This window comes from Narcine bancroftii, chromosome 4 (assembly GCF_036971445.1).
Source record: "Narcine bancroftii isolate sNarBan1 chromosome 4, sNarBan1.hap1, whole genome shotgun sequence".
In the NCBI taxonomy this organism is placed as follows: Eukaryota; Metazoa; Chordata; class Chondrichthyes; order Torpediniformes; family Narcinidae; genus Narcine; species Narcine bancroftii.
In genome coordinates, this window is record NC_091472.1 from 186654543 (window position 1) to 186798721 (window position 144179).

General features: G+C 42.3%; 2 long non-coding RNA genes across 2 annotated transcripts; one reads left to right on the forward strand and one right to left on the reverse strand.

The window, feature by feature from the left end:
• Positions 1 to 17728: 17728 nt before the first annotated feature.
• Positions 17729 to 81590, reverse strand: LOC138760012 (uncharacterized). The gene is made up of 3 exons (XR_011355327.1): positions 81502 to 81590; positions 38884 to 38990; positions 17729 to 17886 (listed from the first exon to the last, which is right to left on the reverse strand). It is a non-coding gene; the product is annotated as an uncharacterized lncRNA (long non-coding RNA).
• Positions 24231 to 27223, forward strand: LOC138760011 (uncharacterized). The gene is made up of 2 exons (XR_011355326.1): positions 24231 to 24300; positions 27087 to 27223. It is a non-coding gene; the product is annotated as an uncharacterized lncRNA (long non-coding RNA).
• Positions 81591 to 144179: the final 62589 nt, after the last annotated feature.

Sequence of the window (144179 nt, forward strand, 5' to 3'; positions counted from 1 at the left end):
CAAGAAATGGGGAGACCTTAAACAGTTTTCTTGGATCAGTATTTATTCAGAAAACTGGCACAGAGTCGTGGGAAATAAGGAAAATAAGCAGTGAGGTCGTGGAACATATACAGATTAAAGAAGAGGAAGTATTTGCTGTCTTAAAGCAAATAAGGGTGGATAATTCCCCAGGGCCTGACAAAATATTCCCTCAGACCTGAGGGGGACTAGTGTAGAAATTTCAGGGGCTCTGGCAGAAATATTTCAAATCTCCTTAGTCACAGGTATGGTGCCGGAGGATTGGAGGGTAGCTCATGTTGTTCCATTATTTAAAAGGCTCCGAACAAACCCTGGAAATTATAGGTCGGTGACCTTGACATCAGTGGTAGGTAAGTTACTTGAAGGTGTCCTAAAAGATCAGATATACAATTTTTTGGATAGCCAGGGACTGATTAGGAATAATCAACATGATTTTGTATGTGGTAGGCCGTGTTTAACCAATCTTAGAATTTTTCGAGGTTACCAGGAAAATTAACAAAGCAAAGGCTGTGGATGTTGTCTACATGGACTTTAGTAAGGTCTTTGACAATGTACCACATGGGAGGTTAGTCAGGAAAGTTCAGCTGCTCGATATTCATTGGTTAGGTTGTAAATGGATTCAACCTTGACTATATGGGAGAAGCCAGAGTGTGGTGGTGGATGATTGTTTCTCAGACTGGAGGCCTGTGACTAGTGGTGTGCCACAGGGATCAGTGTGGGAGGACCATTGTTATTAATCATCTACATGATGATCTAGATAATTATGTAAATTGGATCAGCAAGTTGGCAGATGATACAAAGATTTGAAGCGTTGTGGACAGCAAAGAAAGTTTTCAAAGCTTGTAGGGGGATCTGGACCAGCTGAGAAAAATGGGCTGGAAAATGGCAGATGGAATTTAATGTAGACAAGTGTGAGGTGTTGCATTTGAGAAGGAAAAAAACAAGAAAGGACATACACAGAAAATGGCAGGGCACTGAGGAGTGAGGTAGAACAGAGGGATCTGGGAATACAGATACATCATTCCCTGAAAGTGGCATCATAGATAGATAGGGTCGTATAGAGACCTTTTGGAATATTGGCCTTCAAAAATCAAAATATTGAGTGTAGGAGTTTGGTTGTTACACTTTTGGACACCTAACTACAGGAAAGATATCAATAAGATAGAAAGAGTGCAGAGAAAATTTACTAGGATGTTGCCATGACTTCAGGAACTGAGTTACATGGAAATGCTAAACAGGTTAGCACTTCGTATGTATCACATACTTAATGTTAAACAGGTAACCCTGGAGGCAAGAAGAATGAGGGGAGATTTAATAGGGGTATTTAAAATAATGAGGGGGGATAGACAGATTAAAAGTAGATTGGCTTTTTCCACTGAGGGTAGGTGAGATACCAACCAGAGGACATGGGGTAAGGGGAAAAGTTCAGGGTAACATTAGGCAGAACCTCTTCACACAGAGAGTGGTGGGAGCGTGGAACATTTAACCATAATCATATAACAATTACAGCACGGAAACAGGCCATTTTGGCCCTTCTAGTCCACACCAAACTAAGTACTTTCCTCTAGTCCCACCTACCTGCATCCTGCCCATAGCCCTCCATTCCCCTCCCATCCATATACCTATCCAATATTTCCTTAGAATTGACCCTGCCACCACAACTTCTCCCGGAAGCTCATTCAATACAGCCACCATTCTCTGAGTGAAGAAGTTCCCCCCTCATGTTACTTCTAAACATTTGCCCCATAACTCTTAACTCATGTCCTCTTGTTTCAATCTCTCCTACTCTCAATGGAAAAAGCCTATCCACATCAACTCTATTTATCCCTCTCATAATCTTAAACACCTCTCTCAAATCTCCTCTCAACTTTCTATGCTCCAAAGAATAAAGACCTAATTTGCTCAATATTTCTTTGTAATCTAGATGCTGAAACCCAGGTAATATTTTTGTAAATCTTCTCTGCACTTTCTCTACCTTGTTGACATCCTTCCTATAATTCAGTGACCAGAACTGCACACAGTATTCCATATTTGGCCTCACCGATGCCTTGTACAATCTCAGCATCACTTCCCAACTCCTGTATTCAGTGCATTGATTTATAATGGATATTAAAAGCTTTCTTCACCACCCTATCCACATGAGGTTCTACCTTCTGGGAATGATGAACCTATTTCTAGATCTTTCTGCTCCACTGCATTTTACAATGCCCTCCCATTTATGAAGAATTTAAGAAGGTATATGGATGGAAGGGGTATGATGGGCTATGGGCTGGGTGCAGATCAGTGGGACTAGACAGGAAAATAGTTTGACACAGACTATATGGGCTTAAGGGCCTGCTTTTGTGCTGTATGTTCTATGGTATCACATATGGTATCATGCGCTGGGTGGGTCACGTCTCCAGAATGGAGGACCATCGCCTTCCCAAGATCGTGCTCTATGGCGAGCTCTCCACTGGCCACCATGACAGAGGTGCACCAAAGAAAAGGTACAAGGACTGCCTAAAGAAATCTCTTGGTGCCTGCCACATTGACCACCGCCAGTGGGCTGATAACGCCTCAAACCGTGCATCTTGGCGCCTCACAGTTTGGCGGGCAGCAACCTCCTTTGAAGAAGACTGCAGAGCCCACCTCACTGACAAAAGGCAAAGGAGGAGAAACCCAACACCCAACCCCAACCAACCAATTTTCCCCTGCAGCCGCTGCAACCGTGTCTGCCTGTCCCGCATCGGACTTGTCAGCCACAAACGAGCCTGCAGCTGACGTGGACTTTTACCCCCTCCATAAATCTTCGTCCGCGAAGCCAAGCCAAAGAAGAATCACATACTTAATGTAGGAATTTAGCTTTGCTGGGCTTTAGTTGTATGGACACTGTATGTGATTGGGTGGAAGTGTTTGTGCATGACTTAAACACCTGATTGGAATCAGCCATATGCCACATTCCACCCTTTCCTACCACCCCCTCCCTCCTCCTCCCCCACAGTACAAGAGAATGGAAGTGCAACATGGACACAAACAAGCACAAAGATGTTGAGCAGGAAACAGCCAACAAGCCCACCTAACACTTGCCATTTGGTGCCATAGTTTATGTGTCACTACGTTGACACTCCATATCAGACAGAGACCCAGAGGTAGTGTCAATCCTGGCCACATTAAAGGAAAAAAATTGGAAAATTCCTTTTTTTCCCCTTTAGGCAATTGAAAGCAGTCCAGGAGACCACATTGAAGCCAAGTTAAAATACTTTTGTAAATTTAAATTTTTTTAAATTTAGATATACAGTATGATAACAGGCCATTCTGGCCCACAAGTCCGTGCCGCCCAGTTTACTTTGCATTAACCTACACCCCTGGTGCATTTTGAAGGGTGGGAGGAAACTGGAGCCCCTGGAGAAAACCCACAAAGACACAGGGAGAATGTACAAACTCCTTACAGACACTGCGGGATTCAAAGCCAGGTCCCGTCCCGATCGCTGACTTTGTAAAGACGCTAACGGCTACTCCAACTGTGAAAAATAGAAATTATATGAAATAGATACTGTTGTAGTGGCTGCTACAATGCAGAAAACACACCACTGAACTCAATGGGGTTCCCAGTAGAAATGTTTTATTTGAATTTCGCCTGCACCCCTTTAAGGCCAATGGGAGTACCGCCCCAAGCAGTGGTGATGTCATCACATGGCCCAGGGCGTGAGCTGTGGCCTGTGCCACGAGGCAATGGGCAAGCCCTGATGGCACCATCTTCTGCAGCTGCCCCACCAGAGCAGTGGAACAAACGGGGCCAGTTCGCTCATAGAGATGTGTGTTGCCACACAACCCCCCCCCCCCCACCCCCAAACCGGCTTACACATCCCACTGCTTGGGTGGCTGGCCTCGCCATTTAGGATGAGCTGCCGGCTTTAGTCGGTCGACTGTGAAAAGTTCATCCCTGCCCCCAATGTCCAGAGCAAAGGCTTTTCCCAATTGCTGAAGGACTTTATACGGGCCCTCGTATGGACACTGCAGGGGTGTCGGGTGCGGGCCATGCTAGACGAACATGAACTCCGCTGAGTCCAGCTCTTTGGGGACATTCTCCGGGTGCTTGCCATGGTGGGTGGGCAATGGGGGAGCTAATGAGGCGAACTTGTTGCAGAGATCCACAAGTAGGATCGGGGTCTCACCTCCGGGCTTGGCATCTGCTCTGAGAAGCTCCGCTGGTAGTGACAGCACTGCACCAGAGACAAGTTCCATGGATAAAACATGGAGGTCTTCTTTTGGGGCCGTTCGAATGCCAAGCAGGATCGGGCCTCGTGCTCTCATGCGGGTCTCAAATGCGGACGGCGGCAGCATGCTCAACTCTGCTCCAGCGTCCACCAGGAAACACCATCCATTGGTCTTATCCACCAAGTGTAAGAGACTGTTTGTGTGACCAGCTGTCGCAGTCATCAGCGGCGGCTGGCCCAGTCGTTTCCCTGGTAATAGCAGAGATGGCGGCATTTGCGGGCTTGTGCTCCCCAGAGTTGGTGATAGAATCACCAGGTCGACTTGTGTTCCTCCGTCTTCTGTCTGGGGGTGGGCTGTGGTCAGCTGGTTGCAGGACGGGCGACCTGGTTCATGGTGGCCTCATTCTCTCGCTTCGTCCGCCATAACACGTTGGTGTGAGCTGCGACCTTCCTGGTGTCTGAGAAGTCCTTGTCCGCTAGCAGGAGCTGGATGTCCTCCAGCATTTGTTCGAGGAAGGCTTGCTGAAACATGAGGCAGGGTTTGTGTCCTTCTGTCTGTGCAAGCATCTCATCCATTAAAGCGGACGGGGCTCTGTCCCTCAGGCCATTGAGATGCATCAGCCTGGCCACGCACTGCTGACGGGAGAGTCTGAAGGTGTTGAGGAGGAGGGTTTTGAGGTTGATATATTTGCCCTCCTCAGGAGGATCGTGGATCAGGTCGTCCACTCTGGCTGCCGTTTCTTCATTGTGGACGCTCACCACGTGGTAGAACATGGTGGAGACCGAGGTGATCTGCCTAAGATGAAACTGCACCTCCGCCTGCCCGAACCATATGCAAGGCCGATGGGTCCAAAAGGGGGGGAGTTTCACAGAAACAGCGCTGATCGCCAATGAATCCATGTTGGGAGACCAGATAATGTCTGGGCTCTGCGGAGTCACCAATGTAGCGGCTGCTTCAACACAGAAAACACACTCCTGAACTTGGTGGGGTTTCCAGTAGAACTGTTTATTTGAATTTCACGTGCGCCCCTTTAAGGCCAACAGGAGATCCGCTCCGCTCAGTGGTGATGTCATCACGTGGCCCGGGGCACGAGCTGTGGCATAAGCCACGAGACAATGAGCAAGCCCCGACAGTGCCATCTTCTGCAGCTGCCCCGCCAGCGTGGCAGTACAAACTGGGCCAGTTCGCTCAGAGAGATGTGCGCCGCCACACTGTCTTCAAATAAAACTTAAGCTTAGTTCTCTTTTTGTATCAATGTTATCATTCAGTTACAATATTAACAAAGTAATTAAGAGGATAAGCGCTGCAGGCAAGACTATATGACATCTAAAGCAACTTCTCGCATTCAAAAAAGTGTCATTAATCCTCAACGGTCGCAGATGTAAAGCTTGCTTAACCTGCAAGGAAAACTTTATTTGTTGATATGTGCAGTGACTGGCAAAAGAGGTTTCACTATATTTGTTTGCAACATTAAATATCCTGTGGTTATGTCCACAAGCAGTGTAAAACTTTGATAATTGCGCTAAATGTGGAGTTTAGAGTGTGGCAGAACTTCCAGACTATCAGATGTTATTCCGCAACACACTTCACTTCCTTTTTCTTTTTAAAATATTTTTTATTGAGTTTAACAAAAACCCTTTACACAAGATATACTAATGATAATAACACAAATCAAATCACATACATATCACATGTCAATTGTAAATGAGAAGCATATCCATCATTATTACATAACTTATTTCATTCAGGACATCAAATTCTATAATTATAATAATTAAACAATTAAATCATAACTTGTACCATGTCCAACAATAACACTGAATACAAAAATTATACAAACAATACAGCTAAAATTCCTGATTAAGATATTTTGTTTTTCCCTGATGTTCTATGATATGATCTGTTTCTTTCTTCTTCTTCTTTGGCTTGGCTTCGCGGACGAAGATTTATGGAGGGGTATGTCCACGTCTGCTGCAGGCTCGTTGGTGACTGACAAGTCTGATGCGGGACAGGCAGGCACGGTTGCAGCGGTTGCAAGGGAAAATTGGTTGGTTGGGTGTTGGGTTTTTCCTCCTTTGTCTTTTGTCTTCAAAGGAGGTTGCTGCCCGCCGAACTGTGGGGCGCCAAGATGCACGGTTGGAGGCGATATCAGCCCACTGGCGGTGGTCAATGTGGCAGGCACCAAGAGATTTCTTTAAGCAGTCCTTGTACCTCTTCTTTGGTGCACCTCTGTCTCGGTGGCCAGTGGAGAGCTCGCCATAGAACACGATCTTGGGAAGGCGATGGTCCTCCATTCTGGAGACGTGACCCACCCAGTGCAGTTGGGTCTTCAGCAGCATGGATTCAATGCTTGCGGACTCTGCCAGCTCGAGTACTTCGATGTTGGTGATGAAGTCATTCCAATGAATGTTGAGGATGGAGTTGAAACAGCGCTGATGGAAGCGTTCTAGGAGCCGTAGGTGATCTGTAGTTAAACCCCCTTTACTTATTTGTCTTAATAATAAAGCAAAAAAAAAATCCCTACTAATCTACCCCTTCCCTCTAAGCAAGGTTATCTGTGTATATTGTAAATATCAATTGAATCTCGGCCCCCAGACTCTTCAGTTCCTTTAGATTTTCCATTGTATTATAAAATAATTTCCAATGAGCATGGTAAGTTAAAAGGATGTGCAGGAAGCAGAGGGCCGGTGAGCTTCAAGAGAGCACAAGGACCAGGTACCTAGTAAGCTGCAAAGGAGGCACCAGTGTGTTGAAAAGAAGCATGGGAAACGTCACATGGTAAGGCAGATGCCAAGCATGTTTCAGAACAGCCGGATAACGGATCAGTTTTGCTGTCGTGAATGAAAGAGAGAAAAAATGAAAACAAAATTCAGTTGTTGGAGCAAAAGCAGAGAATGCTGCAGCAGGTTAGTCAAAATCCACAACAAGATTTATATTCCAGGTTTAAACCCCAGGCAGTGCTGAAAACTGAAAGATGAGCACAGATAGAAACTGAAGGAGTTGGCAGAAAGAACAGACCTCTTTTATTGCACAGAATTGAACTCTTTGATGTCCATAGAGGACTGATTGTCATTTTAAGGGAGAACTGCTTGGAGAGTGAGCTGTGCCAATGGAAGAAACTCCAGAGTTTTAAATTTAGCTACACCCAAGCTTGTGGGTTCCGTGACTATTAAGTCCCTACCCAGAACCAGTTGGTTAACATATTGTGGTTTATGACAATTCCAGTAAACAGAAGAAATGAATCTAATGTAATTCGTAAAATAGAAAGTTACAGATATTACAGGAATTGGAAGTATAAAATCAAATGTATCATATCTCTCCAAGGATACATTGGGATTCATGATTTCCAATAAAAGATTTACTACCTGCAAAGATGATGTAATTGTGAAGTACAAACAGGAAGTGTTTTCGTTTTTTGGAAAAAGATGGGTACAGAGTTTGCTGAATTAGCATCACATAGATGGGTTTTGCGTCACATAAAAAAACAGAGGCCAACTATGGTGGAAATTCCATGGATTATTCAGTCATTAATTATAAAGAAATAAGGGTCAAGACCAGTGGTTCTCAACCTTTTTCTTTCCACTCACTTACCACTTTAAGTAATCCCTATGGTATCTGTAATTAGTGAGGGATTGCTTAAGGTGGGGTGTGAGTGGGAAGGGAAGGTTGAGAATCACTGCTCTAGACCCAATTGTTACTGAAATATTTGGCTTGAGAAAAATTGTCATTGGCCCATTTCCTTTGGAGTTAGGAAACCGTGCACATGACGAGTCAATTAGGTACTATTAAAACAGTGGTTTTCAAACTTTTTCTTTCCACCCTCTACACCTCGGTGGGTAAACCTCGCCCTGTTGTTCCAGCTGCATGGAGGAGGTGAGTGTTTTATGGCTCCGTCCATAACTTGGCTCACCCTGCCATCAGGACTACTGTTAAAATGGTTGCTACCAGGTACGTCTGGCACGGCCTCTGCAAAGAGGTCACACTTTGGGCCAGGACTTTGGGCCAGTCGTTCAAAATTCAGACCCACACCAAGGCATTTGAGACTGCATGTCACCGGTTCAGCCACGTGCACATTGACAGCGTGGGGCCCGCACACGTGTCCAGAGGAGCACGCTACCCCTTCACACTTGTCGACAGGGTAACTAGATGGGCTGAGGTGGTGCCACTATCAGAGGCTTCCACAGAGGCCCTACTCAACACTTGGGTAGCACGTTTTTGGGTCCCCAAACACCTCACTTCAGACGGATCAAAGAAACACTTGGGTAGCTCGTTTCGGTGTCCCCAAACACCTCACTTCAGATGGATCAAAGAAACACTTGGGTAGCACGTTTCAGTTTCCCCAAACACCTCACTTCAGACAGATCAAAGATAGAATGCCCAATTCACTTCTAGTCTGTGGACCACCTTAGCCCATTGCCCTGGAGACCCAACTCCACCACACCATAGCGCATCACCCGCAGGCCAATGGGCTGGTGGTAAGGTTCCACAGACGTCTCAAGGGGGCTTCAATGGCAAGGCTGACTGGACCTAACTGGGCTGACGAGCTTCCCTGGGTCCTGTTGGGAATGTAAGCCACACCCAAGGAGAACCTCGAGGCGACCTCCACTGAGTTGTTCTACGGCTCACCCCTGGTCATACTGGGTGAATTTGTAATGACCCTTGAGGACTTAAGGGAGTCCCCAATGGCCACACTGCCCTGGCTTCATGAGCATCTAGGCACTCTGGCCCCACCAAGCTCAGACTCTATGGCCAGCCCTACACATACATCCCCAAGGACGGCCCATTGTAAATATGTATTTGTTCAGTGCGGGGCACACTGGCCACCTCTCCAGAGACTTTATGAGGGACCATGCCAACTCATAAGAAACAACGGCTCCATCTGTGTTCTGGACATTAGTGGTAGAGAGGAGATATTTTCCATCAACCGGTTGAAACTGGCCTACTTAGACTCTGACCAGCCCATCACCCATCTGACCCCATGGCGCAGGAGTTGGCTTCCTAAGAACTCTGCCCCAATTGGCAGTTCTGCGGGGGGGGGGGGGTTGTATAGTGGCCCATGCCTCGGGCCAACACCGGAAAGGGCCATCAAATGCGGCAACTGGCAAGTCCTCGCACGGGCTGAGACTCCTGTTTCCATTGGCCACCGGTGGAATGGTGAAACTGTCCAATCACCACTGGCAGATGCAGGGGGCCCTTTCGAGGCCCAGATGCTGGAACCGACCAATCGGTGGCTGGCCCGCTCAAGCCACGCCCTGGTGGTGATGCGGCGAAGCTCAATAAACTCAGTGTGGAATACACTCTATTGGCATGCATGTCTTCTTTCTTCCGCGAGTCTTGAGCTACAGTCCAGGAGCTATAACCTGGCTGGAGGAGTAGTGACCCCGCTGCACCAGAACATTATGTGATGCTAATCTTGTGGTGAGGAGGAACATTATCTTTTACATGCCCATCTTTTGTGCACTTGGTCTCCAAAGCATTCCTCATCCAAGTTTCCTAAAGCAGGTAGTTTTGTGGAGGTAAAACCCTACATGATGTGGGAGGCTGCAACCATGAAGCAGCAGACAAATGTTGGGAGTCAGCTTAGCTCTACTCCAAATTTTGCTGATTCTTAAAGCTATTGAAAGCTTTGAATGTAAGCCACATTCAAATATAGAAATCATTTAATATCAGAGAAGTCAATGAAATCATCTATTTAAAGATCAACACATTTTACTAAATTGAAATAATTAAATTGCAAGAGCATTTTGAGTCAACTAAACTCTTTCAAATTAATTATATAGTAATTATGTAGTTCCCTTGTAGTCATTCTCGTTCCCAGCAACCTGGCACAGATTCAGCAGCTAGTTCCCCCACGTGAGGGCTGAGGAATTGCTCAGGGCAATGCCGTTGCATGCTGGGAAATCACCAATGAGGAGCAGCCAGCAAGTCTGGGATTTATATTTTTACAGGAACCCATTAAGTGACACTTTATACAGAGAAACACAAAGTTTCCACAAAGTTCCAGCCCTGAAGAATTATAAATCCAAAAAATAAATGTTATAGATCATTCAACATCCCAACACCCTCCCCTGACTCTTTTGTTATTAAAGAGGTGGAATAACTATTCTTAGGAACGCCAGCTTGTTCTACCATTTAACCTGCTCTCATTTATATACCTTTAATTGCCCTCGGCCATCAACAATCTCAAATTTAACATCCATAATTGGTCTACCATTGATTGCTGTTTGCAGACAAGAATTCCAGCTTTCTAATTTCCTAATTGCTAAATTGAAAATCCTGACTCTAATTTTCAAAAATCGCCCCACCCCTTCCCGGTAGATTGAAATATGCTCTTTACCTTATTAATTCCTTTTAACAGCTTGCTTGAAAATTTCAAATTTCTTGCACCATGCTCCTATTCAAAATTTCAGGGTACACCACCCTAGTTTGTGAAAATCTCTTAGTAATTGAAGCTTTGCAATCTAACTATTAGCTGAGTAGATATGCTCTTTGGTATATCCCTTTTTTTGAATATTGTGCCCAGAATTCCTCAGAATACATTACGAGTTTCTTCTGCAAGGTTTTGCACAACCAAACAATAACTTCTACCTTTTGTATTCCAGATTAAAAAAACAAGCATTTGTACCTGTTTATGATATTTTAGAGATCCTTCTTAATATACTCATAATTCTGTTTGATCTATTTAAGATATCTCTTCTGTCCTTTATACATTAAAATTTGATGAGCCTACATTGTGCAACACTGAATTCCACGCCACAGTACTGTACACATCCATGATCTGATAATTTCATCCACACTGCTGAATAAGCTTCTTAGAACACATTGCTTATAATGCATGGTTTCCCTTTCTCCCTTTTGAACACAGTGCATGCAGTTTTCCTACGTGAGGGATCTCTTGACCAAAAATAGCTTGAAGATTATAGTCCTGCGGATCACCAATTTAAAAGCAGCTGGCCCTGGGGGATCTGTCACCCAGTGTTAGCACATCTTCATCTTTGCTTAGCATGAACTGTGGTGAGTTCCAATCCCTGATCCAATAACATTTTCTTTGCTAGGTTTGGCATGCTATCATTTTCTAATTTGGCAAACACCAATGTTTAGAGTTACAAAGGAAAGTCTACAGACACTGTGCTGGTGAAACTCAGCAGGTCATGCAGTGTCTATACGAAGCAAGGGTAACTAATGTCTCAGGCCTATGACCTCCATCAAGGTATGAGCAAAAAGTAGTCAGGTGCCTGAATATTATGAACTTTATTCAGATGCTGTATTGGGAAGGGTTGTGGCCGTCATGTGACAGCACTGCCCCCTACCTAGTTGGAGGACACACCAGCTGACAATTAAGGTTTGGTTCTGCCCCACTCATTAGAGCACATCTTGCTGTTGGACCCATGTAAATTACCTGGATTGCACTCTCTAGCCTGCCTGTATTTGGCCTTGGGCCATTGGCTGTTATAATTAGATTAACCCTCCTGCCACTGAGCTATTGGCCCCAGTAAATGAGGTGGGCTTGTCCTTCCAACACTAGAAAGGTGACATTGGCTCTTTGTTCTCTCTTTTTGCCAGCTTGGGACCACCCTGCTTCACTCCAGGCCTAGAAATGTGCTGGAGAAACTGTTGGTAAGATGTGCACTGTTAAAAGGGTTGGGAGTGTTTAATTAATGTCTCTTGTAGCATAGAGCTGTGTCTGCACTGAGTCGGGGGGTGGTGGGGCAGCGTAGTGATTTTTTTCCCTGATCATTTTATGTGCGCGTGTGCGTGTGTGTGCGTGCACTCTGCATCAGTTTCCATTTTCCAACACTTGCCTTCTGTAAATAAAATCCTTCCCTACATCAAAACTGTGTTCAGAGTCCTTGCCTTTGAGACCTACCAAACCTGTTTCCTCACTCACAACAGACGCCTGCTCATACCTTGATGAAGGCCTCATGCCTGAAACGCTGGTTACCCTTTTAGATGTGGCACAGCCTATTGGGTTTCTCCAGCATTTCTATGCATTACAAATACTGTCTTATCTTTATTTGAATGAGGCCCATCCTCATTCCACCTCCCATCACCAGGTCCCAACTTGTTGGTCATGGCTTTTAGGTACATGTCTAAATACTATTTGAAGGTGAACATTTGAAATCACCTGCATTGGAAACATAAGCCCCTTTTCCATTGGCACCCTGTCCCAGGAATTCAGTGGAAATTTACACTGTTCAAACGCCAACATCAAATGACGTAATTTCACACTGGGGATTAACCGCCTCTACCCCTACTCGTATCCCTGCTGTTTGCTGACATTGACGGGCTGATAAAACCAGTGGAAAAGGGACAGCAGAAAGTCACCCATTTCCAGTTGAAGGTAGAACTCTCTGATCCCTGGGGATGAGTGTGTTCAGTGGAAAAGCAATTAGTGTCCCAGTTAAGGGTGGCCCAGTGGAAATGGCACAAAGGGCTTCCTATCATGGGATACTGCACAGCCAATTAATTGGGGTGCCAGTGGAAAAGGTGCTACAGATTGGGCATCTGGATGTATGATGTAGCTGAGGGTGATGGACATTTTCTTGCCAATGCACCCAGTCACATCAGAGGTCATGTTTCATTTTATGTACAACCTCACTTCACTCAGAAAATTCTGGAGTCTGTAATATATTGATATCTTACTAGCAGCATTTGACAGCATCATTTTTCAACTGTTCACTGGTACTCGCTTCTCTAACCATTTTTTCTGGCTCACTTCTAATCTGCACGTAGCAATCTCTGGCTCTTTCATTGTCTCCCAACCGGTAGTTAGGGGCCACATGTACCATGGGTGTTGATCAGGCCTCGAGACAATGGTATGGGGGTCGAGCCACAATGTCATACCCCATAGTTTTCCTCCCTTTCCCAATACCCAGAAGTCGACCAGATGTGAGCTTTCAACATGAATCATCTCTGTTACTTTCCCTCAAAAATCCATTTTGGATACAATGGACAAAATCAGCACAAATTACTGTCTAAACTTATACGTAATTTTTTTTCCCTCGAGTTTACAGTCTTGCTGAATGCAAAATCTGCTTTGAGCAGTATTTTCTTTTACATTTGCTTTAATTTCTATCTTTGATGTAAGTTGGTGCATTTCATTAATACGTTTGAAAAAAGGCTCATCATAAAAATTTAACATTTAACTGTGCACTCAATCTAGTACTGTGAAAAGCTCAATTCATTGTCAATGAGTTTCATACAATGTGTAGAACTATTTTTGCCTGGATTGGGGTTCTTAAGTAAATATTTTTAAAAGGTATATCAAAAATTCATTGTAAATTACCTGTTCAGCTTTCGTGTGTTTAAAACAGTTGCCAAATATTTAGGACCTTCTCATTGTTCTGAAAACAAGCAGAAATCCTCAATGACAATTAATTCACCTGCTAACAGGAGACAGCAGATGTAAAACCATTGTTTTATTAACATCAAATTGCACTCTTTCGCGGCTGAGTAGAGAGGCTTGAAAAGCGTAATGGTGGACTGTGATTCACTTGTTCTTAGTCTGGTTGAAGGATCAGTAGAAGATCCCACCCTCTATCCTGTTTTATGACCCAGTTGTCCAAATTCTTTATCATTTCCTCATCTAATTCAATGATCCACTTAGTGTTGTTGCTTTATTGTCATTGAGATCTTGATGTGAAATCTATCATTGCAAGAAAGAAATATGTGAATATTTTACATATTTGTGGAGGCCGAAAGTCCAAGAAGTTTCAACCTTATAGTGGGATGGACTATAACTCCACAGCAACATTTCTTCTCACCCAGAAGGTTTGTAGGATTCAACAAGGAAGAAAATGTCCCAAACAGATAAATATTTATTCTTCCCTATATACTCTCAACCACAAAGTTCCATTTAGTCAGTGGTTGGAGAGAAAAGTCTGGATCTTACTTAAATTAAACATAACCAAATTAAAATCTGGTCCACATTCCATTCACAATTAATGCAGATCTACTGATGTCTTTCAAGGAAATCCTTACTTGATCAGTCCTAAAAGTCTAAATCTCCCAATTACATTCACTCTTAACTGTTACCCAAAGAAATCAAGCCAATAAAATCAAGGTGTAGCGAGGGATGGTCAATAAATGCTGGCCTTAACATTTGCAAAGATACTAAATGTTCAATGACCAAATTGAAAATAAAATCCTGATTCTATTCAGGCCATACAAGATGGAACACATTGAAATATTTTTTTTATTATTCCTCTTGGGTTGATTTTCCCTCCATTGGCCGGAAATCATCAGATATATTGGGAGCTTGCAGAATTGGTTGTTGTAGGCACAGGCAAGATCTAAATCCAGAACCACAATGAAATGAACTAGGTAACACCCAACATCTTCATCTGGTTAATAAATTTGTCTTAAGGGTGTTTGGAATGAACTTGAATATTGTGGTGTGCTGTTAGACAGAATCAGACACACTCAAGGTAAAGACTGTACAACAGGCTTTAATCCACAAAGACTTCCACAGAGCCAGGCTGGCTGTGGCTGCAGCAACTCGGCGTGAGACCTCAGGAGGCCAGCGCAGGCTTGTATCCCGGAGGGTGATTGACACCCGACTGGGTGGGGCTTGTTGTCCTATCCCCTTACACTCCTGCAGGTACAGAGGTTGCCCCCTGCAGTAGGCCAGTGGTGTACCACCACAAATATATTCTTTCCACCTGAGGAAAGATGTTTATAATCACAATGCAAACATACTGAATCTGACATTTTCTGAGATCTTGCCAATAAACATTTCTCTTTTAATTGAATTATACTAATTCTCAGTACAACTAAGACAACTCGAGGCGAATGAGATTTTATTTGCCCCACTCAATTAGCAAATACTTTCAAACAGTTATCTTCTACAAGCATTTGAATATGGCTTGACTTTTTATATCTTTAGCCATGGATATTGTGCTCTGGTAGTCACTCGTTTGTTTAGCAGTATCGACTGTGGCTATGGAGGCCGACCCTGGAATGGCATGCTCTGCCACAGTTGCTGCAAATGTTGTGCCCTACGTAAATTCTATTATTAATATTCATTAAAAACTATTGAAACATTGAACAAACTAAGAAAGGCTATGGAATTCAGAAGTTCAACGAGCACTTGGATTTCTTGTAACTATGTAGAATAGGTTTAGATTGTAATGTAGGAATGCATTAGTTAAGTTGGGTCCAAGTTAGAATCTCTTTCATTTGAGTTGCTCACCATCTAGTTTATTGATAGCCAAAGTACAAGCAGGTTTCCTGAATAACACTCATCTCATATAAATCGTTAGTTTTGAGTTGATGTTTTTTCCAGCTATTCCTCTCCAGTTCGATCATGGGCAAGCTGAGCTCTAACTTGGCATTCCTGTAAGATTCATCAGGCATCCAGTAAATAAAATACTGGGCAATTGTCATAGATAAATTGATTGGCTTTCCAATTGCCTTATATAGCAGCCAATGTTATATTACGAGCTTCCATTTTAGTAAAATGGGATTATCACTGTAATGGATAGTATAGAATGGTCACAGTTACCATTTAACATTTCACATGCACAACACAAGTCACAGCCAGCAATAACTGAGGGAAGGTTTGAAACAGTCTGTTCCAGAATACGATACATTTGCAAAGACACTGTGATTTTGCAAAGGGTAGAACCATTCTGACGGCTGAAGAGAAAGCAACTTTTTGAAGCAGCTCTTATGGCCAGCCATTTTTGTGGAATTCAGAGCAAAGCATGTTCTGTGAATGACTGGGCCTTTTCAGAGGATCTTTTGGGAAGCAAAGTGCTTCATTTTGATTGTGACCAACAGTGAAGGTGACTTGGAGAGACTGGTGCCAGGGTCTTGGAAGCTTCATGGAGGCTGCCCAGTTTGAGTCTTGCCTACAAAAGGACCACGAGAATTATGACCACAGCTCATGTGGATGGACATTTCTTCAAAGGCAATGCAAGAATTAGTGAGTCTGTAGCAGAACATCTCCAGACTTCCCATCAATTCATCACACACACGCACACACACCCCTGCACATAGTTGAGGATATATTTAGTGTTAAGGATTAAGACTATAGTTTAAGAGTAAGAAATAAAATCAAAGTTTTAAAATTAAACACTTTGATTCATTGCCTATGATATTCATAACAGAAATTACAAGGTTTTATTAAAAAACAGAAAATACTGGAAATATGTCAGGAAGCATCTGTGGAAAGAAAAATGCTGGTAGTTAACAATTAAGGTCAAAGACTTGAAGTTATACAGAATTATACCATCTAAATTATAAATGCCACAAAATACACAGTCATTTTCATTGCAGTTTAAAGCCTGGGGCCAATCTTTGGAATATGTTCATTTATTATGAAGCCAAAGGATAGAATAAATTGATGTTTTATGAGAGATGCTTTCTCACTTCCCTTTTGACATTAGAATTGGTTAAGGAATTGCAATTTTGGTAGAGTTTTGAAGCATTTGATCTGATTAATTCTGAAAGGTCATAAATCTGAATGCACCGCTACTAGTCCTCATAGAGATTTTCACAAAGACCCACCAATAGGTTTCATGTGTCATTCCAAATCTGGATCATTCAACTTTCCTCGTTCCAGTCAGCTCATGAATGAACATGAATGTGATTATAAATGTGAAAGAGTTATAAAAGGTTTTTTTCTGTGTCTGCACTTAGCCTATTGGATAATAGGGGGACAGGCTGAATGTCAGGAAAAAAATGTGTTAATTTGATTGTATAAAGGAATGTAATTCATTTTCTGATATTCCAGGAAAGATTCACATTTATGTGGACAATTCTTGAATGCATCACGCACATAGACCATTTTAATTCAACATAAATATCACAGCAACATTTAATTGAAGCAAAAAATAATGGTGGTTGATATTACCATTCTTTAATGGAAGCGCACACAGTGCAAATATCTAGCTGATTTCTGTAGTCTAATTGTTTGTCTAATAATTGCAGCAACATTAAACAGGGCAGACCAAGTGTTTTAGAATTATAGTCCTAATCTTTAGCACGTAGATCAAAGATATAGGCCATGTGCCCAACTGATCCCCATGTCCGATATAAGCATCCTTCCACCTTACTTCAACCAACTCTATTTTCCCCCTTGTATTTTTACAGCTTTCTCTTAAATATGTTCTCCTCAACCATGTTCCAGCTAGTTCCATGTAAAGATTACTGGTGATCTGGTAAGCCCCACAATTGCACAAATTGAAAGCAGGGTGAAATTATTGTTTTTCCTTGGTTTTTGTATATCCTCCACTTCCTTCACCTGAAAGCTTGCTGTACCTGTTGCTCTAAGACCTTGAGTGCTTGGACTCTGTGTCTTTCCAAGTCTCTCTCTGTCTTTTTCAAAATCAAAAATCACTTCTGCCAGGAAACTAATGTCTCATTAAGTAAATCCTCATTAATTACAGGTAAACAACTAATTAAGTTTTTGCTGCCATGAACCGCTTACTTAACACATAGTGTGAATAAAAGCTCTCATGATTGAAAGGAGAACAAACTCTTTTATTAGCTTATAACTATGGGTAGGGTCTCACAGTCATCTTCAGAAGGGTCTGGGTTTAGGCAGGAAACCAGGGTAATATGTGAGCAGATGGGGGTGGAGCTTGGAGGCAGGGCCAGCCATCAGCACAACACACTACCAGCGAATCCCAGTTCACTGCATTTGCCCCTTCCTGTAGAATTTAGGGTCTGTGAATTAAGACAGAGAACATAGGTTCAGAAAAAAATGGTTGAAAAATATACAGTTATTTACAAATGTACAGATCAAAGCAGTTTGGGGGTCTGGAAATCCTGGTGGAGCACCTTAACACGAGGGAGCGTTGGACTCCTTGGGTCTCTTGGTCCCCTTGTGAGGGAGGAGAGGTGGGCTGAGTTTCCGACTCAACAGTGGAGGGGGATGCACTTTCCTCCTGAACCAGATCCCCTGAGGCCCTAACTGGGGGAGGTGAGAATGAGCTCTGTGGCTCGCAGGGCACTTGAGACAATGGACCCTTTGTTCCAGCAGGTGCCATGTCCCTGATGGAGACTGTGCCCTCCCTGCCATCTGGGTACTCCACATAGGCTTTCGTGGGATTGGCAGAGAGCAGTTTCATCCTTTCCACCAGGGGGTCGGTCTTGCTTCTCCTCACGTGCTTCCTGAGGAAGACTAGACCAGGAGAGGTGAGACAGGTTGGGAGTGTAGTTCCCAATGCCAACCTTCTTTTGAAAGTGAATATGAGCTTGTGAGGAGTAGAGTTGGTCGCAGTACATAGTTGTGACTGGATGAAACGGAGCGCCATAGGGAGGACTTCCTGCTAGTGTGAGTCTGGAAGGCCTTTTGACTTCATGGCCAGTTCGACAGCTTTCCAGTCCGTGGCATTCTCCTTTTCAACCTGTCCATTCCCCCAGGGTTTGTAGCTAGTAGTCCTGCTGGATATGATGCCCCTCACAAGCAGGTACTGACATAGCTTGGTCACTCATAAAGGACGAGCCCCGGTCACTATGAATATAGCTGGGATACCTGAACAGGGTGAAAATGGAGTTTAGAACCTTTATGACTGACGGAGTAGACATGTCTGGACATGGAGTGGAGAACAGGAAGTGGAAGATTCATCAATGATAGGGAGGAGAAAAGTGTTCCCATTTGTGGAGGGGAGAGGTTCCTTAAAATCGATACTGAGCCGTTTGAATGGCCTGGGTGACTTGATCAGGTGTGTCTTTGTAGGGCGGTAGAAGTGTGGCTTGCACTCCATGCAGACCTGGCAAGACCTGGTCATTTCCCTGACATCTTCCATGGAGTAGGGTAGATTGCGCGCCTTGACAAAATGAGCCATGCGGGTGGCCCCTGGATGGCAGAACTTATTATGCAGAGACCACAGTTGGCCAGTGTGTGCAGAGGCACAGCTTCTTCTGGATAAGGCATCTGGAGGGTCATTAAGGGCTCCTGGCCGATAGACAATATCATAATTGTAGGTGGAGAGCTCGTTCGTCCACCAAGCAATCTTGTCATTCTTGATTTTGCCCCTTTTGACATTATTAAACATGAATGCAACCAAGCACTGTTCAGTGAGGAGCGTAAATCTTTTACCAGCCAGGCTGTGCCTCAAGGGCCTACAATGGCTTGAGGTTCCTTTTCCACCGATGGGTTCCAGAGCTCGGCCTTGTAATGTCCACGAGAAAAATGCAACCAGCCTGCCCGCCTGGATGAGGGTAACGGCCAGGGCTATGTCCAAAGCGACACTTTCCACTTGGAAAGGTACATTCACGTTCACCGCATGCATGGTGGCTTTCGCAATGTGGTTCCAGAGGTAGTTGAAAGCCATTTGAGCTTCAGCTGAGAGGGGGAAATTAGTGGTTTTTAAGAGAGGGCAAATCTTATCAGCGTATTGAGGGATCCACTGGGAGTAATATGAGAAAAACCCTAAGCATCTCCTCAAAGCCTTTGTGGTCCTGGGAATGAGGAGCTCGATGGGGGGTGTATCCAATTGGAATCAGGACCAGTGATGCTATTCTCCACCACGTAGCCAAGGATAGCCAGCCGTTTAGTCCTGAACACGCACTTGTCAGAGTTATAAGTGAGGTTCAGGGCTTTCGCCCGCATGGAGAAAACTCTGGATGTTGGCGTCATGGTCTTCCAACATGTGGCCACAGATGATGATGCTCTCAAGGTTGGAGAAGGTAGCCTTCAACCCATACTCATCCACCATTCTGTACACCTGCCTCTGGAGATAGAAACCCCATTAGTGATACCAAGAGGGATCCTCCGGAATTGAAAGAGATGACCGTTAGCCTCAAATACGATACATGGATGGTCCTCAGAATGGATTGGCAGTTGATGATAAGTAGCTTTCGGGTTGATGGTCGGATAGACCTGATACTGTACAATATCATGGACCATGCCTGAAATTCAAGGGAGGGGGTATGTGTCCAGGAGTGTGTAGCGATTAATAGTTTGGCAATAGTCAATTTCTAGCCTGGGCTTGTTTTCCCCTTTTACCACTACCACTTGCGTTCTCCACGAGCTGGTGCTAGGTTCGATGATACCTTTGTCAATCAGACGTTGTGTCTCAGACTTTATAAAATCTTGGTCTGCAGTACTGTACCTCCTGCTCTTGGTAGCAATAGGTTTGCAGTCTGAGGACAGATACAGGAAGAGAGGAGAGGAGTTGATATTCAGTGTGGAGAGGCTGCCTGTGGATTCTGATTTTAGGTCCCCTCCATTCTGAACTGTTACGGAGGTGGGGGTGGGAGGAAACCAGAATACTCCAAGGTCATGCTTTTAAGGTGACTCAGGAAGTCCAGTCCCAACAACACCGGAGCACAAATTCATCAAGTATATACAAGCAAAATTTACAAAATTCACCCCTTTGAGCAACAGATGTACTACACAATGTTGTTGAACATGCGTAGAATGCAAATAAGAAGCGAGAAATATATGATAATTGGAAGGATACATCTTTAGATTGTATTCTTGCACAGTCCGTGTGTCTAAGCTTTCAGTAGAGCCTGTGTCGAATAGGCATTTAATGGAATCCAGTCAGGATGGAGTTGCTGAGCTGGTGAGGTCTGTCCTGATCTAGGACCATCGAGGTAAGGTCCCTGGAGACTCCATGCTCCTCACTTGAGTTTCCCCCACCATCCTGGGTTGCTCTGTATGGGTAAGATGGTGTTGACCTCGTGGTGCTGCAAGATGGCTGCCCTCCTTCCTCCTCCAACAATGATGGCACAGTTGGAATTTGGGTAGTGGTAAGATGGTCGTTGAGCCTTTTCGCGCAGATTCTTCATTGCCACCCTTCGTCAGCATGTAGCGCAGCAAGTGGATTTGGGTGAATTTGGGGCAGACAGTTTAGTTCTGGAATCTGATCCAGGAGGCGTGCAGGCTGCAGACTTCCCTTTGCATGACAAATCCTCACCCAATGCCCTTTCTTGCCACAGCTGGAACAGACTGAGTCTTTAGCCGGGCATTAATATCAGGGATGCTGGCTCTTGCCACAGTAAAAGCACTCCCTAGCACAGGAAATGGCAGCTGTTAGGGCTGGGGTAGTGGGAGCAGCCAGTACTTGGAAGGGGTCACCTGGGTGAGTGAGCTCACTGGCTTCAAGGTTGTTGTTTTTGAGTTTGGCCAGTTCCAGTGATTTGGCCAGCTCGACGTGGCTAGCCAGGTTCTTCTTTCCCGACTTGAACAGTCGTCACCTCATGTACCTCGAGCACACCTCCTATGACTAGAATGTCCCGGATCTGTTCCTCCTCACGAATGTGGCCCGTAGCCGCTTCATACCTGCACTTCTTGGCAAGCATCCACAGATCCAGCAGGTAGTCATCAATGGTCTCTCCTGGCTACTCGCTACTAGGACCTCGTTTTGTGACTTCAGGTACCTTTCAGGTAGCTTTCAGTGCCTCGATGGCAGCGTCATGGGTAGTGCAGTCCCTGATGACTGCATACCTTTCGTTCCTGCCCTCGAAATGAGTGCGGATCTCCTGAGTTCATCGTTGTTGAAGACATCTCTGGTCGCGCTCAGGTAGGCATGGAAGCGGTCTAGCCAGTGCGTGAATTCCTCATCCTCGTCCGGGGACAGAGAGTCTATTAGCAGCGTAACCAGCTTGAGTAGCACTTCCATCATTTAGGAAATAAGCTAATAAAATTGTAGCGCAAATAAATACTTTCATGACTGGAGGGAGAACAAATGCTTTTATTAGCTTATACCTATGGGTCGGGTCTCACAGTAGTCTTTGGAAGGGTTCTGAATTTAGACAGGAAACCAGGGTTATAAGTGAGCAGATGGGGGCGGAGCCGGGAGGTGGGGCCAGCCATCAGCACCACACACTACCAGTGAATTCCAGTTCCCTGCAACACAATAACACAATAACAATAATTCAATTCAATTTATTTGATGGGCAGGGAAAGCTATGAAACAAAAACACTGATCTGAACTATTAATTCTTTTTTCACTTTTCATCGATGCTGCCTGACCCATTGAACATATAACCATATAACTATATAACCATTTACGGCGCGGAAACAGGCCATGTCGGCCTTTCGAGTCCGTACCGGTTGACCATGTAGAATGTAAAAAAGAACCTACTTCCTTATGAAACCTAAAACACCAGAACAAGAAAGAAAGTTTTTGTAGTCAAGACCTAATTAAGATTAGAAGATCTCAGATGGATTTATCATGTGCAAGTACATGAAATGTATTAGCAAGGTTGATGTGCTCCAGGAGCGTATAATTAGCAGGAATACATCATCAAGGCAATAAGGGAACCGAAACCACAGAAATAGGCTCCAGGTAGTTCTGGATAAAAGATGTTCAGCAAAGGAGGGAAGGAAAGAGAGGGGAGGGAGCAAAGGTATTGATTAAAGAGATTAAGCTTACTAGAGAGAGGATATCCTGGAATGATGAAGAGTAAAATTTCCAGCAATTTCTGTTGATTTAACTGACAAACCTGTTAATACAACCTGAAAAAAAACTATTACATAAGTACTGACAGTCATTCTTCTTCCCTATTCAGATCAGAAAAATATCTTTCAAGTGACGTGCAAAAACCAATTGCTCATTTCCGAAAATAATCAGCATTGTTGTCCATGTAATTAAACATTCAATGCTAGAAAAACTTCCAAGATATTTCTGTTCCAAAAGCACAAGGTTTTGGTTATAGAGTTTTAAAACATCACTGACACCTCAAAGATCAGATGCATGGCGCTGTTTTTAATTTCTGTGTCCAAAAAATACATTTCTGGTGTACAACGCAACTGTGAATATTTCTGGGTGTAAGTGCATCACTGGCTACACCTTTTTTTGTATGCCTGATGTCAATTGCACATAAGTCATTTGAATCCATTCCAGTCAAGCCTGGGAACTGAGGTGTAAAACACAAATGTCTACACCGTGCTTGAAGTAAAAAGCACAATGCTGGAGAAACTCAACAGGTCAAACATGTAGCAATGATAAAGATACATAACTAATGGTTCAGGCTTTAGCTTGACCTGCTCATTTTTTCCAGCATTGTGTTTTTACAGCCTGGGAACTGAGCCTAGGTCTGTCTCCTTTGACCTTTGCAACCTCCCTCTTGTCCTGAAACTCCATCTTCCTATGTATTATCAACAATGTTTGTTCCTCTGACATCCTGAGCTCCTGATCTCGGCACTAGATATTTTTCTGATCTGAATAGGGAAGAAGAATGACTGTCAGTACTTATGTAATAGTTTTTTTTCAGGTTGTATTAACTTTGCAACACAAAAATGAAGTGTGGCACTCTTGAATTTTACCACAGCAGGATTATGACAAAAACATTTATAGGTTAACACATAATAATATCTTAATGACACAGATCAAATATTCCTAGGTATGAGAGTCAAATAATTATATTATGGGCACTGTCGTTCCCCAATGTTAAACCATAATTACAAAGGTCTATGCTGAAGGGGAGGAACATTCATAATTGAGAGACAAAACAACTAAATGAAATTAGAACTCTTGGAAGGATTTAATGCAAATATATCTGATAAATACAAATGTCTGAGCTTACAGTTCTGTTTGGGAAGAGTTTTCGTTTGTGTGTCACAAAGGTCCCAGAAAGGATATTTGTATATGGCACAATTTTTGGAGTGGACACTTTAACCCAAGTCACTCAAGACCAGAGCATGGTAAATACTGTACGTTGTCTTTAGGTGTTGGATACTAGGGCCCTAAGGATCGAATAAGTCTTTCTAATACATCATTACACCAAAAGCTAAGTGTATTTATTCATAACCAGAAAGTAACATTATGATTAATATAAACTGCAATTAAAAATGGAAAGATTTGACCAGAGTTGCATGATGCAAATTTTAAAAAAAGTAATTTCCTTTTTATTAAAAGTTACAAATCTTTTGTGGGGGGTGAAGATAAAGTTTCAGCTGAATGGCTGAAATTTCTAAAAGTTTTGATAAGTGGTAGGTATTAGAGAATCTTTTAATAATAATAAAGTGACCAGTAGTTTTACCTTGTGCAGTTCTGAAAATTTTCTCCAGTAAATTTTCTATCTTGAAAATTATGCTTTGCTTTGTCTTCAACAGAATTAGGCTAGACATCAAAAATACGACTGCAGCTCCAGACTAGCCATCGGCAAACCACAAGAGATCTGGTAATTTTATTATAATAATATTGAGTTGTATATTATTTTCGATAAATTTGGTTCTGAAATCTGCCCCACACTAATTTCACTAGACCGTTTCATACCGCCATGTAAAATGGGGATTCCCCAAAATTTTCTCGGGACCCACCCATGAACCAGCTGTGTGAAAATGTTGGCCCGGGATAATTACCCGGGTCCGTGGCCCTACCTAATTTCCCCGGGCCACCCTCTCACTGCAGTGTGAAAAGGCAAATAGCTGAGCAGGGTAAATGTCGTCACGTCAGCGCTTGCATGCTGTGTCACATAGGCAATTAAAATAAAGGATCATACTACCTGACAACCGCGGGCTGCTTCAGGACGTCATGACGGCACCTCAATACAGGATCAATGGCCATCCATGTTTCCCATAATCCCCCATGCAGCTGAAACTGCTCTGCATTTCTCAGAGCGGTTCCAGCTGCATGACAGATTATGGGTAATGAAATCGGCAGTTGATCCCGCATCCCGCATTGTGCTGCCATCACGACGTGCCAAAGCTGCCCCAAAGCAGGAGGTGGGTGGGTAATGGATGCCCGGGGCTGGGGGGGCGGGGGTTCGACGATCTGCTAGGGGCAAGGTGTGGGGGATGAGGACAGATTGCTGGGGCCGGGGGGAGGGGGTGATGGATGCCCAGGAGCAGGGTGGGGGGCAGCAACCGATGGCTGGCTGGGGCTGAGGGGGGGGGAGACAGACAGCCAGGGGGTGGGAGGGTGATGGAAAGTCAGGGGCAGGGTGAAGAGCAATGGACAGCCAGGGGCAGGGGGGGGTGGGCAATGGACAGCAGGGGGTGGGGGGGTGACTTATTCTTACTCTTACTCCTGTGAGTGCCTAACATGTCATCGCTGGGGGAAAGACCCCCCCCCCCCCCCCCAAAATTGCTGGGAGGGCAAATTAGAGGGAATTTAGACCACGGTGTGCTTTACTTTGTCTTCAGTAGAATTGGGCTAGACATCAAAAAAACAACTGCAGGTCTGGTCTAGCCATCGGCAAACCACAGGAGATCAGTAATTTTATTATAATAATATTGAATTGTATATTATTTTCGTTAAATTTGGTTCTGAAATCTTCCCCACACTAATTTCACTAGGCCGTTTCATACCGCCATGTAAAATGGGGATTCCCTGAAATTTTCTCGGAATTCCTCCCGCGAATCGGTCCTGCCTTCCCGGGAATTTCACCCGGGTCCAAGTGGGGAAGGCCAAATTATTGCAGTCCTCTTTAAGGCACTAGGGCTATCTGAATTCATATGGCAAATGATTTTGGGTCGGCAAGGGTTTATTCACATGACAAATATATGATATGCCATGTAATTAAAATGGATGTTTTCCATGGTAACACAAAATGCTGCAAAGCATAAATATTTAACATGGTTATGAAATTATGAAGTATGAATAATAGGCTTTCATTGTTACAGCAGGGAGAGGACAATGGTCTGTTCATGGAGATAATAATTGTGCCGCTAATGCCTTGTCTATGATTTGAACCGATGTATTTTTCTCAGCTGGAATTTCAACGCACTGGTGAAATATAGGCTGCAATGAATCCTGTTCTTTTACTTGGAGAATGCGACAGAAGTGCATAATTTAATGAAATAATAAGAGAGGCAGAAAAACATCCATTGATAAAATGAAGAAAATGTATAGAACCTAGAAGAACAAAACCGACAAGAGTTAAAAAGGAAATGGAAACTCTTGGTGCGATGTTTCAGTTCAATATTGATATGATTGCACCCCCATACATGTGATAGCCTTCACTTTCAGAAACCACTAGACATAGCACATCTTGATTTTCAATTCTTAACACTTTTTTTTTGTTACTTGCAACCCATCTGCCTTGTAGCAGAAAATTCACTTCAGGAAATACATTAGAAGAAAAGAGAGTAAACATGATACAAATAAATAGAGGGGAGTAATAAAAATTGACAGACTTTACTTTCAAGTTGGGGGCTATCTCGGAGAGATGAGCATGAAAGCAAGGCACACTTGCTGCTAATTGGATGGTAAATCAGCAGGAATCACATTTTTAATTACTGAAATGCTTGCGCTTGAAGTGAAATTTCAGCCTGCATGTGATTGTAACTTTTGGCTCATGACAGTCATGCTGTGTGTCTTCTTTTGATGATCGCTCATCTCACTTTCCCCCAGCGGATTGAGGTTTTTTTTATATTTGAGCAAGGATCCTGAGAGGTTTCTACTCTTTGCTTGTCTTTTTTTTCTCTCGCTGCGGTAGCTGTCGTCCTTGGAGCAGAACTGTCAGGGCCACTGGGGTCACAGAACTGGCAAATGCCACAACTGACCTTGAGAAGCACTATATAATCAAAGAGATTTCAAGGTGTGAACAACAATTGTCATAATGCAAAGTCCTTGTACAACACCCCGCCACCCCCCCCCCCCACCCCCGCCACTCCTTCACACTCCTCTTGTAATGTTCCAAAAGAATGATCACCAGTCCTTGAAATCTGTGATTCCTCATTCCCTAGTCACCACTTTTCCAGAAATATAATTCAGGACAAGCACCGTGGGGAGAGCACAAGTCATCTGTGCTGATTTTTCTCTAATACCCAGCTCTCCTTTCATTTGAAACAAAGATTTTTTTTCTCCTCATTTTCAGGGATAATGAGTCAAAACTGATAAGATTTAAGTCTGGACCCTGTCTTGACTGAGTTGGTACAATGTTGGATTTTGTGCAGTGTGCAATAATGGCAAGAAATTGCGTCCTTCAACATAATGAGTAAGTGCTTTCTGTTTCATGCCCAGATTGGCTCCAAATATCCGCTATTCCTCCACCTCTTGTATCAATACACAGTGAAACCCCTGGCATCTGGAATTCAAGCAACTGGCAAAACAATCGAGGAAAATATATCTTTAAAAATAAAATAAATAAGAAATCTTTGGCTTGGCTTCGCGGACGAAGATTTATGGAGGGGGTAAACAGTCCACGTCAGCTGCAGGCTCGTTTGTGGCTGACAAGTCCGATGCGGGACAGGCAGACACGGTTGATAAGAAATAAATAATAGGTAAACATACGTACATTTAAAATTGTAAGTAAATGATCTCTAAAGTAACAAATAAATCTTTGGTGAAGAGGGGAAGAAATATCCAGCCTTGGTCATGCTTTGCTCGGAGCGGCTGTTTGAATCCAGTTGTGTTTGAATAAAATGGCATTGCTTGGGCTGAAAAGCTGGTTGATGCCGCTCGCCTTTGGGTTGACCCACTTAAAGCATCTCCTTATCCACGGTTAGTAAGAGTCAACCCAGTCAGAGGCTTTATCTATAAATGTGGGGGGGGGGGGTGTATTTATCAGTAATGTTATTGTTCGTCCTCCCTGCGGCAGCTCCGTAGAGGGAGAGGAACCTGCAGATGCAACGACAGCTAAATATTTTCAAAGAATGTGACTGACACAAAGTAACTTTAAGGTTTATATATTCATGCAAGTGAAACTTGTTCAGTGAAAGTATCGTATAGTATTTATGCCTTTTGCACTGTTTAATTGTTAATGCAGGTGTATTAGCAAGGCATTGTAAGAGTAAGTCTCATGCAACCAGAAAATACATTTAATCAGCATCTTCCAATCCCCATAGTTGCTGGATACCAGTTGCTGTAATATGCTGCCAGGTACAGGAGAAACAAGGTAATAGTTACTATCCAGTGGAACATTATAAACATTTAGATAACGTAATACTATAAGGGGCCCTTCAATAGTAATTCAAGGATGAAAACTGAAATAACTCGCCTTATATTGAATTGGAATTTCTAAGTATCTGTCCTCTAGAGGAAAAAAAAGCTCTTCATTCACTGCAATGAAGAGTTTTATTATGTTGCTTATGGTGTCACTTGCATGCAGGTGTTTACTGGGACCATTACATCTTTCCCCCAGCTCCCTTTGTGATTTACTGGCAGCCATAGACAACAAATAAAGCCAAAGTTGCATGGAATAAACCATACATCACTGATCCCCAGAGCACATGACTTGAAGAGGGACTCAAGCTCATAAAAGGCAACTGCCTACTGCTTTCCATTGGTGCTGCGTCATCTGCCGAGTTTCTCCGGCACATGAGTGCAAGGCATTAATCTTCAGTGGAATGCTTCATGATTTTAAAAGGCTTTGTGTGATGGTACCAAGTCGTTGCACCAAACTTTGGGTCTTATGATAAAAATCACAAGTGTTCCAGCACAGAAACATTTCAATAAAGCCTCATACTTATAACTAATGTTAAAAAGGGCACTGCCCCACATTTATAACTGTCAACCATCACAAGGTTCCAACTTTATTGATCCGGGTATGGTACGCAATGGTGATAGTCCACCATTGTGCCAGCTGTAAGGGTAACATCTTCCATTTCTTTGTTTCGATTTCGTTACATTTTAAAAACTGGAAATCAGTTTTAGAAAATGACCATTAAAATAAGTGACATTCACATCTCATGTAATAAAGTTTCAGATTGGCATTTTGAAAATGGACACAGATTTAGGAACTGCAGAAGGAAAGAGAGTAGCCAACATCTTGGATACAGTTATGGCTTTCGGTGAAGAAGAAAGAAAACACAGAGGCAAAAGAGCTTGGAGAGGGAGTGTGAAAGCATGATTCACATAGCTGAAAGCTCTGGTACCAATTGTAGGGTAAAAGGGAAATAAAGCACTGGAGATGGACTCAATACAACCAGAAGTCAGGTGAGGAAATTGAAGGCATAAGGTGAGGAAAGACCGTAGAAAGATTTTAGGATGATAACAAGATTATAAATGAAGCATCTTTGTTAATTACCAAAATCAGGATGGTTAACATCAAACCTCAGGCTATCCTCATTGGATAGTTGCGGCCGAGGTGAGGAGAACCCTATCCAAGGTGAACCCACTCAAGGCAGTTGGACTAGACAACATACTTGGTAATGAAGAAGAGTGCAGGCTTATTGAAGAACATCTTCATCAGATCACTGCAGCTGTTCATTGTCCCTAGGGGTTTCAAAACCACCACCATCATCCTGGTATCAAAGAGGGTGAAGCAACATTCCTCAATGATCCGTGGCAATGACCTCCACCATTATGAAATGCTTTGAGCCTCTGGTGATTGAATACATCAAAGCTCACCTCCCAGAGAGACTGGAGCCATTTGAATTCACATATAAATTGAACTGTTCCAATGATACTATAGCCTTGTCCCTTCACTCCATCCTGACATTCCTGCAAAAATGATGCCTCATAGGCCAGGCTGCTGTTCATCAACTTCAGCTTGTCATTTAATATGATCATTGCCAGAGCCTGGTGAAGATCTGTCCTCACTGTTCCCCTTTCTTGAGCTGGATTCTGGACTTCCTGACAGAAAAACAACAGTCTGTCTGGGTCGTCAGCAGAACGTCGAGCACCGCCACATTGAGCACTGGAGGACCTCAGGACTGTGTGCTCAGCCCACTCCTATTCACATTACTGACCCATGAGTGCATTACCAGATCCAGCTCCAACAGAGTCTTCGATTTTGGAGATGACACAACAGTCGTTGGCCTGGTTAGCAACAACGATGAGTCGCACTGCAGAGAAGAGGTGGAAAATCTTGTGATATAGTGTGAGAATAATAACCTGAGTCTTAATGTGGAAAAGATGAAGAAAATGATTGTGGACTTCAGAAGGATCAGGAACAACCACCTTTCACTACACAGATAACTCAGTAGTGGAGAGAGTAGAGAGCACCAAGTTCTTCAGCGTTTACTTAACGAGTGACCTATGGTGGACACATCTCCTCACTTGTGAGGAAGGCACAATGGTGAGTGCACTTCCTGAGAAGACTGAGGTCGGCAAGGCTACCAGCCACCATCCTGCCAGCGTTCTACAGAAGCTCTATCAAGAGCATCCCGGCCGGCTGCAGCACAGTGTGTTACAGTTGCTGTTGAGCATTGGATCCAAGGTCAACCTTGGAGAGCAGCAGAAAGGATCACTGGGGTCTCCCTCCTCCCCATTGATGCAATCTACCAGGATCATTGTCTGAAAAGGGTGAGCAAAATCATTAAGGTCTCCTTACACCCTGCACACAGCATCTTTTAGCTATTCCCATCAAAAAAGTGATTCAGGGGTATCAGAGACAGCCCCACCAGGCTGAAAAACAGCTTCTTCCCATGGACAGTGAGACTGTTGAATGACTGAATTAATTGCTCATACTAACATTCCAAGATTTTACTATTTATTAAGCAAAATCTACTTTGTATATATATATATATATATATATATATATACACATACACACACACACACACACACACACACACACATACATAACATACTTCTTTGGCTTGGCTTCGCGGACGAAGATTTATGGAGGGGGTAAATGTCCACGTCAGCTGCAGGCTCGTTTGTGGCTGACAAGTCCGATGCGGGACGGCAGACACGGTTGCAGGGGAAAATTGGTTGGTTGGGGTTGAGTGTTGGGTTTTTCCTCCTTTGCCTTTTGTCAGTGAGGTGGGCTCTGCGGTCTTCTTCAAAGGAGGTTGCTGCCCGCCAAACTGTGAGGCGCCAAGATGCACGGTTTGAGGCGATATCAGCCCACTGGCGGTGGGCTATGTAACACATGTATCAAAGACCAGAGATAGCTGTTTCATCAGCTTGTACTTATACATTTGGATGATGATAAACTTGAAATTGATTCTAGCAACTCCTTAGATCTACCTCATAACCTGCCTTCAAATTTATAACCTCATGCTTTAGCAAACTCCAGGATTATAAATTCAATGCTCTTGCATCCTGCAAAAAACTGAATCACTTAGCTTCTTTCCTGCATTAGGTTTCAATCTTTCATCATCTTGATCCTTGGTCATTGACAAAGTTGTCCCATTCTACAATTCCTCGTGTTTTTGGGCTTGTCTTTATATTCGTCCAGGGCTTCGTCTCACTCATGTCTCCAACCTCATCGCCTGAGATCAAACCAAGCACTGAATATTTGAACAATCTGATCCATTTCACGAGAAGTTTATGGTAGGGATCAATAATAATTGCCTTAGTCTTCCTGCTGGTGAAATGGAGTAAGATTCCTCAAAGACCGGTAGTTGGATAAACCATCAGAGAGTGGAAATGTAGTCAAAGGTTCAGAACAAGCAATAGAACGGAAGTTTTGAATGTCATCAATATAGATGACATTATATATATAATATACAATACAATATACAATAAAATAATAAAATAATAAAATAATACAATATAGATACAAAGGGTATGCGGTGGGAAGGTCAGCGTTGTAAAAGGTGCTGAGACTTCATTCAGATGCCCGAGATCAAATTTGAGTCCGTTCAGAAACAATGCAAGGCTCAGGAAAGATGGAGATAAGAAAGAACTGTGTGTTATCAACACACATGAAGAGTTTACAAATGATGCTAATCAGGCGCAGTATGTGGAAGAGAAGTAGAGGAGAGACAAGAAGAAATGCTTGGGAAAACTTCTCAGAAAATGTTGTCGTAGGTGCAAGAGCAGGTGATAATCCAGCTACAATCAGATAAATTAGAATGGAACCAGGAAAGGGTCGTGTAATTTCATCGGATAATGGAAGAGAACATATTGAAGCTCTGATAAAAGGGATGAGGCATTTACCACAGCCATAGTCATATGGAAAAGCTTTGCTTTTATTGCTTGAAATAGAAACAAATCTCATGGAAGAAAGTTGTAAATAAAATATTTTAAGAGACAAATAATATACATTAGCACTCATTGACAAAATGGCAATACATATAAATTATTCAAATGGATTTACATGAAAAAAAACTGAAAATGCATCAGCAATGATAAATTAGATAATTAGGTCCTTACAAATCACTCACACTCGATGAATGTATCAGCTCCAATTCAAAGTGAATGATTTAGTGTTACTTTTACTTTAACCATTGCAAAACATACCTGTACACCTTCAACCTATTCTTTGTTAGATAGAATGAGCTGTTAACTGACTCATCATTCTAACCATTCAAAGAGGGAAAAAAATGAGGTTCCCAAATATATTGTCAAATCAGTGGTGTTAAAATTCTGAGAACCAATGCTAAAACTAGTAATGGAGTCCCAGTACAATTATGCACAAAGTTATGGCTGTCATAGATAGGTGTTGATGAGTTAATGAGGGGTTGGCTACTGGAGTCCTACAATGCTGTAGTCACCTTTATTGCACTAGGATTACTGTGATCACATTTATTATCTATTTTATGTATTTACTGTCTCCTTTCATTTAACTCCGTTATTTTACTGTCACAGTCTAGATTAACAAGAGCCTGTTTGGCTGCATCGTTAGAATTTTGGTGCATTTGTATAATGTGTATGACAATAAACTTAGCATCATTGTCAATGTAGAAAATAGCATCCATACCAGAATTGGAATTTATTATCATGAACATGTCATGAGATTTGTCTTACGGCAACATTTCAGGCATAAAAAATTGCTATAAATTGCATTTTAATAAATAAATTAGTACAAAAGAAGAGAAAGTGAGGTTGTGTCTGTGGTTCATTGTCCATTCAGAAATCTGATGGCAGAGAAGAAGCTGTCCTTGTGCCGCTGGGTGTTCATCTTCTGGCTCGTGTAGCTCCGATGGTAGCAGTGTGAAGAGGGCATGGCCTGGCTGGTCAGAATCCTTGAGTATAGAAGCTGCTTTCTTAAAATACAGTCTCTTGTAGATGTCCTCGATGAAATGCAGACTGATCCCGTGATGGCGCTGGCCAAGTTCACAACTCTGTTGTCTTTTCCTGACCTGTACATTGGCACCTCCAACTAGTCAGAAGGCTCTGCACGGTACACCTGTAGAAATTTGCAAGAGTCTCTGGTGACATACCAAATACCCCCAAACTCCTCACAAAGAATAGACCCTGATGAGCCTTCTCTGTGATTGCATCAGCATGGAAGCTCCAGGACAGGTCAGGCAAGGTGAGCACGAAAGGTGTTCAGCTCATGAGGTAGCGAAGCATCACAGCCACTTATAGTGTTGGGACTCGCCTTGAAGGATGGAATGGCCTGCAACCCCTGCCATAGCTGGTGAGTATCTGACTATTCTCTAGCTTCCCTCGGAATTTCCTCTTTGCTGTTGCAGGTCATATCTGGACTTCCTTCAGAGATCTAAATCACCAGTCTTAAGCACCCCTGACCTTGCCCTCAGCAGATTGCGAATCTTTTGATTTATCCATGACTTCTCATTAGGACACTCGTGGTATGTGCACGTGGGCCTTAATGAAGCCAGATGCAGCCATGGCATATACATTCAAGGTTGACGATGAGTCTTTGAATATGGCCCACTCCAAAGCAGAATTCAGGCCGCGGAGTAATGGGGAGTTATTTGGCCAGAGTTGGCAGGGTGTGGACGATTCCCTCCACAAAGGTTTTTATTCTTCACTATCTCGAAAGTATTAAACTAGTGCAGCCACAATCTGCCAATCTAAAAGAGAGAGAGAGAGAGATAATGTGGCAAAGGATGATATGGGAGCTCTATATATATAGCTACAGTCATGAAGAGAAAAGCCATTCAAAGAAAGTTTAGTTTGTGTTGTAATATTTTATTGTTGGAAGAAAATTTGGTAAAATTAAAGCCATATTTCACATTACCAATTGGATCAAAAGTCTTAATAATGAACTTCAGATGTCACAACTCGATGTGAGGACTACACTTCCAAGATTTGGTTTCATTGTTAATTCAGTGTTATTGTTTCTTCCCCACTTACCATTCAAGTGCTTTGCAAAGATTATTTGTCAGGTGATAATCTAACAGTTTATATTGCTGATTATAAACCTCCTGGGGAAAAAAAACTAGAAGTGACATCAGAGGCTGTTCCAACATCCTCATGCTTTCTAGCACTTCACAGTCCTGTGTTGCTTTACAAAATCGAGTCGGGGAAAGGCTTTTACCATTGAAATTGTTTTTAACTCTTTAAAGGAGTTAGTGCCAGATTAAACCTTATGGAAAAATATTTCACTTTTTCTTTTGCTGAAAATGATTTACTATGATGTAGAAAAGAGAAGAAAGGAAGATCCTATTCCGAGGAAATCAGGAGTTTAAAAACCTGAAGAGTTTATGATACAGATAAAACTCTGGGAGTGACCGAGGTCCTTGGGTGAAACTCGTCGAGTCAGTGGAAAAGTCTCCAGTTTTACTGAGGAATGATACAGTAAAGGGTGAGAAATTCAACAGATAGAAATCAGAGGCTGCAAAAGAGGGATCAGTGCCCTATCAGAATGCCAAGACTTTCTTGTGCTCTGTCCAGGAATACAAGCAGGCTTCATGAAACAAGAACCGTCACCTGCACGTATTATCCTCTGCAATTTCTGTCACCTAAAACATGATCCCACTACCAAACACACCATCCTCTCTCCGCCTTCCACGGGCACTGCACCCTCTGTATTCCTTCGTCTACTCGTTCCCTTCCCATTAATCACCCCCTTGGCACATTCCCCTGTGACCACAGGAAGTGCTGCACTTGCGCCTACACCTCCTCCCTCACCACCATTCAGGGCCTCAAACAGTCCTTCCAAACAGATTCGGTGCCAGAACAAGTGTTGAGGGTGGAGGGGGCATTAGGCTAAGTGGGTGGGGCACAGTCGGATATGTGTAAACTCGGTAAGCGGTGGGCGTGTGGGGTGCTGACAGCGGCCTACCTGCCAAGCAGACATAAACCTCCTCCTCCCCCTGATGTAACAGCAAAACCACTGCTTTTATTGCGTAGAGAGTCACTAGTGTGCATCAAGCTGGATGCTAGTGGCGCTTGATGCACGCTAGTGATGGGGGGCAGGACTGACAGAAAGCGATGGCCATGAGCACCTCACAAGAAGGGACCATGCCCGCAAATGCCCCCCTTGGTGCTGACCACACTTCCAAATGAAGAAACGCTTCACTTGTGAATATAATGGAATTGTCTACTACATCTGGTGCTCCTGTTGTGGCCTTTTCTGGTGAGAGACTGGGCTCAGACTGGGAGATCACTTCGCTGAGCACCTTCACTCTGCAACAATGATGGGGATCTCCCAGTGGCCAACCATTTTCATTCTGCACCCCACTCCTGTGCAAACATGTCTGTCCATGGCCTCATGCACTGCCAAACCAAGGCAACCCGCAAATTAGAGAAGCAACACCTAATATTTTGACTGGACACTCACCCACTGAATGGCATTAACATCGACTTCTCCAATTTCTGCTAGACCACTCCCCATTCTCCCTCTGTTCTCTATCCCTCTGTCTCCATTCCTTCAGCTCTCCACCCCTTCCCTCTTCATTCGCAGAGCTATTTCCCCCCCCCCCCCCTCCCCTTGCCCTGTTTGCATTTGGGCCCTCCCTCTCTTAGGTATCTATTACTTCCTGCCTGTGGGCCTGTGCTCCTTCCCCTGCTCCACCCCCCAGCCCACCCCCACTATTTTATTCAGGCACCTGTCGACATTTAGCTCTTACCTTGATGAAGGACTCAGATACGAAATGTTGATTATGTACTTTGCTGTATAAAGTACATTGTTTGACCTGCTGAGTTTCTCCAGCATTGTGTTTTTACTTCAATCACGGCAACTGCAGACCTCAGTGTTTTACTCTCTTTTTTACCAAGAACTAGAGGACAAGAGTTAAGGGTGAAAGTTGAGATGTTTAAGGAGAACATTATTGGAAACTTCTTCATAAAATGAGCTGCCAGCTGTGAATGCCAGTTCAATATTTGACATTTAAGAAAAATTTGAGTAAGTACGTGGATGGGAGGGGTATAGTCCGGGTGCAGATCATTGGGACCAGGCAGAATAATTGGCACACGGTAGATTGGCCGAAGAGCCTGCCTCTATGCTGTAGTGATCTGCAGCTCTATGGTTCTGATACATGTTGTGACTGCCTATGTTTTCCAATGTGCAAATGGCATGCTAACAAAAATAACAAATAATTCCCATAAATATTGAAGCCTAGTTTCTTGAAGGGTCTATGTAATAGAAGAATTATTAATAGCCAGGGAATAATAAGGAAAGCCGAGATATCTTGGCTGCACCATTTCATCAGATGCAAGGATCGACAACGAGATAGACAACAGACTCGCCAAGGCAAATAGCGCCTTTGGAAGACTACACAAAAGAGTCTGGAAAAACAACCAACTGAAAAACCTCACAAAGATAAGAGTATACAGAGCCGTTGTCATACCCACACTCCTGTTCGGCTCCCGATCATGGGTCCTCTACCGGCATCACCTACGGCTCCTAGAACGCTTCCACCAGCGTTGTCTCCGCTCCATCCTCAACATTCATTGGAGCGACTTCATCCCTAACATCAAAGTACTCGAGATGGCAGAGGCCGACAGCATCGAATCCACGCTGCTGAAGATCCAACTGCACTGGGTAGGTCACGTCTCCAGAATGGAGGACCATCGCCTTCTCAAGATCGTGTTCTATGGCGAGCTCTCCACTGGCCACCGTGACAGAGGTGCACCAAACAAGAGGTACAAGGACTGGTGCCTGCCACATTGACCACCGCCAGTGGGCTGATCTCGCCTCCAACCGTGCATCTTGGCGCCTCACAGTTCGGCGGGCAGCAACCTCCTTTGAAGAAGACTGCAAAGCCCACCTCATTGACAAAAGGCAAAGGAGGAAAAACCCAACACCCAACCCCAACCAACCAATTTTCCCCTGCAACCGCTGCAACCGTGTCTGCCTGTCCTGCATCGGACTTGTCAGCCACAAACGAGACTGCAGCTGACGTGGACATTTACCCCCTCCATAAATCTTCGTCTGCGAAGCCAAGCCAAAGAATAAGGAAAGGAGAATATGTTTACTAGTTATCCTAAGGACATTTGGAAGAAAAATACACATTTAAGGATGAAAAGGTTCCTGTATTTCAGTGTTTTACAAACAGCAAGGTGCCTCATCAGTTGATGAGAAAGAGCTGCCAGGCCTGCTAATAATCTTTTAAAAACTGCTAAATACATATCAGGTAAGTGGGAAACATCAATTACAGCCTGTTCTAGCTTATGGATAAAGTGACAAAAAATGAACTGGTGCACTCTCTAGCCATCTCACTGGTTCTACACAAAGCCCTGGAACACCTGGACAGCAAAGATGCCTACATCAGGATGCTCTTTATCGACTACATTTTGGCATTTAACACCAGCATCCTCTCAAAACAGATCAGCAAACTCCAAGACCTGGGACTCAACACCCCACTGTAATTGGATCCTGGATTTCCTCACCTCCAGTCCACAATCAGTGAGGATTTGTAAAAAGTTCTCCTCCACAATCTCCATCAGTACCGGAGAACCACAGGGCACTGTTCTTAGCCCTCCGCTCTATACTTCACACCACAACTGGTAGCTCAGTACAACAATAACACCATCTACAAATTTGCCGATGATACCAGGGTAGTGAGTTGTATAAAGGAAAGGGATGAGTCAGTATACAGGATGGAGATTGAAAATTTGGCTGACTGGTGCACCAATAACAACCTTGTATTCAATGTCACCAGAACTAAAGAGCTGATCATTGACTTCAGGAAAGGAACGCCAGAAGTGCACAATCCAGTGATCATCGGGGGATCAATGGTGGAGATGGTGAGCAAATGTAGGCTCTTGGGAGTCACTATCTTGGAGGAACTTTCCTGGACCCAACACACCAATGCCATCATGAAGAAAATGCCTCTGCTTCCTCAGGAGTTTGTGGAGGTTTGATATGACACCAGAAACCCTGGAAAATTTCTACAGATCTGTGGCGGAAAGTGTGCTGACTGGCTGCATCACGGTCTGGTATGGGGACACCAATACCCCTGAGCATAAAGCCCTCCAAAAGGTAGAGGACACCACCCAGGACATCACAGGCAAAACCTTCCCCACTACTTAGAACATCTACAGGGAGCACTTCTGTCGGAAAACAGCAGCGATCATCAAGGGTCCATACCATCCAGGGCACACGCTCTGTTCCTGCTGCTGCCATCAGGAAAGAGGTCGAGGTGCCACACGACTCACACCACTAGGTTCAGGAACAGTTTCTACCCCTCCTCCATCATACTCCTCAACAACAAACTCAACTCAATCAGGGTCTCATTTAAGGAGTCTTACTTGTGCATTTTACAGATTTTCTTTGTTCTCTCTGTACGGCAGAGTTAGTTTATTTACATTTGTTATCTGTTTACAGTTTTATATGTTTACATATTTATGCTGTGTACAGTTTATTTATTTGCATTACCAATTAGTGATAATTCTGCCGCACCCGCAGGAAAAAGGTATGTCAGGATTATAGATGATGTCATGTATGTGCTCCGACAATAAATCTGAATCGATATCTAAATCACTATGTTGTGTGCTTTGCCTCCAGGAAGCCCACCTTAAAGAAGAATTGCTTTTCTCTCCAACAGAATTTCTATCTGTCTCTTCTACCTTGTTCATCTTCATTGATTTCTGTTTTCCTTTCTGTTTTTGATCATGAGATTTGATGTGTGTGTAGACCATGCTCTTTCTTACTAAATCCATAAAGAAGCAGTGGGTTGTCCCAGTGTCTTCAAACAAAAAAATGAACAAAGGCAATCCTTTTTCAGGAAGGCACAACTAATAAAAACCTTTACCAAACAAAGGAAACAATATTTAAAAAAAACAATATTACCATCTATGGCAGTTACTTGCTCTCGAATCCTGAGAACTGCATAGCAGTGCACACTGCTTGTGTCCTCACCCGGACACAGACTGCATGGTGGCCATGAGCAGCATGTCCTATAGAATAAGCACAAATGAGATAGTCAGATCTGTCCAAGTGGTGAAGAGACACAAAATAGCATAGAGGGGTCGGCTTTGTTTGGAACCAAAAGCGATTGGGGAGATCGTAAAATAATTTTCATCAGTATTCACTCAAGAAACAGGAACAGAGTTGTGGGAAGTAAGGAAAACAAGCAGTGAGGTCATGGAACCTATAAAGATTAGAGAGGAGGAGATCTTAAAGCAAATAAGGATGGGGAAATTCCCCAGGACCTGACAAGACAATCCCTTGGACCTTGAGGGAGGCTAATGAAGAAATTGCAGGGGCTCTGGCAGAAATATTAAAAATGTTCTTAGCCACGGGTGTGGTGCCAGAGCATTGGAGGGTAGCTCACGTTATTCCATTGTTTAAAAAAGGTTTCAAAAGTAACCCTGGAAATTATAGACTGGTGAGCTTGATGTCAGTAGTTGGTAAATTATTGGAAGGTGTTCTAAGCAATTGGATATACAATTATTTGGATAGCCAGAAACAGATTATGGGTAGTCAACATGGCTCTGTGTGTGATAGGTTGTGTTTAACCAACCTTATTGAGTTTTTTTGGGGAGTTGATGAAGAAAGGCTGTGGATGTTGTCTACATGGACTTTAGTAAGGCCTTTGACAAGGTCCCACATGGGAGGTTAGTCAGGAAGGTTCAGATGCTCAGCATTCATTGTGAATTAGTAAATGGGATTCGACAATGGTTGGACAGGAGAAGCCAGAGAGTAGTGGTGGAGGCCTCTGACTACTGGTGTGCCTCAGGGATTAGTGTTGGGACCATTGTTGTTTGTCATCTATATCAATGATCTGGATGATAATGTGGTAAATTGGATCAGCAAGTATGCAGATAACACTAAGATTGGCGGTGTTGTGTAGTGTTGCGGAGAGAGTGGAGGGCAGAGCATTCTGAGGAGGTGAGTTTGGAATATGAGAGGGGTGTGGTAAAGTTGAGATGATTGATGTCTTGGCGGCACTTGCAAATAAAAAGGTGTTGGGGAAGTCAGAGAAGGGAAGTGGGGAGGATGGGGAGGTCAGGGTGGCAGAGAGGAGTGTAGGGTGCAGCCAGAGAGGTGGGGGGGGGGGAAGAGAAGAGGTCTAAGTATTGAGGGGTAGGGGAGAAGAGGGGGGCAGAGAGGAGGAGATGGGGCAGAGTAGGGAGGGGTGGAGGAGTAGTGAGGGGGATAAGTGAGTGGGATCCAGTAGCAAGGTCAGGACTCTGCTCACATTCAGGGAGGGGATTCCCCAAACTTCGGCGACTAAAAGCCCAGATAATGGAGGAGGACCATAGAAACAATGACCAAGAGGTCAGAGTTAGAGGTGTGCAAATATTTAGGAGAGGTATAGGGTTGAGAAGGTTAGAGTTCAGGAGGTTACAGGATAGGGAATGATCAGACTATGGCGAATTTTGAAAAAAAAGAGGGTTTTACAATTAAGACACAGCTTATTAGTATTCATATTTAGTAAGTTAGCAAGCATTGAATGATGGATGAAATGGGCAATGTCAGTAAGGACTTGAACAGCAAAGATTTGCATAATAGAATGGGGAGCCTTGGGCTTCCATGAGATCATGCTTGTAATACTCCATACAGTTCTGACCTCTGTGTCTTAAAGCTGATGCACTGCACGTCCACGAGATTTAAAAGTGTTTGGCCAATGAGGGTGACTGAACTAGCTAGACCTGGAAATTAGAAGGACAGGGAATCTCATTAAAACATTGCAGGATTGACAGGGTAGCTGCTGAGAATAAATTCCTCACGCTGGTAAGTCCAGAACTAAAGACTGTGGCATTAACACCAGCGACTGGTCACTTCAGAGTTATGTGAGGTGAAAGAGGAGGAAATGCTTTACTCAGGAGATTGTAAATCTTTGGCACTCAACCCAAGAGGGTTATGACTGTTTAGCAATTAAATATATTTAGCCCACCTCACTGACAAAAGGCAAAGGAGGAAAAACCCAACACTCAACCCCAACCAACCAATTTTCCCCTGCAACCGTGTCTGCCCGTCCCGCATCGGACTTGTCAGCCACCAACGAGCCTGCAGCTGACGTGGACATTTACCCCCTCCATAAATCTTCGTCCGCGAAGCCAAGCCAAAGAAAAAGATATTTAGGAATGAAATCTTCATATTCTCCATAGCTCAGGGAATCAAAGAATATAAGGTCTGGGCAAGGAAGTGAATGTGAGGAGAAGTATCAGGTGGGTCATTTACCCTTTCACTACTGCCTTTTTTTTAAAATATAATTTGATTTCCTAATTGCTCACGATGTCTGCAAGATGAAATTTTTATGATCCTTTTTTCCGAATATCAAGGTTGACCAGTCTGCACCCTCTTAAAGGATATCCTGATGTTCTATTTTCTGAACAGAGGACTGAATGCCCAAAGATCAGACCTGAAAACCATTGCAGTCAGGAAAATGTCTGTCTAAGAAAGAGTCATGGGAAATTGGGATACTTACTGCATGATGTAGATTTCAGATATAATAATATGGTCTGAGAGATTAAAGTTATTCAAAATACAAAGAGGAAGTGCCACGAAAGAGATGCAGTCTATTGAGGTATTGTCCATATTCATAGAGAAAGACAGCACAGAAATGTCCAGCTGCCCGTCAGATCTGCACCAACCATTAATTACTTATTCGACTTGAATCACATTTGCTTTTATTTCCCCGATTCTCACCAACACCGTCCAGATTTTACTACTCACCTACATATTAGGGTCAATTTGCAAAGCCAGTTAGCCAACCAAACTACATATCTTTGGGATGTGGTGGGGGGAAGGGGGGTGGAGCCAGATCCCAAGAACTATGTGCAAACAGATACCACCCGAGGTCAGGATTGAACCCCTGTTGTTGGAACAGTGAGGCAGTGACACTGCTGACTACACCATCTTTGCTCAGGAAGGAGTTACCTCGGAACATGACGACAAATCCTTTTAAATAGTGATCAGTCTCCCCTGGAACTTGAACCATGCACATTGAGTAAAGGTTAGGGGTTTGAAAAGGACAGGCATCCAGGGCAGTTTCCCACTTACACATTCATGACTTCTGGATAATAGTGGACGGACCTTACATAACAACTCCAAAAGTTTGAGACTGAATACCATCAATGCTTCCAGTATTTTGGAAAGAAGGAACTTTTGAATAGCTGACAGGATGATTTGCAAATGACAATGCCAACCATTACAAATAACTGGGAGTCTATCCAGAACACAAAAGCACTGGTGTAGGAGACGTGCTACATTTAAACCAACCAGGGACAAAGAGGCTTGGAAGTACCATTGTGGTAAAAGCTGCTGGGTGCCACCAAACGTGCCAGAGATCGTGCTGCCTGGAGGAAGGTGGCCTTGAAAATGAGTACCAACTTCCCACACCCCCACCACAGCAGAACAACGCCACACAAATAGTGAAATGCAAGGCTGGACATTGATAACGGCGTTTTGTCCCCAACTTAGTCCATCGGATCATTTTGTTATTATAGATGCACTCTACATTATTGCAAGCTCCTCAGAGAGTTTGAAGCAAAGGAACAGTTTTTGATCTGCCCAATCTAAAAAAGGACTAGACTATTTAGCCCCCTTTGGAATTCAGCTTTACTCTTACTCTAAGGAGTGGGTTCCTCCTGGGCAACAGATGTGCAAAAGAAATTTGACTTTCAATATCAAAGTCAATGAGCATAAATGGGCTATTTTTTTTGGGCTTGTTAAAATTCATTTATGATTCCTTAAATCATTGAAATTAGTCAACACAACTGTTTGGTCTTTGATGAAAGACAACTATATTTCTTTAATTATGTTGCTTTCCCTTCAAATATCAAAATACTTTGTGGTATAAGTTGCCACAGAAAATAATCCATATTTCTGGCTTAATATAAAGAAAGTGCCAAGGCTTTGAACTGCTCCTCTCACTTTGGCTTTTCTTTGAGAAACCCCTCCCATTTGCGATTAAAATGGATGTTTCACACTGTTTGATTAGCGTAAGTGCTGTTCACCAGCAGCTCCCATCTCATGGCTCAGGGCTCAGCTTGTGGCCTTGCAGATTATTCATCTCCCTCGGCAGGAGCTCTCACTTATTCTTTGCAAAGCTCTTGGCTTTTCAGAAAGTTTCCAAGAGGTCACTGGAATATACACAAGCTTGTATTCTATTCACAGGTGAGCATTCTATATTCTTCAAACAGGTCACAGATAGGGCAGAAACTCTTAGGCAGTACTTCATTTTTCTATAACATGATACAGAGGGCTTTCTTTGTAAGTCTTTGATAAAATGCTTTGCTGGTACCTCAGAGATTCATGTAGATTCTTATTTGAATGCCCGTAATTAGCAAGTCATTCAAGATTAATTTATTTGCATCTCCACATTCAATTTTTATTATGTCTTATATATGAACGGATCACAAATAAACACGAAGCGAATCTATTTCAGGGGCCGTGAATCAAATCTCCACTTTGCTCCTTTTCTGGGACAAAACGCACTTTGAATTTCAATTGCATTGCATAACCATTTGTCGCATCTTCTCTTCCATTTGCACGATTTCTTTTCAAGCACATTTGGAAGATTAGCGAAATAATTTGCAAAATAATCAGGCAAAACAGTGGACAGAGTCCCATGTGCATATGACCCAGAGGATCAGAGATTGGGATTGTGAAACATTCACTAGGCCTTTTCAGATAGCCCAAAAGTTGAGATGTAAAGGCGGAGAAACTCCGCAAAAATGCATAATCATCTACCTTTCTGAATGTGTGGAGGCGGTCTCCGATCCACATATTCTAACCCCTCTCCAAGATGGATAACCTCCACAGCGCAGCCCTCTGCTGATCAGTCTGAATGTACAGCCGCGCTAAGCAGCTGTTTAGGGGCGGGCCGATGATGCCGTCAGCCCACGACTCATCTCCCCACTCACCCCTCTCCTTCCAAATCAGATGTAGTCAGGACATCAGGGACCGTCGGGGCAGCGAGGGCCGTCGGGGCAGCGTGGGCTCACGGGACGGTCAATGTGGGCTGGGACAGCCACACCGGGCTACTTTGGCCTTCAGGGCCACTCTCTGTGGCTCAAAATGGGCAGAACATCTGGATCTGTTCTGGGAACCATAGAGCGGTTTCAGCTGCATGAGGGATTATGGGTAGGGAAGTGGGCCATTGCTCTGCCACATATTGATGACGGGTGATGCTACACCACCAGTTGGCCCACCTCTGTCGGATCCGGAGGGTGCTACGAGGCCCCTCTGGATATGAGTGGGATGCTGGAGCAGCCTTTTAGGGCTGCTGTCTGAAAGGCAAGTTCCCATTTTTCTATCTGCTCTGTAGTTGGTCTCAAGGCAGAGGCCTGACATGAAATGGCCTACTGTTAACAGTGGCAATAGTTACCTTAGTGGTTAGCCCAACGCCAGCAATTTGGGTTTGAATCCACCTCTGTTTGTAAGGAGTTTATTCGTTCTCCCTGTGAACTACGTGGGTTTTCTCTGGGTGCTCCGGTTCACTCCCACGTTCCAAAGCGTATAGGGTTGTCAGGTCAATTGGGTGTAATTGGATAGTGTGAGTTTCATAGGCCAGAAGGGCTCCTCTACCTAGCTATGTCGCTAAAATAAAATAAAAATAAGGCAGTTGCACGGAGGGTGACATTGAATTTTGATGGAAGAGAGCCTTGAACATGACCATAAGCAGAAATGTGGATGAAGTGGGAGCATATTTTCAATGACACCATTAGCTTTTGTCAGTGCTACTACACTACTGGGCATCACCTGAGAAGCAGTCAGCATCATGTAGTGATATATGTTGAACAATCAATGCTGCAGGAGCAAAATTGCAATATTTTGATGGGATTTCAAAAAAAGGACTGCACACATCTCTAGTTCCATACCATCAAACAAGAAGTGGTTGAGGTTTATTTTTTCTGAAGTACTTGTTGGATGTTCATCAGTAAACATGTAAATATAGACCTTTAATTTAAGATGGTCTTTGACATTCATTCTTAACTTTCTAGTCTGAATAAATATTTATTGAAGAAATCAAAAGATTTGTTCAAGGAACCAGTCACCTGGGTATGTTCACGTCTGCTGCAGGCTCGTTGGTGACTGACAAGTCCAATGTGGGACAGGCAGGCGTGGTTGCAGGGGAAAATTGGTGGGTTGGGGTTGGGTGTTGGGTTTTTCCTCCTTTGTCTTTTGTCAGTGAGGTGGGCTCTGTGGTCTTCTTCAAAGGAGGTTGCTGCCCGCCGAACTGTGAGGTGCCAAGATGCACGGTTGGAGGCGATATCAGCCCACTGGCGGTGGTCAATGTGGCAGGCACCAAGAGATTTCTTTAGGCAGTCCTTGTACCTTTTCTTTGGTGCACCTCTGTCTCGGTGGCCAGTGGAGAGCTCGCCATAGAACACGATCTTGGGAAGGCAATGGTCCTCCATTCTGGAGACGTGACCCACCCAGTGCAGTTGGGTCTTCAGCAGCATGGATTCGATGCTTGCGGACTCTGCCAGCTCGAGTACTTCGATGTTGGTGATGAAGTCATTCCAATGAATGTTGAGGATGGAGCGGAGGCAGCGCTGATGGAAGCGTTTTAGGAGCCGTAGGTGATGCCGGTAGAGGACCCATGATTCGGAGCCGAATAGGAGCGTGGGTATGACAACGGCTCTGTACACGCTGATCTTTGTGTTTTTTGCACCCCTCAACTTGCTAACAACCATTTGTCACCACTTCTGACGATGTTGCTGGCAGTGGCGGATTAACGACCAGCCAGGTCCCTAGGCTGAGCTTTAGTATGACTCCCCCTGACCTTGCCCCCCCCCCCCTCGCCCTTCATTGAATACAATAAACTGACTAAGTTACATTAAATAACATATTAGGGGACTCCAAAGTGGTCAATATCAACCCCAGGGGGTGGGAATCGATGGGATTATCCAAGGAGTTGGAAAATGCCAGGAAGGGTCGAAAGGGGGTCGATAAATGCTGGGGGGTGGGGGGGAGGCGATTGAACTTTTGTGGTCAAAAAAATTGTCCAAGGTCCTCACTCCTGCCCTGGAGCCTGAGGTCCCTGCTAAGCCTACTCAGCCAAATGGTTAATCTGCCACTGGTTGCTGGTTTTAACTGTTAAAATATTCAATTAAATTTGGCAAATGGAATGCAAAACTTCACACCAATCTTCTGCACAAAGATATTATGGATAAACTTTCAGTAGATCAGTAGTGTAAGTTTTGCAGAGAAGAGCTGCGTATATTGTTAATACTTAGACTTGACAAATATAAATGTCCCGTCAACAGTGCAATGATATTGACAGACATTTGTTTCTCAGCCATTTTGAAAGCATTGTGTTCTTATACTGCATGGTTAATTACGGGGTGAATCAAGTTTGAATTCAACTCCATGGGAAACTGTATTGTAACGTGCCTATATCACCATTACACAAAATCTCACCTCTGAGATTGTGAGCTTCCTACCAGCATGGTGCCCATATCCACGTAGTACAAAACTGGCCCAGAGTGATAGCAAAGGCTATCTTTGATGTGTGTTTCCTTGGCAACTGGAGTGCCAGTGCAGTCATGTGACTTCACTGCATCACCAATGCTCTGGGGCACCTGCGCAGCTAGATTTAAGGTCTTTAATCTACAGCAATGTAAACACTGCAGAGCCTTCAGAGAGGGTCACGCTGGACATTAGAGGAAGGCAGCTAACAGGAAATGAAACAATATTAGGGACTCAAGAGCTTCTTTTAGTTTCACAGAAACAAATGTTTTCTATTACATGTTTTTAAATGACATCCTGAAAAAGGCATGCTGCCGAACAACCCCAGCATAGAGCCAAAATCTGCAGCTATTTGACATGTGTTTGTCGTTACAATACCATCTGAGAAAAATCAAATCCTAGATTTAACAGGGTGCTGAAATTACTTTGCTATCCAGAAAGAATGATGAATCGCTATTCTCAATAATATTTGAGGTTAGAAATCTTCCCACATCCCACACGAACCCCAGTTCATCCTCCCCCACCAGCCACCCCGTCTACATCAACTTCATTCATGGACATTCAAGTGGCAAACTTTGATACCAGGACTGTTAGACTTTCTCCCATTTCAACTCTGCAGCATCTTCCATTGAATGGTCGTTGAACAGTCTTCAAAACCTCACTATTGTGAGGTTTGACACCAGGCAAAGTGGGTGCAAAATTCATTCTCCAGATACAGGTTTCTGGCATTTGTCTTAGTTTTTGGCTGTGTTTTACAATGTTTTGTGGGTTAACATGGTTTTGTTCTACAATGAAGTTTAGTTTAGGCCATTGCCCCACTAAGAAACTGAATGCACCAACACAAATCAACACCGTTTTCACATCAGTTGCTATTCATAGTGCAATTCTTTTTGAATTGTTCTGGGCAAAATTATTGAGTGATCCTGGAATAACTAGATCTTCACAACGGATCTCCATTTACCATGGCATCAACTCCATTGATCCATCCACTCCAGTGGAAGAAACCCTTAAACCTGAAAAGGCCTACAATCCTCCCATTGGCAAAGCCCTTAGTCCTCCGAGAGCTCCAACCCAGATTCTTCAGGCACAATCTCTGAAAATCTCAACCCCAAACACTGCCCCCATCCCACTCAGGCACTTACCACTTTCTCCCTCCCCTGGCCATCAACTTCCCAACTGCCTCATCCCCATTCTTCCAGAATGACTTTGCTCCTTGATGCATCCTCCCTCCCCTCCAAATATCAAATTGATCAACCAATCAAGCTCTCTGTCTTCTCTCAACCTTAACCTGCAACACCCTCCATCCTGGACAGCATATTTTCAACCATAAAAGTTATAACCTCCTTTCAGTAGTGCCCCATACCTCAAGAAATATTCACTGCAATTTTACCTTCCAGATAGTATGGGGTCTATCTTAAGACTAAATATGCAGATGACCTTTTGATGGCATAATTGGAGTGGCATCGAGCAGAGATATTTTGGCCATGAAGGGGCCCAGTAAGATGTATCTACAGATTGCCTTTTGGGCCAATCGAAGGAATATGCACTTTTCAGCCACACCAGGAAAATGTTGGGCCCTCAAATAGTTTTCCCCACAAAAGGAAACCATTCCCCTGTGGGTTCAACAGCTACCTCCTGCTGCCAAATGTTAAAGGCCAGGCAGTCAACTCATGATATGTTAATGATGCTCCACCATAAACATCAACTGAACCTCCCTGAAAGGCAGACACAAATCTTTTTTTTGCCTGGGGGGGGGGTTAAAATCAGACCCTAAGTGGCTTATTTCCATTTGATAACTGCTACAAGGTGGGGGGAACTAAGGAAGGAGGGATCAGGTTATATAAAAGAATTTCCTAAAGATCTATAGATCAAGCTGAAGCTCCTCTGGCAAGGAACAGAATGCTTAACAATTTTAGCAACCAAAGTTCCAAGAGGAAAGGTAAACCTAATTACTGCCAATACTGATAACACAATGGTTCAATTGAACAAAGTCGTCAGCTTACTTGGTAAAATCGCATCCAAATGTTCAAGCATTTCTTTACAAAATGGTAAGTGAGCCTTATTACACAAATGGAGTATGTCCTCAGGGACAGTTTTAATAAAAGCAAGAATTTAACACAACTGACATGTTCTGAGCATCTGAAAATCCCCATTGCTCTTTTCATAACTTCCCTCAAGCTTTTCCTTTCTCCAACTAAATTTGACATTGCACTTTAATCCTCGAAATGAATGCTGAAAAATTAATGCGTTACTCCAAAAAAAAGCGGGACCCCCACCCCATCCTCTGTAATTCTTGCACTGAAATCAAGCTCAAATAGGCTGCAGCCACATGATCCATGCGGTCAAACTGCCCTACTACTCTCCAATCTCTCAGTAGGGAAGCTCAGTGATATTCCCTTCGACAGATATTTCCTTCACTCGCTCCAAATGACTTTGGACTGGTAGCAACTTGATGGCAGTGTCAGCAAAACCAAAGCATTTACTGCCATCAACTGCCTGCGTTCTGCTTGAATGTTAAAAAGAACTTGGCAGGAAATTCCTTCAGCCAGCCCATCATAGAAATATTCCTCTCTCAGATGCTGTGTGCATCAAGTGATAAATAATCCACTTAATTCTCTTTTTTTTTGGAGGTGATCAGGTCATTTGTGTGGGTGTACAATACTGTTATTTGTTACTACTTTGGTACTTGATAGCCTCATCGGTCAGGTGACAAAGCAGCAGGTTAGGTACACGGCCTACGTATTTCCCAAACTTCCAATGACATTACAAGCTTGCTACAAAATGTGCAAACTTTAAAGTCTTGAAAGTAAAGGCAAGGACACAAATCAGACAACTCCAAAAAGAGAAGAATGACAGGCCTGTGGAGCTGAGAAAAAGTTTCGTCAAAGACCAAAGAGTTTTTCACCTCAGGAGGGCTTGCCTTTCACTCACCCCACCCACTGAGGCCAAAACTTTGAAATACAGAGCCAAAGGAACAACAAGGATTCAGGCCTTGGGCCATTATTTATTATTTATTTTGATGGTGTATTACATTAATTAATCTGAGCAGATCGGGAAAAGCGAAAATCTTCAACATCGCCGTTCTTTTAAAGCTATGCAAATCTAACTTCTAATCTAAAAAGGCTCCACATGATGTTTTTTCCTGGATTGAAGTAGAAGTGAATTTGAAATACGTGGAATGTTTGTATAAATTCTAAATTGATGACAGTAACTGGAACATGTATGATTCCTACCTTTATGACAGATTTAAGAATCATCAGGTTTTCAAACACCTTTGAAGTTGTGTGGAACCATTGGATACTTTGCTGGTGACCTCCAAAGCACAAATTACTTAAGTTTTGTTGGTCTTGAGACATCAAAGCCATCGCAAGCTAAATGAATGTGGCAAAAAAGGTTTTCGTAAAAGGAAATCAAATCAGCATTAATTGTAACTCTGTGGCAATGATACTGTCAATCGTGCAGAAACATTGATATTTTAAATATTTAAATCATCTTCTGTGGCATTAGATGCAGTGACCTTGAGCTCATCTCATGCCATTCACGGTGGTGCAAGAGTGTCGTGGGTCACTATGCCTCTCTATGGATGCAGTATAAAGAGCAAGAGCTTAGGTTGCAAGGTTCAAAGAACAGCATTGTTGAGCTTCCTTGTTTAATGCAGCACTGAACCTGACATTTTTCGTTTCAATGCGCCATTCCCTTATTGATGTGTTGCAAGTGCTTGCAGTTGTCAGTATGTAGCCCAGCAGGAGTGTTTGTTGCTGCCTGCTCTTAAAGGGACAGGCCACATTCCTCCAGTCTCAAGTGCGCGCTACTGCGGAGTGAATAGAAGGCACGATGGGGTTGGAAATTCCATCGAGTGATGGAGGGACTTGGCCAGGCTGGCAAAGAGGCATTGGGATGCACGAAAACTGCAGCTGCGAGCTTTCAGTAGGAGATTGTAAGTGCAAATTCCGCAGGTGAATGCCTGCATTTGGGGATGCCGAAAGGCGTCCAAATTCTCTCAGCTCCTCCGCCCTGTTCCATGGGCTGAAGAAAGAAAAGAAACAAACGATGACTATTCTCCTTAACTAAGGGGAAATGTGACAGTGAAGATCAAAAAGTGAGATTGTCAGCAACAGCTTTAATGGAACCCGAGGCCAGGAACGTGAGACTCTAAGTGGCCCTGCCTCCCATAGCACGCAGTTACGGCACTGAATGCCATTGGAAGTCAGGCATATGGGCGCCAGGAATGTCATTTCAGTGTTGGCCCTTTAAGTGGAGCATTTTCAGGGAAACTGGTTCATCAAGCCTGGTTGTGCTGTGAGCAAAGCCAGAACTACTGTTGGCCAACAACGTGCTGCTGGAGGAGCTCATTGCTTGCTCAAGATCCAACATCTGCAGCTGTGGTTCTCCAGAGCTGCCATTGTTAAGTAAGGGTGAAAACTTATTTTCCCTAAATTCTCCTTTGACTTTCTTTTTTGTGTTCAGGTGGAAGGTATTGTGGTGGGGAGGGCATCTGTTGAGTTGCATGCTTCACCAGAGTAAGGCAATGAAGAAAGTGCAGGCTGTGTGGTATACGTGTGTATCCATTTGGCCTAGAGCCGGGAAAAAAAAAACAGTTAAAGCATCGACAACTGGATGACCATCATCGGAAGACCACTGTTAGTACGCATCAGAAACAACATCTCCTCCTCACTGACGATCAACACAGCACATCTCAAGGATGCGTGCTTAGCCCACTCACTCTATACCCACGACTCTGTGGCCACGCACAATTCCAGTGCTATCGACAAGTTTGCCAATGACACCACAGTCGTCAGCAGAATCACAGACGGAAAGGAGGAAGCGTACAGGAGGGGGGATCGATCAGCAAGTTGAATGGTGTCACAGCAACAATCTTGCACTCAATGTTAGCAAAACCAAGGAGCTGATTGTGGACTTCCAGAAGGGGAAATCAGGAGAATAGGAACCGGTCCACATCGAGGGGTCAGTAGGGGAGAGGGTAAAGAACTTCAAGTTCCTGGGTGTCAACATCTCTGAACATCTGTCTGGAGCTTCTGTATTGATATAATCATGAAGAAGGCTCAAGTGGCTATATTTCATGAGGAGTTTGAGGAGATTTGGTATGTCACCAAAGATACACATTTCTAAATATGTACTGTGGAGAGCATTCTGACTGGTTGCATCATTCTCTGGTATGGAGAGCTGTGAATCTCCAGCGCCATCACGTGCATCAGTCTCCACTCCATTAAGGACATCTATAATAGGTGGTGTCTTAAAAAAGCAGCCTCTATCCTCAGGGCTTTTGACAAGGTCCCACATAGTAGACTGGTCCACAGGGTGTGATTATATAGGATCCAGGTGTTGCTAGACTGTCGCGTAAAGAACTGGCTTGATGGAAGGAGTTAGAGGGTGGTAGTGAAGGTTGTTTTTCAGATTGAAGGTCAATGACCAATGGTGAGCTGCAAAGATTGGTTCCATATCTCCTGCTGTTTGTTATAAATTATTGTAATGATTAATACATTTGTGGATGAGTCCAGATTTGGTGGTATGATGGACAGTGAAGAGAGTGGGAAAGTGGGCGAAGGAATGGTAGATTACTAAAACAAGTGTGAAGCAATGCATTTTGGGAAGTTTAACCAAGGCAGGACTTAGACCGGAACTGAGAGGGCCCTGAGGAGTACAGTTTTGCAGAATAGAGAGACCTTGGAGTTCAGAAACTCAGTTCCCTGAAAGTGGTGACGAAGTAGTGAAGACAAGACATGTCTGTCTTCACCAGATGAGGCTCTGAGCATAAGAGTTGGGACATTGGGTTCATCAAATGATGAGAAAAATGTGCTTAAGCTGCAGAGGGTCCAAAGAACCCTCACGATGTTGCTGCCAGGATTGGTAGGCTTGAGTTACGAGACAAGACAAGAAAGGCTTGCATTATTTTCCCTGGAATGAAGAAGGCTGACAAGTGATCTTCTCGAGCTTTATAAAATCATGAGAGCATTGGTAAGGGAGATGGTCGTAGTCTTTTTCCCAGGGTTGACTATTAGAGGGTATAGGTTTAAGGTGAGGGGGGATGATTTGAAGGGGAATTATTTCACATAGAGGGTAGTTGGTAAGTGGAATCAGCTGACACAAGAAGTGGTAGAGGGGGGTGCAATTACAATGTTTAAAGGACATTTGGACAGGTTCATGGCTAGGAAAGCTTTAGAGGGTTAGGGCCAAATGCAGACAAATGGGACTTGCTCAGGAAGACACATGTTAGAATGGATGGGTAAGGGGCCAAAAGATTTAAAAGCCTGCAGAGTTGCCATGGGTCACTGGCACCATTTTTTGGGGGATATTGTTTATTTAGATATTGATAATGCTTGGATATAAAGTGAAAAAGTAAAAGCCCTTAAATGAATCCCTTATTGAGATCATTGTTGAGGAATCTGATGGTGGAGGGGTAGCAGCTGTTTCTGAATCTGGTGGTGCGAGTCTTGTGGTATCTATACTTCTTTCCTGATGGCAGCAGAGAGAACAGAGCTTGATAATTGCTGCTGCTCTCTGACAGCAACATTCCCTGTAGACATTCTCAATGATGGGGAGGGTTTTGCCTATGATGTCCTAGGCCGTGTCCACTACCTTTTGCAGGGCTTTACGCTCGGGTATCTGTCATCAGTGATGACAGCCAAATGCTTGTGTCCCCATACCAAACCATGATGCAGCCGGTCAACACCACACATCTGAAGAAATTTCCCAGGGTTTCTGATGTTATATAAAACCTCCACAAACTCCTGAGAAATAGAGATGCTGAAATTAGTCCAGGAAAGATAGTCCGAGATAGTGACTCCCAGAAATTTAAATTTGCTCACCCTCTCCACCTCTCATCCCTCAATGAAAAATGGATCATACACATTTAGTTTTCCCTTCCTGAAGTCAACAATCAGGTCTTTGATTTTGGTGACATTGAGTGCAAGGTTGGTATGGTGCAAAGTTTCAATTTCCTTCCTTCCCGTATGTGGCTCATTGCCCCTTTTTAATACCATGGTATCTTCAGCGAATTTGTAGATGGTGGTGGTATTGTTGTACCAAGCTACACAGTCATAGGTGTAAAGTGAGTAGAGCAGGGGGCTAAGAACACAGTGCTGTGGTGCTCCAGTACTGATGGAGATTGTGGAAGAGATGTTCTTACCAATCCTCACTGATTGTGGTCTGGAGGTGGAGATCCAGGATCCAATTACACAATGGGGTTTTAACTCCCAGGTCTTGGAGTTTGCTGATCAGTTTTAAGCATATGATGGTATTAAATGCTGAACCATAGTTAAAAATAAAGAGCATCCTGATGAATACATCTTTGCTGTCCAGGTGTTCCAGAGCTTAGTATACCACCAGTGAAATGGTGTCCACCATAGACCTGTGGCCAGGATGGGTGAATTGGAACGGATCATGTTGCCACTCAAACAGGAGCTGAGATGCTTCATCACCAGCCTTTCAAAATCTCTGTTGATGTAAGTGCCACTGGTCTACACTATCTACAGTATATGCTTCTACCGCATCACAGTAATAAATGTATGATAACTCACTGTGTGTACAGGGGCCTCGCCTGCAATTGAAGTGATCAGTGTAAAAGTAATTATTTCTAAACATTGGTTCTTTTTAGGAAAATGTCATCAGTTTGGATAAACAGTGGGAGAAATGAACAGATTACATTTCGTCTCCACATTGGGATTCATTTTCCCACTTTGAGTCTAGTGTTTAGTTTTTGAACTGAGGTGTATATTTTCTTAAATAGGAATTTTGGCACAATTCTTATCCTTTGAGAGGCACTAATAAGCACAGATCCCAACATACGGCCCAATTTACGCTGAGTGCAAGCACTTTGTCCAAGCACCCTCACGTGGAAGTATCGAGGAAGATCCAATCTACACTTTTCAAAGAACATTTGTATAGCACGTGTTTTGAAAACACATACAAACACACATTACGGATCTGATAGAAGTGGACACAAGATTGGGTGAGGAGAACTGGTCTCCCCCAATGTTCACCTAAAAAAAAATGTATAACTTGAGCGTATGAACATTACAAGCCCCTTTACATACCAACATGAATGGAGATAGTTTTAAGGTGAGAGTTTTAAAGAAGATCTGAGGAATCAATATCTGATAAGTGCTGCCAGTGGAAGCAATTACTACATTTAAGAAACATTTAAATAGATTCCGAAATAGGCCAGGCTTTAAAGGAGCCTAATGCAAGCAAATGGGATTGTGTAGAAAGGCAAAAAGACCAGCATGAATATGATAGGCTGTTTTGTGCACTGGAGAAACTATGAGTTTAGTTTTAAGCTCCAGTTGTTAACGCACACAGTCAAAGGAACAGAGACAAGGCACACATGACTTGACAGAAATGAGATCTAAAACTCAAGTGGTTGATTCACGTAGCACATGGACCAAGCAGTGGTCAAGTCACATTCCAAGGCAGTTCAGTCCGAGCTGTAGAGAGCTTACATTTTACCATATATGGCTGTAGTGAACATTCCTTGGGTACTAATTAAGCAACAGATCATTGACATAAAATAATGAGGTTAATGACTGAGCATGTGCATAGTCACAGGATACTTATAATATATCAGCATGGATGTTGAGTTACAGGATACTACAGGCTGTAATGCCATTTCCGTGCTGTGAATCTCTATTACACACCAAAACACACACAATTGAATGGGGAAATATTGGTTTACCATTGGAAAAATTCCAGCATGTTTCATATATCAATGAATATCTGAGCAATGATATTGTTTCAGGTTGAGCATCAGTCCTTACCAGCAATGTATTGAACCAGCCATCCATATCAGTACTATTTCATCAAATGCAGGCCACATACAGCTAAAGTTTTGTCAAATTCAACCACTCACACAAATTTAGTCCTAATATCTGGGGAAGAATTTCTCAGCAACTGGATTAGTATGTTGCATGAAAAGAAAAGCATCAGATCATTTTTATCTATTGTGTACTCCCCAGTGTAGTGTCTCTTTTCACGAAACATACGATCATCTACCTCAGCACGTTTTAGGGGGGGGCGGCTATGGAGGAGATTTACTCAAATGGGGAACACAGGATTTTGAAAGTGAAAAAAGGCTGAAAACTTCAGGATGGATCTACTTAAAGCAGATAAGGTTCTTCAAACCTGAATAATTTTATTCAGATGCACAAATCTTGAGATGAAGGAGTATTTTCCAACTCTGAAAATTGGTTTAATTGAAGTCAATAGATTTCCAAGGCAGAGTCAAATATGCAGCTACCACGGAACCACACAGTTAACTGAAAGTGGAATTTTACATCATTGTTTCCCTTGACAGAAAGGTCAAGAATGAAAGGAAACATATCAGATATAATTGAGAAAAGAACCATGTGGAGAAATCTTTTATAGAGCAAGTTTTTAATGATCTTCAAGGCATTTCCCTCTTTAGTGAAAATTGATCCAAAGCTAACTTTAGATAGATAGATAGAGGAAGATGGAGTAACCCCTTGGAGAAGATGGGAGCAAACTTTCAACCAGCGGAGCCCCCCCCACCCCGGCCATGCACCCTCCACAGCAACTGTTTGAATAAAGTTTCTGTAAAGTAATGGAGGCGCCCAGGATGAAGATGCCCCCTGATGCCATTTACCATTGGGACGACTCTCCCAAAGTGTCTCCCTATTCCTGCTTAGTAGGAGACCTTTATTAATATTAAGATATTAATAAGGTTTTATCTGTAAAATTGGTGGGAGTGGGGTTAATTATGACGGTGGCACGATCAATAAAGTGGTTAGTATTTAGGACTACAAAACTGATTTTTTTCAAATCACTTAACATTTTGTGCACTGTCTTTTAAACTGTTTATTCTTAATGCAGGAGTATTAGTTAGGCATTGTAGGAGTGTGTCTCAGGCAACCAGAAATTTGCATATCAAGCATCCGCAATCCCCGTAGGTGCCAGATGCCAGGGATTTTTCACACACACACACACACACACACACACACACACACACACACACACTACACACACACACACACACACACACACACACACAGTCCTTGTAAAGGATAAAAAGTTCCAGTCTAGATGGAAGGAAGGGAAATGCTACTAAATTGAATGGTCTTTCCAAGAGCAACACCAGATGGGGTGCACTGGGCCTCCACCATCAGTCTTGATTAATTCAATATTTCTTGGTCGATTATGAATGTTCTCAATTTAAATTCTAATCAGGTAATGAAAAATTAAAATTAATTTACCAAATTAAAGTATCTGGAATTAATTCAAGTGAAATTAATTTAGATATCCACTGAGACACGTGAAGTCCTTGTCCAAATGCATGGCTTGAAGATCACAGCTCAAATGATCAACAGGTAAACATGAATACTGAAATCTTCTTCCTGAGATGGTTTGTATGTGACTTTGAAGAACTAATTTTGCCGATTATAAAACATCCCTAAGCCAGATGAATGAATTTGAAAGCAATGTCGTAGGCAAGTTGTATTTCTTGCTGAATATTGATTGTCCAATGTAAATTTTAGGTGTAGGGTTGGTCAACAACATGCCACATTATGTACCATTTGTTTACACCTGAGTTTTTTGACACAGTAATTCATGAATGACAGCCAAATGCTTAGTCTAGATCACACATGTCAAACTCTGGCCCGTGATATAATTATATTTGGCCCGCAAGATCATTTCAAAAATGTATTAGAGGTGGCCCACTGGCCGCCGCGCCAGTATAGCGCATGCACAGCTAATACTATAAATCCCAGAATGCATTGGCATCAGCCTGCTAATCGCCCCCACCTCCTCTGTTTACGTTGCAGGGTCTCACCGTGGACTCTGGTTTTGGGGCCTGGCCGGTGTCAGGGGAAGCCAAGGCCGCTTCCCAGCGCCCGGAACCGGAGGCCTCGGGCCTGACCTCGCCAGGACCGTTGCCCACTCCCCCTCCCTGCCGCAGGCCGACCCGCGACTCACGGTGACGGGGCCGCTGATCCGCCGAGATGCCGCCCTGCAGCAAGAGCCGATGCCCCCGCACTGTCGTTGTCCAACCTGATCGCCCGCAAACCCCGCCCTCCCGCACACAGGCCTGAGTAAGTATTATGAACTTTAATCTCAGGATAAAACGATCTTCCAATAGTTTCATGTCACAGTGATAAATATATTCCTGGTTAAAAATGGTCCTGGATACAAGCTCATTAGGCATAAAACTTGAAAAGTGTGTAAATCAAAGGATATCTGTACCAATGGAAAAAGGGCATGGCAAATAACCCTGCTAGAGTTCATGCCCACAATCAGTCACCCATTTGATTGTTTCAGGAATCCTGTTATTCTCCCACATTCTCAATAGCCCTCAGATTTTACGATTCGACAGCACACTAGCAACATTTGACAAATCCTCTATAGAGAAATATTATTTATTGAATATTTTATTTCTCATTTGTTAATGCTTCTGGAAAGAGTTTATCCAAAACTATTATTAAACATTTATTTTAATAAGAAAAAGTTTAACATTCCATATGTTGAAAGAAGAGATGTTGTTGAAAACTTTCAATCAATATTTAGTTCGGCCCTCGACTTAGTCCAAGTTTTTAATTTTGGCCCTCCGTGAATTTGAGTTTGACACCCCTGGTCTAGATGAAGGAAAAGAAAATTGGTGCATGCCACTTCAGAGTTAGTCAAAGAACATAAGAAATTGAGGTAGAAGCAGACCATTCAATAAGGTAAGAGCCATTAGAAATGTAATCATTGTTCTCATCAGAGCAGGGAAAAGGAGACTTAATGGAGGTGTTGAGTAATTTTGCAAATCGAGGAAACAGATCGGCAATTCTTTGTTGATTAGATCCAAATTACAGTCCCCAATATACATTATTAGCAATGATTTATAGATGTGTTGCCTGCTAATATATAAGAAGCATGAAAATATATTGGTATATATTAAAAACAAAAATGAGCTTGCCCACTGCTAAATTTGGATATCCAAAAAATGTATATACTACTGTTAAAACAACTTGGTCGAAAAACTTTGTAACTTGTCTGTATTGGTGGAACTAAACAATCTCGACAAATGTTTTGGAACCATTCTAGTGGCAAAAGAAGATCTTTCTCCAGTTTTCAAAGATTAGTCTTTCAAACAAAGTAACTATTATTTGCTTGCAGACATAAACTGCTGGCAGTCAGTCCTTCAGTCAAACATCTGTGGAATTTTAAATGAGATACAACTTGCTAAAGATTAATAAACTAGTATTTAGCAGATTGCTTGCCAGCTCTGAAGTATGCAGGACCCACTTCAAAGTGACTCTGAAGTACAAATGTACGAGTGAAAATCTGTGTGGAATGAGTTATGGGTTTGCCCAACTGTACTTTTTGTACTTAATAAACCAAAATGGCTTTTAACACTGGATTATGTCCTACAATGCACATTATAGAAAAAGAAATTAATTCATGTAATGAAGATAAAAGGAAATGATTGGGATTAAGGGAGTAAGAAAGAGAAATGCAAAATATAAGTTGTAACTGAAGAACAAGATCTGTGGAAAGAGTTTGTGTTTATACTGCATCTCAGTATTATTTCAGGACATTGTAAAGTACTTTACAACAAACAAAGGATCTTTAGTGGAGTCATTGATGTAATTTAGGGATATGTGGCAAATTTATGGATGGCAAGATTCCACAACAAGATAAATATAAAAGAGGACTGAGAAATTTAATTGGACAATATTAGTAAAACCAGCATTTGTGGAGATGAAAATTGAGTCAGGTCAACTTTAATCAATTTTCCAAGTTCTTTGGAGATTTAACACCCTAACAATACTTCCCTGCTATTTTTTTCCAATGGAATACATTTATTCATTTCTATGTACCATTGCTGTATTCTCAGGCTATCTTCTAATTTCCAGGTTGACATAATACATTTTTTTGCTACAGCTAAGGCTATCATAATAAATCTTTTTTGTGGTCCATCCAAATCGAGTCCAAGTTCTTTACTTCTTATATTACTAAGAAGAAAGATCATATAATTTAAGAAATAACATCACAGTATTCGAACAAATTTGAGAATCGTACATGGAACACAACAGAGAAGTCCTACCACGGACCTCCACCACCTAAAATGACAGAAGGAGAAGAAGACGAAATGAACTGACCCAGTATGTAAAAGTAGGAGACACAAATTTCTTGTTTATTTTCATTGTGTGATGACATTTTGTTTAATGGGCTTAATGTATCATATATGTTGAATGTTGAGTGGGTGGGGAGGGGAGGTGAAGGAGGGAGGGAAAAGGGGAGAAAGTGACACTGTGTACATTCAAGAGAGAAATGTTTGTGTGTATTTTGGCCAGTATGGTTCATAGTGTGAAAAATTTTTAAAAAATTAAAAAAACAATACTTCCCTGCTCTTCAACTTGCCCAAATTATGTCAATATTAATGCAAATTCATTTATGCTGAGATTTTAAACTACAGCAGTCTTCTATGCAACTGATACTGTTCTCTTCCACAAGGACAAGCTTTTAATAATACTGATTGTTCAAACCATATACAGTGTATCATTTTAAAGGTCATTCACAGACTGCCTCCTGTAGTCATAGGCAACAAGCCATACAACTTGTTGCAAATCAAACTCAACCTCACCCCCAGTTGGTTTCACCAGATTCACCCCTCAACTTTGAATGGCCACCAGAAATCCTGTAGAACGTGAAATGGTTCCCTGTTCATCAGTTGAACAATGACTATGAGACAGTGCACCTGAAAGACATCCGGCATGGCAAACCTTTTCCACCCAGGCTTTGCAGGAAGGCAACTCCAAACCAAATTTTCCTGCATGAACAAGACCAACATCAGCGACTCTTCTCCAAAGTTGGTCAAAGCTGGATCACCCTCACTTTCAGAAACCTTGTCTCAGGATTCCTGATGGCTAATTGTGTGCCCATTTTTGCTACACAGGAGAGCTTGCTATTAACAGGAGAATGGCAAAAGTAAAGGGGAGCTCAACCCAAGTCCTCCACCAGCTAGAAGGACAAGGGCATCTAAAGCATGGGAACACCACCAACTAGAATTTGCCCCCAAGCTGCACACCATCCTGACTTGGAAAGATGTTGTGCTCCTTCACTGTTGTTTGATGAAAATCCTGGAACAGTCTCACTAATAGCCCCTCTACACCTCAGGGACTGCAGTCATTCGTGAAAACAGCACAGTATCTTCTCAAGGGCATTGAGGGTGAGAAATCAGCCTCCAACCCCACACCCTCTAAAAAGAAACCTTGATATTTAGTGAATGTTGCTTTTGTATTCACATGCCTGTGGTAAACCACTGTCTTCTTTGGCTTGGCTTCGCAGACGAAGATTTATGGAGGGGTAAATGTCCACGTCAGCTGCAGGCTCATTTGTGGCTGACAAGTCCTAAGTGGGACAGGCAGACATGGTTGCAGCGGTTGCAGGGGAAAATTGGTTGGTTGGGGTTGGGTGTTGGGTTTTTCCTCCTTTGTCTTTTGTCAGTGAGGTGGGCTCTGCGGTCTTCTTCAAAGGAGGTTGCTGCCCGCCGAAATGTGAGGCGCCAAGGTGCACGGTTTGAGGCAATATCAGCCCACTGGCGGTGGTCAATGTGGCAGGCACCAAGAGATTTCTTTAGGTAGTCCTTGTACCGCTTCTTTGGTGCACCTCTGTCACGGTGGCCAGTGGAGAGCTTGCCATATAACACGATCTTGGGAAGGCGATGGTCTTCCATTCTGGAGATGTGACCTACCCAGCGCAGTTGGATCTTCAGCAGCGTGGATTCGATGCTGTCGGCCTCTGCCATCTCGAGTACTTCGATGTTAGGGATGAAGTCGCTCCAATGAATGTTGAGGATGGAGCGGAGACAATGTTGGTGGAAGCGTTCTAGGAGCCGTAGGTGATGCCGGTAGAGGACCCATGATTCGGAGCCGAACAGGAGTGTGGGTGTGACAACGGCTCTGTACACGCTAATCTTTGTGAGGTTTTTCATTTGGTTGTTTTTGCAGACTCTTTTGTGTCGTCTTCCAAAGGCCCTATTTGCCTTGGCGAGTCTGTTGTCTATCTCGTTGTCGATCCTTGCATCCGATGAAATGGTGCAGCCGAGATAGGTAAACTGGTTGACCGTTTTGAGTTTTGTGTGCCCGATGGAGATGTATAATTATCTGGTCAGGCATACCCCATTGGCCAGTTGTACCTGTGGCCCACCCCACAGGCTCCTGTATAAAGGAGCACCCTGCAACTCAGTGTAGGACAACCAAACAGTAGGGATATGCTATGTTCTCAAGTGAATTAGAAGCCTTTTGGTTTCTCCACAATAGTCGCCTGAGTAATGGACGGTGCAGCAATGGCAGTGTCATTTGTCTGCATTGTGGGGGTCCCAGAGGTTCAGCTCACACATTCATACCCTTGCAGACACCCCTCTAGCAACTTCCTCTCAGTTGTCCATTGCACTTGAAAACTGTGTAGGTTCCTCTGTGCTGGGAGGAGTCTGCCACTCGCTTCCACCACTCTTTCCCACCCTGTACCTGACGGCATTGTTTATTTCTAGAAGCAACAAGTTTTAATAATGCCAATGATCCAATCTGCCCGCTGAACCTGTGCCAAAGAGAAACAATAGTCTATTTCTTGTGGTCAGAATTCTGAAGAAGGAAGGGGAAATTTGACACTAACGCCCACTGTTCCTGAAAAAGTTTAGTGTTACACAGGGGCAACCTACAACCACAATCTTAGAATTGCAATTGACATCATTCATGAATTTTAAAAACATTTTTGAAACATAATTTGGGCAACAGATAACCCAATTCCAACAGATGGGATACACCACAATTGAACTATGTTTTTGTGATATTAGACAAATGAAACAAAAAAAGAAGACTCCAATATTCTTCGGAATGTGCCTTGGGATCTTTTTTCACCTGGCTAAGATGAAAACAAGGCATAAGTTTAATGTTTATCTAAAGATATCTAAGTATTAGAATACTCTATTGGAAACCAAAGAGAAAAGGGGGGAAATCAACATTTTAAAATTGCTGAGCATTATTGATTCCTATTTTCTATGGTATCACTGATGTTCAGCCTTAATTAAATGCTGCTCACTCCTTTGGAGTGGGCCATGAATCCTGATTAGTGTCAAGCCAAGGCTGTTGAAAACAGGAGAGAGACAAACAATAACTTCTTTCATCTAAGATATTTTAGCTTTATTTCTTCCATAAGATGATCCTCAGTTGCAATGATCAAAGTACCCATTGTACTTTAAGATCGAGGCATCTTACGCAATTAGAAATATGAACAATGCTTTGCTCAAGTGTAAGTGCTTGGGCTCTTTTGCTTCAACTTTCATGTTCCTTTCTTCGAATTAGAGCTGGAGTTGGATGAACTCTGGACCATTCGGGAGGCATGGGGGGAGGGGGTTGATAGACAGGAGTTACAGAGACCCCAATCAGACCTAGGAGGCAGGAGGAGGGTAGATGGGTGGCAGTCAGGAGAGGGAAAGGGAACAGGCAGGCAGCGCAGGGCACCCCTGTGGCCATCCCCCTCAATAACAAGTATATCATTTTGGATATTGTTTTGGGGGGGGGGTGTGGAATGACCTACCAGTGGCATGCCGGCCTTTGTCTCAGTCTGATCCTGTGGCTAAGAAGGGAAGGGAGGAGAAGACAAGTTGTAGTGATAGGGGATTCCATAGTTAGGAGATAAGAGGTTCAGTGAAAGAGATTAAGTTTGTTGCCTCCCTGCAAGGAGACTTCAGGGAGTTAGGTGCTCATTTGAAGTACAGGACCTCCAGGGTTGTGATCTCAGGATTGCTACTCATGTCACGTGCTAGTGAGGTTAGAAATAGGAGGATAATGCAGCTTAACCTGTGATGAAAGAAATGGTGCAGGAGGGAAGGCTTCAGGTTTCTAGATCATTGGGCTCTCTTCCAGCGAAGGTGAGGCCTGTTCCAATGGGACGGTTTGTATCTGAACTGGATGGGGAATAATATCCTTGCAGGAAGGTTTGCTAGTGCTGCTCCAGTGGGTTTAAACTAGACTTGCAGGGGGGTGGGAACCAGAGTGTCAGAGAAGATAAAGGAGTGGAGGAGGGAAAAGATTATATTAAAATTGCATATGCTGTTAGAACTCAATGGGTTGTACATGGTGGAAGTGTTCTTAGTTCTATTTATTTCAATGCAAGGAGTATTATAGGAAAGGCAGATGAACAGTGTGTGGATTGGCACGTGGAAATATGACATTGTGGCCATTAGTGAAACCTGGTTTCAGGAGGGACAGGACTGACAGCTCAATGTTCTGGGCTTCCGTTGCTTTAGATGTGAAAGAACAGGGGTGGGGGAAGGGGGAATGATAGGGGAGGAATGGCATTGCTCATCAGGGAAAATATCAGGCATGAGCTCATCTACTGAGGCTATGTGGGTGGAGCTAGGAATGGGAAAGCTATGACCACACTCATGGGGTTGTATTATAGACCGCCCAATAGTCAGCAAGAATTGGATGAGCAAATCTGTAGAGAGATAGCAGACAGCTGTAGGAAACACAAGGCCACACAATAGTAGGAGATTTTAACTTTCCACATATTGACTGGGATCCCAAACTGTAAAAGGGCTGGATGGCTTGGAGTTTGTCAAATGTGTCCAGGAAAGTTTTCTAAATCAATCAATTGAGGTACCAACTAGAGAGAGTGCAATACTGAATCTCCTATTAGAGAATGAGACAGGACACGTGACAGAAGTATGTGTAGGGGAACATTTTGGGTCTAGTGATCATAATGCCATTAATTTCATGTTAATTATGGAGAAGGATAGGTCTGGACCTCAGGTTGAGATTCTAAATTGAAGAAAGGCCAATTTTGAGGAAATGAGAAAGGATCCAGAATGCGTGGGATAAGTTGTTTTCAGGCAAGGATGTGTGCGATCAGTGGAGGACCTTCAAAGGTGAAATTTTGAGAGTAGAGAATTTGTACGTTCCTGTTAGGATCAAAGGCAAGGTTAGCAGGCATAGGGAAAGAGTAGTTTTGTTTTGCTTGGTTGAGATAACTTAAAAGATTTTCCTGAGATTTGTGACAAGAAATACCAAGACTATTGGTACAAAAACCATAAAGATTGTGATGGAAATCTGTTATGGAAGCAAACTGCAATTCTTATGCTGTATTCTTCAAGGTTTTCATGGATTATCATGTGCTCCTTATGAGTTATAATATCCAATCTCTGTTAATGTTGGAATGCCCTGATTATTGCACAATCATTGTGGAGCCTTTACCCTAATGACATTCTCTATTCTGTGTGTCACCACCATTATATTAAATGAAATAGATTCAGAAAGTAGGGTTATAGAGTAAAGGAATCATACTGCATGAAAACAGGTATATGCCATCCATCACCCGTACATTTACGCTAGCATTAGAATGATCCCATTTTATTCTCTCACACTCTCTGCTCAAAACTGAGCATCCACGAGACATAATGGAACACTGGTAGCAGCAGAATTTTATTCCACCATATTCACTGACCTCATGGCCCGTCACCTTACCATTATTATCAATCAGGGGAAACCTATCCTAGATCTGCACAGAGTCTAGAAGCTCCAAAGGAAATGAGATGGTAACCTGGCAAAGCTGCAACTCAGGATTACAAGCATGTTAAAAAGCATAGGAAGTGTGCAGAAAATGGAAAAGCACCCACAACAATCAAAGCGGCAACAGGAGGAAGAGTGTCCTGGAGCGTGAGCTTCCTCCTTGTGCCTCAAACATCAAATGGAAGCCTCACTGTGGCCAATTAAAATCAATACCTGTCATACTGACAAGTAGCTGAGGGCATTCAATACAAATTTCACCATCCTACTGAAGGCTTCTATTTATGATCTAAATGTGCCTTTAGACAAACTAGCAACATTGGCACCAAACTTAATAAAATGTCTAGCCACCCAAGTTTGACATTCAACTGTTTTACCATCACAGCATCTAAGGGTCCAAAAAAAAACTGCATTGGTCCAGCTACAGACTGGTTAGGCTCCAAGATCAAGTCAGACGCTGGGTGTCCTGCAACAGATGATTCCCTTTCTGACTCCCAGAAGTTTTCCCTCCATCTACGAGACACAATGGAGCATGATGGAGTACTCTCCAATTGCAGGAACTAGCGCACCACTACGTCTCTGGAAGGTTAGCAATTCAGGACAAATCAGTGGCTCGTCCAAGACCTTAAACATTCACTCCCTCCACCATCTTGTCCCACCTCTTTAGAACACAGCATCTGCAAAATACACTACATTTTCTTGCTAAGACTTCTCTGACAGAGCCTTCCAAACCTGAGACCTCCACCACCAAGAAGGACAAGGGAACAGCACTACCTTCAACTTCCCCTCCAAGACATACATCATCCTTCACTCAATCTAAATCCAGGAACTTCCTCCCCAAAAGCATTGATGAATCACCTTAACCACAACTGCAGTGATTCATGAGGGTGGCTCGCCATCACCTTTTCCAGAACTCTAAAGGATGAACAATAAGTGCAAGCCCTACTTACAGCATCCGCATGGACCTTAAATTTAGAAAATCTCAGGCAATGACCTGAACTTGGGATAATCTAGGAAGCTCTGAAATGGCGAATGGTCGGCATAAATGTAATCAGTTCTTTCCAGACCAGAAATGCTCTAATTAAAACCCATCAAATCAAAATCTGCCCTCTGCTGCTCTTGTGCAGATAAATTCATTCATACCAAATGATCATTTGATTTTGGAAATAGGATTTACCTTAAAATTGTGTAAACATATTTATGGAGCAAGAATCTTACTTGAGAATTTACTGGATAAACCCACTGGTGTTTTCAATTAGCAGAACTACTGTGCTTAATTCCCTTCCTTTGAGTGATATGACCATAACAATTTGTGCACGGAGGGAAAGGCGTTGTTTCACAATACAAATGAGAGTGATAAACCATGGAGTGCTGTATGTAGTGTGTTTGTAATTTTGTTCACTGCTCTACTGATGGAAATTTGCATCCAGGATAAGCTCTTGGATAGGGCCAAAGAGGACTCTTACTGACCTTGGGGGGAAAAAACCCAGACCCATATTGCAGAGGGTGGCAAATTGATCCTCCTGGGTAACATCAGTGCAATTCTCAAGGCATGATCAGGAACTAAAGAATGGAGAGAACTAAAGAGTTCTTCTGACAAAGTGCTTAGGGGGCAGTATTTTCATAATCAATGCTCTGTTTTTTCACAGGATCAGGCATAACACTTATGGCAACACCCTGTACCCAAGCAATGGCACCTGTGAGATTATATCATCATCCAGCAAGGGAGCTCATTGATGTCCACATCACTCAGCCAGTGACAAAATCTGATAGGTTATTAGACTGAGCACTTGCTTATCCATTTTCTCACCTCTCTCAGCCTGGCCTCAAAACAATGACGACAATCGAAGTGTCCTGCTTGCCCTGAAGTCCACCTTAATTAGCAGCTGTGAGAGGATTCATGACTTCCCTCGCAGAAAACATCAGAAATTGTTTGATAAGAATGACCAGGAAACTGAGGAGAAAATGAACTACAAACGTAAGGTGTTCTTAGATCGGAGACTCTGCCATAAATCAAAGAGTAAAAAATTCCTGGGATCATAAGGTAGAGAAATGACAGGGATCGTGAAGCAACTGAAAGGAAGGCACAGGGAACTTTGCCAATGCTTAGGAGCACACAGAAGCCCAGCATAAATGGCAGAAGAAGTACACAACCTCCAAAACTACAACCCCCACCCCTTCAAACTCCTCCTGCCCCATCTGTGGCAGAGTCTGCAGGGGCCTACATTAACATCGGCGTCCATCACCGAAGATAAAAACAAATTACCCTCAATCCTAAGAGTGTCTGCCTAAGAGACAGGAGAGTTCCATTGTTCCTAAGAGTTACTTTTAACTTTATAGTTGAATTCAGTTTCTCAAGATGCCATGATGAGAATGTAACTTATTCGTCTTGGCCTATTAACTATTCTATTCTTCACTATTCTCTTACTGCCAGTTAGCAGCCTAGGAAAATGTTGTAGATGCCTTGACACAATTTAGAGAATGCGCTTTGTTACTTCTGATAACTTGTCACCATCTTAGCCAAATGCCTTTCATTAATCTTGTTTGGTGGGATCTTGCCATTGGGAAATTGCTGTTCTCTCGACCAGCATAGCATCAGTTGACATACTTCTGAAGGATTTGTTTTATGTGAAGTCTTTGGAAGTATTTGAAATGACTGAGATGCAAACTCTTCAGATAATTTACCCCCAACACAACAGTGTTGTTCTGAAGTGTCCCAACTTCACGAGTGTCCTTACAAGGTAGTTTTTCATTGAAATGGTTTCACTAAAGTAGGCTGTTGCCATTGTTCCCACGATTAAAAGGTAGCTGGGGAACAGCATGTTCCTGTTGAAAGACTTTGCACAAGTAGATAAGTACCTTAAGAAAACAATTCTTTCACATCTATAACCTTCTCTGTTTTTTGCTGCCACGGTTAAATTAACATTAAAAAAAACTGTTTTAAAGTGTTGCACCGATACCTTTTATTTTCAACAAGAATTTGATGGGACTCCTCAGATAGTAGTGAAAATGGCACAGACCTTGCTTTTTAAAATCTGCCTATTTGCTGGTTTAGATTTAATTGAGGGCTCTGAAAGGTTGTCAAGGTGGATCCTTTCAGACTGTTTCCCTTGATTATGCAGGCAGCATAATCTTAGAGAAAGTATCCGATGTAGCACAAGGAGTTTCTTCACTTGGAGGTGGAATTTTTGGATTTGTCTACCCCAGAGAACTTGTACGCCCACATTGAACCAAGTTTTATTGCACAAGAAGACAAAAAAAATAAAAGCAAGAATAAGCCATTCAATGTGATCTATGTTGACCTCAACTCCTCCCCTGTGCTAGTTCCTCATAGCCTTCAATTTCTGGGTCTTTCAAATATTTATCTATTTTCACATTAAATATACATAGTGATCTGATCTTCATCGCCCGTAGGGGCAGAGAATTCCAATGGTTCACCGCCATTTGAGACAAGAAGTTTCTACCGTCCTCAGTTTTAAATGACTGACCCCTTCTTTTGTAGCAACATTTCATTGCCTTTGATTTCTGTTACCAAAGTGCATGACCTGGCATTCCCCCACTTTAATCTTCATCTGCCAAGTTTTCATTGAATCACTCAATCTATCTGCATCCTGTAGAGTTCCACAAATACTCCCATGGCTAATTCTTCAGTCAGGCTTGTTCAATGCAAAATGCAAATCCTAGGAAACACTGAATGATGAACCATAAAAATGAATGCCTGATATTAAACTAATGGATAAATCTCAACTCTGCACACTTCCAATTCCCTGACTGGCCTCCTCGATGATTGGCATTTTGTAAAGGATGCCCCACCGCAGGTTCAGTCCTTTCTTTATGAAGATTGCTGCTGAGACACTGTGCATGAAGGAGTACCTCCAGCTTAAGACCGAACTGTGTATTAACTGCAAGACATGAAAGATCAGAATCTGGTTTATTGTCATGAACGTATGTCATGAACTGTGTTGTTTGGCGGCAGCAGTATCATACATTACAGGTGCAAAATTGCTATAAATTACAACTCAGTAAATACAAGATTTAAAAGAAAACATATAATTAGTGCAAAAAAGAGAAAAATTGAGGTGGTGTCAATATGTTAATTGTCCATTCAGAAATCTGTAAGCAAAGGGGAAGAAGCTGTTTTTGTAAAGTTGAGTGTGTATCTTCAGGCTTCTGTGTCTCCTTCCTGATGGTAGCAGTGAGAAAGAGGCATGGCTTGGGTCGTTAGGGTCCTTGATGTTAGAAGCTGCTTTATTGAGACACCGCCTCAGAAAGACGTTCTTAATAAAGTGAAGACTAATGCCCATGATGGCACTGGCCAAGTTTTCAACCCTCTGTAACATTTTTATGTCCTGTGCATTGGCACCTCCATATACCACCAGTCAGAAAGCTCTCCATGGTACACCTGTATAAATTTGCATGTCTTTGGTGACATAACAAATCTCCTCAAACTCTTAACAAAACATAGCCATTGGCATGCCTTTTTCACGATTGCATGGATGTGATGACCCCAGGATAGGTCTTCAGAGATGTTGACACCCAGGAATTTGAAGTTTCTTACCCTCTTCACTGCTGACCCCTCGATGAGGACTGGTTTGTGTTTTCCTGGTTTCCCCTTCCTGAAGTCCACAATCAATTCCTTAGTTTTACTGGCATTGATGGTAAGGTTGTTGTGACACCACATAACTAGCTCACTCCTGAACACTTCTTCATTGCCATCTGTGATTCTGCTGACAACCATGGTGTAATTGGCAAATTTACAGATGGCATTTAAATTGTGCCTAACCATGCAGTCATGGGTGAGTAGAGAGAGTAGAGTAGTGGGCTAAGTATGCATCCTTGAAGTGTACTTACGTTGATTATCAGTGAGGAGATGTTGTTGCAATCAATTGTACCTTAGTGGCTGCATATGGCAAACATACATGTTGAATTGTTTAATGGAGAAATTATGCTCATTCTCCTTATCTAAACCAGCCAGGTAAGGTCACTAACACTCTCCAACTGAGCTACTGAGGTAATCAATTTGACATTAACCATCTTGACCATCTCATTATATTGGGTCTTATTACATTCTGCTGCCCAAGTGAGCCTCCTTCTCTTGCTTTATTTACACCAGCCTTACTCCACAGCCCTCTCCAAGGATCCGAAGTTCTTGTCCGCAGCTGTCGGCTTTCTGAAATTGTCCAATTCAATAAACTTCAACTTTTTAAAGTGTAGTTTGGGAATCTCTGAACACTACTGCTGGTGGTTAAATCAAGTTTGACATGGTTTTTTTTTTTGGATCTTATGAATGTTTTTCCTATGATTTTATATTCAACGCATTATTGTTGTTATATTAATTGAGTCCTATATTCTGTATTTTCTTAAAACAAATAAAATATTATTTTTAAAGTTTGACATGGCTACATTCTCAGCAGAATTTCTAACCTTCAATTAAAGCCAACATCTGAAACTTGACAGTCAGCTCTTATGAAACAAGCAGGTCCAAACTCTTGATATTTCACACTTCTGGCAGAGGAAAATACTAGTAAACCCAGCATAATTTCTTCAGTGCTCTTCTATGTCACAGGGTTGTAGGTACATATCTATATTCTGAAACACTTTAGACCAGTATTTCACAGTCTGCACTCATGGTTTGTTATCGTTGATCCATAGTAAGGATTCTTAACAGTGTAAAGAAACAAAAGGACCTTGGGCTTCAAGTCTATTGATCTCTCAAGGTTGTCACACTAGTTGACAGGGTGGTTAAGAAGGTGTATGATGTGCTGGCCTTCATTAGCGGAGGAATTGTGTTCAAGAGCCGTGTGTTACAGCTTTATAAAACTCTGGTGAATCATTTGGAGTATTGCATGCAGTTTTGATCACCTCATTACCAGAAGGATGTAGAAGCTTTAGAGAGAGTGCACAAGAGATTTACCAGGATTCTGTCCTATCCTCCTTCCTTGTGATTTTTGTTGTGCCCTGCCTCCCTTTATCCACCTATTACTTCTTGCCTATGCGGCTGTGCCCCTCCACCATTTTATCCAGGCGCCTGGCTACATTTTGCTCGTACCTTGATGAAGGGCTCGAGCCCAAAATGTCGGTTACGTATCTTTACCTTTGCTGTATGCAGTACACAGTTTGACCTGCTGATCTTCTCCAACATTGTGTTTTTTACTTCAATCCCTGTATCTACAGTCTTCCCTGTTTTACTCCTCTCTCTCAGATTAACCAGGACGTTGCCTGGAATGCATCTTATGAAGCAAGATTGATCCAGCTCTGGCTTTTCCCTCTGGAACAACAAAGTCAGTTCCTAAAGGTTAGAATAACTTGCTGAACATGAAGTGAGAAACAAAACCATCCTTATTTGCTGGAGTGATGCCAGTTCTGCTTGTGCGCCTGCCTCCACTTTGACCATGAAGTATTATGCTGCTGGAGAAAACCATGACATGTTTTAATCACTTTAATCGAATCAAAATAGGATGATTATATTGCCATAATTCAGGAAGTTTTGCCGTTCCTTATTTAATTTTACTTCAGCTTACCTTCAAGAGAATGGGGCACAAATTCCAGGCTGATACCTCAGTGTCGAGCTGCGTGAGAGCTACATTCTACAGGTGTCATCTTTAGGAAGGGCCTTAAATTTAGCATTGCCTCATTTCTTCAGGTGAACGTAAATAATTGTACATTAAATTCTCCCTCCATCAGCACATAGAACAGATATGCAAAATGATTTAATTTCTGCTTGCACACCCATTGACCATTCTATGTTTTTCAGTGCAACAGCTGCTACCCATCAGAAGCACTTCAACTGTTCCAAGGCCTTTCAGGATGCTCTGAGGTTGTGGAAGACAATCTATAAATTCAGGGGTATTAGCTAGTTTACATAAAGAATTAAAGCATGGCTTGGGGTGTTGCAAGATTGGTTATAAGCAGAGGAATTTTTTTTCCCAGTTGTTTGAACAAAGACCATGTGGCATAATTGAACCTACTCCTACGCATTTGTAATTTTTAAAAAAATCCATGCATTTCTCTTTTGATTCTGTTTCTCTGCTTTCCAGTTAAGCTGTTCAATTGAAGTTTATTTCTTTTCTGGCTGCCATCTTCCACCTTATTGAGTGATGTCACCTTGCAGAATGCCCATTTTCTTCACTCCAATTTAATGTCTATGCATTTAGTTTAAAGTTGCACCTTCTACATTACTCGAATCAGGACGGGCAGGTATGTTAATTGAGAGTAAGCCATCCCACTGCTAAATTGGTACAATTTGTGCCAGTTAAAGAAAACAAGCCATCCCTAATTGAAACCAATCAATTTTTCTAAACACTTTTCTCAACCTTAAAAATTCAGTGGACCTTGAGTTTTACTGAGTATCTGCTTATTTGGAGAGTCCCAAGAAGACTGAGTCCATAGAGTGGCATTAACACTGTTAATGTGATGTCATATCCGCCCACTGTTCCCAATGGGCTCACTCAGCTCTGGTTCTTGTCCTACTCAGATGGGCTGAAGTTTGGCCTTACACTTTGTGAATGGCTTACGGTGAAGGTTATGGTTATATATAGACAGTGTGCCAAGAATGAAGATTAGATTTCAAGTAACTTGGCTGGGTCGCCTTGATCTTCCACAATGCCTCAATCCATTCTGACCAGCAATCCTTAGATCACAGCCTTCTTGAGCTGCAAGAACAAGATGTGGATGGAAACAACTCACATTTGCAAACCTACTTTAACGAAACAAAATATTCAAGGCAGACTCTCGGGAGCAATTAGAGTCATTGTGGCACAGAAGAGGACTATGTGGCAAGGAAAGTCCATTTGGAGACATAGAGCAATGCACACAGAAACAGATCCTTCAGACTACTATCTCTGTGCTGACCGTTAAGTATCTATCTATACTAATCTCATTTGCCAGAACTTGGTCTGTAGCCTACCATGCTTTGCAATCCATATGCTCAACTAGATTTTTAAGTTTTCTGAGATTACCTTGTTGCCACCATCTTCATTGGCAGTCTGCCCCAGACCTCAGCCACCCACTGGGTGGAAAGAAAGTTCTTTCCTCAAATCCCTTCGAAATACCTTACTCTTCACCTCAAATCCTTCGACCTTAGACCCCTTCATCATGGAGAAAAATTGCTGCTAGTTATCTGCCTCTCTCATTGACGTGCATCAATTATACCCGATCTCCCTGTGTTTTTACTGTAAAGAATTTTTGATCTGCTATACGAGGTCCCTTTGTTCTTGAATGCTTTTTGGGACTCTCCCATTCATGGTGTATGTCCTACTCTTATTTAATCATTCCAAAATGCATTATCTTCCATCTACCATTACTCTGACCAACCCACCAGCTGGAAGGATTCAGTGGGTCAGGCAGTATTCATGGACAGGTGAGGGGATTTGAGTCCAGGAGTAGGGAGATCCTGCTGCAGCTGTGCAGGGCCTTGGTGAGACCACACCTGGAGTACTGCGTGCAGTTTTGGTCGCCTTATCTGAGGAAAGATATTCTTGCCTTGGAGGGGGTGCAGAGAAGGTTCACTAGGCTGATACCGGGGATGGAGGAACTCACATATGAAGAAAGGTTGGATAGACTAGGCTTGTATTCTCTGGAATTTAGAAGATTGAGGGGGGATCTTATAGAAACATAAAATTCTTAAGGGTTTAGACAGACTAGATGCAGGAAGGTTGTTTCCAATGCTGGGAAAAACCAGAACCAGGGGCCATAGTTTAAGGATAAGGGTGAAGTTTTTTAGGACTGAGATGAGGAAAAATTTCTTCTCTCAGAGAGTGGTAAATGTGTGGAATTCTTTGCCACAGGAAGTAGTTGAGGCCGGTTCCCTGTCAATATTTAAGTGTCGGTTAGATTTGGCCCTTGTGGCCAAGGGAATTAGGGGGTATGGGGAGAAGGCAGGAACCGGGTACTGATCAGCCATGATCATAATGAATGGCAGTGTAGGCTTGAAGGGCCAAATGGCCTACTCCTACACATATTTTCTATGTTGACAGAAATGGTCATTTACCTCCATGGACGCTGCCTGACTTGTTTCTCATTGTTTTCTGGATTCCAGCATCTACACTTCTTGCATTTCACTCAGATGAGAGTTGAAATCTGTGGATGTGAGGCTTTGAAAACAGGAACAATAAATTTTAAATCAACTTACTGTCTGGCTCCAGATCCAATGCTATTTTTACTGGGAGATATTAAAGAGGGGTTAAACCTTAATTAAAATTGAATACGTATCAAGTGAAATTTGTTCAAATTGCTTTGGCAATAGTTGGAAAAAATGTATTGCTATAGCTTGGAAGTCAGATATTGACCTGGGAATGGGCAGACGGCATGCAGAAGTTCAGAGTTGTATTCCACTTCAGAAAATTACTTATAATTTAAGAGATAAATACCATATATTTTGGAAATTATGGTGCCCATATTTATAATGTTGGTATTAATATTTAAATGAATCTAAAATGCTCCCTTTCTCATATATATTAGAAGATACAAGGAAAGCAATGCAAGGTGGAGGTGACCATCAGCAATATACTTGTGGAGGTAAACAAGAAAGTCTGCAGATGCTGGGGAATATACTTGTGGAAGTTAAGATTGGAGCTAGTGCTGGGGTTTTCAGAAATGTGAAGTATTGTGCAATTGCCTTTCTAGTTCAATTTATCTGTGGAATTTTGAGGTTCCCTCCACTTATGTGAACAGGCCAGAGTGTAAAATGCAGACAGAATAATTTAAATTTTTCAAAATGCTGAAATGCATTGCTGTGTCACTTGGGTATAATCTCATTGGGAGGAAAGAATACACAATTACATTGCCTGTTTTCATTTACAAGCCATACATTTCTAGCAATCAGATTTCATGAGCAAAAACCATCGCACACATACAGTTTTGGATAGTTTGAAAATGCAATGTTTTTGACCTATCACACAGCTGTGGCATTGCTCTATGTCCCTGCTCCTTGATCCTGGTGCCTCTGAAGGCACAAATTGTAGGAGGCAGATTTTATACATTTTGTCAATCCAGGTAGCTCAAGCTGATCAAAGCAACACCTTCCATTTTAGTGGGGTGGTACCACTGTGATTGGATTCAGACTCATGACTCTATTCCCCACAGAGTTACCGTCTGATCACAGTGAGAGCTGGGGAGTGGAAGCGAGTGAATTGCTTCAAGGATTAAAAACATCAGATAACTCAAAATGATTTTGTGGAGCCTTTACGATGCTTTCATGTTTCAATCTCCGCCTGGATTTCTATAGAGCAATTTTCTCTCTGTCGTTCCCAAGAATAAAATACTTCCTTTCACAAAAATGGAAGAGTGCCTTTTTTTCTATTTTGGTCTTCAATAGGCTTGTTAATGACATTCTCGGAACACACCATTTAGAAGCGTGCACTTGGTGAGGAGATTTTTTCTAAACTCGCTGACTTATTTATGAGGAAAAGCTGATATTCTCTTGCATCACCCTTAACCTCTGCTTAATGATAGACATATGTCCACTCTGTGTTTTACAGAGAAAGACTAGGGGAGATCATCCCTGGTGGCTGGTTCAAACGTGCCATCAGCAGTAACCTGAGAGCAGGTCACATGCCTTTTGTGCTGAATATGAACTGCATGCTGAAATGAATTGAAAGGGAGAGAAAATAATATAATATAATTACTAACTTAGGTAAAGAGACAGGCCTGCATCATCCGTGAGTGCCTGCTCACCACAACCTTCGAAAGTCACAGTCACAGTCACTTCTTGAATCTAGGACACCGTCCTGATTTCATCTTTAAATCCAGACCTACTAGCCAACTATCTCAACCTCAAACAGACGAAGTAGCTGACAGCGGTAAGAATAAATCCTTTTGCTTTTGCTGGGGTCCGTTAAGGCTGCGCTAAAAGTTGTGCTACTTTGGCTAGTTCATACTTGACCAACTAATGTAAAAACTAAAGCAGAAGCATTAAAAGTAACTCAAAATGAACTGTAGGATTCTAATGAAATTAAGAAAGAATTTTGAGGAATTTTTTTTAAAAACAATGAATCCTTGATATCTGATGTTCACTTGTGAGAAGGAATTTTTATTATTTGGTTGTTACTTATGAGAAAAACCCTAACCTCTGTCCAATTCCAAAGATTGTAGTGGAGTTAGGTTCAATGACAGCAGTCAAAAGAGAGCTGGATAAATAACTCCCAATAAAAAATTTGTATGACTATAGGGAACAAGTAGCCTGGTCTACTAGATTGCTTACATGGAGCTAGTATGAACATGAAGGCCCATATCACCTACTACTGTGATTCTATAAACACTGTTGCCATTTATTTAATTTAGACATACAGCACGGTAAAAGGCCCTTCTGGTCATGAGCCAATGCTGCCCAATTACACCCAATTAACCCACAACCCCCATGAGTTTTGAAGGGTGGGAGAAAGCCGGAGTGCCCGGAGGAAACCCACGGGAAGAACGTACAAACTCCTTACCGACAGTGGCAGACTTGAACCTGGGTCGCTGGCACTGTAATGGCATTGTGCTAACCGCTACGCTAACCACGCCATCCTACTTTACTACCGGGGATGGAGTTCAAAAATGGAGAAGTGTTGTTACACTTATTCATTGGTGTTACTGAGGCTACAGCTGGAGGACTGTTTATTTAAGAAAGGTTATCCAAGCATTCCAGAAGAGATTCATTATGCTAATTCTGTGAATGTTTTCTTAAAAATAGTTAGACTTGTATTTATTGTTTAGGAGAATGAGGGGCGTTATTTTGAAACACAAGATTCTAAGGGGGCATGACAATGTAGATATGGAGTTGTTTCCACAATGAGAAACTCTCAAATGAGAAGACACATTTACAAGATCAATAGGGGAGGGATCATCATTTAAAATTGAAACATAGAGGGTTATTTTGCAGAGGGTGGTGAATCCCGGGAAGACTCTACTCCAGAGGGTTGTGGAGGCAAGCCTACTGGAGATGTCAAAGAGGAGGAGGATATATTTTTGACAGATGAGGGGACTGAGGAAATGGGAATTAGCATTAAAGGGATGTAGAGGTCTGGAGCAGATCAACCATGATTATATTGAATGGCAGGGTGTATTGGGAAGGGTTGCGGCTGTCAAGTGACAGCACCGCCCCCTACCTAGTCAGAGGACACACACCAGCTGCTAATCAAGACTTGGTTCTGCCCCACCCATTAGTTCACACCTTGCTATTGGATCCATGTAAATTACCTGGACTGCACTCTCCAGCCTGGTTGTACTTGGCCTTGGGCCATTGGCTGTTGTAATTGGATTAACCCTCCTGGCACAGAACCATTTGGTCCTTGCTAATGAGCTGTCCTAGAATCTCCAGCACTACAAAGGTGCCATGTGTTCTTTATTCTCTTTCTTTGCCAGTTTGGAATCACCCTGCTTCACTCCCAGCCTAGAAATGTGGAAGGATGCTGGAGAAACTGTTGGTAAGATGTGGACTTTAAAAGGGTCGGGAGCATTGTAGGATAGAGCCATGCCTGCACTAAGTCAAGGGGTGGTGGGGCATTGTAGTGATTTTCTTTTCCTTGATCAATGTATGCACCAGTTCATATTGTGTGTGTGTGTGTGTGTGTGTGTGTGTGTGTGTGTGTGTGTGTGTGTGTGTGTGTGTGTGTGTGTGTGTGTGTGTGTGTGTGTGTGTGTGTGTGTGTGTATTGTTCCCATGCTATTTTCCCCATGTTCGTTATTACAACACAGGGCAAGCTTGAAGGAATGTATTTCCTCTACTTTTTGTGTAGATTCCAATAGAATCTACAAAAGTAATTTGTCAAAAAGAAATTTAACAACCCCATTAGTTGTGGCACACTTGAAGTATAGTGTACAGCATGCTATATGAAGGATATTACAAAGCGAGAAGAAGAGATTCACTGGGATGTTAGCAGGAACAGAGGGTGGTACAGTAGTTATTAGGAGAGATTTACAAGGCTGTATTTGTTCTCACTGAAGCATGGATATTGAAGGCCCTAGATGAGATAGATAGAATCTTTTTTCCAAAGGAACATTTAAGATGAGAGGAGAAAAATTTGAGAAATCTGAGTTTTTTTTCACATGGAGGATGGGCGTTTGAGATGTTTATAATTACAAGATTTAGAAGGCATTTGGATAGGAAAGGCACAGAGAACTATGGGCAAATGGGATCAGTGCAAATGGGCATTGGGGTCAGCATGGATGAGCTGTGACTCAATTATATACCTAAATCCACTCATGTGGAATTACCCAGAAATTGAGGAAGTTGAGAAAGATTTTGCAAACTTAACAGGAGAGTAGATTTTAGTCTGGAATTGCTCTGTAGGTTTAAAGTGAAATCTTCTTGAATGATGGCAATAGCTAATTTGAGGTGAAAAGTAATGCTGGGTGGCTTTCCCACAGTTCTGGATTATGACAATTGGTTTAATTGGATTGCCCTGATTCTGCCTATCGCTACTTACTGGAGCAACAATGAGAAGCTGGAGAGATTCAGTGGGTGAGGCAACATCCATGGATAAAAATGGTTAGTCAACATTTTGGTTGGGATCTATTATCAAGACTAAAGTAGGAAGAGGTGATGTCAAGGGGGAAAAAATTGGGGGAGGAAGGATAATCTAAAAAGGGGCTAAGAGTTGATATGCTATCGGACAGAAAGTGGAAGAGGTGGAGAAATGGGTAGTTGGAGAGGCCAGTGTGTGGGGGGGGGGGGGGGAGGGGTGGAGTGTTAAAGAGAAAAGTAAGAATGGGAGGAGATAAGGAAGAGATGGAAACAGTGGAACCAGATAAAGGCGGTGGGGTGGGGGGTGGGGTGGGGGGTGGGGGGGGGGTTACCGAAACTAAGAAAAATCGATGTTCATGTCATATTTGTGGTTTTCTATTTCTGGAGCCATCAGTATTTAGCATGCACAGAAATGGATTTTGCTGTCTTCAATTGCATCTGACCTAAAAGTACCATTGTAGATAACTATTTTATTATGTTAGGAGAAATAAAAATTGGTTTGTATTTTACCACAAACCACATGGATCTAATGGAAGGATTGCTTTACTCACTGTCTGGTCAATGTAAATATACACAGAGAAAGAATAAAATTGCTTTCCTTTCCTTTCTCCCGAGCAGGAACTGAGCTCAAAATCAACAGTGATTTATAGCTGCATTGCTAGGTTAGGTCATAGGCTACAGAACAATTTGGCCTCTGTTCAGAAGAGTACCAGGCCTAAATGGTGCTTATAAATGTTGCTTATTGTTCTGGCAGGCTGCGCCAAGTTGGTAACAGATCCTGGTTAGTTAATAAAGTGCAAGCCAAGGCTGAATGCAAAAATCAAAACCCTTTATTTTTATTTGGTTCTCTCCAGATGTGCTTGCATTCATTCAGACAAGAGGGAGTGTTGGGAATATATTGATTCCCATCTCACCCTCGCGTCATGCTCAGAGAAACCGCTTGCAGGAATCCCAGCACATTGCATCACAAGGACTTCTTTCAATCTGGTGAAGTGCATTTGTGTTTACAATGTGTCTATCGTGGAGAACCAAATGTAGTACGTCATCCATCTCTAACATTAGCTCGGATTTCATCCTCCATTAGAACAACCTGGCTTGTCGGGGATGTACCACAGCCCTGCAATTTACAACATATGGCACTTCTTTGATTGTATTATGACCCTCCGATTATCCCCATTTACCAATTTGTAAGACATCTATCCTCATTGCAACCATAGCCTCACGCTTAAATATTAAAAACCACAATTGTTCACTATCACTTTCTTATAAATCCTTAAGACACAATATTTATATTTGTAATGAACTGCACGACCTAGAATGATATTGAGCCTGGAAGGTGTTGGGTTGTATGCCTGACCAACTCATTTTGTGAAACTAGCCTGAGGTTGTTTTGGGGCCCCCGATGTCCTTAATATAAGACCCAGCCATCGGTCACTACTCATCATCCTCAGCCGGAATTGGCAAGTATGTGAGTATTGAGACTGAGCTCAGCTTTGACTGCCCACCTGCTATTGAAACTAGTTCTCGTGCTGATTATAAACAAGGCATCAACCACTATCCAAGTAAGAGCCAGTAATTCCATAAGGAAAGTCAGGAAAGTGTCTCTTCTGCTTCGTAACATTGCATTGAATGAAGTTTGCTTACTTTTTGAAGGACGAGACAGAAAAGCCACACTGAGGCTTGCAGCTCCACAAGATGTTGGCACTGAACTGTTAACCATCCAAGCAGGAGAATGCCCAATTAATACAGCAGGAAAGAAATGCAGGTATGGAATGGAATCTGTTAAGCAGCTGTTGGAGTGCAAGAAATGGATAGCAAAGGAGTTTGATGGCAAAGCCTTCAAAATTAGCTCATCAATTTAATAGTGTGTACTTTGTCAATGACTTTAACAGTGCTGGCAAATAATTACTGCTGCAAGAATGATATAGGTGATGTTCTCCAGGTGTTGATGAGATGTGTAGAAGTAAAACACAAAAATCTATAGACACTGTGGTTGAAGTACAACCACAAAGCTGGAGGAACTCAGCAGGTCAAACAGTGTCCTTTATATAGCAAATGTAAAAATACAGAACTGATATTTTGGGCTTGAGCCCTTCGTCAAAGTGTGGAAAAATATTGGCAGGCGTCTGAACGAAAGAGTAGGGAGGGAGTTGTGGTCACAAAGGCAGGAGGTGATAGGTGGAGAAGGGAGGGAGTTGTGGTCACAAAGGCAGGAGGTGATAGGTGGAGAAGGGAGGGAGGGGGCAGCAGCAACCAAGGGGAGGACGGGTGGCTAGGTGAATAGGGGGAGGAGAACGGGAAGGGGAGGGAGAAAGGAGAGCAGTCAGCCGAAACTGGTTAAGTCGATGTGAATGCCATGTGGCTGGAGAGTGTCCAGATGGAAAATCAGGTGTTGTTCCTCCAGTACATAAGGCCGTGGACAGACATGTGAGTGTGCGAGTGTGACGCAAAACTGAAATGGTTGACTACTGGGAGGTCCTCTGTCACTGGTGCAGGCAGAGCGAAGGTGCTCAGCAAAGCGATCTCCCAATCTGTGCCCAGTCTCTCCAATGTAGAGAAGGCCACAAAGGGAGCAGCGAATGCAGTAAACCAATCCTGCAGACACACAAGTGAAGTGTTGCTCGACTTGGAAGGCCTGATTAGGGCTCTGGACAGTGGTGAGGGTGGAGGTGCGGGTGCAAGTGTGGCACCTCCTGAGAGCCCCAGGGAAGACGCCAGTAGGGGCGGAGAGGATTGGCAGAGAGGGACGATGCATGAGGGAGTCACAGAGGGAGCGGTCCCTACAGAAGGTGGAGAGGGGAGGATGTGTCTGGAAGTGATACGTGGTGTGGATAACAGTAGCATGAAGTATTTTGCACAATTGATTAAAAGTCATTACCCTCCTACATTCATGCAGGTGAAATTTGTTTCTTTTAAATGTTTTTAATGGCTCCACGATAATAGTGGATAAAAGTGCGGAGGGTGAGCAGTTTAAACAATTCTGCGCTAAATGCTGGCAACAGTTTGCTCCTGGTTTAGGAGTTACATGATCATGTGAGTTACAGTTACTGAATCTAAAGACTACAAAGCACTTACCAGAGTGTAAGTTGTTTCATGTTAACACCTGAATATTAAATTCCCCACTATTTTGACCTGGAATGCAATTTTTTTTCAATAAAGTGAAGTCAATGCCATGGAGTTCAATACACGAATGCAGGTATTTTTGTGAAGGTCTGGAAAGGAGACGATTAAACGTGAGAATTTCAAAATATGGGTTTGGGAGTGTTTGTATCATCACTGATTGGAATCAAACCCGTTTGAACCAGGTTTTGTTGGTTTGATGCTCTATCAGCAGAAATTTCAGGTAAATATTGAAGATCACACAATCACAGAAAGATTACAGCCCAGCAGTCTATTTGGCGCACCAAGGAGCTACCTGTTCCATGCAAGATCACTCCACCTCCCTTGCCTCTCCCACAATCCTGCATCTTTTATTTTCCTTTTAATTACTTGCCTTATGGGGGAGACGGCGGCCCAGCTCACAGCTCAGCGCGGACATTGGCGACTTCAGGGGTTTCTACGAGGCTCTAAAGGCTGTGTACGGCCCCTCACCCCAAGTCCAAAGCCCGCTGCGCAGCTCAGACGGCAAAGTCCTCCTCAGCGACAAGATCTCCATCCTCAACCGATGGTCAGAACACTTCCAATCTCTTTTCAGTACCAACCGCTCAGTCCAAGATTCCGCCCTGCTCCAGCTCCCTCAACAGCCCCTAAGGCTAGAGCTGGATGAGGTTCCCACCCTGGATGAGACATATAAGGCAATCGAACAACTGAAAAGTGGCAAAGCAGCAGGTATGGATGGAATCCCCCCAGAAGTCTGGAAGGCTGGCGGCAAAACTCTGCATGCCAAACTGCATGAGTTTTTCAAGCTTTGTTGGGACCAAGGTAAACTGCCTCAGGATCTTCGTGATGCCACCATCATCACCCTGTACAAAAACAAAGGCGAGAAATCAGACTGCTCAAACTACAGGGGAATCACGTTGCTCTCCATTGCAGGCAAAATCTTCGCTAGGATTCTACTAAATAGAATAATACCTAGTGTCGCTGAGAATATTCTCCCAGAATCACAGTGCGGCTTTCGCGCAAACAGAGGAACCACTGACATGGTCTTTGCCCTCAGACAGCTCCAAGAAAAGTGCAGAGAACAAAACAAAGGACTCTACATCACCTTTGTTGACCTCACCAAAGCCTTCGACACCGTGAGCAGGAAAGGGCTTTGGCAAATACTAGAGCGCATCGGATGTCCCCCAAAGTTCCTCAACATGATTATCCAACTGCACGAAAACCAACAAGGTCGGGTCAGATACAGCAATGAGCTCTCTGAACCCTTCTCCATTAACAATGGCGTGAAGCAAGGCTGTGTTCTCGCACCAACCCTCTTTTCAATCTTCTTCAGCATGATGCTGAACCAAGCCATGAAAGACCCCAACAATGAAGACGCTGTTTACATCCGGTACCGCACGGATGGCAGTCTCTTCAATCTGAGGCGCCTGCAAGCTCACACCAAGACACAAGAGAAACTTGTCCGTGAACTACTCTTTGCAGATGATGCCGCTTTAGTTGCCCATTCAGAGCCAGCTCTTCAGCGCTTGACGTCCTGCTTTGCGGAAACTGCCAAAATGTTTGGCCTGGAAGTCAGCCTGAAGAAAACTGAGGTCCTCCATCAGCCAGCTCCCCATCATGACTACCAGCCCCCCCACATCTCCATCGGGCACACAAAACTCAAAACGGTCAACCAGTTTACCTATCTCGGCTGCACCATTTCATCAGATGCAAGGATCGACAATGAGATAGACAACAGACTCGCCAAGGCAAATAGCGCCTTTGGAAGACTACACAAAAGAGTCTGGAAAAACAACCAACTGAAAAACCTCACAAAGATAAGCGTATACAGAGCCGTTGTCATACCCACACTCCTGTTCGGCTCCGAATCATGGGTCCTCTACCGGCACCACCTACGGCTCCTAGAACGCTTCCACCAGCGTTGTCTCCGCTCCATCCTCAACATCCATTGGAGCGCTCACACCCCTAACGTCGAGGTACTCGAGATGGCAGAGGTCGACAGCATCGAGTCCACGCTGCTGAAGATCCAGCTGCGCTGGATGGGTCACGTCTCCAGAATGGAGGACCATCGCCTTCCCAAGATCGTATTATATGGCGAGCTCTCCACTGGCCACCGTGACAGAGGTGCACCAAAGAAAAGGTACAAGGACTGCCTAAAGAAATCTCTTGGTGCCTGCCACATTGACCACCGCCAGTGGGCCGATAACACCTCAAACCGTGCATCTTGGCGCCTCACAGTTTGGCGGGCAGCAGCCTCCTTTGAAGAAGACCGCAGAGCCCACCTCACTGACAAAAGGCAAAGGAGGAAAAACCCAACACCCAACCCCAACCAACCAATTTTCCCTTGCAACCGCTGCAATCGTGTCTGCCTGTCCCGCATCGGACTGGTCAGCCACAAACGAGCCTGCAGCTGACGTGGACTTTTTACCCCCTCCATAAATCTTCGTCCGCGAAGCCAAGCCAAAGAAGAAACTTGCCTTATTCTCTCTCAAATTCTATCGGAGAATCTGCCTCCATTTCAGTCAACACAAGTACATTCCTGATTCCAACTCGTGGCGTGAAAAGAATTTGTTCATCCTGTCATTTCCACTTCTTTTGCCATTTATTTCCAATCTGCATCCTAGCTCCTGATCCTGATGTGCCAAAATGAACCTTTTCTCCTTCCATAAGATCCTCGCTCAAACCTCTTGGGTTCCAAACGCACCCACACCAACGCCCGAAAAGAGAAATAGGAATAGACCCCTTGTTTTTCTTGCCTGCCTATCATCTGTCAATCTCTGCCTCTGTCTGTTATGTTACACCTCCACCTGGTTCACCAGTCCCCCAGGGGGCGGCATGGTGAGGGACAATGTACCAGAAATGGAGGATGTATGGGTACAGATTTAATCAATGATAGTAAGGGGAAATCTACACTTATTAAAAAAAAAAGAGGACATTTCAGATGTCTTCGTCTTTTTCTGGGAACAGTTGTGATAGAGGGGGATGAATTGGAGGGAAAAGGATGGTACTCTTACTGGGGAAGAGTTATAATCCAGAATTGATGGGTTTGCAAGAAATGTCTCCTGAGATGGAAACAAAGGTCAGGGGTTTAAAAAAAAATGGTAAAGCTTCCATTATTGTCACTTAATACTACATTTAGAATGTAAAATACATGAAATTTTTTAACCTTTGTCTACTGTAAAGCAGAGAGTCAACACTTTGTCCAGCTGCCCCTCACAGAAACCTAGAGAAGTGACCGAAACAGTCCAGATAAATTTAAAGCCTGGTGAAAGCTGGTAGTAAAGTTTATGAAATTGTCAAGTTCTGCAAAGGTGCAAGAGGTACCATTGGTGTAGGAATGGAACAAGAGCAACAAAAAGGCAGGGACAACCCATAACTACATCCCTGGATCAAGTTATTATCTTGGCAGGAACTATCCTGGAGAATGTCCTCTGTACTGACTCTGTTATTGTTGTATCTTTGTTTTAGTAAGGGGACCAAAACTCTACATGGTATTCGAGGCCTCGCCAACTCCCTGTACAATTACAACAAAACCCTACTATCTTTAAGGTCCAACCACTTCTCCTAAACAACCACTCCAACCTACCCAGTGTATCCATGTCATGAACGTGCCTTGTCCCTGCATCATCTGAAGTCCTTCACGTCTTTGCTACATGTTGCTTTCCAGAATTGGACAGAGTATTCCATTGTCTAAAAGCCTTATGGGGCTTTTGTTGTTCTTGTTGTCTAATTTAATTGCTTTCTCAGCCTGCCTTTCCACTTTCAATGAGTTGCTTGAGAAAACAGCTAAAAGTGCATACAGAATCCTGTGCTGATGTTGAAATGATAAAAATTCTGACAAAAGATCCAGGCACAAAGATTTCGCCGTCTTTTCACTTTACAGATGCCTATGAGACTACTGTTTGTTATTTTTGGTTTGTCTGTGACCCCTGAAAATCTGCAGTACAAGTGCCTGCACTGCTCCCCAAGTATTGGATCCTTCTGTTGGGGTATACTGCATTGTAAGACGGATTTTGGAAATTTTCCAAAAGGTGCATCAACATAAAATATTTGCAGCCCAAAAAAAAATAATGCACCTCAAATCTGCTAATAATTGAAATCGGGAATCTAAAACTTTACATCAAGGGGACGAGTTGAATAATTTCCATGTTAGATTCAAGATGGTACAACTTATGAAGAAAGTAAAGTTACATCTGTGCCATCTTGGAGCCATTTAATCCCAGTTAAACCTTTCCAAGAATCTGCTAACTACTAGGAATGGAATAATATGGACAATCTTCCCAGTAAAAATGTTTCAGCCAATTGGCCTAGTAAAAATATTTTAAGCTCAAAGAAGAATCTCGATAAGGCTTTACTAAGGTAAATCAGTGTGTTGATATGAATCGGAATTGAAAACAGAATGTCAGGATGAGAAACACATGTGCCTCATGTTAAGGTGCCAATCTGATAAAACTACATCAAGAGTAAGGGCGATATTCCAGGAACAAAGCTAAATGATCCCACCTCATAAGGAATAGATCTAGGAGAATAGAAATAGGCAATTAAACAACAAATAGGAAGAGGAAAGTTCTTGAATATCTCCATCCTCAGTGATGACAGAGCACATTGCAAAATTCAAAGCCATGTTTACATCTTCAGCCACGGTGCCAAGTTGATGATTCGTAGTGGTGGTGTATGTGTGAGTTCTTAGACAACACATGGGTGAAGAAAAAGGTTTTTAATTTAAAGTTGTTGTAAACAGCACCATGAGGCAGGCCGTGATGCTGCAAGCCTCCATTACAGATCTTTCATAATGTGTGTCAGCCCCCTGCTGGTAGCCAAGTCTAATCAAACAGGAACTATAATCAAGGTCTTGCTAGTGGCCATGCAAACATGATCACTATCATTACATCTCCCTTTCTTAAAACAAAAGTAGCTCAGTTTTAACTAGCATGTTTTCTTTGTATAATTCTGCAATTTTAACTTTAACAACAAGAACTTACATTTTCATTATTATCAACATTGTTAACATTTTTTAAACTTGTTTTGTGTGTTCACATTTACATACACTAAAACCTGAAGAGCGAATAAGAAAGCACTACTTCATTCTATATCAGGAGTTTTAATTTTGCTCAATGAGTCTCTTTGGAGGATTCATGTGTCTTGACGATCTCCTGATGGATTGCCCTTGAATCTGAGTTGTTGCCTCAGACAATCTCTTCTCAGATGTACATTCAGTTTGTTCAACAGTATCCGTCTTTCCATCTACTGTGGCTTGTTCCATTTGAGGATCTTGACAATTTCTTTGCAGGACAGCACCTTCATCTGTCTGAATGGTGTATAATTTTGGTTGGGCGTCACTAAGGACAGTTCCCTTCTGAGTTCATAAGTTTTTGTCCTTTAGCCTTACTTGGTCACCAGTGTAGAGTTCCAGTAGGTATTTTGTTATTCAGTCAAAGTAATACTTTTGCTCTTCTTTCTGTTGTTCTTTGAATTTCCTCACCTTCTCCCCCACTTTTGTTTATAGGAGATTCTCCTGAATGGGTAGGTTTGATCTTAGCCTATGTCCCATGAGGAGTTATGCTGGTGACATACCACACTCGAGCGGCGTTGTATGGTATACTTTCTTTTACCTTGTTCATCAGTCTTTTCACTGTCTGTACTGAATTTTCCACTAGACCATTGAACGGTGGTAAATGAGGACTTGACATGGTGTGTAAAAAGTCCCACTCTTTAACAAACTGTCGGAACTTTAAATTGAAAATCTGGGGTCCATTGTCTGTGAAGACATTGCTTGGCATGCCATGTCTGGAGAATATGGTTTTCATACCTGTTATTACAGCATCTGCAGTGGTGGTGTTCAGTTTACACACCTCTAGATACAGGGAGTAATAGTCTGTGACTACAAGATTCCTTGACATACGAATAGGTCAGCGGCTACCTTCTGGTAAGGACTGTATGGTGCTGGGTGTGGCTTTTGTGGTTTTGTAGGATTGCTTGCTTGATATTTCTGGCATATTGTACAGTTTGACACTTGTTATATCATTGTTGATTCTTGGCCAGTACATCACCTCTTGTGCTCTTTTCTAACACTTTTCGATTCCGAGATGTCCTCCATGGATCCTTTTTAGCATCTCTTTTCTCAGACTCTTTGAAATAAGGATTTCTCAGACTCTTTGAAATAAGGATTTCACTTCCTTTCTAGATGATGTCTTCAACCACTGATAGTTCCGCCCTGCAGTTCCAGTACTCTGAAACATCAGGTGAGCAGTCCTGCTTCATGTTGGGCCATCCATCCAAGATGTTTTTTCTCAGTTGTCTCAGTGTTTCATCTTTGTTTGTCTCTGACTTTATGAGGTCCATTTTTGCATCTGATATTGACAGTGCACTTGTGATCATGTCCACAAAGGCATTCACGTCTTCATCCATTTTGGCGTTTGCTGGCTCTCTCGTGTCAACAGCTCTAGTCAACATGTCTGCTGTGTATATTAGCTTACCTGGAGTGTATGCCACATTCAGTGTATAGTGTTGCAGCCTAATTATTATTTCTTTGTATTTTCAGTCAACATTCATTTCATGGCTTTTGGAACTATGCAATCAGGGGCTTATGATCAGTCTCTACACTGATTGCTTGTCCTGACACAAACTGATGAAATCTTTCACAGACGTATGTAATATTGAGCAGCTCCTTTTCAATTTGAGCATATCGTGTCTCTGCGTCTGTCATTGAGCGTGATGCATAAGCAATGGGTTGCCAGTCATCATATTTTTGCAGAAGAACTGCACCGAGCCCACTATGTGATGTGTCTGATGATATCTTGATGGGTCTCGCTGGGTCGTAAAACCTCAGAACTGGTTCCTCTGTGAGCAGTTTCTTTAGTTCCCTCCATGACTTTTCATGGTCATGATCCCACTCCCATTCAATGTTCTTTTCTGTTAGTCTCAATGGAGCCATCTTTTCTGAGAGGTTGGATATGAATTTACCCATAGAATTGATCATTCCATTAAACCTCTGTATGTTCTTTTTGCATTGTGGCCTTGGCATGTTCCCAATGGCAAACATCTTTCTTGGATCTGGTCTGATGCCCCCAATGCCAATAATATCTCCTACAAATGTTAGTTCTGTTACCCTGAACTGGCATTTTTCTCTATTCAGCTTCGGGTTTGCTTTCCTTGTGGCTTCCAGCACTTTCCTTAGTCTTTCATCATGCTCCATTCTCATGGTTCCCCATACTATGATGTCATCCATTAAGATATCAACACCGTTCAGGAGTCCATAGACCATATGGATAGTTTTGTGATGCACTTCAGGAGCTGAATGGTAACTTTAGGAATCTGTATCTGCCAAATGGACTATTGAATGTGCACAATCTTGAACTTGCTTGCTTCATCCAATTTTAACTGCTAAAATTCTGATGGTGCATCTAACTTCCTGAAAAACTTTGCATTTGCAAACTGTGACATGATTTCCTCACGTGTTGGAAGCTTAAAATGTTCTCTCTTTATTGCTCTGTTTAGATCTCTTGGATCCAGACAAATTCTAAGCTTTCCATTCTTCTTGTCCACAACAATGGGTGAACTCATCCACTCCGTTGGCTCATCTATCTTCTGAATCATGTTCAGGCTTTCCATCCTGTTCAACTCTGCTTTTAGTTGCTTTGGGAGTGCAGATGGAACTTTTCTGCATAGATGTATTATCAGTGGCACATGTTTATCCACTCTGATCATGTGTTCTCCTGGAAGGCAGCCTAGACCCTAAAATAGGTCACTGTACTCTTTCATGAGCTCATCATAGACTGTCTCTCTTTCACTTTCCACCACGAGGACTCTTTACCAGGTTCAGTTTCTCACAGGCTGTTAAACCTAGTATGTCCTGTACACCCTTTAGTTTTCTTTGGCTTGGCTTCGCGGATGAAGATTTATGGAGGGGTAATGTCCACATCAGCTGCAGGCTCGTTTGTGGCTGACAAGTCCGATGTGGGACAGGCAGACACGGTTGCAGCGGTTGCAAAGGAAAATTGGTTAGTTGGGGTTGGGTGTTGGGTTTTTCCTCCTTTGTCTTTTGACAGTGAGGTGGGCTCTGTGGTCTTCTACAAAGGAGGTTGCTGCCTGCCGAACTGTGAGGCGCCAAGATGCACGATTTGAGGCGATATCAGCCCACTGACGGTGGTCAATGTGGCAGGCACCAAGAGATTTCTTTAAGCAGTCCTTGTATCTCTTCTTTGGTGCACCTCTGTCTCGGTGGCCAGTGGAGAGCTCGCCATATAACACGATCTTGGGAAGGTGATGGTCCTCCATTCTGGAGACGTGACCTACCCAGTGCAATTTGATCTTCAGCAGCGTGGATTCGATGCTGTCGGCCTCTGCCATCTCGAGTACTTCGATGTTGGAGATGAAGTCGCTCCAATGAATGTTGAGGATGGAGCGGAGACAACGCTGGTGGAAGCGTTCAAGGAGCCGTAGGTGATGCCGGTAGAGGACCCATAATTCAGAGCCGAACAGGAGTGTGGGTATGACAACGGCTCTGTATATGCTAATCTTTGTGAGGTTTTTCAATTGGTTGTTTTTCCAGACTCTTTTGTGTAGTCTTCCAAAGGCGTTATTTGCCTTGGCGAGTCTGTTGTCTTATCTTGTTGTCGATCCTTGCATCCGATGAAATGGTGCAGCCGAGACAGGTAAACTAGTTGAGCGTTTTGAGTTTTGTGTGCCCGATGGAGATGTGGGGGGGCTGGTAGTCATGGTGGGGAGCTGGCTGATGGAGGACCTCAGTTTTCTTCAGGCTGACTTCCAGGCCAAACATTTTGGCAGTTTCCGCAAAACAGACGTCAAGCGCTGAAGAGCTGGCTCTGAATGGGCAACTAAAGCGGCATCATCTGCAAAGAGTAGTTCACGGACAAGTTACTCTTGTGTCTTGGTGTGAGCTTGCAGACTCCTCAGATTGAAGAGACTGCCATCCGCGCGGTACCGGATGTAAACAGCGTCTTCATTGTTGAGGTCTTCCATGGCTTGTTTCAGCATCATGCTGAAGAAGATTGAAAAGAGGGTTGGTGCGAGAATGCAGCCTTGCTTCACGCCATTATTAATGGAGAAGGGTTCAGAGAGCTCATTGCTGTATCTGACCCGACCTTGTTGGTTTTCGTGCAGTTGGATAACCACGTTGAGGAACTTTGGGGGACATCCGAGGCGCTCTAGTATTTGCCAAAGCCCTTTCCTACTCGAAGGTCCATGATGAATATTAGCATATGCTCTTTGTGCTTGTGTTTCACTTTGACCTTGCATTCTCCTTGCACTGGTATATTTGTACCTGAATATCCTGTCACCTTCACTTTTGTTCCATACATCTTTGGTCTAGATCTAATTTTCTTCAAATCAGTCTCTGATATTGCATTAATTTGTGCTCCAGTATCCAATTTAACTGAAATGTATATGTCATTCACTTTTAATCTCAACATCCAGTCTCTGTTTTCTTTCTTGTTTTCAGTCACAATGTCTACATAGAATTCCTTTATCTCCCTTTCATTCTCTTGCTTTGTTGCATTTGGTTCCTGCAGCAACAGGCATAATGGTTGCTTTTGTTGCACATATAGCATGTTTTACCATATGCTGGACACTTTTTTGGTAGGTGTGCGCCGCATCGACAACACGGCTTTCGATTGTCCCTTTCATTTTTGTTCACTGGCCATGCCTCTCTTTCCACTTTGGCATGCTTTTTGTTAAATGGTTTGTCTGTTCTTGCTCACTTCATCCATGTTGCAGCTAGTTTCACTGAACAGCTCTTTTGCATGCGTTTTTACAGTTTCTGCAGCTCTACAGAGTGCTATGGCTTTTTCCAGATCTAGATTTTACTCTCTTAGCAGTCTTTCCCTTAGACAATTATCTGGAATACCACACACAAGTCTGACTTTTATCAGCGAGTTGGTCAGCCCACCAAATTCACACATTTTGCTTCTGTTTCTCAATTCAGTCACATACTAATCAATATTTTCTTCCATTTTCTGTACACGTGAAAAATCTGTGCCTCTCAAATGTCACATTACGTTTAGGTATGCAGTATGCCTCAACTATTCCATTATTTTTTCCTGTTTCATTTTGTCTCCTTCAGCAGCAAATGTGAAGTTGCTAAACACCTCCAGGACTTCATCACCCACCACATGTAAGAAAACTGACACTTTGACTTTATCACTTTTCTCGTCAGCTCCAACTGCCATTAAATACAACCAAAATGCTGTTTAATTCTGTTCCAATTTTCAGCCACATTACCTCATGGTTCAAATTTTATGCATCCTTCCCAATCAAAGCCATTATATCAAAATATTTTAAACTAAAAAGAGAAAAAAATTTTGCCCCACCCCCATTAATCACACCCTTCCCTCTAAACAAGGCAAACTTGCATACTAGTATATATAGGAAATGAAAGATAACTTTCGGAAGCCAGACAGGAGCATCCAAACACCCTAATTTGTTAAATTATGGTCATACTGCATGAATGGGCCCCATGTCTGATTTTTTTAAAATTCACCTTTACATCTTTAACATTTGTTTTTTTTCTGAAGAAGAGGAAATCTCAAAAGCGAATCAGCTTTTACCTCTGAGAGCTAGACGGGCAATTCTGATGAAATGGAAAGATAGTGCTCCACCTACTCCTACCCAATGGCTATTGGAGGACATGTCCTTTCTAAGTTTAGAAAAAAAATCAGATATAATGTTAAAGATACAAAGTACATTTTTCAAGTCAGATGATGTTGATTTGTGTGGGTTTATCTCTCACTAATAGAGTGGAAGTGACCTCAATTAAGTTGGCATCATCTTGCAAAATTAGTGATGTAGAAGCCATCCTTTTGAATGGAGACTACAGGTACATAATCTTTTATCCAAAATTCTGAAAACCAAATGTTGTCTGCACACCATGGCCCAACGCGACCCACCCCCGTCCAGCGCATGTCTCAGTGCTCCTACCAATCAGATATGGCTCTGATGCTCACAGACTTTGAAGACTGTGAAAAGGACAAAAGGAGCTGCAGAGTTCCCTGTAGGTAACAGAGATGAGCAGAAAAGGAAATATCTGTCATTATCAACAGAGCAGAAAGTAGAGTTATCGCAGAAGCTTGATCGCGGGGTATCTGTGCGGCATCTTACTGAAGATTATGGTGTGGGAACTACCACCATATCAGATTCAGGATCAGATTCACTTTATTGTCATTGTCTAGTAAAACTAGTAACAAAACACTCAGAAATCTCAGCATACAGTTACAAAAGCTGCCTAACAATACAGAACTACACGATTAGTTACTAGAGTTTAGACATGGTACAGTAAATCAAGTGGCAACGAGATGTTAAAATGTCCTCCATTTAGATGGAGACAGTTTCACAGTCCCTAATCTCCGAGGCACTATGGATTACACACGCCGCCATCCCAAGTCAGGTTCAGTGACTCCCCAATGGACCAGGTACTATATTAGGGAGATTATTCACCACCCAGTCACTGATCACGGAGCTTCCCTAACTCCAGCATTGGCCACTGCGAGGCCCAGAACAAAGCAGCCTCCAGACTTCGATAATCCCAATCACTAGGTCCAGGGTAAAGGATCTGAGTCTTTCAATTCTGGCACGACTCCACAGCTCCCAGATGCCTCACCGGCTCTACTGCACCACCTTCAGTTCTTGTCCTTTGATACCAGGAGCCCCAGTGATGGCCTGAAGAAGTCTGTAAACCGCCAGCCGCCATGACACAGGCAACTCGGCCCTTCTGCTAGGCCTCAACCAAAGCTCCATTTTCTACAGCGATCAAGTCCTTCATGCATCCACACGAATCGGGTCCAGTCCGGCACTCTCCCCTGTATTGCACGACTCACTGCAGCCCATTGTCCAACTTCATCAAACTAAAAGGTGAGTATAACTCCAGCATCTATGTTTCATTTGCAGCAACTGTAGCTGAGAAAAGCTTCAGAAGACCTGGTCTGCGTCCCCATCTTGACTTAAAGAAGCAGAAAGATAAGTTGCTGAAGTTTTACAGTGATGACCAGAAACTAATGAAAATGAAAACTATTCCCCCCCCCCCCCCCCATTCCAGCACAACTGCAACCTTCCTCTGTCCACCACTCCTCCTCCCCCAGTCCAGGGACCCTTCTAGTTGGAGCGTGTCTTTGTTTTGCACGAATCTGAAATCAGCGCAATTACTTAACATACCGCCATTACTATTATTCTATTATTCAAAAAGTTCCAAATTCCAAAAAGTGTCTGATCCCAAGGGTTTTGGATAAAAGATTATGCACCTGTTTGGTGTACCACCATATGTATGTGCTGTTTCAAACAATGCGTTCCTTTGAAAAAAGGTGGATAAGGTTTTTTCAGATAATCAATGCCTCAGTTGCCACTGCACTGAATTTGTGTGCTGTGCATTTCCATAGGTAAGAAAACAGAACAGGGCCACCAAAGAACTTCCACAAGCATGACATGTTTGTTCCCCTGGAACCTCCTGCTTCCTACCTCATCCCAAAATAGGCAGGTTGATGGTCACCATGCATTCCCCCTACTGTGCAATTGAGCGGCAAATATTGGAAAGTCGAGGGGAAAGTAGGGAGAATAAAGTTGCATTAATGATGGTGATAATGAATTTATTGTCATGCATGTTGTAAAATGTACATATATACCAAAATTCTTACTTGTTGCTATGATAGTAAATGAATTGAATTTAATTAAGAGACAACAAATGCATAGGATAGATAATTATATTCACAGTAAATGAACTGCAAATAAAAAAAGTGATTTGCAGAATTGCTGGCAGCCCTTTTGTGCTGTTGGGCAGTCTGTGATTATGGGTGGAGGGGCAGGTTTAAGAGTCTGGTAGCTGTTGGAAAGAATTTGTTCTTGAACCAAGAGGTGATGGTTTTCAGACTTCTGTACCTTCTGCCTGAAGGTAGCAGTGAGAAGAGGTGTAACCAGTGGTGTATCTAGGTATGGCAGATATGACATGTGCCTTGGGTGCCACTTGAAGGTGGGGGGGGGGGGGGGGGGGGGCACCACTGAGCAGTTTCTATTAAGGTTAGACAAGCCATCCTTGGATAATGAAAAAAGAATTTTCTTCAGATGTATGATCTGATTATCAAGGGTGAGAAGCATTAGGATGGTCAGATTGTTAAAGCACATATATAAATTATTAGGTTGTAGCAGGCGCACAGCATGGTATTGCGAACCGCCGCCGTCAATTCACAGATTTACCTGACACATCGCGGGCTAACAGTGCTGGGCGCCAAAGTACGGCGACTGGATCAGATGAAGCCCCTGCCTAAAGGCACAGGGCACTAATGGCTCATAGCTTTAACCTGCTGGTGCTGTGGACCAGCAGCTGTTCACTAATGAGCTCATTAACAGGCAGGGAATAAAAGGTCTGTGTATGTCTGCAATAAACCAGTCTTGAGTTGACCACCTTTGTGTGTGTTTGCCTTTATTTTGTAGCATCTGCTACAAGGTAAAAATAAATTTAAGCACATTGTACAATTCTGATGTTGATGGATGGCAGCAATATGAAGAAATTTTGGATTGCAGAATGTTACTGTCATGGTGAGCCAACATGAAAATATCAAGACCTGAAGAGCTTCTCGAATTTATTGTTCAGTATGGAGATGAGAGCGCCTTCCTCCATCTTCGCATTGCTATTCAGATAACGCTAACCATTGCAGTTTCCATCACCAGCTATGAGAGATCATTCACCAAATTAAAACTAATACTTTCCTATTTGAGAGGCTTCATGGGTCAAGGCAGACTCTGTAATCTTGCTCTGCTGAACGTAGAAAGAGAAAAAAACTGACTTTGATCACATCATTCACATTTGCATCAGTGAAAGCAAGTATAATTTTCATGTAGTGCCATATTTGTTCATTAAAAGATTAACAAGCTCGACTTTTATTTTTGAGTTGATGTTATGGTAAAGTTATCTAAAAGATGGGTGTCAGATGTTTGGACTTGGGCCTAATTTCAGTGCTTGCCATAGGTGCTATTTTCCGTAGACATGCCGTTGGATGTGACCAGGGTGAGACCTTTGTGTAAATGGTGCTTGCTGGTCAGTGCAGACTCAATGGGCCAAAGTGCTGTTTCCATGCAATGTGACTCCATGACCCAGAAACATCTCAGCTTGTAGGGGAGTGAAGGGTTATGGGGAGCAGGCAAGAAAGTGGACAAGGCCACAGTTAGCTTCACCATGAACCTAGTATGTGGTGGTGCAGCTTTGAGACCCCTTGCGGCCTACCCATCTCTTACTTTTTATGTTCTTATAAAGGTAGGTACATTGTTTATTGTGAAAGAGATGCAAAAACATGGCCCACAGATACCAAATATTGACCTCGGTGTTCAAGCTCCTTTTATCTCTCCACTGCAATTACCTTGCTGCTTCCACACCGTGGAATGCAAGGTTCCACTGGCTCCAGTTTACAGCCTCTATTTAGACCATAAGATGATAAATGATGCCAGAGTCTCAAAATACCACAGCATCCCCGTCACTGGAACTGGACGCCAGCTTAATGAAAAATTATGTTTCTGCTGGAGTGCATGACTGGAGAATTGTTTGGAAGGACTTGGGCCTGTGCCAGGAAGAGAAATCAAATGAAAGGGATTCAAAGAGAAAGATATTTATCACAAAAACTAATTTTTGCAAGGATCCACATGCAAATTGATCATAGAATTAGTTAAAGGATCAACGCTGCCAATTTATACATGCTGCAACTTGATGTTTTCATGTTTGTGTGGAGCACTTGTTCAGAAGGCATCTCATTTAATCCTTGACACTTTCAAATGTTGTTGCCTTACTGGATTTTAATTTAATGCCTTGCACAGGCCATTCCTCGGTGCCAAACTGCCATGTACAAACAAACAAAAAACTTTACCTGATCTTAGATTCAGGAGCAGAATTTCTTTGCTTGTTTGGAAACCTTGAGGCTAGAAATTAAATTTCACCCCTATACTTTGTTGCAATACACTTGTCTGCATGAAATGCTAATGTCTGATCAGCTCCCTCATCAAAATACTGAATATAATAAAATAAAACTTTAGTTTCCACTACTAATGTGGGACCTGCATCTTTCCAGATGGGAACTCACCCAAGTTGAGGCACATTGCTATGTAAGGTTCATGGAGGATATCAGCTCTTGAAGCAGCAACATTATGTCTGGAGGGGAGTGGGAGAGAGTTGCAGTGAAGAGGAATAGGTCGTTTATAGGGCTCAAACCTCTCCAAAGGGGCAATGATAAGATCACTCCAGGTCTTTTCATCTTAGTCAAAGATAACAAGGGACTAGGAGGTGGCTACCCCACAGGGGGTCTCTATTCTGTGAAGCAAATCCTGAACCAGCACTGCAACTGGTGTGATCTGCAATCTTCCAGGAATGCCAACTCTTAGTGTTTCACGGTGATGCAGTCGTCAGCAGTCTCCCTCATTCGCTGCTGCTTCACCTTTACACCTCCTTGGTTGAAGCTTGCAATTGCAACAATTGTAGGATTTAAGATGGGCCTTCCCTGAAACAAGGAGATTGAGTAGGAGGAGCAGGAAGGAGATGGACTGAGGGTTTGGTGTTCCTCACATCGAACAGGACCCGTTCAAAGCCTGGTAGTATGAGGGATCGACAGATAATGCTGGAGCTCATGTGAACACTGAAGAAGCTGCCATCTGGCTTTCCCAATGTCACTAGAATGTCCCTTTCAGCAGATACAAATTCAGCAAAGGAGGTCAACAATCTCCCAATTGTGAAAGTCATAAATTGTATCCTGGAACTCCTATGTGTCATGCAAGAGAAAAAAACACATGATGTATAATTTGTGATGACACTGGGTGCTCAACAGATGCTGAGAAAATAGATGACACAAGGTCAATTGTCCATGTTAGAACCTAGGCTAATTTTGCACTGATATGTGAGGAGATGGATCTTCTCCACAAACAGAGAGATGCCTAGGGAAGTACATCAACCCCCTACAAAGAAATGGCAGGTGAGAACTCGTCTGTTTTGCAGGAGGAGAGATGCATACAAACGAACCTCTGTCCGTCTCCTCCCTGCATCTCGCCTTTCTTTGTTGTGAGCAGCACTCTACCCAGATGGTTCAGAGAGTTTTCTGATAAAGCCTCGATGGGTGTCACTTTTCTCAGTTCAGTTGAGGAAGGAGCATTAGGGCATATTCTGGGTTCATGTGACTTGGTAGCCTGAAGTTCTTGCATTCCTTATTTGTAGATCAATTAGAGTTACATATACTCTTTTCTTTCTTTTTCTTTTTAAAATATTTATTCCATTAAAAAAATGAACAATACAGTTATGATATGGGCTACAGAACTAGTTGTAGAGCTCGTCGAAAGAACCAAAGACTTGTTGATCCAAACCAAGGCTTTTATTAGCAAAAGACCGGAGCTCTTCACAGGTGGCCGACCAGTCCGGAATGATCCGACCTGGCTAGGGACACAACCCTTTAAGGCCCAGACAATAGGTGTGGCTTAGCTCTCAGCCAATCGCTGTAAGCACAGTCTAGATACAGTAACTATATACACTATGTACATTGGTGATAGATCTGTACTATCACACTAGTAAAAAAAATTTACAATCATGATCATATATATAAATGCAGAGGTACAATAGCACAAACATAATGATACAGTCGAACCTAACAAAAAGAGAAAAAAAATGATAAATTCTAAACCCCTTCCCCGAAGCAAGGTTGAAGGTTGACAATTTTAAAAAAAATTCAGGTGGTATAATCTTGGAGAGAGGCAGGTCTGTGCCAAAATTCCAAATCAACACCAACTCTGAAGGTTATGATAGTAGTCCATAAACGAGCCCCATATCGTTTGGAATTTGATATTTGAATCAATAACAGCATATCTAATTTTTTTCCAAGTTTAAACAAGACATAATATTCTTTCATCATTGTACGTGTGTAAGTGAAATATTGACTTTCCATTTAATCAGAATTGCACATTTGACCATTAATGAAGAAAAGGATAAAATGTGACATTGAATTGAAGTTAGTTCAACATCATCGTCACGAAGTATTCCAAAATTAGCTATTAAAGGGTTAGGTTCCAATTTTAATTAAAAAATAACTGATAAGAGTTGAAAAACAAATCCTTCCAAATTTTTTCTAAGCTAGAGCATGTGAATTAGAGAGGCAACATCTGTTTTACATTTGTCACATCGAGGATTTATGGCCTGATTAAAAATGAGACAGTTTAACTTTAGACATATATGCTCTATGAACTACTTTAAATTGCAACAGACAATGCTGTGCACAAAAGGATGTAGCGTTAATCAGTTTAAGAATAGCATTCCACACCTCACTGGATATGAAAAGGTTCAAATCTTGCTCCCAGGAGTTCTTGATTTTAATTAACGAGACTTGTCTTAAATTAGCCGCTGTGTTGTAAGTAAGAGATATTAAGCCTTTTAAAGGAGATTGTAGTTCAAAAAATGCATCAACAATATTTGCCTTGGGAATTCCAGGAAAATTAGAAATCTGGGATTGAAGAAAATGTCTAATTTATAAATATCTAAAAAAAAGAACTTTAGATAAATTACATTTTATAACTAATAGTTCAAAGGATGAAAGATTGCTGTCAATAAAAAGTCTTTAAAATATTTAATACCCAATCTATGCCACTCATTAAAAGCTGTGTCTTGCAAAGAACATTAGATATAATTGGGCTAATAAGAGGAAAATCTCTGAAATCCAAAAATATTCTAAATTGAACCCATATTCTCAAACTGTGTTTAATGATCAGATTATCAATTAATATATATAAAGAAGAGAGAGAAGTCCCAAGAATTTCCAACAAGGAAATATCCTTAGTAATTTCTTCCCATGTGAGGTGTTCAACTTTATTATCAAATTGCAACAAAAGAATCAATTTATTATATTGACCACCCAATAAAAAAATCTAAAACTGGGAACCACCATTCCTTTTTGATTTTTAAAGATGGGCTTTATTCAAGCGGGACATTTTCTTTGCCATATATAAGATAAAAAATGAATCAAGTGAATTAAAAAAGATTTAGGAATAAAAATTGGTATAGATTGCCAAAGATACAAAAATTTAGGTAAGATGTTCATTTTAATAGAATTAATGTAACCAATCATAGAAATTGACAAAGATGACCACCTCGTTAGAGACAATTTAACCTGTTTAAGTAAAATAGAAAAATATTCTCAAAGTGTAATGAAAATTCTATTCTAGCTGTTTGTTATGTGCCAAAAGTTTAACAATAAGTTTGTAATATTTTCACTTTTTTACCCATGTGAGCAACTAAAACCATTTGAATTGTTTTTTTTTTGTAACAGCAGATAGATTTGGCAGTTTAGTTCATTAGTTTACAGGAAGATATAAACTATGGCACATCTAATCCATACGAAATACAAAACTCTCAGGACAAGAATAAGCTTGGCCTGCGACATCACAGGCACCAGATTTCACTCCATTGAGGACAACTACATGAGGCGGTGTCTTAAAAAAGCAACTTCTATCCTCAAAGACCCCACAATCCACACCATGTCCTCTTCACTCTGCTATCATTGGGAAAAAGGTACAGGAGCCTAAAGATGGGCAGTCAATGGCACAGGGACAGCTTCTTCCCCGCTGCCATCAGTTTCCTGTATAATCAATGAACCAAAGACACTGCCCTACTTTTTGAGTACTATTATTTTTATTTTTTAATAGTATGAATGTTTGCATTATGATCTGCTGTAAATCACTGAATTTAATGACTTGTTCCTGACAAATTCTGATTCTGATAAACCAAACTAAACTTCTTGAATTCAATTGCATGAATGTATCGTTGTTGATATTTTGCTTGCAAACATGCATTCACACAGACACTCATATTCAGACACATGAAACAGGAAAGAAAACAGGGGAAGTGGAGAGAGAGAGAATATGCTCAAGTGGAAATGGAGATGCCCAGCATTTCAAAATGAGTTTCAGTAAATCTAAGTGATTCTTCCTTTTCATATTTTTTAAACAAAGTTCTTGTCATTAAAAACAATTCTTCCACCATGCTCATATTTTCCACCATCTTTTCTTTCCCTTTTGTAATGATAGTGCTAGTGATAATCTTGACCACTAGAGGGAGTCAGAGATGAGTTATTGCAGCTAGGATTAGATTCAAAATGATTGCATCCATGAGGTCATAAGTACTGTAGCTAATAAAGTATAGTTGTTATAAAAGAACCTGTTTCTTTATTACAATAAAAGAAACATCACATGGTACCAGGAGTGTGCATGGTACCAGGAGTGGAAGAAACACCAGGAGTGTGGAGAATGGGAATCAGTCAATAACAGCAGAAAGCATGAAGAGTGTAAATGATCCTGATGTTGTAAATTGGAGTATAAATATCAACCACGAGTGGAAGCTGTTCAAACAACAATTCATGCTGTACCTGAAACCCATTGTACTTGATAGAAAACTTGATGCATGGAAGATTTCACGGCTACTTACCATGGCAGGACCTCAAGCACTAGAGGTTTTCAACACATTTATTTTTTGTTGAGGCAGCTGACCAGGGCAAGTTCATGATGTTTAATGAACACTGTTCGCCAAAGAAAAATGAAACGTTTGAGAGGTATGCGTTTCACTCATGCATGCTGCTGCAGGGAGAGAGCTTTGATACTTTTTTTTAAAGGACTTAAATCTAAAAGCAACAACATGCAATTTCTGACTGCTGCAAGATTCAATGATCCATGATCAAATTGTGTTTGGGATTATTGATAAGAAAGTGAGAGGAAGATTACTGTGAGAGACAGAGCTTACCTTAGCTGGAGCTGTGAAGATATGCCACACCAGTGAAATAGCTCTGCACCACATGAAAAAGTTTGATGATCATGTAAAAGCCAGTAAAAATGAATGCATATTCATAGCCCTAGTGTCTGGACAAATACAAACAAAAAGCGAGATGATATAGGAAACAACAAAAAGGTGGAGAGATATTCAATTGTAAATGATGTGGCACTCAACATGCACCAAAACGATGCCCAGCCTATGGAAAAATCTGTAATAAGTGCAAAGGGCAGAATCTCTATGCAAAACAATGTTTTTTTCCAAAAGGAAACAAAACAGAATTGAAAGCATGCACACTGTACACACTATAGAACAAACTGCTCTCAGTGGTGCACTCTATGGTGGCATGGTAGTGCAGAAAGACAATAAATCAACAAACATTGATCAGCCAAGCATGAAGAGAGTCAAGCAGGATAAGTGGACTGTATCATTACATACAAATGGAACAAATATTCCTTTCAGGGGCACAGGGGCAAAGGTCAATGATCTTTGAGTGTGACATCAAGGCATTGAAGATAAAGCCATACATCCATGCAAATCCTGTGCAGCTCAAAGCCTACAATGGACAGAGCATCAATCAAAGATAAGGTGCCGCACAAGAGACTTATCAGTAAGTTACAGGAAAATGGAGTCCGGGGAAGTATATTGGCCTGGATTGAAAATTCGTTGTCTGACAGGAGGCAGAGAGTCCGGATAAATGGGAGTTTTTCAGGTTGGCAGAAAGTGTTAAGTGGGGTGCCGCAGGGGTCAGTGTTAGGCCCACAACTGTTCATCATTTACATTGATGACTTGGAGGAGGGGACAAAATGTGGTGTAGCCAAGTTTGCGGATGACACCAAATTGAGTGGAAGAGCAAATTGTAATGAGGATGTGGAGAGTCTGCAGAGGGATATAGTTAAGCTGGATGAGTGGGCAAAGGTCTGGCAGATGGAGTACAATGTTAGTAAGTGTGAGGTTCTCCACTTTGCATAAAAAATAAAAGAGCTGAATATTATCTAAAGGGTGAAAAACTACAGCATGCTGTTGTGCAGAGGGACTTGGGAGTGCTTGTGCATGAATCGCAAAAAGTTAGGTTGCAGGTGCAGCAGGTTATTAAGAAGGCAAGTGGAATGTTGGCCTTTATCGCTAGAGGAATTGAATTCAGGAGTAGAGAGGTAATGTTGCAACTGTATAAGGTACTGGTGAGACCGCACCTGGAGTACTGTGTCCAGTTCTGGTCTCCATATTTGAGGAAGGATATACTGGCTTTGGAGACGGTCCAGAGGAGGTTTACTAGGTTGATCCCTGGGATGAAGGGGTTGACTTATGATGAAAGATTAAATCATCTAGGATTGTATTCACTCGAGTTCAGAAGAATGAGAGGAGATCTTATAGAAACATATAGGATTATGAAGGGTATGGATAGGATAGATGTAGGAAGGTTTTTGAGCTGGCCGGGGAAACTAAAACAAGAGGACTCAGTCTCAAGATTCGGGGGAGTAGATTTAGGACAGAGATGAGGAAAAATAGTTTTTCCCAGAGAGTAGTGAATGTTTGGAATTCTCTAACCAGGGAAGTGGTTGAGGCTGCCTCATTAAACATATTTAAAATTCGGTTAGATAAATTTTTACATGATAGAGGAATTAGGGGATATGGTGAGAAGGCAGGTAGGTGGAGTTAGGTCATAAATTAGATCAGCCATGATCGTATTGAATGGCGGAGCAGGCTCGATGGGCCATTTTTGGCCTACTCCTGTTCCTACTTCCTATGTTCCTACGAAAGGTACATGTAAACTCCAGGTGAAAGTTAAAGAGCACCACCTCAAGTTTGCAGTAGTGCCAGATGAACATGAATCACTTTTGTCAAGAGAGTGTACACATCAGGGAAACCTATTTTTTTAGTTGATGTGTTATCCAGGGCAACGACGCAGAGTGAAGTACACAATCAGAGTTCCACAAAGAGATGTGAATCTCCATGTGAAGTTTATCTCTGAATCTCTTCCCATATTTGACATGAAATCCAAGCAGATCATAACTGAAACAGAAAAGGACAGAGTTCTACAGAGGGTATCATCAAGAATCTGAAAGAAGGATGGCCAGGAGGTGAATGTCAGCCATATTACAACATCAGAGCTGAGCTGAGAGTTGTCAATGGGCTTCTACTCAGAGAAGAATTATCATTCCTCAATCAATGCTGAAAAGGGTGCACAAGGGGCACCTTGGAATGGAAAAATGCAAGAGGAGGGCTAGAACTGCTGTTTATTGGCCAGGGATCAATGCTGACATTGACAGGATGATTTCAAGCTGTGAGTCCTGCTTGAAACCTGTTTAATTGGGTGTAAATTGGACGGCATGGATTTGTGGGCTGAAATGGCGTGTTACCATGCTGTATGTCAACTTAATTTTTAAAAATTTTAAAATTGAAATCACGCAAAGCAGACAAAGGAACCCATGCTCATAACTGACTTAACAGTGTAACTTCAGCAGGAAATTGGAACTGATGTGTTACACATTTCTGGAAATAATTACTTGCTGGTTATTGACTATCTATCGAATTACCTGGAGATTGCGTTGCTTCTGAACTTGTCTTCTCCTTGTGTGATCCAATATATGAAAACGATCTTCGCAAGACATGGAATTCCTCAAATTGTATGCAGTGACAATGGACCATGCTACAGCTATAGAGAATTCCAGAACTTTGCAGAAGAGTATTATTTTTCAACATGTGGCTTCAAGTCCTCTGCATCCACAGATAAATGGTAAAGCAGAAAAAGGAGTTCATATTGTTAAACAGTTGCTCATGAAAACACCTGACAGTGGCTCAGATCAATATCAAGCTCCATTGAGTTATAGAGCTTCACCACTTGAACATGGCATGTCACCTACGGAGCTTCTGATGGGATGTAGACTATGCACCACATTCCCCTACTCTGCAGACCCAAGCAAGAACAGATGTTGAAGATATTGGAAGGAAACAAAAGCATCTGCAATGGAAACAAAAAGCAAACTATGACAAGTCAGCAAGAAACATAGGGCCACTGGCACAACATGACACAGTGAGTCTCTGAGATTCCAACACCTGGGACAAAAGGGCCACTGTTCTGGAGGAAGTAAATCCAAGACCCTGCACTGTCAGAACAGAGGTTGGTCAAATACTGAGGAGGAATCGAAAGAGCCTGCTGAAAATGCCAGACACAACAGGAGCAGACAAATGCAGAAGATGCAGCTTGCACAGCAACAGAGGAAACACCACCAGTGCTAGTAGAGTGGCCATTTCAAAAGGAGCACGTGGTCATAGGTTACTATATACACATGCGCACACACACACACACATACACACATTATATATCAGTGAGCCCACCTCACTGACAAAAGGCAAAGGAGGAAAAACCCAACACCCAACCCCAACCAACCAATTTTCCCTTGCAACCGCTGCAATCGTGTCTGCCTGTCCCGCATCGGACTGGTCAGCCACAAACGAGCCTGCAGCTGACGTGGACTTTTTTTTACCCCCTCCATAAATCTTCGTCCGCGAAGCCAAGCCAAAGAGATATATATATAGATATATATTTATATAGATAAGAAAGAGATGTAATGATAGAGTGCTAGTGATCTTGACCTCTAAAGGGAGTCTGTGATGAATTGTTTCAATTCAAAATGGATGTCTTCACGAGTCGTGAGTATTATAGCTAATAAAGTATAGTTATAAATGAACCCATGTTTCTTTATTTCAAAAAAAGAAACATCACACCCTCTTTAGAGTGTATGACTCCTTGCCAGAGTACAGTAATTCACTTCATTTGTCAGTGATGTGCTGGCAAGCAACTCAGCACAAACTGATAAGAACTTTAACTCTTGGCTCTGTCCTGACCTCCACTGGTAGCATCTGATATTAGCATATGCAGTCTCCTATGTGTCCGAAATGAACACGCAAGTCCATTAGCTCTGGAAAAGTCCAAATTGGGATGTTTGAATGAATTGGGATTCAATGCAAAAAAAAACATTTTTAATCCTTCAGTAGAAAATTGTCCAATGAATCATTAAAATAGAAGATCACAACTTTGAGATTTCAATTATTAATGACAGAGCATTTGTAATAGAGGGTAACTACATTCAGATAGGTGATTATAAACACAATGCAACATCATTTAGCAGAATTTATTTCAAAGCTCTTATTGAAAACTTGCCTATATCTCAAAGAATTATATAAAATAGAATCAAACAGATGTTTCAACTATTCATCATATTTCTGGAAATAGCAGCAAAACTCCCTTTCTAAAGATTTGCAAAGTCTTATATTCAAGAATTCCTCACTAGAATTGCTTCCATGGCAGGTTCCTTACTTGCTCAACAATTTATATTTAATAATTTTAATTGAAATTTATATTTAAATATAAGAAAAAGTGCTGTACAGGTGCAGAGCTATTACAATGTATCCTCAAATAAAAAATGAACATCACAGCTAATAATAAACGAACAGACAGAATTTAATATTATATCTTTTGTTCCTTCAGAGAAAAAAAACCAAAAGGGAAAAAGACTGTAATGATTAATCCTAAATCAATACCCCCTAAACTTAAAAAAAAAAGAGAAAAAGCTGATGGGATGCCTTAAACCACCAAAGGGGTAACAGTATCTAGACGTTGGTGAATTGCCTTATATGTGAATAAGTAAGTTCAGGAAGTGATTATAAATGTTTTGAATATTATATACAATATAGTAAACCACTGTATTAATCATTAAACATTTATAATCCATTTATTCCATAAAATAGTGCCACATTTTATTAAACTTCAGTTTTCAAAACATCACATCTAATTTTTTAGATTTTTTTCCCCATCCCCCCCCCCACCAAAAGTAAAAGAAACACCTACCATTTAATATACAATATTATTAGCATAGACAATTATTAATTGTTCTTTAAAAATTATTAATTAAGAGGAGTGGATAAGATAGAAGTGGTGGATGGAAAATTATCCATAAAATCCATATATGGTTTCCAAATACTATAAAAATTTTCAACTCAATTCCTTAAACTACGCGTAATGTTTACAATTTTGCATCTCATTATACCATCTATTTAATAACACTTCTCCATCATCTTTCCATGATATCGCGACACATTTCTCTGCAGTTGCTATTGCGATACTTAAATTTTTTCTTGGTACATCACATCTGATCTTCATGGTTCAAGCATGATAAGGTTTGAATCATTCATTGTGCAAACCTGGGAGGAATAGAGTCCTTCCATCTTAGCAAAATATATCTTCGAGCCATTAAAGTGGCAAAACCTATCTCATGGCAATCCGACACTGATAATGGACTGTTCTCATTCTAATTCATATTCAATTTTTGATCAACAGAGGAATAAGACGGTGGGTGGAGGTAGGTGGAGAGATGGGAGAGTGTTCCTGCCATTATAACTTCCCATATAGGACAAAGTAATATGTGTGTCGAAAACAACGTCATATCTCATTTGGATGCTCAAATCTCTTAACAGCAAACCCAAGCAAGGCCTTTGGAATCATACAAAAGAGCTCTGAAAGCTGCAGACAAATGATCCTAGCTGCAAGAATGTTCAGGGAGTGATTTTTTTTTAAATTTGTAGATCTTATGTGGGAGCCTCAAGGATGTAGATTGCCCCTCTATTGCATCCAGTCCTCCACCAGCCAAGGCCCTATTTCTCCTTCTCCATCTCTAAGTGTCGTGATAAACAAACCTACGCTCCTTCAACCTCCCCCCCCACCCCCCACCCCCACTCCATAACCTGCATGCTTAGCCTGCTGCTCTACACATTATACACGCAGGTCTATGTGGCCAGGCACAATTCCAATGCCATCTACAAGTTTACCGATGACACCACAGTTGTCAGCAGAATCACAAATGAGGAACAGGAGAGAAATAGATCAGCTGGTTGAGTGGTGTAATGACAACAACCTTGTGCTCAACATTGGCAAAACCAAGGAGATGATTATGGACTTCAGGAGGAAGTCAGGGGGAAATGACCCAGTCCTCATCGAGGCTCAGTTGTGGAGAGGATCAGAACTTCAAATTCCTGGGTGTCAACATCTCCGAGGATCTGTCCTGGAGCCTCCAAGTTTTTTTTTGTTTTTTTTTTAATTTTTAAATTTTTCACACTATAAACCATACTGACCAAAATACATACAGACATTTTTCTCTTGAAAGAAGGCTTGCCAGCAGCTATACTTCATGAGGTGTCTGAGGCAGTTTGATACATCACCGAAGACTCTCGAAAACATTTACAGGTGTACCATGGAGAGCATTCTGGCAGGTGGCATCACTCCCTGGTACGGAGGCACCAACTCCCTCAGGACAAGAATGAACTCCAGAACATTGTTAACTCGGCCTGCGACATCACAGGCACCAGACTTCACTCCATCGAGGACATCTACATGAGGTGGTGTCTTAAAAAAGCAGCCTCTATCCTCAAAGACCCCCACCACCCAGGCCATGCCCTCTTCACTCTGCTACCATCGGAAAGGAGGTACAGGAGCCTAAAGACGAGCACTCAGCGACACAAGGACAGCTTCTTCCCCGCTGCCATCAGATTCCTGAATAACCAATGAACCAAAGATGCTGCCTTACTTTTCCTGCACTGTTATTATTATTATTTTTATTTTATCTTATTTTTTAAACTAATGTCGAAAGATGGTTATATATGTTTGCATTGTGATGCTGCAGCAAAACCCCGAATTTCATGACTTGTTCATAATAATAAATTCTGATTTAGAGTCTGTCCTTCCTTCCAAAGACCAATTTTAGCTGATTCCTCACTAGCAGTAGTGACACCTTTCCTGCGGGCTGTAGGCAAGAGGTAGAATCGAGATATGAGAGTCCCACTTCCAATTGTTCTGCCTAGAGTTAACTGTTGCACAGGTAGGAAATATTCCTTCAGTTCATCTCCAGAGCTTCAAACTTGTCTGCCTATCGAACAGAATCTCACTCCAACATTTCATTGTTGATTGTGATCTGAGATCACTTTTCTATTGTTTCGATTTCTCTTATTTTTTATTGGTAGATAAATCTAAAAAATTATTCTACAACGAATTCGCTCTTACAGAATAAATCAAAGTAAGGTGTGGTTTTTATTCCCTTGTGGGATCATTGTTAGTTAATATTAGCTGTCAGGAAGCTGCAACAGTGACTACACTTCCTGAGAAGACTGAGGTGGGCAAGGCTACCGGCCACTATGATGTCAGTCTTCTACAGGAGTTCTATCAAGAGCGCCCTGGCCGGCTGCATCACAGTGTGGTACAGTTGCTGCAGAAAGATGGATCGGAGGTCCATCCACAGGACCATAAGAGCGGCAGGGAGTCCCCTTCCCTCCATTGACATGATCTATCGGGACCATTGTCTGAAGAGGACATGCAAAATCACTGAGGACCTCTTCTGCCCTGTGCACATAATCTGCACCCGTTGGGAAAGGGTTACAGGAGTATCAGAGCCAGCACCACCAGGCAGAGGAACAGCTTCTTGGTGTGGCAGTGTGAATGCTGAACCATCTGAGAGTCTCATATTTACAAAACAATATTTTTTTTCTTTATTTGTGTATATCAGTACTTGTCCTGCATACGTATTTGAAATGATCATATATTTTCCAGCATGCAGCATTTATTTTTAATTAAAGCCATTGGCAAAAGAAAAGCAAGCATGCTTTTAAAGCAGGCAGGAGTAAAATTATAGTTCAAGAAATTCTCCCCCTCTCTCCAAAGGGAGTTCTGTGAGACTCTATCTCACTGCTCCCCGTCTGCACTCTCCGTTGCTCTCAACTTCCTTCCTGTCCTTTGCTAGTTCCCTGAAGAAGGGCTCCGGCCTTCAGAAATGTATCTTGACCTCCCATGGACGCTGCAAGACCGGCTGAGTTCCTCCAGGATTTATTACCTTCACCATCAGGTGACTTTGACAGAAGAGGCCGGCCCATCCCTCCTCATGGCCTCTTTGCTTTTCCACACTTCAGTGTTTATCTCTTTGAAGTGCTCTGAGCTGAGTGCCTGTCAAATGATCTAAGTGCCAGCACTGTGAACTTTTTCAAAGCCCAGCATCAGTGTTATAATTCTTAAATAAATTCCCCTATCCTTTTAAATGGGTTCTTGCAGCAATCAGAGTTTCAAATGGAGCCAAAGTTGTCTTCTTGACATGAATTCATCCATCTATGTAGACCTTGTGAAAACAAAGATTTCATCTCCACAACATTTGTAAATCTTTCATCTGTTCAATGCTATTTGCTCTTTTGGATTTCAACTCTCAGTACTTTATCCCATACTAATGACAGAGATTTATACTCGAGGTAGTTGCTCTCTTCTCTATCCATAGAACTTCTCCAGTCAAGAAGGGTAAGCCTTTCTCCCACTTACAGGGGTGCTCAAGAATGCAATGGCTACAGAGAGCACAGTCAACTGACTGCAGTACAACAGAGGAGAGAGATGTATTTAAGATGGATGTGGTGTGCTGAAGTAACAGCAAGCAAGCACAAAACACGAAAGACTGTACAACAGGCCAGTAAAAGTCTGAACCCCAGTTCGAGCCTTGGTCGCTCCCTGTGTCACTGGCTCAGGAGGGGCCAGCTCAGGTCTACATTTGGGTTGGCTGATTGGCAGCTGGCCAGGTGGAGTCAGCCCCTTAGGTAGTCTTCCTGCAGGTACAGAGATCGCCCCCTGCAGTAGGCTGGTTGTCGTATCACCACAATGGAGACACGGCGGAATGAAACTGAGGCTTTGGAACCAGTAAGGGAAAGAGCAGAAAGGATTATGAAAGGTACTGGTGTATCTTTAGCAGAATGAACAGGATTGACTTGCCTCCCCCCCCCCCCCACCCCCCTGTAATTAAATGGTAGCATAATGGAATGCCAGCTCATCCAAGAGATCAGCAAAAAAAAAGTTTTTGCAGCCAGCAAACCTCCCTCCCCTCCCTCCCTCCCAACTTTGCCTTCTGTCAAAATTTTCAAAGATTTTGCAAGCTGCTCATATTCAGAACCAGTGAAATGATCTAAACAATTATACATTCAAACACTGTATTCAAAACACATGAATACTCCTGAGCAGGCCTCTCCATTCAAATGAATCAAGTTGTTGTCCCTGCAATGGGTCTGGAGTGAAGCAGGTTCCACGGGCTCTTCTCTTCAGTGCAATTGCAGCGGGATTTCCACAGGTTAGTCCTAAGCAGATGGACTCCGCAAGGAATGGAATGCTGGCACAGAGCTTGAAAATCCTGGCACAAGCCCAAGCGGCTATGTTGGGAAATTTTGCATTTCTCTGCCGACAAGTGAGAAGGTAAATTCCAACTGCCGCAGAACCACTGGCGTTCCCCACAAAGTTCCAGCCCATTATTCTACTCCAGAATGCAAGTGCTTTATAAAGATATCCCCAAGGGAACAAAAAAGTTTACTTAACAAACTAAACAAAGGACCAACTCTTGACCCTTACTTTAAAATTAATTCATGATGCAGAAAAGCTGCAGATAGAATTTATTTAAGATCCCAGGAGAGAGACACCGTAAAAGTCTGAAATAAATAAAATGGATGCAAGATTACAAAGGGGAAAAAAAAATGCATGATGCAACTGGAAAGGACAATTTGCACAAGAGGCAGGAATAAATTGTTTTTGGTTGCTTAAATCTCAATGAAAATTAATCGGACAATTTTAAAATCAATGCTAGAGCCAATGTATTCTACTTGCATTTAATTATTGGTTCTCCATTTTGTTACATAATTAAATTATCAACATTAGAACAAATAAAACATAGCAAAAATAACATTTTTTATGGGTCACCTTGTTGTTGTTTCTAACATGAGGGACCCAATTTGGTTCTTGAACTGTACACAGAAGTGCTGGGTGAACTCACCAGATCGCGCACCATCTGTGGAAAGCAATGGGAAGTCAATGTTTCAGCCTTGAACCCTTCATCAGAAATGCCAAAAACCAGGATAATAGCTGAATAAGAATGGGCAGGGAGTGAAGGGGGAAAGAACCCAGGCTGACAGGTGAAGGGGGAAGAAAAGAATGAAGCTAACAGATCATAGGGGAGGTGGAAGAGGGATGAGAAACAATGGCAGATTAACTACCACCTGGCCCCCTAGGCTGAGCTTTAGTTAGGCTCCCCCCACCCTGGGTGATGCCTTCCCCTCATATATTCTAAATTTATCTGCCTCGTATGTTCTCAGGATATGCTGGTGTACACTGTGCTCGGCGATAGCAAGATAGAATTGATGGGCCAGGTGGCAATAGCCCAGTGGAGAGGGGTGCATGAGGAGGGAGGGGTTGGGCAGATAGTGGGGTGCCTTGGTGCCGGCTGCTGGCGGGGATCTCATTGCCAGGGTCTGACACGGGGCTGCATTTGAGGCAGTTTGTCTGGTCCCCCCTGTTCAACTCTCTGCTGAGCAACACCACCCCCCCCCCCCACCCGACTTGAACCAGTCGCACCACCTTTCAACCATTTGCAGCAACCATTGCAATTTGCAAACTATGGGTACAATTTCCACAAATTGCCGTTCATAATTTAAGCAGCATGAATAATTAAAGTGATCACTTCCTCTGCTCACTTGGCAGAGAGTCCAGGGTTAATTGAATCGGTTGTCCTCATCTTTTCCGTGAGCGACGCTGGCGCTGCATGACCTGAGCTCTGCTGCAGGAGGCAGCCCTCAGACTCGGGCACGCTTTTACAAACGCGAGCATTGATTGATAGGTAGAAATGGGACCAGTGAAGCCCGAATTGATAGATGGGACCTACAACCCACTGCTGATTTGGTGAAAACAGTATTTCCATGACCACGAGGCACGAGCCTGGATTGAGTGACTTGTGTGACTACACTACGCTACTATGTAACAAAATATCATAAAGACAAGTTGTATGAATCAATTACAGGTCTCTTATTTCATATTTGCATGTTAAATAACTCCTGCCTGCTGGTTAGTAAATTAGCCCCCGTGTGGATTACAATCGGGGGACAAGGTTATTTTGTTAGCGATTTATCTGTCACATCGTGCTGCCCCAGATTATTTAATAGATGGTGTTCCCTTCATATTGAAAGTGAGTGACTTGGGGCCCAGCGTGCTGGAATAACAAGGAAGAGTTTAAGAGCCCCCCCCACCATCCCACAGGTCCCGACGAGCATGGCACAACCGGCAACAAGGCAGGTACCACAGTAACTCTCCCCCCAAATTGGGGGATAAGTAGTTCAGTGCCTGCTGCCGACAGTGCCAGGTCAGGTCATGCTCGTCATGGGGACCTCCTTGTTTTCCAGCATTCTGGAGATTACAGGCAGGATTCAAACACCTGGAGTGGATTTGTTTGTGTGTAAATATGTTTATTTCATTCTCACATGGACTTGCTCACGATCTATAACAGTTGAAGGGCTTCTTGGAAATAGAGGTTACATTCTACCATGAAGTTATAAAGTATATTCCCTCTTCACAAACTTCCGTGAGGTCTATAGTACCACATGGTCAACTATTATCTTTGGCTATTCATGAATACCCAAATAAAGGCGGAACATTTTTAAGTATATAGTCTTCTATGGCCATTGTTTGATCGGTACAGTCACATTTGATTTACACTCTAACAATATTTTAGCTATTTCAATAGCTATGCTGATTAAGATCCAGCTCACATTCTGCCGACAAGCAAATCGTTTGGATCTCACATCTATAAGATCTAACATGAGTCAACCTTCTGCAAAAATATCCTTAAATTGAGCGTCATATTACATTGTAGGGGATGTCAAGGTGAATGTTTCATTCTCCTTTCAAATTCATTACATTTTCCCATTATCACTCCTTTCCTATTTCTATCCATACTCACAGACTGTCGACCAAGTCCTCATTTCTTTCCAATTCCAGCAAGCAATTTCTGTTTGATCTAACCTATGCCCATTTTACACACATCTTTCAATCTCCGTTTGAGTTAAGTTGCTGTTTGTGACATTACCTTTTAAACCACAGTATTGCCGTTATACTGTTCAGAAACCTCCTCTCAGATGGCACAAGTACAGATAAGACACTAATTTATTTTCAATTGGATGGTAGTTTTCTCTCACTGAATTTAGACATGAATGCAGAGGGCCTTCTAGCCCACAGTCCCGTGCCACCCAAATATAACCTGCAATTTCTGTACATTTTTGAAGGATGGGGGGAACCCAGAGCACTTGGAGGGAACCCACGCAGACACGGGGAGAACGTGCAAGCTCCTTACAGACAGCACCGGATTCAAACCGAGGTTGCTGGCACTGTAATAACGTTTCACTCTCCGCCTCACTAACTGCAGTGCTGTAAAGACAAAAGCCAATTACTCCATAGTATGTTCAGTTTATTATAAAATTATTAAGAATGTGCTGTACAAGCACATCATCTCTTTCTTGCATGAAAACCGTTCCTGACCATGCAAAGGCTTGATTAAGTTTTAACTGTATTCTATAAACTCACTTGGGTCGGTAGGCTTTCCATCCAAAATCTTTAGTACTGAATGTTCCTGGCAGCTTTTAAAATATTCACATTTCACATTAGCTAACATCTGCAGAAATTATGTAGTGTTAAATTTTTAATGTTGAATTTGAAAAATGTGGAATGCCAAACAGCATTTCTTAGAGGCTCCGATAGCTCAGTGGTTAGAGCACTGGTCTTGTAAACCAAGAGTCGTGAGTTTTTTCCTCGCTGGGACCTTTGAGGCTCTGATAGCTCAATGGTTAGAGCACTGGTCTTGTAAACCAGGAGTCGCGAGTTTTTTCCTTGCTGGGACCTTTGAGGCTCTGATAGCTCAGTGGTTAGAGCACTGGTCTTGTAAACCAGAGGTCGCGAGTTTTTTCCTCACTGGGACCTTTGAGGCTCTGAGAGCTCAGTGGTTAGAGCACTGGTCTTGTAAACCAGGGGTTGCGAGTTTTTCCTCACTGGAACCTTTGAGGCTCTGAGAGCTCAGTGGTTAGAGCACTGGTCTCTGGTCTTGTAAACCAGGGGTCGCGAGTTTTTTCCTCGCTGGGACCTTTGAGGCTCTGATAGCTCAGTGGTTAGAGCACTGGTCTTGTAAACCAGGGGTCGCGAGTTTTTTCCTCGCTGGGACCTTTGAGGCTCTGATAGCTCAGTGGTTAGAGCACTGGTCTTGTAAACCAGGGGTCGCAAGTTTTTTCCTCGCTGGGACCTTTGAGGCTCTGATAGCTCAGTGGTTAGAGCACTGGTTTTGTAAACCAGGGGTCGCGAGTTTTTTCCTCGCTGGGACCTTTGAGACTCTGATAGCTCAGTGGTTAGAGCACTGGTCTTGTAAACCAGGGGTCATAAGGTCATTCCTCGCTGGGACCTTTGAGGCTCTGATAGAGCACTTTAAATCTTTAAAGTTAAAGATTTCATGTATGTTACATTCTAAATGACAATAATAGAACCTTTACCTTTGATTGAAACAGAAAAAATCTGTAACCATCATGAAAGTTAATACCCGAAAGTGCTGGAGAATCTCAGCAGGTCCCTCAGCGCTCACAGGAGGAAAGATATAAAACGTTGATCTTCATATAAAGCCTTTGTACACTGATGAAGGGCTGAGACCCGAAACATTGGTTGTATATCTTTGCCTCCTATGGACACTGTGGGACCTGCTGAGTTTCTCACTTTAGTGTATTTAGCATTTCTTCGACTGTTGGCTTGATGCCTGCTAACTATTGTTGCAATCCCTGATGTCAAAATCAGAAAAATTGCATTTTCAGTAGCAATAAGATTATTAAATCTTGATTTTTGTGGAATAAACAAAAGCAATAAATTATACATCACCCTTAAAATAGTTACATTTCCCTTCAAAAGCGGTGACACTATACAAGCTATTCTTGCCAAATAAGATGATGAATAAAGGCTTAGACAATAAAAGCATTTTTTTTTAGAAGTATTAGAGAGCGGTCAGGAGGTTTAGTGATAGCAGGTCTCAGGAACATGGCAGAGGAGGCAAGTCCTCTGGTGGTGAAGTGTTAGGAATAGTTCTGATGAAGAGCCATCGACCTGAAACAATTGCTCTATTCGCTTCTCTCCAGATACTTCTGGACTTACAACATGTTCTACTTTTATTTCTGATTTCCAGTGCCTCCTGTTCTTTGATTTTCCATCTTTGATTAAATCCATCAAAGAATGAGAATCTCAGTGGATCTTAGGAATGAAGAAGGTTATGAATAAAAGGAGGGACTTGAAAACGCATATGAGTATTGTAAATCAGTGCAGGGTCAGTTTTGTGTTCTTGCACTTGGGCATATTTTCAATAAGATGGTCCAAATGCATATTGGCTTCAGTACTCTCTGCAGCCTTGCATTCATGAATGCGGTTGCCAACTGGTGGCAAACATTGAAACAGTAGGCAAATAATGATGGAGCCTTTTTAATGAAGAAGCCCATGTAGAACAGGGTTGAGGTGTAGTGACAACAGGTAAAATGGAACAGGGTTTCACTCTTCTTCCACATCCCATTCTGATTGCAAATTTAGTTTCCAGGCATCAAGAGGTCCATATTAAACATCAAGCCAACATGGTGCCTTTCCTGCCAACCAACACTTAGTATGTGTTGGCAACTGAATTCAGACTGAATCTCGATAAAGGTTCCCAACCCCCAAATGTTGAGTGATCATTTCTCAAAATGGATGCTGCCTGACCCATTGAGACCATTCAGCTTCCCTTTGTTTACTGAATTCATGGCTTTAGTTTTCTCAGGGCATGCTAGGATATCAAACTTCTGGTTAACAGCTGCCCTGCTCCATGAATGTAGGACGGTGGTTCTCAAGTTTTTTCTTTCCACTCACATACCCCAAGTAATCCCTACGCTATCGGTGCTCAGTGATTAGTAAGGGATTGCTTTTGGTGGTATATGAGTGGGAAGGGAAGGTTGAGAACCACTGCTCGAGTTTTTACTGAAATATTTGCTTGTGAAAATTTGTCATTGGCCCATTCCTTTGGAGTTATGAAACTGTGCACATAACGAGTCAATTAGGTACGATTAAAACAGTGGTTTTCAAACTTTTTCTTTCCACCCACTGTGATAGGTCAGACCTATCACCAATGTATATAGTTACAGTATCTAGAGTGTAATGACTGTGTTTACAGCGATTGGCTGAGAGCTTAGCCACGCCTACTGTCTGGGCCTTAAAGGGTTGTGTCCCTAGCCAGGTCGGATCATTCCGGACTGGTTGGCCACCTGTGAAGAGCTCCTGTCTTTTGCTAATAAAAGCCTTGGTTTGGATCAACAACTCTTTGGTTCTTTCGACGAGCTCTACACCCACATACCCCCTTAAGCAATCCCTTACTAATCACAGAACACCACTGGCATAGGGAATACTTAAAATGGTATGTGAGTGGAAAGAAAAGGTTTGAGAACCACTGATGTAGGTGATTTGAGTGGCCTTTCCCCTCAGTTTTGCTGCATGTATTCAACTGAAATTCTTGCAAAGAACTCTTGTCAGTTTCACCCAGTTCATCCAATTCTTGTGAAACTCATACTCTCTGTAATAGCCTTCCTATCTTTGGATGGAACGATCCTACCAAACAGGTTTTAGCTATCTTTTTTGCAGGACACCCCTCATATCTATTGCACCCTTGTTTCTCTGCTGCAGGAGAGCAGCATTAGTGAAAGAAAGAGAATGACTGATGTTTCCTGTCCAAATCATTCATCAAGACGCCATTGCTCATGAATATGTAACTGGTAGTCTTGATTTATAAGGAAAGGATGGATGGGCTAGGACAGGAGTGAGAGAGGTTAAAGGGGGAAGCTACAGAGGTGTATAACCTCATAAAGGGCATAAATAAGGTAGTAGCCTTTTTCCCAGGGTATGGGAATCAAAAACCAGAGAACATAGATTTACGGTGAGAGAATTATAAGCTCTCCTGTGGTGGTTATGTAAAACAATGTGCCAGAGGAAGTGGTAAAGGTGGGGACATTGTAATGTTCAGAATACATTTAGACAGGTACAGGGATAAGGAAGGTTGAGAGGAATATGGAAGCAAATGGGACTCGCTTGGTCGGCATGGACAAATTGGGCTGAAGGGCCTGTTTCTGCATTGTCCATACTTGTGTTCTCTGAGCAACCACCAGTAGCAGCTCGATTCCAGAGATGAACTGACTTGAAACATCATGGACGAATTGATGATCAAGTCAAGACCATTACACCCAAGAAAGAAATTAAATGACCTTGTCACACCTGCACGACAGAGGCCATATCTCGCCTCAATCACAGGAGAAAGCCATCCATCGAGTAGTCAGCGTATTCTTTCACATGTCTCAGGCTGTGGTTTATGAGAATCTGGTATGCATTGTAATTACCAGGAGGCATCACTTTCTAAGCTGTACCCACTGAGGAAGCACACAACTTATTTTTCTATATTCTCTTAGAGTCACAGACCATTTAGCTGACCTAATCCACAGAATCAGAAGCAGAAGCAGAATTTATTTTCATGAACACGTCACAAAATGTGTTGTTTTGTGGTGTGTCACAGTGCAAACATCTGTAAAAACCACCTAACAAAATGAATAAAAATAGTGCAAGAAAATGTCAAAGGCAGTGTCTGTGGTTCATTCAGAAATCTGATGGCAGCAGGGAAGAAGCTGTCCTTGTGCCGTTGAGTGCTCATCTTTAGGCTCCTGTACCTTTTCCCCGATAGTAGCAGAGTGAAGAGGGCATGGCCTGGGGGGTGGGGATCTTTGAGGATAGAGGCTGCATTTTTAAGACACTGCCTCATGTAGATGTCCTTGATAGAGTGAAGTCTGGTGTCGCAGGCCGAGTTAACAACCCTCTGGTGTTTATTCTGTCCTGAGAGTTGGCGCCTCTGTATCAGACAGTGATGCAACCAGCCAGAATGCTCTCCACAGTTCACCTGTAGAAGGTTTTGAGAGTCTTCGGTGACAGACCGAATCTCCTCAAACTCCTCACAAAGTATAGCCGCTAGCGGGCCTTCTTTGTGATTGCATCAACATGGAGGCTTCAAGACAGATGTTCACACCCAGGAATTTGAAGCTCTTGATCCTCTCTATTGCTGAGCCCTTGATGAGAACTGGGTCGTGTTCCCCTAACTTCCTCCTGAAGTCCACAATCATTTCCTTGGTTTTGCTTACGTTCAGCGAGGTTGTTAGTGTGAAACCACTTAACCCTCTCTCCCTCCTGTATGCTTCCTCATTGCCGTTTGTGATCCTGCCGACAACTGTGGTGTCATCAGCAAATTTGCAGATAGCATTGGAATTGTGCCACACACGTATCTTTGAGGTGCACCTGTATTGATCGTCATTGAGGAGGAGACGTACTTTCCAATTCGTACTGACTGTGGTCTTCTGATGAGGAAGTCAATGATCTGGTTGCAGATGCCCGGGGTTTAGAGTGTGTTAATCAGCACTGAGGGAATAATGGTGTTGAAGGCTGAGCTGTAGTCGATGACGAGCAGTCGAATGTGTCAGTTGACATTTTCGAGGTGATCCAGAGCTGAGTGGGAAGCCTGTGATATTGCATCTACTGTGGAGCAATTGTGATGGCAGGCAGGGTCCAAATCTTTATCAAGATACGTTCATTCTGGCCATATCAAAGCTCTCAAAGTATTTCATCGCAGTAGATGTTAGTGCTACTGGGCAATAGTAACAATCAAGCCACAGTTTTGCACTAACCCTGCATTATTCACCCCACTGATTCTACCACTCACCAACATGCTATGCACAACTTACCCTGGCCAATTAACCTTCCACCCACATGCCTGTGAGATCTTTGAGGAGAACAGAACATCTGGAGGAAATTAATGCCATCACACAGAGAACATGCCCTCGATGTGTCCTCCTCGGCAGACTGGGTAACTGATTGCCAAGCACCTGCACTCATTCCACAGAGCCCAGCCGACTTCTCATTTCAATTCCTCTCTCCATTCCCACACAGATATACCCATTCACTGCCTCATCCATTGACAGGGCAAGGCTAAATGTAAACTTGAAGAACAGCATGTTACATTCCACCTGTGCAGCCTAGAACTCAATGGCATGAACATTGTGTCCCCATTTCCTTGCATGTCACTTTTTTTCACTTATTTTGTCCAGTATCCCATTACCTCTTGACTCCTTCTCCACCCCCCACCCCCCTGTTTAATTGCTTGATATCTCCCCTGCCATCCTCATCTTCAATAAAGACCAGACTTTTCTCCCCATGGATGCTGCCTGACCTGCTGAGTGCCTCCAGTTTTTAATTGTTTACTTGCGTCGTCCGGGTTCTGTTGGAAGAGCAGGATATGCTGGGAATGTCAGATGATCTGGCAGCATCTGTGGGGAGGAGGGCACCGTTGATATTTCAGATAGACACTGAAGAAGGAGGGGTAACATCGACCTGACGAACTAATGGTGTTTCTAACATCACATGAGGGTGAGAATTAGTGTATTTTGTGTATTGTGTATTTTGAGCATTCTCCAGTTTTATTCCAGCTTGGTGTCCCAGGATGTAGTGAGGAAGTGCTGTGCTGTCACATTTGCCATCTTTTGAATAAGATGCCCTGTCAGCTCTCTCCAGTGCATCGTATGAAATAGGACGAGAACGCCAACTGAATGTTCTGACAATATCTATTTCTCACTCACCATGATGGAAATAATGGATTGTTTGATTATTACCACAGTGTGTAGTGAACTGGGATTCACTAGGAGGGTGCTGTACTGACAACTGGTCCCGCCTCCTGGCTCCTCCCCCTGGGGTCCGCATATAATCCTGGTTTCCGGCCTAAACCCTGAACCTCTCTGAAGCCTATTCATGAACCGTACCTGTGTTTAAGCTAATAAAAGCATTTGTTCTCCCTCCAGTGAGTGTGAGCTTGTATCTATGATACAATTTTATTAGCTTACCAACAAGGAAGGAGGCGTTACTCAAGCCCAGTATGCTGTTGATAGACCTCCAGTCCCCTGACACAGCTGAGGAGTTCACATATTGGCTGGACTGCTTCCAGGCCAACCTGAACATGACCAGGGATGTCTTCCATACAGACAAGCTCCAGAAGTTGGCGCTCATCTCAAGGGTTGGGACAAATGGGGTACCCAGTCATCTGAGACTGCCTGTCATACGAGACAGCCGTCGAAGTGCTGAAGACCTGCTACATAAAGGTGCAGAATGAGGTCCTAGTGAGGCACTGGCTCACCCTATGCCGCCAACGGCCCGGAGAGTTGATTGATGACTACCTGCTGGATCTGCGGATGCTGGCTAAGAAGTGCAAGTATGAGCCTGTTTCAGGCCGCGTCCGAGAAGATGAACAGTTCCGGGACACCCTAGTCGCAGGGCTCCATTCAAGGTACATGAGGCAGCGACTGCTTGAGTTGGGAAGGAAGGACCTTGCGAGCCATGTTGAGCTGGCCAAATTGCTGGAACAGGCCAGTCTCAAGAACAATGACCTGATGACCAGCAAACTCGGGTGAGTACCTCCAAGGACCAGCTGCTCCTGCTACGGCAGCCACCGCTCTAAAGGCTGCCACTTCCCAAGCTCAGAAGTGCTTTTTCTGCAGCAAGGGACAGCACCCTCATGCCCGCTACCCAGCCAAAGACTCGGCGTGCTCCAGCTGTGGGAAGAAGGGATATTGGGCGAAGGTCTGCCGTGTGAAGGGAGGTCTGGGGAAGTCCATGGCTGTAATGCCCCTGGATCCGATTCCAGCCCCAAGCCGTCTGTGATGGACTCGCCCAAGATCACCTGCTGTGCAACCCGCCACCTACAGAAATGGCGCGAAAAGGCTCGACAGCCATCTTACAGCGGCCCAATTTTGAATTCAGCACCATCACCATCGTCAGAGGAGGAAGGAGGGCGGCCATCTTTCCGCGCCATGAGGTTGGCACCAACTTACCTGCACATGGCAAATCAGGATGGAGGGGGCCACTTAAGGGAAGAACACGGCGTCTCCAGCAACCTGGTATCATTGGTCCTCACCAGCTCAGCAACTCGATGGTGACGGTGAAGGTAAACAGACTTTTGACCAAGTGCCTGTGACACAAGCTCCACAGTAAGTTTCATATACTCACGGAATGTGTAAAAATATAACTTAAAAATGTACCCGTCTAATTACCTAATCTTCCCAGTTCCATTCGGTACAGAAACATTGTTTAGTTCATTTATCGTCGTGGGGGGGGGGGGAATTTTGTAAATTTTGTATGTACATTTTAAATGAATTGTGTGCTCCAGTATTGTTTGGTCTGGACTTCCTGTGTCACCTTAAAAAAGTGACCTTGGAGTTTTCTGGTCCTCTTCCCCCGGTTACGGTTCGGAATGGAGGGTCCTGAAAACCAGAACCCACTTGGAGCCTCTCCACACTGACATCGACTCCCATCCCCTCCCCATTCCCAAACCTGTCTGCTGACTGTAAGCCCATCGTCACCAAGAGCAGGAGGTAGAGCGCAGCAGTTGGGGAGTTTGTAAAGACAGAGACCCAATGCCTGCTGGAGGAGGGGATCATCGAACCCAGCACCAACCCGTGGAGAGCTCAAGTAGTGGTAGTAAAGAGGGAAAACAAGTCCAGGTTAGTGATTGACTATAGCCAAACAATTAACAGGTACACACACCTGAACACATACCCCTCCCTCGCATGTCGGATATAGTGAACGATATCGCGTAGATTCGGGTCTATTCAATCATCGACCTGAAAGCTGCCTATCACCAGCTACCAATCCAAGGACCACCCGTACATGGCATTTGAGGCTAACGGTCAACTCTATCAGTTCCAAAGGGTCCCTTTCGATATTACCAATGGGGTGTCTATTTTCCGGCAACAGATGGACAGGATGGTGGACGAGTATGGGTTGAAGGCTACCTTCACCTACCTCAACAATGTCAACATCTGTGGCCATTTGGAGAAGTACTGTGTACTCAGGGACAGTCAGCATGGCTTTGTGAAGGGAAGGTCATGCCTCACGCATCTAATTGAGTTTTTTGAGGAGGTAACAAAAGAACTTGATGAGGGTAGGGCAGCAGATGTGGTCTACATGAAATTTAGCAAGTTATTTGACAAGGTCCCCATGAGAGACTCATCCAGAAAGTCATGAGTCACAGGATCAGTGGATAAAAAGTTGGCTTGTAGGAAGAAAGCAGAGAGTAGTAGTGGAAGGAAAGTATTCTGCCTGGAGATCAGTGACTAGTGCCACAGGAATCTGTTCTGGGACTTCTGCTCTTTGAGATTTTTATGTGACCTGGATGAAGAGATGGAAGGATGGGTCAGTAAGTTTGTGGATGACATGAAGGTTAGAGGAGTTGTGCATGGAGCTGAAGGTTATCAAAGGTTACAAGATGATAGAGATAAGATGCAGAATGGGTAGAAAAGTGGCAGATGGATTTCAATTTGGATAAGTGAGGTGATGCATTTTGGAAGGACTAACCAGAAGGCTGAGGAGAGGGTTAATGGTCGGTTACTTAAGAGTGTGAATGAACAGAGAGACCTTGGGTAAAAATTCATACTTAAGTTCGCTGCACAGGTTGATAGGATAGTTAAGAAGGCCTATGAGATGCTCAGATTCGTTAATAGGGGGATTGAATTCAGGAGTAGAGAGGTCATGTTACAACTCTACAAATCGTTGGTAAGACCACACTTAGAGTATTGTGTTCAGTTCTGGTCACCTCATTATAGGAAGGATGTGGAAGCTGTGGAGAGGGTGCAAATGAGATTTACTAGGATGTGGCCTGAATTTGAAAACAAGTCTTATGAGGCAAGGTTAGCAGAGCTAGGATTTTTCTCTTTGGAGCATAGAAGGATGAGAGGAGACTTGATAGTGGTCTACAAGATTATGAGAGGCATAGATCAGGTGTACAGCCTGTTTCCTAGGACAGGATCAGCAAACGCCAGAGGACATATGTACGAAGTTAAGGGAAGGAGGTTTAGGAGAGACATCAGGGGTACACAGACAGTTGTGGGTGTCTGGAATGCCTTGCTAGGGATGGTGGTGGAGGCTGAACCATTGGGGGCATTTAAGAAACACTTCGACAGACACAGATGAAAGAAAAATAGAGGGTTATAGGGTAAGGAGGGTTTAGTACATTTTTTAGGAAGGGATACATAGGTAGATACAACATCAAGGGCTGAAGGGCTCTATGTCTATCTATGTTTAATTGCATTGTGCTAATTGCTACACTAACCATCCTGTTATCTGCATGAATGAGTAAGTACCCTTCAGAAAACATCATTCACTTGCAAAATCTTTGGAATGAAAGGGGCATAAATAGACCAATCATAAATGTGAGTTCCCTTTTCTCTTTTAAAAATCTGTGACCTGAAATACACTGCCCAGCAGATGGAGCAATGCTTGGAGTGTCTGAGGGAAGAATGGATGAGGAGGAAGATGCCGAATGGATCCAGGAGCCTTGAAGAGCTGAGGCTTTAAAACCCAGCAGTGTTCAACAACAGTTGGTCTTCATAGTTCCCCTCATATTATCCACATAGAGCACACAAAGAACAGCATCATGCCTTGAGCAACTGACAGGATTGTGCTTGTAGAAATCAATCCCAGTCAAAATCCCACGACATATTTCTAGAGTGATGCAAAACCACATGGAAATCACCTGGTTATTGTTTAACAGTGGGGGGGAGAAAAAGCATAATTCAATCAAATTTCCACTCATTACTGATATTTGGTCCATTTCTGTCCCAAACCATTAAAACTCTTGAGCATTATTTTCTTGAACTTGTATTTGTGATCAATCTGCTGTTTGTTTAGTGGTTGAACTGTTCATTTTTTGTGGTAAGTTGATCCATTCTATAACAGAGCTGTCACACAATTTACTCCTTTCTTCTGCTTCGTGTGAGTCTGGTGAGAGGTTTATTCCAAAATCACATTCCATTTTACATCTTTGCGAGGTTTCTTAAATGAAAACAGAGTCTGAACTCAAAAGTTCCTCAATAATTTCAAAATGCTTTGGAATGTCCTGCAATTGTGAAGGCACGATAGAAATGTAAGTTCTTTCTTTCTTGAATGATTTGTAAAAACCACTTTATCTGCCTTGAATTTTTCAGACAAAATGTTACCAGCAATTAGTTGACAGTAAGATTTTTATTTGTTCTGCAAAATCACCCTGTTTCTGCCCTCAAGACTCAGGAACTACACCAAGCTGCAGAAACATCCATTCATTGTTACAATTGATTTGTGTTTCTTCTTTGTACATGCCAGCAAGGAGATAATTTGTGCAGAAGATAAACCTGAAACCCCCCCCCCCCACCCCACTCTGACATGCTCACTTGAATATCTTCAACTCTTCCTTAACCGTAAACACTTCATATATCCGTTTTCTTAAGTTAAAACTGACTTCTATGCCAATCTTCCCACAAAAACTTTCTTAGCCTCAACATACAGTGAAGCAACCTCAGATGTTTTTTTTCTGTATTAATGCTGGGGATGTTAAGGCAAGGGAGCGGGGAGCTAGAGGAGGGGAAACAACCGGACAGCATCAATATCAATTTCCAATTTCCTTTAACTTCTTCACCACCACCCACCCCCCCCCCCACCCCAGTCTCTCTCCTACCCTCATTCCTGATTCCCTTCCTCCAGCTCCCCACCTCTTCCTTTCCTTCTCCTATCGGAGAGGTACCTTTCTTAGCCTTGACCCCCATCACTTCTCAGTTTTTTTCTCTTCTACCCTCCCATCTGTATCAACCTATTGCCACTTTACCTGTTAGCCTGTGTTCCTCCATCTTCCCCTAGTCCCCCATCCCCCACCTTTTTAATTCAGACGACGGCTTAATTTGTGGCACTCCAAAGAAATACTTCCATGTGACCAACTGAGTTTCTCCAGCACTTTTTGTGCACTGAACTAGACACCAGCGTCTGCAGAGGCATTTTCTTGTTTACCTCTTTGGGTGGCAACTTGGTGGACTTTTTAACATGCTGTAAAATTCTCTGACTCAGTGTCTTTAACTCTAAATTAATCTCAAAAATCATAAAAGGTGTAATACAAATGGTTACTGAAACAAGCATGTTGTTTACAAAAGGTAATACTGGCCTCAAGTGGAAGAAAAAGGATAGAACAGCAAGAGCAACTGATGGTTAAATGACAAAAGAAAATCCATCTCAAGTCTTCCAGATCTAAATTCTGCCCTGACATTTTTGTGAACTATGATCCCAGATTCAATGAATCCACAAAATTAAATCAATATTCAATAAACAACTTAATTTTGTTTCAACAGAACAGATGATTGTCTAATTTGCAACATTGCAGATTTTTTTTAACAACTGAACGTATTGGTAAAGCCTCTCATTTTTTGGTTAAAGAATGTAAAATTATGACTGTTGATGTTGATCGTGAGAAATAATGGAATATGGGAAGTCAAGCAAGTGCTAAATAGGAATGAATTATGATGGGTTGAATAAGGGTGGAGTAAGAATGGAACATGAGGAAGGGTTAAGCAAGTATAATAGAATAGGGGTCTTATAGCAAGTAGATAGATTTAGCAAGTCCTGGGGGTTGAGATTTATGAATAAGAACAAAGACATGACATTTCCTGGTAAACAAGTTTACAGAAAGGCACATAAACAGCACGTAGGCAAAACCAATCCAGGAAGCAGAAGAATTTTGGTAAGTTGATCCAGAAGAATTTTAAGGGGGGAGGTACCTCTGTACTGAAATAGAATGTATAAAAAGTTGGGTGAGCCCCAGTATGTGTGTGTATTCCCAGGGTAAGGGGAAGCACCCATTTTTGTACTGTTGTAAAATAAATGTTCTTTGTTCTCAATTTTTGTCTCGAGTGAAATCTGTGAAGGCACCTCTGCTTCTCACAATTGCAAATTTAATTGAACTCAACTACTTTAAGTGGAGTTTCATACGTGCTTTAGTGTAAAAGCTGTGGATGCTGGAAATCAAAAATACAAAACACAACGTTAGAAACACACAGCAGATCAAAGTAGCCCCTGGAGAGAGCAACAGGAAGTTAATGTTCCAGGCTCATGGCATTTCACCAGCATTGCCAGTACTGCTCTCACACAGATAGACTGGTAGCAAAAACATGTCTGCAAACGGATATGGTCAAGTTGTGTGTGGGCTGCACATAACCAGAGATTTCTTGAACTAATCTCAGGCTATAGGCAATGAGTTAATCATAGTCAAGGTTATAGAGGAGTATGCCATTGTAGAGAATACAGAATTGATACTCCTAATCAGTTTGAGGTGATCCATGTCAGAATCCCATGTCAGGCAGGATGCAATATCCCATACCTTATATTTCTCACTGTCCAAGCACACCGTCTCGATTCCCTTGCAAACAAAAATGATGTGGGCAAGGAACTTCGAACCCTATTCCATCTCTAGGTAAGAAGGGAGAAAATAACAATAATTGAAAAGTGATACTTTGAGACACTATCACAAATTAAGTAGTCCTGTGGTCTATGTAACTACAACCTACTCACTCTTGTGGACTGTGAATTTATGTAGTCCTGCATCAATTTCTCTGACAATAGGGTTCCACAAAGCCTCACAAAGCTGTCAATGTGATGAAGACAGCCTTGTTTTTTTTTTAAAGTATCAATAACTGACTCTGTAAAGGCTCTAAGCACAAGCCTTTTCATCAGGTCCATTTGAATATCCATCTGGCTAGGAACAGCAGCCAGCCAAAGAAGCTAAGGTGAGTGGTGTCCAACTCCCTTTCTTAGCTGCATAGCCTTGGAGGAGCCATTTTTTGAAGGTAAGTTTAACAGACCTGAGGACTTCCTGAGGACCTGGCCATCAGAATGTATCTAAACTTGTTGACTTTAATCCTCTTTACGTAGGATGTTAAAATCGTTTCCTAAAACTGCTCTTCGGCACATACAATTTTTGCCTTTTCCCCTTAGGAGGTATGCTGTTCTTTTTATTAGTTTCACTTAACTCAAGCAGCCAGAGGGGAAGAACAGGTGGATGTGTGGCTGAGTAGGTGGCGTAAGAGTTGTTAGGGTTGCCGAGCTGAGGGGATGAGGATGGAGCCATAGTGATTGGGATGCTCGTAGGGAATGGGGTGCTGGTACAGGATGGGTTGTGACAGAGGGTTGTGTGGAGAGAAGGGTTGAATGTAATGGTGGTGAATGATGATGGCAGGGGCGTAGCCAGGTTCTAAAGTTAGGGGGAGTGGGTACATCACATCAAACAGGCGCCACGACACATAGCATTTGGTGAGTCAGTGGTTGAATGGTAGGCCGCACTGAAATTTTGATGGCGTCAGACCACAGCGGAGGGTGGGGGTGGGGGGTTTGGGAAGTTGGTGGCAGTGTCAGACCAGAGCTGGGGGAGGGGTGGCGGCAGCATCAGACCGGAGCGGGGTGGCGGCTGACTGGAGCGGGGGGGGGGGTGAGGGGAGGACGTGGTGGTGGTGGTGTTGGACCGAGTTGGGAGGGGAGGCGCCACTTTTGAAAAATGTGCCCCTGCAACCCCTCTCCCCCAGCTATAACAGTGGGTGATATTGACCCATTAGCAGGAAAGTGGTACTGTAGTAGGTGCAAGGTGATGGGTGATAATGGCAGGGATGTCGTATGGAGATTGGCATGATGGTGGAATGTGAGGAAGTGGTGTAGAATGGAGTTGGTTCAAAATGTGGACCAGGTTTCCAGGATTACAACAGAATTAAGTCAAGACCTAATCTCATCTCTTCCAACCTTCACACATCCACATTTCCCAACATGGAACACTGAGACAGAGTGGTGGCTGATGTTCCCCTTCTTAGTCTGGAGAGGCTGAACCCTTACAGTGGGTTCTAGAGCAACTTTCATCAAGTTGGGTAACCAGGAGGAGTCACGTGATGGAGTAGTGGCCGGACGGTGAACTCCAGCCCTCTCCAGAAAAGTCGGGAAAAACAAGAGAAAATACAAAGGCACAGAAATTCAAGTTAAAGAAAAGTGAGTATAAAGGTGGAAAGAAGATGGAGACAAAAGGAGAAAAATCAAAATCAACGGTAAGAAGAGAGGAAGAGAAGACAAAGGTGAAGGCCTTACCTGTCCGAAGAGGCCCGCTGTGGAGAGAGGAGCCCACTACCTCAGGTCGGTAGAAAAAGAACTACAACAATGGCTCACAGAGCCGAGTAAAAGTGCGCAACCGCGCATGAAAAAAAACACACCGACGGGAGGGGGGACCAGCTGGGGAGTCGATCTCCACAGCCGGCAACGACAGCTGCAGAACACCTGCAGCAAGAAGAGACCACAGAAGACAATAGAAACAAGAAAGAAGAGGAGGAAAGGGCACCAAAGAAACAACAGATGGCCAACCCAGAGGAAGAAGAATAGGAAGAATACAGTGAAATAGATAAAGGGAAAGGCAAGGTAAAGGATATACTTGCTCTTGTTAGAGGATACATGGAGTCATTTAAAGAATGGCAAACACAGGAATTCAATGATTTAAGAAGAAGAAAAAACAACACAGAAGAGAAAGTGAATAAAATAGATATGACCTTAACAGAAATGGGGAAAAAAATGGACAAGATGGAAGAACGGGCAATAGCAGCAGAAATGGAGGTAGAAGACTTAAAAAAGAAATTGGAGGAATCTAATAAAAAAACTAAAGAGACACAAGAACTACTAGCTCAAAAAATAGATATAATGGAAAATTATAACAGAAGAAATAACATAAAGATAGTGGGCCTTAAGGAAGATGAAGAAGGCAAGAATATGAGGGAGTTTATAAAAGAATGGATCCCTAAGACCCTAGGATGTCCAGAACTACAGCAAGAAATGGAAATAGAAAGGGCACATAGAGCATTGGCCTCTAAACCACAACCACAACAAAAACCAAGATCTATTGTAGTAAAATTCCTAAGATATACTACAAGAGAAAAGGTACTGGAGAAGACAATGGAAAAAGTAAGAGAGGGCAACAAACCACTGGAGTATAAAGGGCAAAAAATCTTCATTTATCCAGATATAAGTTTTGAACTCCTAAAGAAGAGAAAAGAGTTCAATACAGCAAAGGCGATTTTATGGAAGAAAGGATAAAAATTTACACTGAAGCATCCTGCGGTATTGAAAATATTTATTCCAGGACAACAAAACAGACTGTTCTCGGATCCAGAAGAAGCACGAAAATTTGCAGAACAATTACAAAAATAGACTGAGGGATGAAGACGGGTAATGAGAGTAAAAATGATCACGATTGATATGTATGTGGGTAAAGACAAAAATAGACTGAGGGATGAAGACGGGTAATGAGGGTAAAAATGACCACGATTGATATGTATGCGGGTAAAGAGGTATAAGAGTGAATAGAGACAATGGGCATACGTGAAAGTATCTGTAATTAGAGGAAAACATAGATAGTATAGACAAGAATTAATAAGGGAAGGTAATGGAATAGAGAGAATAAGGAGGGAATTAAAAGAGTGACCTTTGTGACATATGAAAAGTGAAATCTTTTCTGGGGGGGGCTGGGTGGGGGAAAAGAGCGGTCACTGCAAAATCAGTTGACGCTTGCGAGTGGATTCGCAAATCCAAATGGAGAGGGGAGATGTGGTTGTCCGACAAGGGATAAAGGACAACTCAGGAGGGGAAGGGGAGATTGGGGATAAAGAAGATAGAAATAGGAGAATAAGGAAAATGTTGGATGTTGTAGGAATGTTGTCTGGTAAAGAGTTGAAAATAAGAAAACAGAAATGGAAAAGGAGGAAAGGTAATGATGGAAAAACGGAAAGAGAAGATAAACAAAATATAAAATGGCTACGCTGAACTATATGACTTTAAATATTAATGGAATACATAACCAAATTAAAAGGAAGAAACTACTAAATTTACTGGAAAAAGGTAAAAATAGATATAGCATTTATCCAAGAAACACACTTAACTGAATTGGAGCACAAGAAATTAAAGAGAGATTGGGTAGGACATGTAACAGCAGCATCGTATAATTCAAAAGCAAGAGGAGTGGCTATATTAATTAGCAAAAATGTGCCATTTAAAATAGATGAGGAAATAATAGATCCAGCAGGGAGATATGTTATGATAAAATGTCAGATATATTCGGAGCTTTGGAATCTACTTAATATATATTCACCTAACGAAGAAGATCAAAAGTTTATGCAAGATATATTTTTGAAGGTAGCTAATACGCAAGGGAACATACTAATAGGAGGGGATTTCAATCTGAATTTGGATCCAAATATGGATAAAACGGGGAAAAAAATTAACAGAAAGAACAAAGTAACCAAATTTATAATTAAATCAATGCAAGAAATGAAACTTGTGGACATATGGAGGAAACAAAACCCAAAAGAAAAGGAATACTCATACTACTCGACTAGACATAAAACATACTCAAGAATAGACCTATTTTTGTTATCAGCTAGTATGCAGGATAGAGTAAGAAAAACAGAATATAAAGCGAGAATGCTATCGGACCATTCACCCTTAATACTGACAGTAAAGCTAGAGGACATCCCTCCAAGAATGTATAGATGGAGATTAAACCCCATGCTACTTAAAAGACAGGATTTTAGAGAATTTATTGAAAAACAATTAAAAATGTACTTTGAAGTAAATACGAAATCAGTGGAAGATAAGTTTATACTATGGGACGCAATGAAAGCATTCATTAGAGGACAAATAATAAGTTATGCAACCAAGATGAAGAAGGACTATAATCAGGAAACAGAGCAGTTGGAAAGGGAAATAGTAAACATAGAAAAAAAATTAGCAATAAAGGAAGATACAACCAAAAGAAGAGAATTGGCGGATAAAAAAATTAAATATGAAACATTACAAACATATAAGGTGGAGAAGAATATAATGAAGACAAAACAGAAATATTATGAACTAGGTGAAAAAACACACAAAATCTTAGCATGGCAGCTTAAGACAGAGCAAACTAAGAAAATGGTATTGGCAACAAGGAAAAAAGACAAACAAATTACATATAATCCAAAAGAAATTAAGGAAAACTTCAGAGAATTCTACGAACAATTATACCGAACTGAAAACGAAGGGAAAGAAGGGAAAATAGATGAATTTTTGACTAAAATTGAACTACCAAAACTACAAATAGAGGAACAAAATAAATTAACAGAACCATTTGGAACAGTAGAAATACAAGAAATAATAAAAAAATTACCAAATAATAAGACACCAGGAGAGGATGGACTCCCAATAGAATTCTACAAAACATTTAAAGATCTAATAATACCGCCCCTCCTGGATGTAATCAACCAGATTGATGAGACACAAAACTTACCAGATTCATGTAAAACAGCAATAATTACAGTGATACTAAAACAAGGGAAAGATCCACTCTCACCAGCGTCATATAGACCAATATCTCTGCTAAACACAGATTATAAGATAATAGCTAAACTCTTTGGCTTGGCTTCGCGGATGAAGATTTATGGAGGGGGTAAAAAGTCCACGTCAGCCGCAGGCTCGTTTGTGGCTGGCAAGTCCGATGCGGGACAGGCAGACACGATTGCAGCGGTTGCAGGGGAAAATTGGTTGGTTGGGGTTGGGTGTTGGGTTTTTCCTCCTTTGCCTTTTGTCAGTGAGGTGGGCTCTGCGGTCTTCTTCAAAGGAGGTTGCTGCCCGCCAAACTGTGAGGCGCCAAGATGCACGGTTTGAGGCGTTATCAGCCCACTGGCGGTGGTCAATGTGGCAGGCACCAAGAGATTTCTTTAGGCAGTCCTTGTACCTTTTCTTTGGTGCACCTCTGTCACAGTGGCCAGTGGAGAGCTCGCCATATAACACGATCTTGGGAAGGCGATGGTCCTCCATTCTGGAGACGTGACCCATCCAGCGCAGCTGGATCTTCAGCAGCGTGGACTCGATGCTGTCGACCTCTGCCATCTCGAGTACCTCGACGTTAGGGATGTAAGCGCTCCAATGGATGTTGAGGATGGAGCGGAGACAACGCTGGTGGAAGCGTTCTAGGAGCCGTAGGTGGTGCCTGTAGAGGACCCATGATTCGGAGCCGAACAGGAGTGTGGGTATGACAACGGCTCTGTATACACTTATCTTTGTGAGGTTTTTCAGTTGGTTGTTTTTCCAGACTCTTTTGTGTAGTCTTCCAAAGGCGCTATTTGCCTTGGCGAGTCTGTTGTCTATCTCATTGTCGATCCTTGCATCTGATGAAATGGTGCAGCCGAGATAGGTAAACTGGTTGACCGTTTTGAGTTTTGTGTGCCCGATGGAGATGTGGGGGGGCTGGTAATCATGGTGGGGAGCTGGCTGATGGAGGACCTCAGTTTTCTTCAGGCTGACTTCCAGGCCAAACATTTTGGCAGTTTCCGCAAAGCAGGACGTCAAGCGCTGAAGAGCTGGCTCTGAATGGGCAACTAAAGCGGCATCGTCTGCAAAGAGTAGTTCACGGACAAGTTTCTCTTGTGTCTTGGTGTGAGCTTGCAGGCGCCTCAGATTGAAGAGACTGCCATCCGTGCGGTACCGGATGTAAACAGCGTCTTCATTGTTGGGGTCTTTCATGGCTTGGTTCAGCATCATGCTGAAGGAGATTGAAAAGAGGGTTGGTGCCAGAACACAGCCTTGCTTCACGCCATTGTTAATGGAGAAGGGTTCAGATGAGCTCATTGCTGTATCTGACCCGACCTTGTTGGTTTTCGTGCAGTTGGATAATCATGTTGAGGAACTTTGGGGGACATCCGATGCGCTCTAGTATTTGCCAAAGCCCTTTCCTGCTCACGGTGTCGAAGGCTTTGGTGAGGTCAACAAAGGTGATGTAGAGTCCTTTGTTTTGTTCTCTGCACTTTTCTTGGAGCTGTCTGAGGGCAAAGACCATGTCAGTAGTTCCTCTGTTTGCGCGAAAGCCGCACTGTGATTCTGGGAGAATATTCTCGGCGACACTAGGTATTATTCTATTTAGTAGAATCCTAGCGAAGATTTTGCCTGCAATGGAGAGCAACGTGATTCCCCTGTAGTTTGAGCGGTCTGATTTCTCGCCTTTGTTTTTGTACAGGGTGATGATGGTGGCATCACGAAGATCCTGAGGCAGTTTACCTTGGTCCCAACAAAGCTTGAAAAACTCATGCAGTTTGGCATGCAGAGTTTTGCCGCCAGCCTTCCAGACTTCTGGGGGGATTCCATCCATACCTGCTGCTTTGCCACTTTTCAGTTGTTCGATTGCCTTAGCTAAACTATTAGCAAACAGATTAGCAGAACAGGTACCGAAAATGGTAAATTTAGACCAAACTGGATTTATCAAAAAAAGACGCACAACAGACAATATTTGTAAATTTATTAACTTAATTCATGCAGTAGAAGGAAATAAAGCACCTGCAGTAGCAGTTGCTTTAGACGCAGGGAAGGCCTTCGACAGAGTAGAATGGAATTACTTGTTCAAAGTATTGCAAAAATTCAGTTTACCGGAGAAGTATATTAATTGGATTAAAGCATTATATAAGGGACCGTTAGCGAAAGTGACAGTAAATGGACATGTATCAAAGCAATTTAACTTAAGCAGGTCAACGTGGCAGGGATGCCCACTATCATCATTATTGTTTTCGCTAGCTATAGAACCACTAGCACAATCGATAAGAATAGATAATAATATAAAAGGAATAAAAATAAAAGACAGGGAATATAAAATCAGTCTATTTGCGGATGATGTGACAGTGTACTTAACAGAACCAGAACTATCAATAAAAGAACTATATAAGAAATTGAAGGAATATGGAGAAGTGTCGGGATACAAGATAAACGTAAATAAAAGTGAAGCAATGCCTATGAATAACGCGGATTTCTCAAAATTTAAGAAGGAATCCCCATTCAGATGGCAAATGCAGGCAATAAGATACCTAGGTGTACAAATAAACAAAAATCTAGGCCAATTATATAAACTCAATTACAATCCACTAATGAAAAAATTACAGGACGATTTAGAGCATTGGAAAGAGCTACCACTAACACTGATAGGAAAGATAAACTGTATTAAAATGAACATTTTTCCAAGGATACTATACTTATTTCAGGCATTGCCAATACAACTGACAGAAAAATTCTTCAAAGAGTTAAAGAAAATAATAAGGAAATTTTTATGGAGAGGGGGCAAACCGAGGATAGCACTAGATAAATTAACAGAATGGTATAAACAAGGAGGCTTACAATTGCCAAACTTCAAAAATTATTATAGAGCCGCACAATTAAGGTACCTATCAGATTTTTATCAAACAAGGGAAAAACCAGACTGGACGAGACTAGAATTAGATAAAATAGGGGAAAAGATACCTGAACACATATTATATAAATGGGACGAAAAATTGGTACAACATAGAACTTCTCCAGTATTACACCATCTCCTCAATATATGGAAGAAGATTCATGTAGAAAGAAATAAAACAAATTATCAATTACCAAAACTAATATTGACGCAAAATAAGCTACTCCCTTTTACAATAGACAACCTTTCCTTTAGAAAATGGGAAAAAAATGGGATTAAAAGAATAGAAAATTGTTTTTCAGGAAGTAGATTCTTATCCTTTGAACAAATGAGAGATAAGTACAATATAACTGGAGATACAGCGCTGGCATATTTCCAACTGAGATCCTACTTGAAAGATAAATTAGGAAGCAATTTGAGTTTACCAGAGGGAAGTAACCTTGAATATGTGATTACAGATACAATGTTAATCAAAAGATTTATAACAAATATGTATATTAAACTGCAAGAAAAAGAGAATGAGGAAACAAATGGTAAAACTAAACAAAAATGGGAACAAGATTTAAATATAAAGATAAAAAAGGAAACATGGGAGAAATTATGTTCTGGAACGATGAGAAATACAATAAATACGAGGCTGCGTATGATACAATATAATTGGTTACACAGACTATACATTACACCGCAAAAGTTAAATAAATGGGACCCAACAGTATCTGATAGATGTTTTCGATGTAAAAAAGAAAGGGGAACAACAATTCATGCAATCTGGACATGTGAGAGAGTAGAAAAATGTTGGGATGATCTCAATCAGATATTAAATAAAATAACAGAAAACAATATACCAAAGAATCCAAAGATCTTTCTCCTAAGTAACATAAAAAATAAAGAATTTGGAATTGACTTGGAAGATGCACAAAAAAGATTTGTTAAGATAGCCCTAGCCGTAGCAAAAAAATGTATTATGTCAACCTGGAAATTGGAAGATAATTTGAAAATACAACAATGGTATATAGAAATGAATAAATGTATTCCATTAGAAAAAATAACATATAGTTTAAGAAATAATATTGAAATATTCGAACAAGTATGGGAGCCTTACATTAAATACAATAGCGAAAACCTACCGGGGACAAACATTACCTAAGTTGATGGAAGGAGAAGGAAAGAAAAGAATGGACTCTGTAGAATTTCTGGTGTATTTTTGTTGAATGACAACATTGTCTGACTGAATTAATGCAACCTAGATTGTATACCTAAAATGGATGGGGGGGGTGGGGGGGTGGCTTGGGAGGAGGGAGGGGGGGGGAGAAAAAGTCACTGTAAATGTGTGAAAAAGAAAAAGTGTATATCATGGCTATTGTGATTTATGGTGTGAAAAATAAAAAATTTTAAAAAAAAGTTGGGTAACCAGATGAGCTCTGCATGTAAACTCCAAAAGTCCATCCATGTTTTTATATAATTTTATGATGTTTAGGTAGCATTATGGTTTGGAGTTAGGTTGTTTCGTTTATTACTGTGCACTATTTTACAGTCTGGTCTTACTGACAATAAAAGTATCGTATTGTATCGTAAGTAAACATCTTCACCATAAATGAAAATTCATTAAATAGCCTTACTGTTTATAGTCTTTCCCACTCCTCAGTTACAGCAAAAAGTAAATTAAAGTATACCATCAATCTAGCATTTTATTAAGACAGTGAATAATAAAAATATATTTCATAAGTTGTAACATCTCTGATATGATTCTACCCTAATAAAGCATTTTTATGAAACTGTATAGTTTGATATTAAAATAATACTAGTGTAATAAACAAATTGCAGTTAAAGGTAATAATGGGTTCATTGACATTATATACAGTATATAATATAATATAAATTCTTTGTCCATTACTTTAAGTCATTTATTTAAACCATTATTACTTACAATTCCAATCTATTTATTACACTCTTATTTCTGAATGCTGTTTTATTCCATAAGTACCAGTGCATTGTGTGGCTTTTATGAAAACAGATGACAGAGGGCTAATTTAAACATTGTTCTTAAGACCACCACTCCATAGAAATCCTTCCCTAGCCATAAACATCTACATGAGGCGGTGCCTTAAAAAAGCAGCCTCTATCCTCAAGGACTCCCATCACCTAGGCCAGGCCCTCTTCACTCTGCTACCATCGGGGGAAAGGTACAAAAGCCTAAAGACAAGAACTCAACGGCACAGGGACCGCTTCTTCCCCGCTGCCATCAGATTCCTGAATAATCAATGAACCAAAGACACTGCCTTACTTTGCGTGCTCTATTATATTTACTTTTTTATAGTAATGTTGTAAAATGGTTATTACATGAATGTTTGCTCTATAATGTTGCCACAAAACACCAAATTTCATGACTTGTTCATGACAATAAGTTCTGATTCTGATACATTATGCCTTTCTAAGTTCCCATTGCCCAATATTTATTGCATAAATTCAAATATATTCCTCCTGGACTTCCTGATTTGAATGAGAAGAGGAGAAAATACATGGCTGCAAGAGAACCCCTGACAGAGAGATATACGTGCACACTACCCCTGCCCATGAACAATATTTCCAGAAGTGATTTGTTTTCAAATGTTGGGGAAATCCCTTGCCACTGCCATGTCAGTGTGCTGGGCTGTTCTGTGAATATTTTCCATTGATAATTTACAGCACTCACTAAATTCAGCTCATGATGTCAAGACTCTTCATCCAGTCTCTGTGTGTTCTGATGACAAATCACTCAGCATACACTGCAGATGGGGTGTGCAACACAGCAGCCTCAGGGAGGAGGCATGAAACTATTTGATGTTACAAATGTATGCATTCGACTGGCCCATTGCTCAAGGAGTGTTTTGAATTACTGATGGAAAGTACTATCAATCCATATAAACAAGATTATTATTATTACAGTAAAATCCCTGGTATCTGGCACCTATGGGGATTGGTAGATTCCAAATAAGTGAATTTTCTGGTTGCTTGAGATTGTATGCTGAGTGGATTGACGAACTAATGGCGAGGTGTGCCATTTTTAAACTTACGTTATTTTTTACTTATTTATTTTCCGCGAGTGTTTTTTGCCGGTTGCCCAAAGCTGAGGTTTTACTGCGTTTCATCTCATAGCACCACAACACCAGTGATCGGGTTCATTTCTGACCTCTTGTGCTTCTCTGTGACATTTCCACATTCTCCCTCTCACCACATAGGTTTCCACAGGGAGCGCCAGATTTCTTTCTCATCCCAAAGGCAAGTGGATAGATAAGTTATTTAACCTTTGTAAATTGCCTCTGTGTTTAGGTAACTGGTAGAATCTGGGAGGGTTGATAGCAGAATAGGCTAGGGGGAAAATTAGTGAGAGATCGGGATTGCACTGTGAGATGGCATTAACTCAGTGGACTGAATGGCACCTACTTAACTTCTTGTTCAAGTTTATTATCATCTGACTCTATATACAACTAGACAAAACAGTGTTTCTCTGGACCATGGTGCATAATCATGGCCTAGCACATATATAATGTTTTAGTGCATAATTATAATTGTTGAAATCTGAATGTTTTTCAAAGAAAGAACAGCCACCCTTACCCCTTACCGCTTCCCAGCCATGAATAAACAAATTATGTTAATGTACATTAAAACCAAGTTGTAGTCAAACAAAGATCATCTTTATTCAACTTCATTGAAAACTTTGAGAATAAACTGAATAATTGGAGTATGTAATTAGAAACCTAATTTTGGAGCCAACACACAATAAAATGCAATTTTGACAAAAAGAAAAAACATAGAGCAATTAGAAATTGAAAATGTTGATTTAGGATTTCTGCCAACCTCTTTCACCCGGAGGGCAAGCAGCTGCAAGCTAGACAATGTGACAGGTAGCATTCTCGCACAGAAAATTTTCCCCATGTCTGTGTGGGTTTCCTCCAGGTGCTGCTGTTTCCTCCCACATTCCAAAGACATCCGAGGTCAGGAGATCAATTGGTCACATGGGTAAATTTGGGCGGCATGGACTCGTGGGCTGGAAGGGCCTATTACCATGCTGTATCTCGAAATTAAAATTTCCCAATGCCACAACGGTGATGATCGTTCCAATGATCCTTCGGATGTTCTTTTCTCCTTTCATTCTAGTTAATTGCTATTGAGTTAACTGTACATTAAAGAATCTATGATGCAAATCTATTTCTTCAAACTAAAATCGAAATGTTATTGCACTTTAATTAACATTAAATCTTAATGGATTGATTTTTGTATTGAATTGATACCAAGAGAAAGTTTGATTTATTAATTTTTATTTTTCTCCAATCAAAGCAACAAATGGATACATTATCAAACATAGGACTGTGGTGCACTGTTCACCAGAATCAGACACACACAAAGATAAAGACTGTACAACAGGCTTTAATCCATAAAGACTTCCACAGAGCCAGGCTGGCTGTGGCTGCAGCAACTCTGAGTGAGGCCTCGGGAGGCCGGTGCAGGCTTATATCCTGGAGGGTGATTGACACCCAACCGGGTGGGGCTTGATCTATTCAGGCCAACTGATTGACAGACGGCCAGGTGTTGTCCTGTCCCCATGCGCTCCTGCAGGTACAGAGGTTTCCCCCTGCAGTAGGCCAGTGGTGTACCACCACAAAGACCCTGAACGTTGACTATCCATTTCACTTCCTAAATGCTCCCTGACCTACTGACTACCCCCGCCCACCCTTGCATCTTTAGCACGTACAGTGAAACCCATCACATCTAGTAAGTGGCTGTAGGACAGTGAACGCATAGGGCATGGGAAGTGACGGTTCAGGTATCAACCCTTCCAGCACTCATCTCCAGCAAGTGAGAGAAGCTCATCATTTTTTTTGTTGTTAAGACCAACTTCGATGATTTAGCATCTCATTCACACTTAGATTCCGCTAGTGAAGGCAATGCATTTTAACTTGCTTTATCAAAATCAAACTGATTTTTGCGAATCACATATGTGGCCTTGCTTTGGATTTGTTTTATATGGAGGCTGCCCCTACGGGCTTTTATGAATTCGCTGACCAGTCTCCATGCATCAGCAAGGAAGTAGCAGTCCTTAGGCATGGCCAGGAACATCCTGGTTGCAACTTGCAGAAATGTTTGGAACCCATTGCAGCAAGTCTTATAAACCACAGTGTCATATTTTTCCTTGAGACCAGGCAGCACTAAACTCTTCCTCTTACATTTCCCCATCAAAGGCCCAAAACAGAAATCTGTACACTGCATGCAGGTCATGCTCATCACTGGTACCAATTAGCAGGCACTGTCTCAGGTTAACAGTAACTTTTAAGGGTGTTCTCAAAGCTTTGGGCAGAGAAAATGTAACATTTGTGTAACATCGCTTAGACAGCTCCTGCTGCCATGCGAGAGGAAGGATGTGATTAAGTTAGAGAGGGTGTAGAGCAGGGGTGGGCCAAAGTATTTTGGTTGTGGGTCACATACTGTAAAATATAAGGAGTAAAGACAAAACAATACTAAGCCCAGCAATTTTCAACCAGTTACACTGGGGAAAAAATGTTGTTAGACTAGTCAACCCCTGGGCTATTGAAAATTCATTTTCTATCAAAATAACTATACAGCAGATTAACTGTTGTCATTACAGTAGTTTATCGATGTGCTCACATATTACAGAAGGCATTCTGTATCTTTGTTACTCTTAAATGTAATTTAAATAAATCCAATAAAACTTTAAAACTCTCATTCAAAAAGCAAGCTAAATTAAAAAAACTGCGTGCAAAATAAGAACAGGAGAAAAGATCGAGAAATAGACAAGGCCGTCCCCAGCATTCCTCCACAACCCTCAGTGAATACAATTCATGTCCCAAGTGTCCACCTTAACCATTATATTGCAATCTGTAGTTAACCATATAACCATATAACCATGTATGGAGGCCATGTTGGCCTTTCGAGTCCGCACCGGTTCACTGATTTTGTGCGCCCTCTTCAGGCATTGGTCCTGGTAGATCTTCATTCAATAACGATGGGCGAATTCAATGCAGGTGGAATCTTATTGAAATTGAAAGCAAGATTGTTGTCCTGGCACTACACAACCAGATTCGTGATCTCCATCCTGCTTTCTGACTCATGGTCATCAACTTGGATCTAGGCTATTAAAGTTAACAGATTCCTTGCAAATCGCACAAACACACTTCCCCTTGACTTCCATTTAAAAATATTTATTTTCCCACCTTGTCTGAAATTTTCAACCCTCCTTTGCTATTTTCCATCTTTTCGGTTCTGCTATGTTTAGTCAACTGAGGTCAAAGTTTGCACTGACGAGTAACATTTTAATATTCGGTCTAGTAGTTGTTCAAAATGGCAGTGAGATTTAGTGTGGAAACTAAGAATTACAATGTACATCCAGTGCAATTTATTGTTAGAGACTATGTTCTAATGGGCTATATTCCATTTTATTTTTAAAATTCACCCTGGGCTATACCTGGTGTAGAAGCTGTTGCTGGGACTAGGGTGCTTGAGTTATAAGGAGAGATGGCATGAACAAGGACAGAGGAGATAAGAGTGACCTTCTAGATTCTAAAAGGTCAGAGTTAAGGCAAATAATTAATCCTTTTTCCAAATGCAGTCAAATGGAGTTACCAAAGGTAGTTACATCTTGGTCAGCAACAAATTGGGCCATAGATCCCATGTCTATGCTGTATAATTTATGAATTATCAGTACCAGGGAAGGCAACCAAGAACAGGTGGTGTAGATACCAAAGTATTCATTACAAATTTGCATACAATGGCTGGCAAAAGGAAACAGATTTAGCATGGAGTAAAAACACTGAAATACTGGAGGAACTAAATTTGTCTCACAGCATCCATAGGAGGTAAAGATCTAAATGATGTTTCGGGCCTGATTCGATGAAGAAGGGCTCAGGCCCAAAACTTTGGTTGTTTATCTTTGCCTTCTACGGACACTGTGAGACCTGCTGACTTCCTCCAGCATTTCTGTGTTTTTACTACAATCACTACATCTGCAGACTAGATTTAACATGGAGCCAGGAGAAGCAATTACACTCTGCTCAGCTCCAAACTTGCCTTCACCTTTCCAGCAACAGTCTGAGCTCAGGTGACCCCTTTACAGATCTCCATTTTGACTAAAGGAATTGACAGTTGCATGGGAGTAAATTACTGATCTAAATAATCCAGAGACCCAAAGTTAATCTGCGATTAGTAATCTAGCATTAAAAAGTTAAGATACTTGAACTGCTGTAACCATCTGGTTCCACAGTGCTATCCAGCAGAGAAAATCTGCCATCTTCACCTGGTCTGGTCTTTTTTGACAACAGACCACAAACTGGTTAATTACAAAATGCCTCTGAAATGGCAAATCAAGATGTTCACTTCGAACAATTCGGAATGGGCGGTAAATCCCGTCTTTTCCTGCAACATTGAGGTACTGAAAAAAACTACTTATAAAGGAGAATTAACAGCTATTTCAGACAGGGCTGCTAGACATCTTTGGTTTGACAGATAGTAAACATCCTGCAAAGAATGAGTACCCACATAACCACCAGTTGTCACTGACATGTTGCTTGGCAATGCCAAAGATTCATAATCAATCAGAGAAATGATTACTGGGTGGACAAGCCAATAAAATTCACCTTCATCCAAAATATGCCTCCACCTTAATCAGTATGTATAACCTTAAATGTCGAACAAGCCAGTTGAGAAAATATTAAATAACCTTTGTTTTCCATGGATATTGGCCTTCCTTGTAGACTTAGCCTGATATGCATTAGGCAGGTCAATATATAAGATCAAAAAGAACCAGAGGTTACTGCAATAATCCAACTACAATCTTTAGTTTCTTGTAATTTTCAACTTTGTGGAATTTTGGAAAACAGGTTCATCCAGTAAGTTTCTACATTTGAATTAGAATGAAACAAGGAAGCCCAGGCAATGCAGGTATATTTTGACTGTGTAAATAATAGTGAATCATTTATGTAAATAGTTATAGAAAAAAATAGAAATGAATTATATTGTATGCTGCTATGTCTAAATTTAAAAAAATAACCTTTTTTGAGTTTGTGACGATTTGGTAATGACATTGGAAATCCTGGCAAATTTCTGCAGTTGTGCGGTGGAAAGTTTGCTGACCGCTACATCGTGGTCTGGTGTGGGGACACCAATACCCCTGAGTGTAAATCCCTGCAAAGGTAGTGGACGCAGCCCAGGATATTGAGGCAAAACCCTCCCCATTATCAAGAACATCTACAGGGAAACGCTGCTGTCAGAGAGCAGCAGCAATCCTCAAGGATCCACGCCACCCAGCATACGCTCTGTTCTCGCTGCTACCATCAGGAAAGAGGTCTAGGTGAAGAGGAGTCACGTGATGGAGTAGTGGCCGGACGGTGAACTCCAGCCCTCTCCAGAAAAGTCGGGAAAAACAAAGGAAAACACAAAGGCACAGAAATAAAAGTTACAGAAAAGTGAGTATAAAGGTGGAAAGAAGATGGCGACAAAAAAAGAAAAATCGAAAGCAACGGTAAGAAGAGAGGAAGAGAAGACAAAGGAGGAAAAAGGTGAAGGCCTTACCTGTCCGAAGAGGCCCGCTGCGGAGAGAGAAACCCGCTCCCTCAGGTCGGTAAATAATGGACTACAAAAATGGCTCGCTGAGCCGAGTAAAAGTGCGCAACCGCGCATGAAAAAGAACACACCGACGGGAGGGGGGACCAGCTGGGGAGTCGTTCTCCACAGCCGGCAACGACAGCTGCAGAACACCTGCAGCAAGAAGAGACCACAGAAAACAATAGAAACAAGAAAGAAGAGAAGGAAAGGGCAACAAAGAAACAACAGATGGCCAACCCAGAGGAAGAAGAAGAGGAAGAGGAAGAGTATAGTGAAATAGAAGAAGAAAAGAAAGGCAAGATAAAGGATATACTTTCTCTTATTAAAGGATACATGGAGTCATTTAAAGAATGGCAAACACAGGAATTTAAGGATTTAAGAAAAAGAATAAACAACACAGAAGAGAAAATGAATAAAATAGAGATGACCTTAAAAGAAATGGGGAAAAAAATGGACAAGATGGAAGAATGGGCAGTAGCAGCAGAAATGGAGGTAGAAGACTTAAAAAAGAAATTGGAGGAATCTAATAAAAAAACTAAAGAGACACAAGAACTACTAGCTCAAAAAATAGATACAATGGAAAATTATAACAGAAGAAATAACATAAAGATAGTGGGCCTTAAGGAAGATGAAGAAGGCAAGAATATGAGGGAGTTTATAAAAGAGTGGATCCCTAAGACCCTAGGATGTCCAGAACTACAGCAAGAAATGGAAATAGAAAGGGCACATAGAGCATTGGCCTCTAAACCACAACCACAACAAAAACCAAGATCTATTGTAGTAAAATTCCTAAGATATACTACAAGAGAAAAGGTACTGGAGAAGACAATGGAAAAAGTAAGAGAGGGCAACAAACCACTGGAATATAAAGGGCAAAAAATCTTCATTTATCCAGATATAAGTTTTGAACTCCTAAAGAAGAGAAAAGAGTTCAATACAGCAAAGGCGATTTTATGGAAGAAAGGGTATAAATTTATACTAAAGCATCCAGCGGTATTGAAAATATTTATTCCAGGACAACAAAACAGACTATTCTCGGATCCAGAAGAAGCACGAAAATTTGCAGAACAATTACAAAAATAGACTGAGGGAGGAAGACGGGTAATGAGAGTAAAAATGATGATTGATATGTATGTGGGTAAAGACAAAAAAAGACTGAGGGATGAAGACGGGTAATGAGAGTAAAAATGATCACGATTGATATGTATGCGGGTAAAGAGGTATAAGAGTGAATATAGACAATGTGCATACGTGAATGTATC